Source organism: Felis catus, chromosome D1, assembly GCF_018350175.1.
Source record: "Felis catus isolate Fca126 chromosome D1, F.catus_Fca126_mat1.0, whole genome shotgun sequence".
Taxonomy (NCBI): Eukaryota; Metazoa; Chordata; class Mammalia; order Carnivora; family Felidae; genus Felis; species Felis catus.
Genome location: NC_058377.1, coordinates 8271853 through 8416031, shown reverse-complemented (window position 1 = coordinate 8416031; position 144179 = coordinate 8271853). Strand labels below are relative to the sequence as shown.

The following is a 144179-nucleotide window of genomic DNA, read 5'->3' as shown; positions in this document are numbered from 1 at the left end:
TGCAAAATTAAAAAGCTAAAATCCACGGAGTTAACAATGAAAGTAAAAATGGGTCAGAGATACCAACTCCAGGGCTCACATCTCCACACGCGGACCTGCCTCCGAAGCTTCCAAGATGAGGACACTTGCTTCCAAAGTGGGGCCCCAGACTGCCGAAGACCAAGCCCAAGGTCGTACAGCCTCCTGCCTGCCGCTGGCGCTGTTGGTGCTGCCCCCACCCCTGTGCCCACTTGTCCGCTTGGTTAAATGTCCTCTGTGGTGCGGGACGGCTGTGCCCGTCTACCTTAGACAGTGGCTGTGTGAAGTCCAGCCTGGAGCACCAAAAACCAGCCTTGGGTGCCGAGCCACGTCGTCAGCGTTTGAGCTGGAGGACAGCCTCCCGAGGTACCAAGAAAGCGCATATAATGCTTTAACATGTTCCCGGTTTAACAAGATGTAGTAGCTGTGTTTGGGTTTTTTCAGTTCGCCTGAACTCTTTGTGTGTTGCACTGTGAAGCCGTCGGGCCCCGTTGCCGAAATCTAGTAGTCGCAGCGTGTGTGTTCTAGCATGTTCTTCCGTAGTGGAACTGTGGGTTGAGCTATTACCAGAGAAGACGGTTGAAAAAATCCTGGGAATCCCGGGTTCCCCGTCTCTGGGGGAGGTACAGCTCAGAACTCGGTGAGAAAGACAGTTGGAATTCAGTGTGGGGCGTGAAACGGAGCCTCTGATTATGCTCCTCGGTGGTGTTTCTCACTTGCTTCACTCTGGACACGTGTTTTACCCTACGGTGTTTAGCTCCTAACGCAGTGACCTACATTTCAGAGACTTCCAGTAATGAAGAGATGGTTGAGCCTGACTCAAATCTCGGTGGAGTTTAGAGAATTGACTTACAGTTTTCCTTGCTTCATGGAAATGTGCCAAATCGTGTCACTTCGTCTGTACATGTTGTTGTACTCAGATGGCTTTACATATGCTGTATGTGTAAAAATATTTTCTGGTCTTTTTTTTTTTTTTTTCTGGAACCACATCTATAGCCAAATTTTTCTGTGTATTGTTTTACGAGTTTTTCAAGGGATTATCTAAAGCTGCGTTCAAGCAGGGATGATCCCTTTTCCTCCTCAGCTTTGCAATACCTCTTGCTTCATCGTCAGTCTCCGCTGCGGGTCTTGAGTCTTAGTTGGCGGACACACCGAGGCAAATGCGAGAGAAATGACACCAGCTCCCGATGCCGCGTCTACTTACTCGTGTTCACCTACGGCCTTCGGCTCTGCCCTCCCCCGTGACTCTCGGTGACCCTTCCCTTGGGCACAAGAGCCACGCCCCCCTTGTCTCCTCAAGGACATCGCTCTAGCAATTACCCCTTCTTTTCCTTGCAGCTTCCCTTTCTGTGTTTCCACTAGAGCCTTCCCACCAACCTACAACCCCCCACGGCTGCCAGGCCACTTCCCCTGCCTTCCTCCAGCCTGTTCTTTCAACAGCCAGAGGGATCCTGTAAAGACCTGAGTCACATGTGTTAGAAACCACCTGACAGATTCCTATCTCAGTCAGAGGAAAGGGCAAAGCTTGTAGAACAACCATCCGGGCTCAGGATCCTGTTCTCTCAACCCGCCTCTTCCCCTTTCTCCTTATTCGTCCTGCTTCGGCCGTATGGAGCTCTTTGCTGTTTCTTGAACACGCCAAGAGCGTTCCCAACCCTGGGCTTTTAGGTTTGTTTCCTGCTGCCTGGAATGTTCTTCCCCAGACCTTCTGCTGCCTCACTTCCTGTAGGACTCTGCCCCCATATCACCTTCTCAGCGACTTCTACGTTGACCACCTTACTTAAAATTGCATTCCTTGTCCATTCTCTCTAACCGCCCCCCGGGTTTATCACCTTCCAATATACTGTGTGAGTCATTTATTTCCTTTGTGATATTCTGTTTTTCCACCGTCTCGTGGCACAGGGCAACCCCTGCAAGCTGCCGCGCCTCTGAGGTGGCTGCACGTGTCCTCTGCTTTTACCTGCATTTGGCTCAGAAATAGTCTTAGAGGAAAATGTAACTAACTTGCGGTCTTCAGCCTCAGCTGACCCCTCAGATATTTCCAAATGATGCGGTGAGCCTGGGGAGGGGGGTGGTGGTGGGCCGGGGAGAGCAGTGGGGAGAGGTTGGGATCATAAGCGAAAGGCCAGTCATTCTGCCCCGGCTTTTGATGTGTTGGATCACGTTTGTTAATTCTCATCTGAGAAATATTCATAAAATTTCATCTATGCGCTGGCCACTGAGGATACAATCCACTCATTCATCCTTTTAGTCAACAATGCTGAATGTTGCCCCCTGTTCCTGCAGCCCCGACTCGTCTCTATAGTAGTGGTAAGTGTCCAGACGCCGGGAGTGGGGACATGGCCTTGGGGAATGGGGAGGAGACTGTTCACAACCTTCTCCTGAGAGGGGCTCATGCAACTCGAGACTGGGGTCCACCGGAGCCCCACCTGTGCCACGGAATACTGTGAGCCCAAAGGAACGAGCAAAGCCCCCAGCTGTCCTGGGGGTTAAGCCTTCTTTAAGTGAGGATGTTACCTGACTCTCCTTTGATGAATAAAGAATCAGAGGTCAAATTCACCTGGCAGCAATTTCTTTTCTTTTTTAATGTTTACTTATTTTTGAGAGAGAAGAGAGAGAGAGAGAGAGCACAAACAGGGGAGGGGCAGAGAGAGAGGGAGACACAGAATCCGAAGCAGGCTCCAGGCTCTGAGCTGTCAGCACAGAGCCCGACGCGGGGCTCAAGCCCACGAACCATGAGATCATGACCTGAGCTGAAGTCGGATGCTTAACCAACTGTGCCACCCAGGCTCCCCATCCTTATCTTTTTCTAAATTCAGTGTTCCTCTGTTTTCTAGAAGCCTATACAAAAAAAAATTGGCAAACATCAATCACATGGTAGGTGTAGATTCCCTCTCTTCACTTGTGTGGATGGAAGGGAGAGGGGGAGACACACGTCATTCTTTCCAAAAACCTGATTGTGAATGGAAGTCAGAGACTGAGGTGAAGCCAGAGAAGGACACTGAGCAAAGGGTGGACTTGTGTTTTTTTTATTGTTTCTTTGTTTTTGAAAGAGAGAGAGAGAGCGCAAGTGGGGGAGATCATGACCTGAGCCAAAGTCAGATGCTTAACTAACTGAGCCACCCAGGTGCCCCACAGGGTGAACTTTTAAAATAGGATGGAAGTAACTTCACCATGCATATGTGGCCTGAGGGGAGGCAGTGGGGAGTGTCACAAAATAAAATTCAACTGAGTAAAGTTGGCTTTGTGGAACAATTCATGAATTGGGTAGTATCGCACCTCACAAGTAGAGGGGAGCTCTGGTGAGCTAAACCAGAGAATGAATGGTTTTTAAAGGCAGAGAGAGAGAGAGAGAGTGAGAGAGCATTAAAAAAAGAAGAAAAGAATTTTTAAATACTTAAAGGCAGAGAGAGAGCATTAAAAAAAGAAGAAAAGAATTTTTAAAATATTTATTTGTTTTCAAAGAGAGAGAGGGAGAGAGAGAGAGCATTCCAAGAGACAAAGAGAGGGAGAGAGAGAATCCTAAGCAGGCTCCGCACCGTCAGCCTAGAGCTGACTCAGGGCTGGATCCCATGAGCCATGAGATCACGACCTGAGCTGAAGTCAAAATCAGACTTGCAAATGACTGAGCCACCGGGCGCCCCAAAAGAAAAGGACTTATTAGCAAGGAATGCGTTGTTGAGGCAAGGTGCCTCTCCTAAGGGGGGTGGAAGTCTCTATCAGTAAACTTCCTACTATTGGCCAGGAAATTCCATGTTGACCAGTTAAAGGTTACATTGGGGGTGCGGGGGTTTGAAACTGCAGTTAGGTTACGTATTAAGTGTTGGTTTCCTGACTTGGGGCCTGAACCTAAGTGATGCCATTTTGCACATGTATTTTCTTTTCAACGAGAGGCAGTGATTCCAAATATATAGAAGACAAAAGAAATAATTACATGATGAACGAAAGAATGAATCAATGCGCTCGGGGGGTGGAGCGCGTGGTGGGGCTCAAAGAGAGTGGTGAAGGATTAGAACGGCCCCTAAGGCCCTGGATCAGGGGTCGACCACAGGCGTCGGGGACCAGTAACCTCACACGCTCTGCAGTGGGGGGATAACAGATCACCTCACAGGGACTGGAAGTAGACAGTCTTTGTAAAGGCCCACCCCAGCGTCTGGTACATGGAGGCCTTGGGGCAGAAGGGATTGTTATTATCATAACCTATGAATCACTTAGGGAGAAAATACAGATTAAAAAAATTTTTATCCTAGGGGCGTCTGAGTGGCTCAGTCGGTTAAGGGTCTGACCTCAGCTCAGGTCATGATCGCACGGTTCATGAGTTTGAGCCTCGCATGGGGCTCTGCGCCCGACAGCTCAGAGCCTGGAGCCTGCTTCCGATTCTCCCTGCCCTACCCCTGCTCATGCTCTCTCTCAAAAATAAACAGTAGGGGTGCCTGGGTGGCCAGTCGGTTGAGCGTCCGACTTCAGCCAGGTCACGATCTCGCGGTCCGTGGGTTCGAGCCCCGCGTCAGGCTCTGGGCTGATGGCACGGAGCCTGGAGCCTGTTTCCGATTCTGTGTCTCCCTCTCTCTCTGCCCCTCCCCCGTTCATGCTCTGTCTCTCTCTGTCCCAAAAATAAATAAACGTTGAAAAAAAAAACAGTAAAAAAATGTTTTTAAAAGAGGTTTATTCTAATATAATTTCATGTTGACATAGTATTGCCCTTCTTTACTATTGATGTTATGTGTTCTCTATGTGCGTGTGCATAATTTTTTTCCCTGACATCTTTAAGAGTAAGTTGAAGATACAATGATTCTTGACCTTTAAATACTTGGATGTGTATTTCCTAAAAACAAGAACATTGCTGCCACATGGCCACAGAACAATTATTAAAATTAGGAAATCAACACCGCTCCGATACTATCATGTAACCTACAGACCTGACACAAATTTACTTTGGTAAAATTTTAAAAAGTGAATTATTATACCTGTCATCTTTGAAGAGACTAGAAGAGATTCCTTTTCTAAAACTAAGATTATATATTCTCAGTAAATTAGTGCAAGGAAAATGAAAAAGCATGCTTTTTTTTAAAAGGCAAATAAATGAGGCTTTTGACAACTACACATTCTATTAAGAACAAAAGTGGATTGATTTAGAATTGTTTGCAGTGGTTATGGGAAAAAAGTCTGTTCAAATGGGATTGCTAATGGGGTTTTCGGTAATGGCAAAAAAAAAATAGGATGCCTGGGTCACTGTTTTTACAGTAAACTGCCACGGAACTCGGGATGATTTTAGAAAATTACTAATGGAGACGTAGAAATAGCGACTATCACCTTTCTCAGACCTTCTTGTAAAATGTGGCATTTCTATTTATAGCGTGCAGAACTGTCAAGATGTGTCCAAACAGGAAGGTGCTGCTGAGACCACCGTCACCCTCAGCAGCCAGGGTTACAGGCCCGAAGGAGGTAAGAGGGCCTGTCTCCTCAACGCTGAGGTCAAAAAACTCCTGGACAAAACAGCAGAAAGGACAGCAGGGCAATGGGCAGCAGTTTTAAGTGACCACTGACGGAACACTGCCCTCTTTCTGGACGGTTCCTCCTCCATTCTTAGAGTTCTGTTTAAGGCTGTTCATTAACTCAGTCCCAAGGAAGCATGCACATACCCTGTCTTTCACTCCTTTTCTTAACCACTTATTTTTAAAAATATTTACTTATTTATTATGAGAGAGAGAGAGAGGGAGAGAGAAAGAGAGAGAGAACACAAGCCAGGCAGGGGCAGAGAGAGAGGGAGAGAGAGAATCCCAAGCAGGCTCTGCACTGTCAGCATGGAGCCCATGTGGGGCTCAAACTCACAAACCATGAGATCGTGACCTGAGCCGGAATCAAGAGTCAGATGTTTAACTGACTGAGCCACCCAGGCGCCCCTCTTATTCACTTATACAGATTACAGAGGCAACACATAAAAAATTCTTCCTCCCTTAAGCTGAATTTTATGAAGCTTTTACTTTTGTAAGTCAAAGTGGTAGAACACCAGCCATTTCAAATAGTCCAATCTAATAAAAGAGGTGTAACCTAACTAAAGGTTCAAACAATAGACCCTACACAGAACAAAATGTTAAAAGCTCTCTATCCATACTTACTCCCATTACCCTTCCCAGAAGTAACCTCTAAACAGCTCAAGAGTAAAGAGGATAAAAATCCCACGGGGGAATGAGACAGGGAAACTAAAGGGATCCCATTAAAAAAGGCTCCCCCTCCCCCACTTTGCTCCGGCTTCTATTCTTGCCAGGGCATCCCCAACCCGACACATGACTTGTCATGCAAATAGCATACGACCTCTGTGTAAGGGACAAAGAGATAATGAGTCTTCCAGCGCAAGAGATAACATCCAAAGAATGACTGAGCGAGGTTGTCATAAATGGTCTCCAAGAACATGGACTCCAAACACCTTGATGTAAAGACCCCTGACTTGAGGGAATGCATGACTTATCGAGGACACCTGGACCCTGTCCTTGTTCTGAGCAGTAGCTGGATGTCTAAGAGGACACGTACCCCAGACTACGATTGCCAGTAAAAAACCCCAGACCTCAAGACATGCTCTTTTCCTTTCTGAGTCTCCTGGACTCTCTGTCTGTATCTCTGTCTCTATTAGATACATCTTCAATAAACTCTGCTTTCACTTAAAAATAAAAATAACAATTTGGGGGCGCCTGGGTGGCGCAGTCGGTTAAGTGTCCGACTTCAGCCAGGTCACGATCTCACGGTCCATGAGTTCGAGCCCCGCGTCGGGCTCTGGGCTGATGGCTCGGAGCCTAGAGCCTGTTTCCGATTCTGTGTCTCCCTCTCTCTCTGCCCCTCCCCCGTTCATGCTCTGTCTCTCTCTGTCCCAAAAATAAATAAAAAACGTTGAAAAAAAAATAAAAAAAAAAAACAAAAAAAAAACCAAAAAACAATTTGAAGCATATTCGCCAGTCTTCTTCTGAACATTTATATTATATTACACACACACACACACACACACACACACACACACAAACACACGCGTATTTACTTTAATGTGTAAATAGACTCATTCTGTATACATTGCTCTACAAATCGCACCATACGTGTGAGATTTTTGCATGTCAAAAAATTTGGTCTGCCTCATTCTGGTGATAGCAGACTAAGTAGTTCCATATGATTGTTTCGTGGTTTATTTAACCGTTCACTTATTAATTCCCTTATTAATAGGTAGTTCTATTTTTAAATGTTTTGGATAGTCCTGAAGATTCTAATGCATATTTATCTGTACACATGGGCAAAATTTTTGCAAAATAAATTCCTAGAAATGTAATAGCTAGACCAGAGGTACGTGCGTTTAAAATTTCATTAAGTGCCATCAAATTCCCTTCAAAAGAGTTTACCAATTTATCTACTAATAGTGCCGAGTTTCCTGCATCCTTGCTTGTAGCAGGTAGTATAAATCTTTTAAATTCTTACTAACTGATGGTGGAAATATGATATTATATTAATATGTATTTCCTTGATTATTACTGGTTAGACACCTTTTGATAGGTTTTGATGGGCCATTGATAGCTTTTCTGCCAGTATTGGATAGTAATTCTCTATGTGTTTTGTGTTCTATTATTTTCTACCACTACTGTCTTTTTACTTTATGTATGGTCAATGTCATCATTAAGAAGTTTTTAAACTTTATTTAATTAAATCAATCTTTCCCATTTTGAATTCTTGTGTTTATAACTTAGGAAGGCCTTTTCAGTTTTAAGATTACAAATCTGATTTTTTTTTAACGTTTATTTACTTTCGAGGCAGAGACACAGCGTGAACGGGGGAGGGGCAGAGAGAGAGGGAGACACAGAATCCGAAACAGGCTCCAGGCTCTGAGCTGTCAGCACAGAGCCCGACGTGGGGCTCAAGCCCACAAACTGTGAGATCATGACCTGAGCCCCAGTGGGACGCTTAACCGACTGAGCCACCCAGGTGCCCCTGATTTTTTTTAATGCTTAATTATTTTGAGAGAGAGAGAGAGAGAGAGAGAGAGAATGAGCAGGCGGAGGGACAGAGAGAATCCTAAGCAGGTTCTGAACAATCAGTGGGGCTGGATCCCATGAACCATGAGACCATGACCTGAGCTGAAATCAAGAGTCAGATGCTTAACTGATTGAGCCACCCAGGAGGCCCTTATTTTTTGTTGTTGTTGTTGTTTTAGTGTAATATTTAAATTTTTTTTTCACCTTTAAGCTCTCTATTACATTTGCTGTTACTTTCTATGTATAATTTGAAATAAGGGTCTAGTTTTATTTTATTTTTTCCAAATACAGATATTTATCCTCAGGTCATTTGTTCAATGAGTATATCCTCTCCTAACTGATTCTGATGCCATCTTTATGGAATATTTTGAAGTTCTTTTTATATGTGAGTCTGTTTCTGTTTTATTCTGTTTTATTTATCTATATATTTCTACATCCAAATCACGTTAATGTAATCACTATGGCTTCCAAATATTTCAGAGAATAATCTAGGAGACACCTATCCTCTTACAATTCTTTTTTTTTTAATCTTGGCGATTGTAATTATTTTCTTTATCATATGAAATTTAGCAGTAAAGTTAAGATTTATGAAATTCTTTCTGAAGCTTTATCCTGTATTATGTTAAATTTATGGATTAATTGGGGAAAATGGGCATTTTTTTCAATTTCAACTTTGAGTCTTTCCATCCAGAAACTTACGATGCTTTTTATTTTGGTCTTTTTTTTTCAACGTTTTATTTATTTATTTATTTTGGGACAGAGAGAGACAGAGCATGAACGGGGGAGGGGCAGAGAGAGAGGGAGACACAGAATCGGAAACAGGCTCCAGGCTCTGAGCCATCAGCCCAGAGCCTGACGCGGGGCTCGAACTCACGGACCGCGAGATCGTGACCTGGCTGATGTCGGACACTTAACCGACTGCGCCACCCAGGCGCCCCATATTTTGGTCTTTTTTTTTTAATCCTTCTTTCTTAATATTTCTTCATCGTTTTGTTTTTCTTGACAGGTTTTCTCATAGCTACTTTACAGTTTTGATTCTATTGTGAATGGATAGTTTTTCATTATGTTGTGAAATTATTAAGGAACTAGAAATAAAATTGGTTTTTCTATATATTGATCTTATGTCTGACCCTCCTACTAAAATTTCCGTTAGTTTTAATAGGTTTTCAGTTGACTCTCTTTAATTTTTTAGATAATCATTGGCAAATGGGAAGTTTGTCTTTTCTTTTACAATATTTATACATCTCCTTTCTTTCTTTTTTTTTGCAATATTATTTGACAAACAACTCCAGGATAATATTAAATAACAGTGGTATTAAAAATCCTTGCTTTATGTTTGAATTTAATGGAAATGCTTCCAATATTTCTCAGTTAAGTATGCTGTTTGCTGTGCATTGCAGGAACATACTCTCCATCAAGTAAAGGAACTTTTCTTCCAGTTTTATCCTAGCATTCTTTTTTTAAAAAAGTCACGTTTAAAAAATTGCTACACAATGTACATATAGTACCATGCACAAATCTTAAGGGTTCAGTTCGTTGAGTTTTGACAATTGCATTTACTCACTTAACCACCACCCAAAATAAGGTATAGAATGTTACCATGACCTCATAAAATTCCCTCATAACCCTTTCCAGTCAATTCCACCCTTTCCCAGAGGCATCCACTTTGTGACTTGGATACCAATTGATTGGTTTTTCCTGCCTTTGGTGTTGTTTAAATGGATACACACACAGTATGCATTCTGTTGTGTCTGGTTTCTTTCACTCAACATCATGTCTGTGAGCTTCATACTTGTAATTGCTTTATCAGTACTTGCTCCTTTTTATTTCTGAGTACTATTCCATTGTATACATATGCCACAATTTGTTTTTGTATTTTTCTGTTGATGGATTTGTTTCCAGTATTTGGCTGTTATAAGTAAGGTTGCTATAAACATTCTTATAAAAGTGTGTGTATGTGTGTGTGTGTGTGTGTGTGTGTGTGTGTGTGTGTGAACAAACTTTGAGACTTTGCTTCTCTTTGGTAAATACCTAGGAGTGGAGTTACCAGCTCATAGGTAAATATGTATTTACCTTTCTAAGAAACTGCCAGAGAGTTCTCCAAAGTAGTTGTATCATTTTGCATATCCACCAGCAACATGATTGTTCTGGCTACTCCACATCCACACCAATATTTGGTGTAGCCAGTCTCTGATTAAGCCATTCTAGTGTAAAGGAACTGTTGTCTCCTTGTGGTATTAATTAGTATTTCCGTGATCACATTGAGCACGTTTTCATGGGCTTATTGGCCACTCATGTATCTTTTTTTCCTTAAGGGACTATTTAAATCTTGTGCCCATTTTTAAATTGGTTATCTTTGTATCATTGATTTTTAGGGGATATTTTTATATTTTGCATACAAATATACTCTGTCAATATACTGATACCATGAATATATTGTCTCCCTCATTCTGTGGCTTACCTGTTTTCTCTAATGGTGCTTTTTGAAGAGTAGGAATTTAAGTTTTGATGAAATCCAATTTACTAATATTTTATTAATATATTTTTTGTCCCTTTCAAGAAATGTTTGCTTACTCCTAACATTTCAGAAGATATTTTTCTATGATTTCTTTAAAAAATTTTTTTTAAATGTTTATTTATTTTTGAGAGAGAGACACAGAGCGCAACCGGGGGAGGATCAGAGAGAGAGGGAGACACAGAATCTGAAGTGGGTTCCAGGCTCTGAGCAGTCAGCACAGAGCCCAATGTGGGGCTTGAACTCACAAATGGTGAGATCAGAACCTGAGCCAAAGTTGGACGCTTAACCAACTGAGCCACCCAGATGCCCCTTTTTCCTATGTTTTCTTAAAGAAGCTTTACAGTTCTGGCCTTTATAGGTACATGTGTGATTCGTCTCCAATTGATTTCTTTTAATCAGGATTTTTTTTTAAATACCCACTTCCTCCCTCAAAGATCCCTGAAATTCTGCATTTTAACAAATGGCTTGAGACTTCGTGGTGAATTAGGCCATAGACTGAACTGTCCGGGGAGCAAGTGTTCTGTTGGCTCAGGCCACGACTTTGCCCTCTATTGCTCAAGAGTCTCTTGAGTTGAACTCTTTGCTGCACTGTCGGGGTACATGGAGTGCCACAGATACCATCACATAAGATCAGAATGACATTATTGACAATAATGGAAAAATGGGAAAACAAGGAGGAATAAGATGTTTAAACAAGGATGTTTAAAGTATTTAAATGTTGGATAAATATCCAAAGCAAAATGTCCTCTTTGGTAGGAAATTACATAAGCCTAGAGAGGTATAACCTCCAAGGCGAAATTTAGTAAGAAAACAAGCACTGACTATAAACTGAGCTGTTCACTTACCCTATGAATTAATAAACATGCTCTTTGAATCATTGAATTAATATCAATTCTACGTCTACTGTATTCTCTCAATCAATATTGATTACATGTCTACTATTTTCCCCTACGTCTACTATTGTCTACTATGTGAAAATCTGGAAAAATATTCCCTTCCTTTTTCCGTATTTCTGACTTCAGATTCCCAGTCAAAAGACGAGATTGAGGGGCGCCTGGGTGGGGCAGTCGGTTAAGCATCCGACTTCAGCCAGGTCACGATCTCGCGGTCCGTGAGTTCGAGCCCCGCGTCGGGCTCTGGGCTGATGGCTCGGAGCCTGGAGCCTGTTTCCGATTCTGTGTCTCCATCTCTCTCTGCCCCTCCCCCGTTCATGCTCTGTCTCTCTCTGTCCCAAAAATAAATAAAAATTGAAAAAAAAAATTAAAAAAAAAAAAAGACGAGATTGACATTTGTGTCCTAGAATTAGGCAGCTTTTGGCACGGCTCACAAGACACGATCTGGGTTAGAATCCTAGACAGAGAGCCACCTGGGACAAGGAGGTAAAATCCAGGACAGTTCAGGCCAATACAAGACATTGATTATCTTATAAACAGGTGGCATTTGAAAAAGATGGAGAATCTAATTTTAATTAAAAAAATTTTTTTAACGTTTATTTTTGAGACAGAGAGAGACAGAGCATGAACAGGGGAGGGGCAGAGAGAGAGGGAGACACAAAATCTGAAGCAGGCTCCAGGCTCTGAGCTGTCAGCACAGAGCCCGACGCGGGGCTTGAACTCATGGACCGTGAGATCATGACCTGAGCCGAAGTTGGACGCTTAACTGACCGAGCCACCCAGGCGCCCCTAATTTTAATTTTTTTAAATGCTTATTTATTTTTCACAGAGAGAGAGAGAGCATAAGCGGGAAAGGGCAGACAGAGAGGGAGACGCAGAATCTGAAGCAGGCTCCATGCTCTGACCTGTCAGCACAGAGCCTGATGTGGGGCTCGAACTCACGAGCCATGAGATCATATCCTGAGCCAAAGTCAGACGCTTAACTGACGGAGCCACCCAGGTGCCCCAACGGAGAATGTAATTTTAAAGCAAGCATGACAAATCGCCCTCTCTTCTTCTCTGGGTGTCTTTAGGACAGAAGTATTCTTTGTAGAATATTGTCCACTTTATCAGAACTAAAGTTTTGATGTGGTAAATAAAAAAAATGGAATATTTCTCTTATTATAATATTCATTTTCTTTTTTTTTTTTGACTTTTCAAAAGAGGAGTTTTAGGTTCATAGCAAAATTGAGCAGAAAGTAAATAAAGTTCTCATATACCTCTTGCCCCCACACATGAACAGCCCCCCATTATCAACATCCCCCACCAGAACAGTACTTTTGTTACAACTGATGACATGACACTGATACATCGTTATCAGCCAAAGTCCATAGCTTACATTAGGGTTCACTCTAGAATGTGTTGTTGCACATTCTATGAGTTTGGACACATCTGTGACATATTATCCACCATTACAGGATCCTACAGAATAGCTTCACTGACCTATAAATCCTCTGTGCTCCTCTTATTCATCCCTTTCCTCTCTGGTCCCCAGCCCTTGGCAAACACTGATCTTTTTAGTGTCTTGGTGTTTTCCAGAATGTCATATAGTTGGAATCATACATGTTGCCTTTTCAGATTAGCTTCTTTCACCTAATATGCACTTAAGATTCCACCAGGTCTTTTCATGAATTGATAGCTCATTTCCTTTTTGCGCTGAATAATATTTCCTTGTCAGTTTGTTTATCCACTCAGCTACTGAAAAACACCTTGGTTGTCTCCAAATTTTGGCCATCAGGAATAAAGCTGCTGTATTCTTTTTGCAAAGTAATAAATATTGGGGGATTATGTGTATAAGCCCCTGGATATGGTTCTTTTTTTTCTCCTTTATTTTCTTTCTTCTCTCCTATGTCCTTTTTTTTCTAACAGCTTATTTTTATTTTTGAGAGAGACAGAGCGGGAGCAGGGGAGAGGGGAGGGGTAGACACAGAAAGACAGGGAGAGAGAGAGGAGACACAGAATGTGAAGCAGGCCCCAGGCTCTGAGTTGTCAGTACAGAGACCAACATGGGGTTTGAACTCACGAGCTGTGAGATCATGACCTGAGCTGAAGTTGGGTGCTCAACGGACTGAGCCACCCAGCTGCCTCTCTCCTTGATGACCTCACCCAGATCCGTGGCTTTAATACCACTTATATGTTGCCTGTTCCCAAATCTATACCTCATCACAAGCTTTTCTCTCCTGCGCTCCAGATTTGTCTTTTCAAAGGCCCACTTGGTATCTCCACTTGGATGTCCAATAGTCACATGAAATCAACGTGTCCAGAACCGAACTCCTATTCTTTCTTGCCTTACCCAGTCCCAAATCCACTCTTCTTGTAGCTTACCTGTTTCTGTCTCAGCTGATGTTACCTCCATCTTTCCAGTTACTTGGGCCCACCCTGGATTCTCGAATACCTCCTTACATCTAATCCACCAGGAAATCATGCAGAACATTCAATACGTTGTACTCCTACTTATATAGCTCTGCCATCTGACCCCTCCTTCCAGAACTACAATCTGCTTGAAACCATCCCCATGTTCACCAGTCCAGGTGAGTCCTAGCCTCCCAAGGGCCTCAGCATTGAGCCTTCTTTCGGCTTTATTATTATTATTATTATTTTAGTTTGAAATGATCGCAAAGTTACAGAAAAGGTGCAAGTTCAGTACAAAGAACTTATTTTTCCCGAACCATTTGCGCACACGTTACTGACCTGATGCCTCATCACCACCCCCCACCCGCAAATACCTTAGTATGTATTTCCTATGGACAAGGACATTGTCCTGTGTAACAACACAACCAGGAAAATCAGGCAACTAACCATGCTATGTCCCTATAACTTAATCCTCCGGCCACGTTTATGTTTCACTAATTTGGTCCCAATAATGCCTTTCATAACAAAAGGATCCAGTTTTATATCCTGTGTTGCACTTAGTTGTCACATTTTTTCAGACAACTTTAGTTTCAACAGTTTCTCAGATGTCCTTGACTTTCAAGGCATTCATATTGTTGAAGATCACAGACCAGCTATTCTGCAAACTGTTTCTCAGTAAGGGTCTGTCCCGCGTTTCCTCATAAACAGATTCAAATTATACAGCTCTACGGGAATATTACAGAAGTGAGCTGTGTTTTTCTCATTACGTCCTATCAGGTGGTATATGACTTCAATTTGTTCCATTACTGATGAGTTTCAATTTGATCAGGGAATGTCTGCCAAGCTTCTCCACTATAAAGTTATTATTGTGTCCTTTGTAATTAGTAAGTATTTTGCTCGGAAGTGCTTGACAGCCACGTACATATTCCTTTCCTCAACACACTTGACATTTATGTATTCTTTTTGTATCAGTATGGGCTCACAGTTTCCAATTCTGTTTAATTTTTAACTTAGAATGTTTTACATTTTATTTACGCTGCCATTTGATTCCTATCTTACATATGGCCACCACGACTTATTTTAATGCTCAAATCGTCCCTAATTTGGTTAGTGGGAACTCTTTCCAGCTGGCTTCTGGATCCTTTTGCCATGTGCCCATCATTTTTTTAACACTCTCTTGTTTGTTGTTGTTTTTTTTTTTTTTTTTTTTTGGCACAAGATGTTCCAGACTCACCTGTACTTGCCCTGTCTGGCCCTTGGACTCGGGAATTTTTTCCCAAAGAATTCTGGTTCTCTTTTGGAGATACCACCACTCACCCTCCTTCTCTCCTACTCGCGGCTCTGACTCCCCTCACCAGGCTTCCCTGCCTGGGATCCTCTGCTTTGGCTCCAACATCCTGTACTAGCTGTTCTGCACCCCAGACACTCTCCCAGCCTGTTCAGGCAGAGGCCTCTGAACACTCAAATCAGATCGTATCACTTCTCTGGCTCCCAACCCATAAATGGCTCCATTCGACTCAGAGTAGAAGTCTGAGTCCACAGCATTTGGTACCAGCTTTAGCGCTATGGGGATCAGTGTCCCCTTCCCTTCCCATGTCCCCTGCTCCCTCCTCCTTGCTCAAGGCTCCCTGAAGGCCCCGGACCCTCTCCTGCTGCAGCGATTTTTCTCTACCTTATGGGAAGCTTCTTCCTCCAGAAAACCTATGGCCAGCCACCCCACTGCCTTCAAGCGTTCGCCGAAATCTCACAGTTTCAATGAGGACTCCCCAGACCCACCTGCTTAACACACCGCAAACCTCCCTGTGCTTAGGCTGATGTTTCTTTCCTTTAGTAAAAATGCAGAAACAGACTGGTTGGTCATGGAAGTCAACGCCCACGTAACAAGGGGCCTGAAAGGAAGTGCAGAACCATAGGGATCTGACCTGCTTCTGCCAAAGAAAGCAAGAGGAATTTAAAGTTGGCGCAGGCAGCTCCCGGGAAGTGGGGGGGGGCCTGGAAGAGAGTCGCCACAGCGGGAGAAGGTGCTGGGTCACCAGAGGTGATCCAGAAGCATGAAAAACAGGGGGTCTCACACTCAGGTGTAAGCTGTTCCTTGCACAGCAATGTGGCTATGTTGTTTGGGGTGCACTGTATGTTCAATCCAGGAAGACAGAATTCAGTGGGGATGGCCCACTGAGGTGAAAGGTATCAGTGAGAACACACATACGTCCAGGAAACCTTGGGGAGGACATGGGCCTTCTCACAGCATGTGGAATGACATGACATCCACGGTGTTGGTTGCTGAATATTTTAGGCGGGGTGAAGACACTAGTCAATACTCTATTCATTTCCCTTCATTCAATTCAACAGATATTTACTGAATGCCAGTTCCGGACTGGGCAGTGTTCTAAGCAGTGAGGACATAACAGGGAACAGAACAAATAAATCCCTGCCAAAATGGAGCTGACCTTCTAGAGAAATAAATTTTTCTTTCTTTCTTTCTTTCTTTCTTTCTTTCTTTCTTTCTTTCTTTCTTTCTTTCTTTCTTTCTTTCTTTCTTTCTTCCTTCCTTCCTTCCTTCCTTCCTTCCTTCCTTCCTTCCTTCCTTCCTTCTTTCCTTCCTTCCTTCCTTTCTTTCTTTCTCCTTCCTTCCTTCCTTCCTTCCTTCCTTCCTTCCCTTTTTAAATTTTCAGCATAGAGGCTCACGTATCTCCTAATTGTGAGTCAGATCTCAACATTTTTTCATGCTTGTTTCAGTTTTTGTTTTTGCTTTTTTAAATAAAAAACATTGCACATTGAGTCAAAAGTCTCTGTGTAGCCTCTGGTTCATTCCCTCGGCATCTCTCCTTGCCAGAGCGCTATGGAGAGAAGTGTGTCCTATCAAAAGTCCTATGTTAAAGTCCTACCTTCCAATGTGAATGTAGTTGGAGACAGGGTCTATAAGGAGGTAATAAGGTCAAAGGAGGTCATTAGAGTGGACCCCTAATCCAATAAGGCTGGTGTCTTTTTTTAATGCTTATTTATTTTGAGAGAGAGAGAGAGAGAGTGAGAGAGAGCAGGGGAGGGGCAGAGAGAGAGAGGGAGAGAGAGAATCCCAAGTAGGCTCTGCACAGCTCGACCTGGTAGCACAGAGCCGGACTTGGGACTCAGACTCAGGAACGGTGAGATCACGACCTGAGCCGGAATCAACAGTCAGATGCTTAACCAACTGAGCCACCCTGGTGCCCCAGGGCCGGTGTCTTAATAGAAGAGGAGGAGAAAGCAGAGCTCTCTTTTTGCCATGTAAGGAGGGGGAGAAGGCAGTGTCTGCAAGCCAGGGAGAAGGCACTCGCCAGCCAGGACCTTAATCTCAGACTTCCCAGCTTCCAGAACTGTGAGGAAAGAGATTTCTGTTGTTTAATCCCCCCGATTATGGAGTTTCGTTGTAGCAGGCTGAGCAGAGTAAGGCAGAGAGGAAGTACGATTCTGAATTTGGTTTATACTTTTACTACAATGATATGGATCCATGAACAAGAACTATGTAGTTGGGTCTGTTTGTTTGCTTGTTGACAGATTTAAACACCTTTGATAAATAGTATCATGCTCTACATACATTGCATATTCTAAAGAAATAGTCTGTTTTCATTAGAGCACCTTAGAAATTTTGATGAGTGATAGATGATTATCCCACAGCAAAACGTGCAATCTTTTGTATACAATTTAAGACAGTTCATAAACTGTGCGGCTCAATCATAAATCCCAGATGAAGAACTTTTGCTCTAGTTACAATTTACTCTTCAGAATATTCAACCCATAATATCATAAGGTCCCTAGTCATGTAGAAACAGAATTAATTATGATCCCTGCTTACTGAGACTGGAAAGTGGACTTAGATTTTGGAGACATTTAATAATAAAGATTAGGGATAAAAATCGTTTTCTTTTGAGTCACCAGAAGATTAAGCTATCTGCATATTCCATTTTGTCAAGTTTTCTAAAGAGTTGAGGTCCAACAGCAAAGAGTCACACGTAGTGATACTGGCTTGATTCAAAGGAGTTAATAAAAAATAGGCTTCATTTCACCTGACAGGAAGGATTTGGGCTATTACAAATGAATAGAACCAAAAAAAAAAAAAAAGTTCCTGTAATTTAATACCTTGATTGCTACAGTTAAACATCAAGTCTCATCTCGTTCCCCTATAAAACGCGAGGGCACTCATCTACCTCCCTGGGAAACTGGAAAGCCGAGGATTTTTTCAAAAACCTGGTGTGAAGTTTCTTGGAAAGGATGCCTAGCATAAGGATATAATTATTTTTTGGCATGCTGGTAGGTGCCTCTGTGCTGCTCTTTGCTTCTCTCTGATAGCAGCCGAATACTGTGAAAGACGTTCAAGGCCAAATGAACATTTACAGATGAATTACCACCTGCCGGGAACACAGAAAGAAATATTGATGTTAAATAGAGCCATTTGAGGACTCAAGTAGGGAGAAAGAGGGTGGAACCAGTGAGATCTGATGGGCCTAGCCAACTGCAGAAAGGCAAGGTTAACCTGTCCTGCAGAAAATAACACGGGTCTGGAATCCAATGGGGTATTATCTGAGAATCACATTCTTGTTTCTGCTCAAATCGACCATTGCCAATCTTCATCCAGGAGTGCAGGGGGCTATGAGGAAGACACATGCTGAGATTGACTGTGGAGCAAACATTTCCCAGGAAAAAAGGAAAAGAAAAAGACTATCGTAAACTCGAGAAATACAAGATAACATACAAAAAGTCAGAGACAGAAGTCTGTGGACAGGAATTCTCAGTGGAAACAAAAATCATTTTTAGTTTTTTATTTTTATTTTTTTTAAGTTTATTTATTTTGAGAGAGACAGCATGAGCAGGGGAGGGACAGAGACAGAGCTAGAGAGCTAGAGAGGGGAGACAAAGAGAATCCCAAGCAGGCTCTGCACTGTCAGCACAAAGCCTGGTGTGGGGCTCAATCCCACAAACCATGAGATCATGACCTGAGCCGAAATCAAGAGTCAGACACTTAACCGACTGAGCCACCCAGGTGTCCCAAACATCATTTTTAGAGAGGCAAAGCAACAGGAGACCAAAGGCGAGAGGCTGAAGAAACTAAGTTGCTAATACATGTGGGAAGACAGGCATTCTGTGTGTTATTCTCATTGATGATGGGTAGGTGGGCAGAACAGAACTGAGGACCAGCATGCACGTTTGAGCTCATCTCTCTATCTTTCTATCCGGGGGTGAGGGCGGGGGATCAATCTCTAGTGGGATGTAAGAGAAGAGGTAATATTAACAAGATTTAGAAGGAGACAGAGAAAGAATGAAGAATGAGATAAACACACCTTGACTGATTACTCATCTGGCCTGTCTTCTGAACACTGTGGTAGGTTGAAAAATGACTCCTCAAAATACCAAATATATCCATCGTGTGTGTGTGTATCTGTGTGTGTGTGTGTGTGTGTATGCGGGCGCAAGAGCCAAATTACCCTAGATTATCCTGGATTCACCCTACACGAAGACAAGTGTAGATGGCGATGACATGGCCACAAGCCACGGAATGCCGGCTGCACCGCCAGAAGCTAGAAGAGGCCAGGACACGATTCTCCACGAGAGCCTGGAGGCAGCATGGCCCTACCAACACCCTGATTTCTACCCACTGAAGCTGATTTTAGACTTCTGGCCTCCGGAACTGTGAGAGAATAAATTTCCGATTTTGTAAGCCACCCTGTTTGTGTTAATTTGTTACAGTGGCCGGAGGGAACAAATATAGGGACCAAACAGAAAACAGCAGTGAGCATCACACAACAGGGATATCAAGGATTACAAAGAAGATGACTCTTGGAATGAGGGTTTGAGAGCCACAGGATCCTGGCAGATCCCCCATTATCCTCTTGGGCATCCTTGTGATGTCACCACGTGGGTTTCCCAAAGTAAGAGCATTTATCCTGCCTTTTCAGTACAGTTGTACTTCAGAATAGACGATCACCCATTGATTAGGAAAAACTTTTAAACATGTATTGGGAGAAAGAATTATAGAATTAGGAAATCACCACTTTTCAATCCCTAAGGAAAATAGTTAAGTTAAGGATCTGGTAGAGATCAGCGGTAGTTGCTAAAACCATCGGATCAGGGATTCTCAAAGTCAACCGCTTGCCGCAATCTTTGAGAAGCTTTGGAAACTATGACATCTAGGTCCACGCACCAGACATTCTGATAGAATTGGTCTGGAATGGATTCTGGGCATCAAAATATTTAGAAGTTCCCAGGTGATTTCTAATCAGCAGCCCAGTTACAAACCACTGCCAAAATATCATGCCACAGATTTTATTTATTTATGTATTTATTTATTTACTCATTCATTCATTCATTCATTCACTCACTCATTCTAATCATACAAGGAGAAATGTACCTTACAACAGAAAGATCTGGCCGACAGTACCTCAACTCAGTGACCAAATTTAGCACCACTTAGAGTCACCAGACAGGCACCTTTTGATGCGATACAATATACATTCATATAATCATGACTATGAAATTGATAATGTCCTTTAAATTTTTTTTAATCTCTATTTTTGAGAGACATAGATAGACAGCACGAGCAGGAGAGGGTCAGAGAGAGAGAGGGGGACACCGAATCCAAAGCAGGCTCCAGGCTCTGAGCTGTCAGCACAGAGCCCGACGCGGGGCTCGAACTCACAAACGGCTAGATCAAGACCTCCAAAGTCGGAGGCTCAACTGACTGAACCACACAGGCACCCCTAGATTAGATAGTATTGAAGCCACGGGGAAGAACTCAGAAGACGGCAAAAGGTCCGAGGACACGTACCCAGGGCACCCCAACGTGTGGTGTGCCCAGTAATGTCACCATCACAGCCCAGCATCCTCCGGACCCTCTGGGCCCCTTATCTGAAGCCCCCCTCTTCCTGGCCCGGTTCACAGCAAAAGGCTCTCCTTGTTTTCCCCAGTCGGCCCTGAAGCTGCCTTTATCTCAACCGCAGCTGCTCTCACAAACTGTCTTCTTCACTTTCTTGCACGTGGCCTCACCTGCTTCCTTTATCCTTTTGGTTTGCATTAGTCTTGCTGCCCCACCGAAACTGCTGCCTCCTGGAAAGCAGGGACTATGTCTGAGAAGTCCCTGTATCATCTTCAAACTCCGACAGAGAACTATTCAGTGCTCAGAAGTCCGTGTGGCTCGACAGGCTGAGGCTGCTTGGGAAACGCCCCGTGACTTCACGCTGGCCCTGCTGTGCCGGCGACCCCACGTCTCCCGGCACATTCCCCCCACGGTGGTGCCACCGGGTGGGAATAAACCATTGCCTCCCGTGTCAGAGATTTAATAAGCGCCAGATAATCTCCCAGCCAGGGAGGTGGGCAAACTGAAAAGTACAAGGAAGAGAAATCACTTTCTTGGTAAACAAACGGACCCAAGGCGATACAACACAAGCAAAACCCGAACTGCGTTGGAAGGGGAAAGGCCCCCAGCTCCCACTCGGGGGGCCTGAGCGCACGATCTGTTTGCTGAATGAGGCAAGCCAGTTTGAACACTAAAGAGAGTTGCTCCCTATTACGTTTCTGGGACACTGACATTACCGTGAGGGTTGTGGCACAGTGTTCTCCCTGCACTTCTCTTTCTTGCTTGAATGTTACAAGCCGCCTGCAGCCTTAAAGAGCTGTTGGATCGTTAGCTGTGGCCAGAATGCTGGCTTCTTAAAGCCCAAGCTGCGTCTGGCCGGAAGTACAAAAGACAAAGAGGTTGGCAGAACAGAGGACAGTGAGGGAGGAAGGAAAATGGAAGGGAAGCCGTGCCCTGAAGCCGGGGACACAAAAGGCAGCCCGTGGCAGCAGATGTCAGGGGGAAGGATACGAATGGTGAATGGGAAGGAGTTGAAACTATCAGCCACAGAGATAAGACAAGTCAAAAAGGAACAGAAAACCACAACATGGGACGTGGATCCGAGAAGACAGTGAATGCGAAAATGGAAAGAACAGGTGAAGCGTGGATCGGTGGGGAAATTAGGTGCCAAAATGGAAAAAAAACAATAACTCTTTTTAGAATATACTTTGAAATACTTAAGGGTCTCTGGGTTACTTGGCCAAGAATGATGAATAGAAATGACTTTAATGGAGCTAGACAGAATACATTATTAATTAGCTGTAGTGGTATAGCATGTGCTTGAATTAATTTGGACAAGGAGAGAAATTAAATAATATATAATTTGTATGATTCATGAAAGTCACAAGGAAGGAATTGTTTTTGGTTACTATAATTAACACAGACTTACTGACGTGTATGTACTTAGGTCAATCAGTGAGTTTTTGTCAATATTTCTGTTAGTAATGAGACTGAACTATGGACTCTATGGTGTGCCGAAACCAGAATGAACAACAAAATGGGAAGGAAAGGAGTGGTTTCTTTTTGAGGCCTTCTGTACTGCAGCAGTTCCATGTTCTTTGGCTCTGAATGCAAATTCTAAAACCTAAAATAATTGGGAATATCTGGCCATGGTCAAAATGGAATTATAAAAGCTAAAACGCTTTACTACGATTCCTGAGAGCTCAGCCAACTTTTAGAGACAGATGAATATCCATGTATCTATTTTGTGTACAGTCAGCAATCCAGAAGGCAGCAGGGTCCCATGGACCATCTACCCATGGTCCACTCATGGCCTATCAGGCCTGCTGGAAATGGATAGTCCACTTTCTGGACGAGTCACATGAAGGAGGGTGGGGGAGAAGATAGGATCATTGACCATAAACCCATTAGTTTTGTTTCATTCCAGTATTACTTTTGGCTTTTGCTGGCACAAGTGAAATTAAGAAAGATATCCCAAAAAATATTAGGTATGAAATAATTCAATTGAAAAATGGGCTAAGGACTTGAACGGACATTTTCCCAACGAAGATGTACGGTAGTCAGCCAATAGGTTTATGAAAAAGTACTCAATGTAACTTATCACCAGCAAGATGCCGATCAAAATAACTATGAGATATCACATCCCATCTGTCCAGATGGCTATTATCAAAAATAAAACAAAACTCAAAAGACAACAAATGGCGGTGAGGATGTGGAGAAATCAGATTTCCTGCATACTACTGGTAGGAATACAAAAAAGCAGACCCTATAGAAAATAGTACGGGAATTTCTCAAAAAAACAAAACAAAACAACTACCGTATGAGTCAGCAATCCCATTTTGGGATACTTATCCAAAAGAATTGAAATTAGGATCTGGAAGAGATACTGGCACTTCTTTGTTCCCTGCAACACTATTTACAATCTCCAAGATGTGGAAACAACCTAAATACCCACTGGAAGGGAATGTGGTATATAGGTACACGGGAATACTATACAGCCTTGAAAAAGAAGGAAATTCTGCAACATATGGCAAAATGGAGAAACCTCGAGAACATTACGCTAAGTGAAATAAGCCAGTCACAGAAAAACAAATACTTCATTATTCCACTTATATGAAGTACTTACAACACAGGAAAATTATTAGAATCAAGTTGTGGAATGGTGGTTGGCAGGGGCTGAGGGGAGGGGGAAACAGGCACGAAGTTTCAGTCAAGCGAGATGAATGCATCCTAGAGATCTGACCCACAACATGTACACTTAAAAATGTGTTAAGAAGGTAGATGTCATGTGAAGTGTTCTTACCACAATCAAATAAAGTCAAACAAATAAGAACAAAACAAAAAAGGTAAGGATCAAGCTTTTAAATTGATGCTACTTTTTTTTTTAAATTCAAGATGTCCAAATGTATTTTAGAAATAAACATTTATTTAAGGAGTGCCAAAAAAAAAAAAATCAGATCTCAGATTTTGTATGGTTAGCTACAAATATCTGCCAGTCTTCTGACACCAGTGAGCTAAGTGGCTTGTTTCTGTGGCCACTTTTGGATTCCTTGGTACACTAATCTATTCTCTGGTTTCAAGGCCTTTGGGAACTCTTTTTTAGGTGGTCACATTAAGTCCAGTATAGACTGTGGGTAAGGTCACCCTAAAATATGGAGAAAACTGACCATGGCTTTGAACTTGTTTAGGAAGCTCCGAAAATCCCAAGAGAGGGAGGTGATAATAGGTTTTGTGAATGATGCATGATCTCTGGAATGAGCTTGCTCCCTCAGTAGCTCGGGACCGGTTGGTGTCCTGAACAACGAAAGACCCTGGATGGGGACTCCAGCAAATGTGGATCCCTCTCCAGTGTTGTCCTCACTGCCTGTCCTGTTGGCTAGGCAGCAACGACTTGGGGAGGGAAGGTGGCACAGTCCCTTCTCAGAATTTTGGGAGCAGAGCATCCATGATAGAGGAAGTAATACGAATACAGTAAATACACATTCCCGGTAGAAGACCTGTGTTGCACCTTCCACTTGGTGGTCAGGGACAGGCACCTAAGCCACAGAGAGGGTGGGAGATTGTTTCAAGTTTGCAGCCAGTCAGAGCGGAAGCCTTCTGTCCCAAGAACGGCGTTCCTTATGCACAACCAGAAATACTCCATGCCTTTGAAGGACAAAAAGGGACCAATAGGATAATGCCCGTAACCCCTGACCCCTGCCTTGACCCTTGGCAGGTGGCCACTCTATGCTGCACTTTACTTACAACTTATCTTTTCAGACGCAGCCTCCTCTCCTCCTCCCGGGACAGTAGGTAGTGAAAGGGACACTCCCTGTAGAGAATGACCAGCAAGGCTTTTCATCAGAGCACAGGGAAACTGTGTTCCAAACAACTCCACACTTGTCTTAATAGGCACGACCTTTACTCCTGGGACACATTTTTCACTGTCCTGTCTGCCGTGTAGCCTGAATCAAAACAGTGATTCATTAGAGTTTTTCACATTCTCTCTTTCATTACTAGACGGACCCTTGGGTCATTTATAGGTTGGACCTTGGCCCCTCTCTTCCTTTATTTATAAAAAAGCATGAACGCTCTCCCTGTTCATAGGGAGGCCTGGCTCACTTTCGTCCCATACCCTTTTGTTCACAAGGTCAGTATGTTTGTCTTCTCTCTTTACAGAGATTACTTTTTACGTATCTGATGAGAAGGATGCCCAAAGAAGACCTATAAGGGCCCTTGTCCCTCTGTGGCTTGTTAAATCCCGGGTCGCCTTGTCTTTTGCCTGCCCACCTCTCCTGTGGCCTAAAGTGTTTTTCGTTTTTCTCTGGGAAGTAAAATTATGGGGAGTGGGTTTTGGCTCAGTGTAAGATGAGCCATTAGCAACTGGAGGCATCTGAAAAATAAGGGGGCTGTTTCCAGTAGTGCGAATCTTCTTGGCCTCTGCGGTTTGTGTACAATCACTGACCACATGTCAGAGACAACGTTAGGAAGGATTAGAGAATCAGATTGGGGCGGGTCAAGAGTGGCAAACCTCTGAGTATTTTTTATGCTCGGGATAAGGAAAGAGAACAGAAGCGAGACAGTCTCGCAGGGCTGGAGGATCCCTCAGGTTCCTTTCCACCTTATTCTATATCTACACGCATATACCCAGACAAGTTTTAGACAAAAAAGCTTGTTTCTTAAGAGTTTTGACCTGGAGTGATCTTTAGGGATCATTTTTCTCAGCTTTTCTTTCTTTCTTTCTTTTTTTCAAATAGAAGAAAATTAGGTTCCAAAAGGTGAAGTTTTTTTTTTTCTAAATACAGCTAGTTCTGTTGTTTATTAAACACACACACACACACACACACACACACACACACACACACACACACACCAGACATGCTCTATGGATTACAGAATACTCAGAACATTTATGGCATGAAGGTGTTCTAAATTTCCCTCCTGACTGAGGCTGGAAATTCCTACTTCTCCATCTGCTATTACAATTACGGTTTGGGAAAAGGCCTAATTTTGCCCCCCCCCCCCCCCCCCCCCCCCCCCCCCCCGTAGAACACCCTGATTCATGAGACATGGAAAGAAACTGGTGGTGGCAGCGTGGGTTTCTGCTAAGACCTCAGAAGCATCATCCAAGAGGAAAGAGCGTAGCAACAGGCAGGAAGGTAGTGAGTTGTTTCCATGGTGTGATTTAAGGGGGTACCATGGCTACCATTTCCTATACCGGTGCCAGTCACCTTTCTGTAAGAATAGTTTCATTGCTTTGGGCCTTGAAGGCATTTGTAGTCTTAAGAGTTCTCTGTCCAAAAATCACAGTTAATGCATCTAATTCTATCAGTTAATGGTTAAGATAACCATTAGCACTTTGAATACCTCCTAGATACTGGGCCCATAATTACCTCCTTTAATTTGCTACTTGATACATACCTGAGAGGAAATCTCTGCAGAGAATGGTCTACAAACTAGGAAACTGGGGGTCGGGTACCAGGATGATTAGGAAGGGGAGTTTTGGATTCAGATGGAATCTATTATCTGCTGTTGATTAGTACTGTGACCTTAGGAAAGTTAGCTAGCTGGCGTATGTAATCCCAAATTTCTTTATTTGTAAAATAGGGGAAATAATAACACCCCTTGGGTTTATGTTTTAACCATTTTTTAAGTTTATTTATTTATTCTGAGAGAGAGAGAGAGAGAGGAGGGAGAGAATCCCAAGCAGGCTCTGTGCTGTCAGTGCAGAGCTAGATACGGGGCTTGAACCCATGAAACTCTGAGATCATGACCTGAGCTGAAATCAAGAGTCTGATGCTCAACTGACTGAGCCACCCAGGCGCCCCTAGGGTCATTTTTGAGAATTGGTTTAATAATGCTTGTCAGGCACTTAAGAGAGTGCCAGGCACGTATGAAATATTCCATGAATGGTAATTATTTCTGCTATAATATCAAAATCGAGGAACAGACTTGAACAGGGGAGGGAAAAGGCACCAAAGAAGAGTCGTACCCTCAGAACATGTTTTCCCAAAGTCAACTTGATCCAGGCAGTCTTATCACCAGGGGAAAGGCTGTGTGTCAGAGCAAAGCCAAGGAAAGCAGCCATGTGGACCATGTTGAAAGGGGTCCTGTCCTCCATGCAAGGGCGTTTGCATGGCATCTGGCGTTTTCAGTCTGTCTCCTAGTCTCATTATTCCCCTCATCCCACCCTTCCTTGGAATTTCTAGCCTCCGGATAATTAGACACAGTGTCTCTTCTGTCTGGAAAACATTCTGCTCAACTGGCCTGCTTTACTCTTCCTTGGCTTTCCGGTCTCGGCTTAGATGCAACTTTCCCTGGGAAGCCCCCACTAGGCTGGGTGGAGCCCCTCTCGCGTGTTTCCCCACAGCACCTGGACAGAGAACTTACCACCTTCCCTATAACCGCTTGCTCATGTGTGTCTTCTCCACTAGGCTGTGAATCCACTGAGAGCAGGAAGCCAACTTCTAGCACAGCAAATTGGGCGTTAAGAGCAACTCAGCAAGTTCTTATTATCTAAGCGAGTGAATGAATGACTTATAGGCTGAGGTCTGAGGGCAGGGAAGTTGCTTTGGATTTATCCTTGCACTCCCACCTTATGCGTCAAGGAACAACACATAAGATGGTGTTGCCGAGAGGAAAAAAATGCTCATCAGGATGATACCACTATTGTTCTCCTTTCCCCTTGTAGAAAGGTCCACAGATTACTTAAATGTCAAAACACAGAGGGCTCTTCCTAAACTTAAAAATAATGCACTTAGGAGCCATCTCTGCTTACCAAATGGATGGCTGACCAGGATCTTGGGGCTTTATCAGATGAAGAAAAACGTGTATCTGATTCATTTGCTGGTGGACATGTCTTCCAAAATCAATTTCTTTTTTTCAACTGCGGCATTAAATCACTGTGAAAGGGAAACTGATTTGGGTTTCTTCTCAGCTGGATTCTGTACTATTTTGGAAACAGAGAGTCTCGATTACTTTCCCGAACATCGGGACTTTTCCAATTTAGCTCGTGACCTCATCTTATCAGTGGTTGACACAGGATAACCGTATCTTTATCATTCAAACCGAGGCACTTCTGAGCTCCAGCCTGTGCCCGAGGCCTGGGTACAGTTCCTCTTTGTTTCATGTGTTTGACAACTGAAAGAGGAATCACAAACCTAACTTCCTCTAGAACAGAAGGGATTGGGAGGGCGCACTTATCAATATGGAGTTTCAGACGCATGTGGGGTTAAGAACCTTAGTCCAGTTGCTATGCAATAGGGCTTTGGAATGGAAGAAGAACAACGTGCAGTGGTGTGGGGTTTATCTTTCTGTTAAAAACTATTCAGCAAAGATTTCCAACTTAAAAAGAACACGTGCAAGTCAACTACAAACGCGAGATTCTCCTCACCCAGTTTCCCCAACTGTTAATATTTCATTGCATTGGCTCCATTTCTCCCCCTCCCTCTGTGTGTGTGTGTGTCTCTCTCTCAATCGTATGATTTGGAAACAAGAGAGGGAAGTCCCTGCTTCTGATTAAAACCATGGGGGCCGTATCAGCAGGAAGGCTTGGGAAACAACCAAGCAAGAAAGGCTGGAAATTGGAGAACAAAAGTAGTTTTGTAGGCAACCTCTGTTTGCCTGGCACTCTGCTAACTGCTTTGCAAACATCCCCTCTTTAAATTCTCAGAGGAATCCGCTGAAGTGGGTATTATTCCCACTTCCAGACAAGACACTGAGGATCAGAAAGGATAAACAACTTGCTCAAGGTCACAGGGCCAGGACGTGGGCTGTGCCTTGAGCGTGCCATTTTAAAGCTCCTCCTTCCATTATTGTCCACCTCGTCATTGCAAAAACAGTACTCCACTAGGAAATAAAACGGCCCAACTCTGCCCCTAAAGCTGTGTGATGTCAGTGAAGCCAGTTTACTTGATAGGAATTCAGCTTTCTCGACTGTCAAAGGAGGGAGGCTAGGTTAGAGTAGGCATTTAGCTAGGTTCCAATAGGACACCTAGGTGTAGGCATTTAGCTAGGTTCTAATAGGACAGCTGGAGGTCAGCAACGAAGTCATGGTTGGCTGTTGGGACAGTCAGAGCCTGTCCTGGCAGCTCTCCGCAAGAAGCCACATCCAACCAGACAGGCCCAAGATGTGGTGCCATGACAGGAAACCCCTGACCAAATCAGGAAGAAAAAGCTGAAACCCTGTTTCCTGGCCCTAAGTGATGAACATTCCTCCCCTAGTTAACAACTGCTGATAAAAGATAGAAACCCAAACCCTGAGGACACAGCGCTCTCTCTCTCTCTCTCTCTCTCTCTCTCTCTCTGTGGGTCTCACCTGCTCTCTCTCTCCAGAGTGTACCTTTTGCTTTAATAAACTTTCCCATGTGTATTACTCATCCACTGTGCCGCTGTGAATTCTTTCTGGTGACAAGATCAGGAAGCTTCCACGATTCCTCAGGGCCTGGCTGGGTTGAGGCCCCAGGGCCCGGGTCTCCCCAGTTCACCCCGCAACAGTTAGACTACCTTAATCTCAAGATTCCTTCCAGCTCCAAACTCTTTGAATAATTTAGGAAATGTAATATTTTTGTTGGCTCAATAATATAAGTTTTACGGTACACATATTAAGGGGTACTGTAAGAATGGGAGAAATGGGACTTAGCGCATATTTAGTTCGGTAGCAAAGTAGGGGTTTCCTCCTATCTGTCAGGAAGTCTACTTGGTAGCCTTTTGGCAACTTCTATGGGTCCTTGACCTTTTGCTATTTTCCCCTCTGCTGGCCACGGCCACTATGCTTGGACCTTCCGGTCCAATTCTGAAGGACAGGGGTTGAGAGAACCTCTGATGGATAAATGAAAGGAGTGATTGAAGGACTCTATTCCTGTTCACAGGCTTGGTTTTGAACTCACCCTTAGTGGCCCAGAAGTCATCTTGTCCATGTGTAAGTTGCCCTAGGTGGTCCATTCATCTTTAGACAGTTCTAAATATGAAAAAAAAAATTCTCTCCTAAATATTTGACTTCCCTTCAGAAACTAGAGTATGCATACCCACAGACTGATGCAATAATGCTCCAGGAGGCCCCTACACAAGCCCGTATGGTAAATACAGGGTAGCACCCATTGTTTCAAATTAAATTTTGGTGACAAAAAAAAAATGTATTTTTTTTGTAAACTTACACACTGATGTCTTATGAAGCAGCCTAAAGAGTCCCATAAATTTTTAACATAGAACCTGGGAACTACTGACAATCTTACCATTGCCCTGATTCTTTTGCATTGCCCTCCCCGCCCCCCCCCCCAACTCCGGGAGGGGTGGATCAGGAGGAAAGCAATCTCTTTCTTCTGTCATTAAGGATGCTGGGGTGTGAACGTTTGAGAGGCAGGGATATTTAAGGAATAGAGCATAGTGCCCAGCATATATAGTATGTGCTAAAGATATAGCCATTATTGTTACTATTGTTCTATCAAGCTCAATTATCTTTTTGTATAATTTCTCAACCTCAGCTCTAACTTTTTGGTATTGTTTTGTTTCTTTACAATAGGAATTCTTTTAGCATTTGGCATCCAGGGAAGGCAGATCGAAACTCAATCTCATTTACTTGAAATCTACCCCTTGGTTCCAAACATCATTGGTTTCAAATCTACTCCTTGGGAAGACAGAGAAAGCCAATGACACATGACCAGTATGTGATGGCAGCTATGCTCTCTCTCCTGAGACTTTTTCTTCCTGACAAAAAATTCCTATTCCTTCAACTCTTCTTTGTATAATAATTTTTATCCTATGGTTTTATCAGGATGGTTCTCTTACCATGCTGGTACTCCCCCCCACCCCCCCCACCTCCCACAAAAGATACTCTAATTTATCTATATCTTTCTCAAAGAACTGATCCAATAGTCCTAATAGGTGTCTCTTATTTGCACTCTGTGCCTTCAGCTGGAGGCTGATCGGCCTCAAGAATTTGTTCACTGGTACTAACTGGAAAGTGATATAACTTATTAAATAGTTCAAGTTATTTGATGGTTCCACCACACCGAGATACGACCTCACGCTAGTCAGAGTGGCTAAAATGAACGAATTGGGAGACTATAGATGCTGGAGAGACTATAGATGTGGAGAAATGGGAACCCTCTTGCACTGTTGGTGGGAATGCAAACTGGTGCAGCCGCTCTGGAAAACAGTGTGGAGGTTCCTCAAAAAATTAAAAATAGACCTACCCTATGACCCAGCAATAGCACTACTAGGTATTTATCCAAAGGATACAGGAGTGCTGATTCAGAGGGGCCCGTGCACCCCAATGTTTATAGCAGCACTTTCAACAACAGCCACATTAGGGAAAGAGCCCAAATATCCATCAACTGATGAGTGTATAAAGAAGAAGTGGTTTATATGTACAATGGAATCCTCCTTGGCAACGAGAAAGAATGAAACCCTGCCATTTGCAGCAACATGGATGGAACTAGAGGGTACTATGCTCAGTGAAATAAGTCAGTCCGAGAAAGACAGACATCACATGTTTTCATTCATATGTGGAATCTGAGAAACTTAAAGAAGACCATGAAAAAATAGTTACAAACAGAGAGGGAGGGAGGCAAAACATAGGAGACTATTAAATACAGAGGACAAATTGAGGGTTGATGGGGGAGAGGGGAAGACAGGTGACACGCAATGAGGAGGGCACCTGTTGGGATGAGCACTGGGTGTCGTATGTAAGTGATGACTCACGGGAATCTACCCCCAAAACCAAGAGCACACTGTATACACTGTATGTTAGCCAATTTGACAATAAATTATATTCAAAAAAGTAAAGGTATATGACTATTCAGCACTTGTTTCCTTCTTTTGTTTCCTTTTTTTTTTTTTAAAGTAACCTCATTTCCTTTTTAGGAATTATCTCTTCCCCAGCAGCTACTGTCTGTTGGGATTATAAACAGGAGTCCTGTCTACTCCTCCCCAAGAACTGGGTAATGACGCGAATTAGGCCAATCTGCTGTTCTCTGCCTGGAACTTGAGTCTTGAACAGAAGGACAATAACGCTGAAAGTAGTTGGACTTTCTTCCCGCCCTAACAAGGCTCCTTGGTCATACGGTTCTTGTATGATCACCGCTCTGGCTCCCGCTTGCCAGCCTTCCGTGCTATCTCTGAGCCCCATGTTCTTCCAGGACTTCCCTTTGGCTTCCCTAGGCTGGACTTGCCATCTATCGCTTGCCATCAGAGGAGCTTAACTACCACTGCCATTGTCGTGGCGGTGTGCCTGTCTACTCTGTGAGGACTGTGCAACGTCTCTCCCTAAAGGTGTCTTTCATACTTGTTCACACAACTTAAAACACTGCATATCATCTCCTGCCTTTATCTTTTAACCATAATTTGCAATCTACCTCGATTTCCAGGAGGCTGAACCCAGGGTAGAGAAGTCCGAATGCGTTGCCATCTTCCTCTCTTTCCAACGAGATGACTCTCTAATTTTTACCAGGGAGTCAATTAAACAAAGCCTCTATTTTTTTTTTTTTGATGGAACATAAAAGGCTAGTGGCCTTTTGAAAAGGCAAAATGTCTGCCTCTTTACATGGGAAAGTGTCCGCTCAGTTGTGGAGTCGCGTGGGGCGCAGGGCGTCGTGTTCTAAGCGGGGCTGGGGGAGTAAGGAGCACTTGCCACTGCCCAAATGTCAGTGTTCCGCGGTTAAGTCAGAGCTCATTCCTTTGCTGCTGTTGAAATGACAAAAAGAAAGCAGGTATCCGAGCATAAGGTTGAAATCAGTTCTTCAGGGAGGGTGAAGGCGTTGTCACTGAAGTGGCCAAGCACCCTGAGGCTGGTGGTGTAGTGTTAAAGTGACACAGTGACGCCATCCAGCTTCCAGCTTGTACTTGACCCCCATCTGGTCAGACAACTTGGACGCACTGGGGTCTGCACTCATCTCCTTCAGGTTCAGATTTTTGTTACTACGGTGTCGAACTCTTTCCTTGCGGATGAGATCTTAGTCGGACACTTGGCCGGGATTGCCGGCTCCTTCCTCTGGGAAGTGCACGCTGAGACAGAGTTGGTGCGAGGAGCTTCTTGGGGGTACCATCTGCGAAAGCAGGAATGGAAAGGAAGCAAGATCGAGCAGGGACAGCCCCAGGCCACCGTGCAGATCTGAGAGGCTCTGTTAACCCAGTAAGGAGCTCCCATTACATCCAGAAAGCTTGCTGATTTCAGCAGTCCCGCTTTGGGTCCTATATGCTCATCTCATGGATGAGGCAGGGGACTGCCCCGAAAGAGAGCGGCATCCATTCACAGTCTGTGGACCCTGAAATAGCTAAGGCCTACAGGTATTGAACTTCCTCAAATGAATGGAGATGTGAGCAACGGACTTCCACGGCTGTCACACTGCCCCTTTGAATTGTGTTCTGATCCATTCATGCAGAATTCCTCAATGCATGCACTCTGGGGCCAGTGCAGGTTTGAATCCCAAGTTCCAACAATCCTTGCTCATGTGTGACCTTAGAAAAGAATGTTAAAACTCTCTGTGCCTCATACTCCTTATCTTTAAAGTGGAGATAAAATCAGCAATACTCTTATAGGATTATTGTAAAGCACTTAGAAAAATGCTTGACATGGTATATATTGTATGTAAATTATACATACATGTAAAATGCTTGCAAAGTATATATTTGCTATTATGTGTTTGAATGTCAACTCCAAGCCAATCCCATTGATCGACAGTGTTCAAATGACCCTCTTTGAACTAGCTTAGCTGTTTGTGAAACTAGGATTACAATTTACCTTTCATTGAAAGTACATCTGAGAGACTTGGGGGACACTAACTAATGCCCCAATTACTAATCACTGATTAGTAATGCCTTAGCCATGCATCATGTGCAGACTTCATTGTTTCTGGTTTTTGTTTTGAAAGATTTTTTTTTTTAATTTTAGCTCTATTGAGGTATAACTGATATACAAAAAATTGCACACATTTAATGTATACATCTTGATGAGTTTACACATATGCATGCAACTTACACCCATAATACCGTCACCACAACGAAGGTACCAAACATATCCATCACCTCCAAAAATTTCCCTCTGTGTGTGTGCTTGTGTGTGTGTGTGTGTGGTAAGAACACATAAAGTGAGCTCTATTCTTTTAACTACATCTGGAACTGCACAACACTGTTTTGTTAACTGTAAGTACCAGGTTTTACAGTGGGTCTCCAGAACTTTCTCATCTTATATAACACAAATTTTACACCCATTGAAAATCAATTTCCCATTTCCCCCATTATACACAGAAGAAATAATCTGGCAAATTGCAATACAGCAGAAGAACAGCATTAGATTTTCATATCAGACTGTCATGATTTATGGCACATTTTCAGAAATCAAAACCCTATTCTAAAAAGAGGAGAAAGAAGGAAGATGTGCAGAAATCTCTACTCAGAAGACTCAGGATCAACTAAAACTCACTCAGTTCTACTGAATAGGGAGTTAGACCATCTGAATTCTAACCCCAGCTCCCATAAAGTCTTTGGATGATCCTGGGAAGAATCATATGTTGTTTCTCTGGGCCTTAGCTTATTCATCAGTGACTTCTATGATAATTTCAACCTCAATAATTTGTAGAATTTTGGAACAATCTTTTTTTTTTTTAAGTAGGCTCGCCACTCAACGTGAGGCTTGAACTCACAACCCTGAGATCAAGAGTGTCATGCTTTTCCGAGTGAGCCAGTGAGACACCCCAGTACTCTGTAGAATCTGGAAGAAAGGACAAGGGCGTAGCACTTTGGAAGGGAAAAAAATAAAGCAGTATTTGTTGTATTGATTCTTTTTTTTGTCTACTCGTTACAAAGTTGTGTAGGTGCTGTGGTCTAATCTGTGTGAGACACATTCCCCTGTAGTACCATTTACGATGAGAAGTAAGGTACGTGGTAAATCACCGAACTAATTTTATGGAAACAAATTGTTGTAATAATATTATTTTCAATGGCTTTCTTAATGCAGCCCTAGTTTGACAGGTGAAGCCAGGTGGGGCTCACATTGATTTAACCAGGCTCACTTGATAACCTTTTACAACAGGGAACTGGTAACCACAGTGACAATTATTATTTTCTTCATCTTTCAAGCTCATTATCTGCCCACTGTTTTTTGTCACTGCCTCCAACAGGGTGGATCCATCCATAATCTGGGCTTTCTCTCTCTTATTTTAAACACAAAGAAAACAAGGGCACAAGGAAAAAGAACAGTATTATAAAGTTTAATTTTATAAAGACCCTAGCTGAGGGCAAGTAAGTGTTTCTTTAATGGTACCATAACATTTCATTAATTAAATAAGTCTTTTCTGTCACCCAACATCGGGTTAGCTCTTGAGCCTAAGCGCTATGGTAGGTGCTAAGGCTATAGTAGTGAGTAAAAATCCACCTTGACAACCCATGGCAGAGTCAGACAAGGGAAGGTAATTCACAAAGACGTAAACGTAAGGGAAATGTACAGATAGCTCTGAGAATGTGAGCCCGGCCAGCTCTGGTCTGGGCTGGGACAAGAGGCCAGGAAAAGTCCTCCTGAGGAATTGACTTTTGAGCTCAAAGATTAAACAAAAAGCACAGTCTATTCTGCTCCTCTGACACGTGTTTCTGTAAGTCCGATCGGCTCATGCATGATTGGTAAGTTGGAGAATGGTGCCTGTATAAAGTGAAAGTCACACTCTTTGATGATGTGGATTTTCTCCAGCAACTGCAACCAAGAAATGCAGCTCAAGGCAAAATCCACTCACAGAGCTGCACAGAGCGAGTGTGAGAGAATATGGCGGTGCGCGTGTTGCCCGTCTGTCCTGTTACTCCTCCCCCAGCCTGGACACAAGCTCTACTTTAGAAGTATTTAACTGGCTCCTTTGATCTTTGAGCATTTGCCCTTTCTCTCTGTAAATGGGGGAAACTCAGTCCTTCTTCACCCTCCTTCATCATAAAAACTTGAGCTTTTGGGGGAGATTCCCATATTTATAATAGCATTGCTTTATTTAGTAGGAATAAAATGTCATTTTAGTGGGACTGGTATTTTCTACGAGGATGATTATTGTTTTTTGGTGTTGTTGCTCAGATGAGAACATTGCATAGATTTTGAGTTGTGGGTCCCAGTTTCATTTTCCTTTAAGATTCTGCAAGGGAGTGCTTTCAAGTACCTCACAGCAGAAACACCTTTATTTGAAAGCAAACTCACAATTGAAAATTATATGCAACAACTATTCATTTGTAAATAAAACCCTTTTTCAAACAGCTCACCGTAGGCATGCTACATCTCAGCTTTTTGTGTGTGTGTATCTTAAGTATATGGCTTTTACTTCACCTTTTGAAACAATTGCGACATAGAGAAGTTATTTGACCTATTTAAGGTGACAACGTGAGCCATACACTCTAAGTTCACAGGATGAACTTTGATAAATGTGGTCACCATCTCAAAAGGTACCCTCATGCTTCTTCCCGGTCAATCCTCCCCACCCCCATCCCAAACAACCACTGATCTCTTTTTGGATCACTATGGATTAGATCTGTCTTCTCTAGAGTTTTCTGCGTCCAGCAGTCAAGTAGGTCCTCAACAACAGCGTCTGCAACAGGTGTTAGTTGGGCTGATTACTCCTGCACACACTTGGCCAGTGAGGTGACATGAACCCAAAGAAGTTCTTAAACAACTTCCAGTTTTCCAAAGGAGTTGTACCTTGTTACCTTCTCCCTGGCAGTGAGTGACGGTTCCAGTGGCTTCACATCCTCACCAACGCTGTGTCTAGATCGTCTTCTTAACTTTAGATGTGATGTGTCTATTTCTCCTTTACATTGTGTAGATTTTCACTTCCTCCGTTTTCAAGTTTTTTTTTTTAAATCAAATATACCCGGGTCCCACACTGTTGTGTCTTCCTGATGAAATGACTTCTTTTTTGTGCTGAAATATCACTTTTTATCTCAAGTAAAATTCTCCTGAAATTTACTGATACGTGTTTTCTAGTGGTTGCTCTAATGTGCGCAATATGCAAATGCACGTAATATTATGCCACATCACATATAATACAAGGATTGGACAAGAGCGTGTTTTCATTTTCTCCTCCTATTCATTGTGCTATTGTTGTTCTGCATTTTATATCTAAATATACTATAAACTCCAATGCACTATTATTATTATTATTATTATTATTTTGTCTTAAGTGGTCAGTTACCTTTTCTGTAAATTTACAATTGAGAAAAAGACGTTTTCTACACGTACCTATATATTTATCATTTCCAGCACTCTTTATTCCTTTGGGGAGAATCAAGTTTTCATCCGGTATAATTTTCCTTTTGTCAAAAGCACTTACTTTAATATTTCTTGCAGTGCAGGCCCACTGGTGGCACTTCTCACAGTTTTTATTAGATGAATTCTTTATTTTGCCTTCATCTTTGAAAGATTTTTGTCACGTATAAAGTACTGGGGTTTTTCTTTTTCTTTTTTTTCCCTCAAGCACTCAAAAAGTGTTGTTCTACTGTTAAGGCAGGCAGCCTCCAACGTGGCCATCCATGTTCCCTACCTCCTGGGGCTCATATGTCTGTATATGGGGAATATACAGGACTGTCCCACACTGAACCAGGGCTGTGCCCCATGTGATCAAGAGACTATGACTGAAACTGCAATATGTCACTTCTCAGACCGTTTAGGTAGTCACTGCATCTTGCCCTTGGTTCCTTGGAGCACTCATTCTCGATGCAGGCACTCACGATGACACACGGATCTCAAGCAGTCTCACGAAGTGGACCACGTGGAGAGAAACAAACTAAACTGGTCAGTATCGGCTTGTCAGAGTGATACACTTGGGAAGTGGCAATCTCATGAAAACACCCAATCAGAGCTGCCTAAACGAGCTAGTCCCAAATTCCTGACACACAGAAATTGTGAGCAATAATGTTATTATTGTGGTTTAAAGCCACTAGATTTGGGGTGATTTGTTAAGCTGCATAACACAATTTTCTTTTGGCTTGCATGGTTTTTTTTTTAAAAAAAATTTAAAAATGTTTTTATTTTATTTTTGAGAGAGAGACAGAGCATGAGCAGGGGACGGGCAGAGAGAGGGAGACACAGAATCCAAAGCAGGTTCCAGGTTCTGAGCTGTCAGCACACAGCCTGATGTGGGGCTTGAAGCCATGAACCGTGAGATCATGACCTGAGCTGAAGTCGGTGCTTAACCGACTAAGCTACCCAGGCGCCCCTGACTTGTGTAGTTTTTGATGATCAGTGTATGGTCATTCTTAATTTTGTTCCATTCTATACAGAGTGCCTTTTTTTCTTTAGATGGCTTTAGGATTTTCTCTTTGTTGCTGGTTTCCAGTAATTTGATTATGTTGTGCCTTAGTGTTTTGTGTGTGTGTGTGTGTGTGTGTGTGTGTGTGTGTGTATGAATCTTGCTATTTGTTGACACTTGGGTTCATAGTTTTGAACAAATCTGGAACATTTGTGGCCATTACTTCTTCACACACATGTATGTTAGACTGTTTGATATTTTTCCATGTGTCACCCAGTGTCCAAATTTTTTCCTCATTCGTTTTTCTTTGTTTCATTTTGGATAAAGTTTTGCTAATCATCAAGGTCACCAATCTTTCCTTCTGCGAGGTCTAATTTGAGATTAACACTATCCAATGGATATTTTATTTTTCATCTGTAGAAGTTCCATCTGGAAGTTCTTACGTGTTAATCTTTTCCTATAAGCCATTAAGCATATTGAAAATATTTATAATACCTGTTTTAGTATTCTTGCTCATTAATACCATCATCTCTGTTATTTCTGAATATATTTCCATTAATTTATTTTTTCCTCATTGTGAATCACAGTTTTCTTCTTCTTATGTTTATTCTAGTAATTTTTTTGGATGATGAAATGGTGAGTTTCACATTGTTGAGTGCTGGATTTTATTGTATTTCTTTAAAGAGTGTTGGACTTCATTTTAGCATTTAATTAAGTTACATGCAGGTTAGCTCGAGGCTCTTCTTAAAATTTTTTTAACGTTTATTATTGAGAGACAGAGAGAGACAGAGCATGAGCATGGGGGAGGGGGGCAGGGAGAGGGGGAGACACAGAATCCGAAGCAGGCTCCAGGCTCTGAGCTGTCAGCAGAGACCCCGACGTGGGGCTCAAACTCACAAACTGCGAGATCATGACCTGAGCCGAGGTTAGATCCTTAACTGACTTAGCCACCCAGGCGCCCCTAGCTCAAGGCTCTTCTTAAAAATCCTCAATGGTAAATATCTAGAGTAGTTTTTCTCTGTCCTACTACAAGATGTGAGCTATCTAGGATCTTGGCTAAGTGCCCTATGCATTCATCAACATCTCTTTACTCTGGCTTTTGGTAATTTGAAAGATTCCCAGTCCTGTGTGAGCTCTGGGACTCCTCCTGCTTTAAGTTGCCTAGTAATTACTTATTCCCCCAGAAGTTAATTTTTCCTGGTCTTGTGGCATCTCATCCTATGCCTGTTAAGATTGATATTCAGTTCACACTTCAAGCAGACTCCCAGACGGATTTCTGGTACTCTTTCTCTAGGTATCTCCCTCTTATCTAGTGTTCTGCCCTGTGAATTCTGGCCATTTCAGTCTCCCCAAACCCAGTCTGTCTCCTCAACTCAATGACACTTCTGGGCCCTGCTTGGGTTCCCCCTTGCTGCACTGCCCTCCAGAAATTGTCTCCAAGGCTAAAAGCGGAGGTAACTGTAGGGCTCACCTCATGGGTTTCCCTTCTCGAAGAGACCACAGGGCTGTGCTACCTGTTGTTCAATATTGAAACCGACTCTGTTGTTATTTTTTGGTCCATTTTTCTAGTTGTTTATGGTGGGAGGGTAATTCCAGAGCCCGCTCACAACCAGAAGTGGAAGTTCTAACCAAATGTTCTTGTTAAGAAGACCCTAAGACATGAAAAATCATCGTGTCTTTCACAGTATTTGTATCCCCGTGTGCCGGCACACAAAGGTAATCGTTTCAATGACTGCATTTGTGACATTTTCTGGAAAAGTCTATTTATCACAGGCCCCCACAAAGACACAACCTTTGTGGTGTAGAATGAGACCAATCTGATGCAACCCAAATTGGTGAGCTCTCTCTGTCTTCAGGTCAGTCCTCCTACCATACTCATGGGCTCTGAGTATTATTTCCAGAGTCTTCCTCAGAGGGCAGGGAGGCTAGATTCTCTGTTTGTGACGACAGATTTTTAGATTCTAGGGGTATGGTTCCATGTGCTATATTGAATTCAGGGTTATGATATGTTTTCTTAAGATATTGTGCCTTTTGGGGCACCTGGCTGGCTCCGCTGGTGGAGCGTGTGACTCTTGACATTGGGGTTGTGAGTTCAAGCCCCATGGTGGGTGTAGAGACTATTTAAAAATAAAATCTTAGAAAACAACAACAAAAAAGATACTGTGCCTTTATGTTTTACCGGACTTAGATGCTGTTACAGTCTGACAGTGTACAGTGTCTGACAGTGTACAGTGTACAGATGCTGTTACAGTCTGACAGTCTGACTGTTACAGTGACAATGCTTCACCGTCCTCACTGTTCTTACTCTAGGCAAAAAGAGCCCTGGCTGGAGCCAGGGAAGAGCTTCTAGTTTGGACGCAGTTGTTCTGAGAGGGAAAATGACTCTTTTCCTGATAATTAGGAATAATAATAAAATAATAACCACTTCTACCATTACCCTAACAAATAATTCCCTAGTAGTAGGAATGATAGATAGAAATCATTATGAAGGATGTATGTTGAATGAATGCACAAACCAACAAATGTTATTACTGATAGTCAATGGATGCTGGATCGTAAAGGATGATAAAATGCTGGCACAAGATATGCCCCTCTTCTGCTCAAAAAAGTCTCTTCACTAGCCTAGGAGGGTCCTTTTTATTGAATCCACTCCACTGTCTGACAAAACGTGCTACTGCTGGGCTTTCTTGAGCGGCCGAATATGTGCATTTCCAGCTTCTTTTCAAAGCATTCTCCTCTCATTTCTAGCTGGCAAAAATTAAAGCATGGTAGGTCTCAGACATAACAAGGGGCATCATGCAGCTGAATGAACCAAGCAATTTTGATTTCTTATTTGTTCATCAGCCGAGGATTTCCTCCACCCCCCCCCCTTTTTTTTTGTAGCCTCGCTCTATATAGTTTCAGAGAAATTTCCTGTTTAGGAGGGAAAATCCCAGAAGATTAACTCACTCAGAGAGTTAAAAGACTATTTTCCTTTAAGCATTATTCAAAAGAAACTAATTATCTTTAGAGAGCTAGGAGAGTTTGCAGTGACCTCTCAGGCTGAATTTGTAGAGGCTTCATAGGACGATTTTTGATTGCTAAGCTATACTCATAGAATTTTTAATTTTAATAATCTTCTGTAAAGTATTAAAACCAGACTCACTGCAAAATATCATGGCAGCTGCTCTTTGGTTAGCCGCAATTGTGTATCAGAACTGAATGCTATTTTGAAGGTCTGTTGGCTCTATTAATTTGGTTGTGCTCTCCATTAAGTATATAGTTAAAAAGGAAAAGTTCTATTACTTGCATATATGTCAAGACCCTGGTTCATCTCTGTCGTCACAAATGAGAAAAATATTGAACACTCCCTAGAAGGGAGACAACTGCATTCTTTAAATCCAGAGAAGACAATTTTAATAAGCTTGGTTCTTTCTAACAATTTTAAGACAACGGGAACAGATCTGGGAAATCGAGGGCATGTGACTTCTGGAAAAATAAGAGGCCAGCCTGACATGCTTGTCTAGGTGGTGATTTAGGTACAAGATTAGGAAAGCGGCACTCATTTTTATAACCTGGAAATGGAGAGGGCAGAGAAGAAAATCTCTAAGTAACACATTAATGTAGCGCTTGGAAAGAAGCTCACATTGGGGCAGTGCCTTGCATCATCCGTTTCTTGTGAGGACGGAATGAATTACTACATGAGAAGTGCTTCACACAATGGCTGGTAGCTAGGGAAAGTTCTCTAAGGGTCGTTCCGTGTGATTACATTGGTTGACACAACGGCTGTCTGCTTCCAAGGTCAGTCATGCATCGGAAGTAGGGAAGTCTGTTTTCAGAGCTGTGACCATTTGGATCATAAAACTTCATGCCATTTGATCACTAACCTGGAAACCCATAAGGAAGCTGCAATGATTGATGTGATCAAGTCTTGCCATGCTAAACAAATTTTCTGTGATTTATCTGTATGTCACTTTGGCTGCCTTTTTTTTTCTGTCTTTTTCTTGTGTTGTCATAGTCCTTCAAATGGCCATTCAAGATGAATTAAAAAAAAGATGATGAGGGCACCTGGGTAACTCAGTTGGTTGAGCGTCCGACTTTGGCTCAGGTCGTGATCTCCCGGTTGGTGAGTCTAAGCCCCCCATCTGGCTCTCTGCTGTCAGGGCATAGCCTACTTTGGATCCTCTGTCCCCCTACTCTCTCTCTCTGCCCCTCCCCACCACATGTGTGCCTGCTCTGTCTCTCTCTCTCTCAAAAATAAACATTAAAAAAAAAGAAGAAGGTAAAAAAAAAAAAAAAAAAAAAGATGACCAGAAGGGCAGTGATCTGGTAATTAAAGAAAGCAAGCAAAGTTATGCATTTTTCTCTAAGAACAGACCTAGAATTAGATCTCATAAGTTTTCATACATAAGGTTCTATTGCAGTTAATATCCAAGTAGTTGACAGGTTCTTTCCCCCCACACGGCAGGCTGGCCCTCCCTCCCTCCCTCCCTTCTTCCCTCCCTCTCCTGTCATTCTTTTCATTTTTTGTCTTGTTAAAATTTCCAACTAACTGGAGATCCTTTTTTCTTTTTAATGACTTTTTTCTACGTTATTTTTGCATTATGGTCGGACAGGGATGATACCATTGTGACAGTTTGAAATTGTCGGAACTTACGTTGCTGGCTAACATCTGGTAAGATTTTGCATATGTTCTGCGGCAGCTTGGAAGGAGGTGTACCGGTGTCCTCTCTGAATGTGGCATTTATAAAGACGTTTGAGCAATTTTATTGCTCGTTGATTATTTTCATCTACCTAATCCTTTAGGAATGCACTACTTATATTAATTTCCTCAGGTCTACAGTAATCTATTTTTAAACTTTAAAATGATAATGTTATGGCATGTTACTGGGCACATCAATTTATGATAGAAAACATTCATTGTGAATTTTCTGTTTTTAAAAAGTTTTATTTATTTATTCTGAGAGAGAGCGAGCGAGCGAGCACGGGGTCGGGGAGGGGGAGGAGTAGAGAGAGAGGGAGAGAAGATCCTAAGCAGGCTCTGTGTTGTCAACACAGAGCTTGACAAAGGGCTTGAACTCACAAACCTCGAGTTCATGACTTGAGCCAAAATCAACAGTTGGACGCTTAACCAAATGAGCCACCCAGGTGCCCCTCATTGTGAATTTTCACTCTTTAACAAAAGTAACTATAATATTTGACCCTTTTTCCCTTAATTTCTACTTTGATGTTAGTATTATAACTGATGTTTTCTTTTTTTTTTGCAGTGAATATTGGCATAATGTATCTTTATTACATAATATATCTTAATTTTTCTGAGTACTTTTGGGTATATATCTTACCAAGAATGTAGAGGTGGATTTTGTTTATCTGACCCACTTAAAAGTCGTTTATTTTAAGAATTTTTTTTTTCAACGTTTATTTATTTTTGGGACAGAGAGAGACAGAGCATGAACGGGGGAGGGGCAGAGAGCGAGGGAGACACAGAATCGGAAACAGGCTCCAGGCTCTGAGCCATCAGCCCAGAGCCCAACGTGGGGCTTGAACTCACGGACTGCGCGATCGTGACCTGGCTGAAGTCGGACGCTTAACCGACTGCGCCACCCAGGCGCCCCTTGACATAGTGTTTGTGGAACTTCTTCTTTAATTTTCTTTCGTAGTTTTATGGATTAAAGCCAATATTTAGTTTCACTAATGATTAAAAAAATTGTTTTTGTGCATTTATTTATTTTTGAGAGAGAGACAGACAGACAGAATGCAAGGGGAGAGTGGCAGAAAGAGAGGGAGACACAGAATCCAAAGCAGGCTCCAGGCTCTGAGCTGTCAGCACCGCGCCCGACGCGGGGCTCAAACTCATGAATCACGAGATCAGAATCTGAGCTGAAGTCTGACACTGAGCCACCCAAGCGCCCCATAGTTTCACAAATGATTTATCTTAAATCCTCAGGTACACACTTTCTCAGCTTATCAATCTGAAATAATATCTCGTGACTGACACCTATTATGATGAAGAATTCATCAGGGATAACATTTCTTCCATTTTGCAGGGTTTTCTTGGTATCCTCTGGGAGTTCTTCCTAGATAATTCCTGAATTGTTAAAACAGTAGTAGTTTAGAATTTATTATTTCTACTTTCAAGAATTACATTTGCATCTTGTTTTATAACCTTAAGTGCCAGGTCGTTTGGATTTGGTTATGTGTTTTGACTCGCGTATCGGGGACTTTCATGCCACTGTACCCCCACCTGTAACTTCTTTTAATTGTATCTCCTGTTTGCCACTGGTTAATGTTCTCAAGCCATTTTCCTCAGTAGAGTATGAGCTGTGTACTTTCTGAAGGTTTGCATATTTGATAAGATTTTTCTGTTATTGCTGTATGAAAAGGACATTTTACGGAATTATAGAACTCATGAGTCATGGCTATTTCCTTTAAAAATTATGGGTTCCCTTTTCTTTTGGCATTGAATGCTGCAGAGATATGTGACTCCAGTCTGTTGGGTTTTTTTTTTTTTTTTTCTCACCGATAACCTGCAGTGCTGGGTGTCAGATAATGTTATCAGTGGATTGTTCAGCAGCCTGAATATGGTAGGGAGGAAACAGGGTCACACGTGGGTCAGGAAGGGAGGGAATTTACGTGTGTGCCACGGAAGTTGTGTTTCCACTCTTTGCTGAAATTATTCTACTGGAAATTTTTTTGCATTTGTTTTATTGCTCAGCCTGGTCTCCACTCCAAGTACACAGGATGGGCCCAGCTTTCTCTGGGATCTTCCCTGGGGCTTTTACTCACCAAATGTGGAGCGTGGCTTGTCATTGTGGATGCATGTCGCTCTACACACGGCGCCCCAAATCATCTCTAATTTGGGAGTGCATTTTAATATATCAGGAGGAAGTGGCCAGGTACATAAAATTCTGGATGAGAGAAAACTTGGAGGGAGATTTGTCTTGGAGAGATTTCATTGGTGGTCCTGCTCCAAACTACGTGACAGTTAAATAATTCCAATAGAAAAAGTGTCTTCGTAGGGGTGGTCTTCATCTTTCTCAGGGTCTTTTTGGCCCTTTCACAATGGAATCGAGGGTCCTGCCTCTGTCCGTGTTTCAGGAAAATACTTCTCGTAGTTGGAACGAATCTGTGCTGCTGTTGGGAAACTGATTACGCAGCGAGCGGAATTGCTACAAGGTTTTCTGCTAAGCCCTAGGGTTGCTTTCCTGCCCCGCCCTTGAAGCCTCTGAATCTGTGCATGTGTCCTATAGGCTGCTCACCCTCACCACTTGCCCTCACTCTCATCGTTAGGATTCCTGGAGAAATCTGTCAGGACTTGCTTCCCTTCCTTCAACACGGCCCCACCTCCAGGGCAGGAAAACCGAGTGGGCTCTTGGTGAGATCTTTTGATTCTGTTTCACCTTTGCCTTATAGATCATATAATCTTCTGCTGACAACGTGTTACTTTCAGCACTGGGGACTTGTTTCTGATATTTTACTTTCATGATTTTGTCCGTTTCTGGGCAGAGGGTTTGAAACTAGTTGTCTCGGGGTCACCTTCCCTAGAATTTAAAATATTACTGAGAGGTTTTGCACAAATCGCGATTCATCTCCTTCTTAGGAGTCAGAAAGATTCCTTGGAAAATCCTTTTTTCTGGTCACTCTGAGCAATGTGGCTTAGCTCATTCATTTTTCAACTGGTTCGTATTAGTTTTCTTTGGACTTTGCTCCCCCAAATTTGGGGGTGATCCTTTTTTTGAAAAATAAATATTTTCTTGGTAAATATATGGTTTCAGTGGCAATAATAAATTCACTTGAATAGGAGACAATAATCAAGTCAAAAGAATACATGTTAGCTAATCATCAGAAAATCTGTGGCTATGAGGGCTGTCACTTAGAAATCCCAAGTCACTAGGAGGCCAAATCTTAAGCTCCATCCTCTTATTTGTCCATGTGGAATAGGTCCCATGGTACCCGGAATGTGCAGAATTCTATAGATTAGCATCTTCTAGTCAAACCTGAGCCACTGGCCCATCGCTATGACTTTTAAAGGAATCTGATGAACTACCGGGGAAAATTTTGTCTCCCTCGGCAAATATTTGATTTCGGATCGCTCAGCATTTTTGCAATCACGATGTCACCTCTTTGGAGACCATAAAAATGTCAACTAAGATTTTCTGCGAAGACGGTATCTGATTTTGAATGGTAGGCTCTGTAGATGATGCAGAACACTTAACATCACCGGCATGTTCGAAAGCACAATGAATTATTATTCAGTATACAGCCATACTGAAGAGTACAGCCCGCGAGATGAAAGCTTTTCCCCGGAACACCAGGAAACAGGGTTCTATGTGGATTCTGCCGCCCCCGAACAGATATAGGTCTGTTCTACAATACGTCCAATTTTTAGGGTGATTTCAGGGCCAGAAAAACAAACCAACACACATCTCAAGCGTGTCTCCTGATCCATGGTTTCAGGATTCCTCTGGCCCCAAAGAAGCCCAGGGGGCTCTCACCCAGAACTCGGGCAAGCCTTTCTTACCTGGGTCACAGAAGGGACGCTCCTTTTTTCGAGACCTGTCATATACAGTGCTCTAACCACAAGAGCTCTGGAGCGGTGGGCTTGGGCCTGAAGGAAAGGGGAGTGATTGCAGTGAGCAGGTGTGCTTGTAAGCCTGCCTCTCCCCGGGCCACCTGTAGGGTGGCTGACAGACGGCAGAGCCATCAAGTATTGTGACTGGCCTCCCTCCAAACACCTCCCACTCGCCTGCAGACACAATTCGTTCTGTAGATTATCTCTGGCAAAATGTTATCTCCCTGGCTTCCCTGCGCCCTTGAGGGTGCTGCCGGGTATTTTTCGCCAGCTATCAGGTAATGAATACACAAAAAAGCCAACAAATCTCAAATATAACCGGGAAAAACAATCTACTGCAAATAATGTGATAATACAAAAGCAATGTGCAAGATTTGGGGATTATCTTTGCTGCTGTACATTATTGTTAGCACAGATGATGAGTTGACTCTAACAGTGTTGACTTGTGCATTCTGTCTGTAATTCCTCACCCGCTATTTCTCAAACAAATCCCTTATTTGATTTACGTACCAGCAATCACATTTCGGCTGCCTTCAACAAGGCACCTTGGCCGTTTTTTACGGAGTGTTATCTTTTCACTATTTCTACCAAATGAGGCTTAGATCTCAAAAGTCATGTATTTATGTTATTGTTATTAAAAATTTTTAAATGTTTACTTATTTTTGAGAGACAGAGACAGAGTATGAGGGTGGGGAGGGGCAGAGAGAGAGAGAGGGAGACACAGAATGTGAAGCAGGCTCGAGGCTCTGAGCTGTCAGCACAGGGCCCGACACGGGGCTGGAACCCACGAACCGTGAGATCACGACCGGAGCCGAAGTCAGACGCTTAACTGACTGAGCCACCCAGGCTCCCTATTTACATTATTTCTTGAAGCATTTTTTCCCCCTATAAAGATGTATGCATTCTAATTTATCTTGAAGGGAGTAAGAGTGGTGTCCTAATTTTGGACATTTTTTAATGTTTATTTATTTTTGAGAGACACAGAGAGCATGAGTGGGGGAGGGGCAGAGAGAGAGGGAGACACAGAATCGGAAGCAGGCTCTGCGCTGACAGCAGAGAGCCCGACGTGGGGCTCAAACCCGCAAACCGTGAGATCACGACCTGAGCCCAAGGAGACTCTTAACCGACGGGGGCCAACCAGGCACTCCTCTGTCTCTGACATTTCGTCAGCTGTTAGAGAAAACTGACGAGTGCAGCTCACTGTCTTTAAGTTGCATCAGCTATTTAATGAATTGAGTGAGAATATATTAAGCTTATTTTTAGAATGTTCCTTCTTATAAACGCAGCATGTACGTCATAGAGACTTAGCGGCCCCGTAGTGTGGGAAGTGAACTTGTCAGCTATCACTCTCTTTACAGGGTCAGGTCCGACTGAAACTTAGAGAGGGAAGTAGGGGACAAGCAAAGAAAATTCCAAGTGATTCAAGGAGCAGTATTTATAAACCTCTGAGTCAGTAATGATTCAGCGCCAAAGCACGGTGCTAAGGACTGCTTAGTTAAAGAGACAGTGGTGTAAAATTAAAGCTCGGATCACCCGTGGTTCTTATTTGTGGGTATCTGGAGTTATGAGGAGGCAAAACATTTGGCATAAAATCTTTTCTCTCCAGATTCATTTGTATAATTCTTCACAAACTTGAAACACAAATTTAAACTCTTCCTCCCTATTTTTTTTTAATAATCCAAGCAGTAAAGGAGGTAACCTGTGAAAGTTCATTTAAAATTAAAATTGGAGGTCTAATTGGATTTTTTTATAAAAATAGGACTAGCATTTCTTGAGTACTTCACATCAGATACACCACATCTACGTGCTGTTGGTCTTACAATACCCATTTTACAGATGTGAAACTGAGGCTTGGAGAGGTTACAAGCTTGCTGAAAGCAACACAGGTAATAAACAATTTTCAGGCCTGATTTGAATTCAGATATTTGCTGTGAGACAGACCAAAGTTCCCCACGCCATGCTGTCTCCCATGGTGGGAAGAAGGGAAACGGCACATTAAATGAGCCAAATTTCCAAATTCCACTTGGGTTTAAAGTAAGCTCCATAAGGGGCGCCTGGGTGGCTCAGTTGGTTAAGCATCTGACTGTGGCTCAGGTCTTAATCTTGCAGTGTCTGAGCTGACAGCTCAGAGCCTGGAGCCTGCTTCTGATTCTGTCTCTCTCTCTCTCTGCTCCTCCCCCACTCATGCTCTCTCTTTCTCGGTCTCTCAAAAACAAATAAATGTTAGAGAAAAAAAAAATAATAAAGTCCCTAAAATTTGAATCACAAAATGATAATAACATTAGAAATCATTTTTTTTTAATTTTTTTTCAACGTTTTTTATTTATTTTTGGGACAGAGAGAGACAGAGCATGAACGGGGGAGGGGCAGAGAGAGAGGGAGACACAGAATCGGAAACAGGCTCCAGGCTCCGAGCCATCAGCCCAGAGCCCGACGTGGGGCTCGAACTCACGGACTGCGAGATCGTGACCTGGCTGAAGTCGGACGCTTAACCGACTGCGCCACCCAGGCGCCCCAGAAATCATTTTGAAATCTTAGAGGATAAAAAAAGTATACTGTAAATGAAGATGGTACTTGTCTGTCTTTGGTCTGATGTTGGTAAAATTATAACCTCCAATTTTTTTTTTCTTTTGAATTTTGAAGCCAGATTCGGGGCAACTTTGTCATATTAATGATGACTTCTCTGTGTGTATCTGACAGTTTTTCTTCTGTAATGATATTGGATTATGATGAGATTCCTAAGTAGAATATGGGGCGGGAGGGGGGGCGGACCAAGTACACAGTTGGTAATGGACATGGGTTGGTAATGTGGGGACAGACTCCATCAGGGATTTTTTTTTTATTGTTTATTTTTGAGAGAGAGAGAGAGAGAGAGAGAGAGAGCGAGCACACACGCCCGTGCACAGGGAAGGGGCAGAGAGAGAGGGAGACACAAAATCCAAAGCAGGCTCCAGGCTCTGAGCTGTCAGCACAGAGCCCAATGTGGGGCTTGAACTCATGGACTGCGAGATCATGACCTGAGCTGAAGTCAGAGGCTTAACCAACTGAGCCACTCAGGCGCCCCCCCATCAGGGATTTTAAAAAGGGCTAGGAATCATCAGTCTTGGCGATGCTTTGCAATGCAGCATTTTCTTCGAAACTCCCAGGGCAGGACTGCTACATCCCCCAACCCTCCAGAGGAAATCTGGTTCCTTAAATGACTGGACACCTCCCCTTTCTGGTCAAGTGCATTTACACATAGTGCAAGGCAATTGCAGAAACATGATTTCCTTGTAGCGTGGATAGTCTTTAGAGCTCTAGAAAAGAAACCATGGAGAACAGGGGTCCCCACACACTTGGCTTCACAGAGAAATACATCTTATATTCAACATGAATTAATTTATTGGGGGGGTCATAGTCTTGGAAATATTATTTTTCAAGAACGTTAAAAAACACTTGCCATCTGCTATCATTTCAGAAAAGAAAGGCCACTTTAAAGATAGACCAAGGTGGGGCGCCTGGAGGGCTAAGTCGGTTAAACGTCTGACTGTAGCTCAGGTCATGACCTTGCAGTTCGTGGAATAGAGTCCTGCTTCGGACTCTGTGCTGACAGCTTAGACCTGGAGCCTGCTTTGGATTCTGTGTCTCCCTGTCTCCCTGCCCCTCCCCTGCTCGCACTCTTTCTCTCTCTCAAAAATAAATAAACACTAAAACAAATAATAACTCACTATAAAATCAATGTTTATGCCTTATTAAAAATATTTCTAAAGGTGTTTGGTTGATATATTTAGCTTTTTAGATATTTGGAATATAGAGAGTTAGGACTGTTACATCCTTTTCATAAAGGGTGTCGATATTTTATAACCTTCTTCTTGTCTTGTCCTGCTTTTAATCGATTATTTATTTATTTATTTATTTATTTATTTATTTATTTATTTATTTATAAGTAGGCCTCACACCCAGTGCAGAATCCAACACAGGGCTTGAACTCACAACCCTGAGATCAAGACCTGAGCTGAGATCAACAGTCGGATGCTTAACTGACTGAGCCACCCAGGCTCCTCAATGCTTTTAATCTTTAATGTTGCTTTGCTAATTATAATTGTATTGCTGCTTTTCCCTCTTTCCTTTCTTTTTGTTTTTCAAAGAATGTATTTTCCCAATATCTGCTTGGCTCTTCCTTTCTTTTCCACATTAAACAAATCACTTCACTGTAAGGGTGGCTTGAAATACGATACATCTGCTTTTTAAAGTCCAATCTGACAATTTTTTTTTTTGTCATTGAAAGACGAATCCAGCCCATTCACATTTAATGGAATATCAGATGTCTTTGATTTTATTTCTTTCATCTTACCTTATGCATGCCATTTATGTTCCTTTGTTATTCCCTTCCCCCCCTTAATTTCGGTGGGTTGATAAAGGTACTATTCATTCTCTCCATTTTGCCTATTAAATTTAGAGGTTCTAGCACAATCTCCCACTCTTCTGGGTATTATTCTATTTTGCTTATTTCTACTGAACCCTTTCTTTCCCTGCTATTGATATGAAAACAAGGGGTCAAGCTACATCTCTCCATCAAAGCCTTTTCTTTTCTGACTGCCCTCTTCCACTTTCATAACGCTCTTTACCTCCGATAAAAACCTAAGAAGAGTTCTTCCCTTCTCTGCTTGCTCCTTCCTCCATTCCCAAGGATCTATGAGACAGTTTAGTACTTTTAGACGTTTGTAGGGTTTTTCTGTAGGATTTTTTAAAGTTTATTTATTTATTTTGAGACAGAAAGAGAGAGAGAGGGAGAGAGAGAGACAGAGGGAGCTCAAGTGGGGGAGGGGCAGAGAGAGAGAATCCCAGGCAGGTTCTGAGCTCTCAGTGCAAAGCCTGATGTGGGGCTTGAACACAGGAACCATGAGATCACGACCTGAACCGAAGTCAGAGGCTTAACCCCCGGAGCCACCCAGGTGCCTTTGTAGGATGTTCCCTCTATTTGCATGACCATTATTTCGCACTTGCCTTACAAATTCCCAAGCACCCCATTATCTTCAATTCAGACGTAAATGTAGGTGTCCCTGAGTGGCCAACGGCACACACACGTATATGTGTACAGACAGACTCACAGTCATGCTCTTTCCTCACCACCTTGTGCCCCACTGCAGACGTTATCATAATTTGCATTTTGTTGTCTAAGGGTCGTTCACAAAGTACTTCCTTAGATGAAATATCTACGAGTGACACGGCCCTGGATCTTTGCACAGTGGCTCACAGCCTCCCCTCCCCCGGCAGGTGGCTCTCTCAGCAAGGGATAGGATTTGGGGTTGGAATCCTCCTCCGCCAATTCTGGGAGTGGAGTTCCTCAGTTCTCCTGTCTTCTTCTGTTCAGTGCAGGAATGCAGTTGGCGTTGGCCCTTGTCCTTTGTAAGTAATCTAGTTTTCATGTCTGACAGCCTTTATATATACACACACATATGTACACATATGTACACACATATGTACACATATTATGTGTGTATATATATATCATGCTTAAATTTAGGAACTCTGCTAGGACATGACCAAGTGTGTTTTGTTTATTTTTCATTCCCCACCCCCCCATCAATTCTGCCCGAAACTCCATGAGCACTTTAAATTTGCAGACTCAAGTCTTTCTTCAAACCAGGGGAAATGTCTTCTATTATTTCCTTAATTAATGCATTCCTGCATCTGTTGCCTTTCCCTCCCTCGGAACTCCTATTATTCACGTTAGGTCCCTGCATCTGTCCCCTGAGCCCTTTTAGAAAACTTCTCATAATGATTTCCATGTCTTTGTGTTTTTACTTTCTGTGTCAAGACATCCTTTGCTCGATCATACATGCCCAGATTCAATCCCCAACAGAGAATAACAGCTCCTTCAATTCAGTGCTGGAATATGTAAAGTTAAAAAAAAAGGTGGGGGTGGGGGGAGAAAACCCTCTTTGAGCGTCCTAGAGTCTTTTTTCCTCAGATTGAGATTGAATTTCTGTGAGCACTATTGTTACCATTATTTTTTAAAACCTCGTTGAAAAATGAAAGTTGCTTCTTCTGCAGCCGTCCTTGTTCACAAGGAGATGCCAGTTTGGGGGCATTTTGCTTGTTTTTCCCTCTCTGGTACTACTGTCATTGTTTCCCTACGCGGGTTCTGTTCCCTCTTGGGGTATGAGCTGAGCAGCTGAGGGGGGGCTCGCGAAGGATGGTGAAGCCAGGCGGGCCAGCAGTCCGCTCCTCTGAAATGGGGACACACGGCCTGGCAAGCAGTGAGTCCTTGCTCGTGGAGGTTCTCCCGGACAATTCTCCAAGCAGTGATCCGGGTCGGTCCCTTCCATCTAGTGGATCTTTAATCCTTTGGGACTTTTTCATGATCTTCTGTGGGATCCAGTAAATACAGTAACCTGCACACATTTTTGAAGGTGACCAAGCGCTATTTTTTAAAAAAAATTTTTCAATGTTTATTTATTTTTGAGAGGCGGGGTGGAGAGAGAGGGAGGGGGGTGGAGAATGTGAAGCACAATCCAGGCTCTGAGCTGCCAGCACAGAGTCGGACACGGGACTTGAACTCACGAAACGTGGGATCATGACCTGAGCCGAAGTCGGATGCTTAGCTGACTGAGCCACCCGGGGGCCCTTGAAGGTGACCAAGTGTCATTAAAATAGAGCAGGGCAGGGAGTTTGTATGCATGTGTTGGGACTATGCACGGGATACCACTGCAGTTTAAATAGGAAGGGTCAGAGTGGGCTTCATCAGGAAGGTGACGTTTGAGCACAACACGAGTGTTGGGACGTGAGGATATCCGAGACAAGAACATCCTCGGCGGAGGAAATAGCCAGCGCAAAGGCATGGAGGTGAGAGGAAGTCTGGAGTCTTTGAGAAGCAGCAAGCAGCCGTGTGGCTGGAGGGCAGTGGAGCCAATATGGAGGAGAACGTTAAGAGATGAGGTTAGAGAGGTAACGGACGGTCTGATCAGTTAAGAGGTTACTGCGAATAATCCAGACAAGAGGCAGTGGTGGCTGGCTCTAGGCTGGCAGCAGTGAGGAGTGGGGTAAATTGTCCAATTGGACATACTTTCTGAAGGCAAAGCCACAAGGATTTCCTGACTGATGTGAGGGACAGTGTGAGATCAAGAAAGGGATTAAGGGTTTTTTTTACTTAAGCAACACTGATGTAGCATTTACATAATGTGCAGGTACTGTTCCAAGCATCTGACAAATACTAACTCATTTGGTCCTCATACCATCTTTACAGGGCATTTTTAAGATTAGGAGACTAAAACCCAGAGAAGCTAAGAGAGTTGTCCAAGGTCACACGGCCATTGTCATATATAGGATCCGAACCCAGGCAAGCTGGCTCTGAAGTCTGTCTTATTAACTATCACATTCTGCCCTCCCTCTGTGGGAGGATTCGCCAGGTATTGAGAATGTCTACTCCAATTAAATAAGGCTTACTTGGGATTAGGGAACTAGACACTAGTGAAATAATCACAGGCTGGGTATCTGGACCCAGTGAGCCAATGACTTAGGCCAGAGTTACATCACTCATCTGACTTCCACAGACCCTCACTTGGTCTGGTAGACCACAGTGGCATTTTGGGGCTTCAGGAATGAGTGCCAACTCAGAGCCAGTCTTCAGTAATCCCAGAAAGGTCTGGGTATTTCCAAGCCCACAGTGCACAGTCACCCTGGTACGTGATCACATTCCTTTTGGGGGAGACTGGGAGGAAGATTTATGGTACTTGTGGCACCAGGTCCCTCCTCAAAGGGACTTATGACATTTTATTAGGGTCCTTCTACCTATGGGAAAAGAAGAAAAAACTCTGACTTTAAGGAAATTACAGTTAATGCTGAGATTTTGGGCTTTAACAAGTGGAAGGATGGGTGGTACTGACTGAGGTGGGGAAGATTTGGGGGGTGATCCAAATCTGAGGGTGGCCGGAAGATCAGGAATTCAGTGTGGGCCATATTCATTTTGAGATCTTTTGAGACATCCAAGCGGAGTTTCTGAGTAGACGGCTGGATGGATGAGCTAAGGGGTTCCAGGGGAAGGTGCAGCATGGAGGTATAAATCTGCCAGTCATCAACAAAGAGATGATATTTAAAGCCACGAGATCCTGGGGGAGAATAGGGAGAAACAGGTGAGGGTCTAAGAACCAAGCGCTGGACAGGGGGAAGAGGATACACCTGTAAAGGAGGCAGCTGGTGTGCCTGGCCGTGAATGCCAAGCGAGGAAAGCATTTCCAAGAAGTCGAACACGATCAAAAGCATCGAATGTTGCTGGTACGTCAAGGGGATGGGGGCTGTGCGTTGTCTCAGTACTGTGGCCATCACCAGTGACCTTGCAAAAGCAGTCTGGGGGGAGTGGTAGTGGCCGAAGTGCGGTGATGTTTGAGTGCGGTGACAGAGAATTGGAGGAGGATATAGTGAATAGCCAAATCTTTCCAGAAGTTCTTGCTGCAAAAGGAGACCAGAAAAATGGAGAGTAGGGGAGGGGGGCAGTCCAGTCCAGAGAGGACATTTTTATAAGGCGATGAAGATAAACCTATTTGTATACACGCTGGAAACAGCCCAGAGGGAAGATAAGGAAAAGGGATGATGCCGGAGAAGGGAACATTCCCGGAACGATGCACGAGTAGGCAAAGCCGGTTTCATCACAAACGTAATCAAACCCTAAACTAAACCACCGAGATTCACTTGAATTCATCACCCTTTCGCTTTTCTGCTGCTTTCACGCTTCGCGGGTCATCTTTTGCCAGATCTGTGTACGAGCGACGTGTCCTCGTGAACCACTGTGCAGGGGCACCTCCACGGAGAGTCTGAGGCTCACGGCGCTGTGGACCCACTTTGTAGGGGGCTTCCCAGGGTGGACCCTGAGAGACAGAGAGAGGTGGCTAGGAGGGGCAATCACTGAATCCCAGACCTAGGGAACGTGTGGTTCTGTTTCTCACGGCACATTGGCAGGTGCGGCCCACCTTCGTACACAATCTTCTTGCCCCCTGGTACCACATGATGTCTCCCGAGGAGAGGCCACAGTTTCTGTCCTCCATGTAAAGCACTTCCGGGCAGCCCTCAGCTGGCAGTTTCCTGTCCTCAGTGCTCAGTCGCCCCTCAGTACTCTTGATGTTCATTGGTTTTCCAATTCTTCCGTCGGATTATCTGTTCATTTGTTTTAACAAAGTCTTATCTTGTTAACGACTGTTTACTCCTCTAGTTATTACATTGAGAAACCAACACCTTGTCGGATAGCTTTTAGCGTAAGAAAACTGAGGAAAAAGTGGGAAGCTTTACACACTAATCATTAGAAGGTTTAATCCTTTTTCCTGTTTTCTTCCCAAAGAACACATATTTTTCTTTTCTTTTTTTTTTCAGTATCAACTGAAGTGTAACGCGCGGGTAGATTCCCAGAGGACGTAAAGGTGAACTGCCCCAGTCGTGGCCTGAGAGGCCCCCCCAGGGCAGTGTGGGAGCTTAACGAAAGAGAAAGGGTATTAGACTCTGAAGAATCATCCACCACCGGCTTCTGTCTGCTGTTATTCTGATGACTCAATCCCCTTACGAAGCTAATTTTTAATCGAGCAGCTTCTAAATTCGAACCACGGTGCATTCTGTGCCTTGTGCCAAACTGTGCTGTTGGAGACAACACCCCCGCCCCTGACCAAGGGTCACTAGAGGGAAGCGAGGACACGGGACACGATGGAGTCCAAGCCTGCTGTCTGCCCGACACGTACCCCTACTGACCCTACATGTTGAGACGTCAGGCTCCGCTCCTGGGTGACGTCTTGTTGAGGGAGGCTTCACGCCCTCTTTGCCTCCTTCCCTGCAGTGCCCACCAGTGTGTGCCCCACAGAGGCAGGCAAGAGGTATTCGCCAACTGAATGAATCCATTAAGCAAATGATAAACCAGGTAACCTGCTCATTAGTTTCTGCTGGAAAGTAGTTTGCAGCTGAGAAGACAGAAGGCAATGTATCTTGTGTTCAGTTTCACTGTAAATGAACCCCATCCATCACTCCACCCTAAGGCCAACACTTTCATTAGAATGACCGGTTTTTATTTGTTTAGTGTTTTGGGGCCTCTTTTTTTTTTTCTATGACTCTCTATTTGAGTCAGGTTGCAAAGTGGTGAGATCTAGTTTAGTGTATCTATCTGTGACACAAAAAGCTTTTAGCAGAGATCATAATCTTACTCTCCTCTCCACCAGGCTCCACTTTATGTGGATGTGGACTGTCGTCCCTCACTCCAAAGCCTTCCTGACCCCTGCCCCTCTGCCTGGGAGGTGCCCCCTCCCCCTGCCCACCTGACATGCTTCTGAGCAGGGCGAGGCTGAGGCGAGTAGTTGCTGGAACCAGAAGTTTGGGTTCAACCAGTGGTTTTGATTCTACCTGCCTCTTGTATGACATTAGATAAAATTCTTAACTTCTTGGATTTCAGTGATGTCTTTTGCATAAATGTCAGCGTAGCTGGTCTCGATGGACTGTCGTGAGGGTTTAGCGAGATAATACACAAACACAGCACAGGCACGGGGCCTTAGCTAGCGCTCAGTGACAGCACTGTTATCATTAGCCCCACTAAGGCCATCCCCACCATCCCCACCACCATCAGCAGGATCATCACCAGCACCATCACCATCATCCTTTCACCATCTGCTCCTATATGATCTACTCCGTGCAGCTTTCCTAGACTTCCCACCACCCAGTATCACGGCATACACCCAGAACTCATCATATTACACTGTTCCTGTTCATGTCGGCTGTCTCCAGGGCTGAGCCACTAAATGGCAGTACCTTATTAATCATCAGTGTCTTACTAATTAATTAATTAATGGCAGTGTCTTATTAATCATCAGGTCTCTGGTATCTAGTATCTCACTCCGGACCTGCTACCTAAGATTGGCTCGTTAGATGTACTTTGGAAAAATACAGGAATAAAATCAACTTTTGATTGGGCATAAAGTTTGTATCTCAAAAAGTAACATGAAAACGATAGAACCCGCGTCTGGGAGACTGAATGCGAGTACCGGGAGATTAAATGTGGAGATTCAGTAGGGTTATGTCTTTTGGAAGTTCTACACGCAATCTGGTAAATTAGTACTGCTTTTTAAAAATGTTATTTTTGAGAAACAGAGAGCATGAGCAGGGAGGTGGAGGGGGGGGAGAGGGAGAGAGAGAGAGAGAGAGAGAGAGAGAGAGAGAGAGAGAGAGAGAATCTCAAGCAGGCTCCATGCTGTCAGTGCAGAGCCCAACATGGGGCTCAAACTCCTGAACCACAAGATCATGAGCTGGGCTGAAATCAAGGGTCAGACACTCAGACCGACTGAGCCACCCAGGTGCCCCTAAATTGGGACTCTTTTAAATGTCAATATACAAAGTAAATGTATGCTCATTGATAACACTAGGAGTATTATTTTATTATTTGAAGCTTTTACAAATATGTTGGCTGTGTTTTTGTTTTTTTGACATATTGTTGGATACGTCTTCATTTTTTTTTGAGATGGCTTTTTGATGAAGAATGCAATCCCTGATCAAGATATTGTCTGTCTGAGACATCGCAAGTGATTTAAACTTACTTTGTTTTATTATAAGCACTATATGTAAAAATTAAAGCACTAATTTTTTGTTTTGAGAAAAATCGAGTCTGCCCGACTTCCATTATACTCAGAGTTATTATTCAGTAGTGCCCAGATCAGCAAAACTTGGGCACAAGAAGATGAACATGGGAAATGCCATTATGGATCTCTGTGTCCTGCGACTCTCCCAGCTCCCTCACAACAACCTCTTCATTGGCTTCTTACCTCTGAAAAGCTCAAAGCTTCTACTGGAAGTTGGAAACAGAGGTCAGGAGGACAATCTCCCAGCTACCGTCTCAGTAATTGCTGCTGCTTTCCTGGGAATTGTAAGGGTCCTGAAAAATTGGAAATATCAAAGCAGTTAGAAGGTTTGACGCTCTTTCTTGCATTCATTACGGAAACCCAGATTTCTGGGGTTCCTGGGCTCCAGTTTGCTTGGATAGCATTTCAAAATGAAACAGAGGTCCTTGTAGGCTTTGGAGGCCCAAGTACAAGCGATTTGGGAGGCCATAGCTAGCAGAAAGAACGTGAGCTTTGGGGTTGAGTAGATCTGGAGACTCAACCTCAGGAGTATCAATACATTAGTATATTAGTGTTCTGTTAGTGTATTCATCTTTCCAAGCCTTCATCTCCTGGCTTTGTATGTGGGTAATTATAATAGCTACTTGAAGACCAGGTTCCAGTGCTGAATAAACAGAATAATATCCATTAAGCATCTAGCATAGTTCATGGCCCACTGTTCACTTTCAGTATAAAAGGAAGAGGCTGGGGGAGGGGAGAAAGAATGATGGAAGGGGGAATCTATAGAGTACACACCAACCAAATGCAACATACGGAGCGAATTTGGGGCCTCGTTTGAACTATTGTGAAATATTTTGCGAAGTTTGAATGCTGAGTGGGCACTTAGTGATCTTGAGGAATAATTACTTTTTAATAATGCTGTTGCTGTGTTAAAAAATGAGTTCCTAGCTCCTAGAAAGACATGCTGAAATATTTCTGAATTACACAAAAAAGTTGCTTGCAAGTATTTACTTGCTAAAAAAGTTATAAGGTATACACTGCTCTTTTAAAAAGCCAAGCCTGAATACATAGATACATAGAAAAATTGACAAGCAAATGAAACATTACCATAAATGTGAACTGGAATAAAATTAAATGCCAGGCAAGGTTCAGGGACATCTGCCTGTTCCTATTCTCATTGGCTTTACTAATCAGGTCGGCAACAGAATAACACTGCGCCATGATATTTCACTACATGTATTTTTGATGTTTTCTATATAACATCAGTGCTTCTTTTCTGACATTATCACTTAAATGCAAGCAACTTTTAGATATTGTAAATAATTCACATTGAAAATACAGTCACTACGATTCTTCTTTTATGCCTCCGGGTTTATTTAAGACCGTCCTGAGAATGCAAAGTAAGCTGTCAACAAACAAACATCCCAAAACTTCTTGTCCGTGCGCATGAAGAGATGCTCAACGTCACTCGTCATCGGGGAAACGCAAATCAAAACTACAATAAGAGATCACCTCACGCCTGCCAGAAGGGGTAAACTAAAAAAACACAAGAAACAAACGAGCGTCGGTGAGGATGTGGGGGAAAAGGAACCCTCGTGCACTGCTGGTGGGAATGCAAACCGGTGAAGCCGCCGTGGAAAACAGTATGGAGGTTCCTCAAAAAGTTAAAAATAGAACTCCCCTATGGTCCCGTAATCACACTACTGGATATTTGTCCCCAAAATACAAAAACACTAATTCAAAGGGACACATGCACCCCCTATGTTTACAGCAGCATCATTTACCATGGCCAAGATATGGAAGCAGCCCAAGTGTACATTAATTGATGAATGGATAAAGAAGATGTGGTGTATATACGGTGGAATATTACTTAGCCATAAAAAAGATTGAGATCTTGCCATTTGCGGGGACACGGATAGAGCTAGAGAATATAATGCTAAGCGAAGTAAGTCAGTCAGAGAAAGACAAATACCATACGATTTCACTCATACGTGGAATTTGAGACACAAAACAAATGAGCAAAGGAGAAAGAGAGAGAGACGCAAACCAAGAAACAGACTCTTAACTGTAGAGAACGCACAGATGGTTATCTGAGGGGAGGTGTGTGTGGGGGGGGGTTGAGATGGGTGAACTAGGTGAAGGGGACTAAGGAGGGCACTTGGCATGAGCACGGGATGTTTTATGGAAGTGTTCAATCACTAAATTGTACACCTGAAACTAATCAACACTGTATTTTAACGATACTGGAATTAGAGAAAAAAAGAATGACTCTAGAGTCTCAGCCTAAGCAACGGAACAAGTGACTGGTGGTGCCATGTAATTACATGGATAAGACTTTTGGGGAGACTGATCTGGAGAATCCTTAGCCCATTAGATTAGATAGTACTTTTTAAGTTTGTTTAATGTTTATTTATTTCTGAGAGAGAGACAGCACAAGTGGGAGAGGGGGACAGAGAGAGGGGGACACCGAATCCGAAGCAGGCTCCAGGCTCTGAGCTGTCAGCACAGAGCCCGACGCAGGGCTCGAACTCACAAACGGCTAGATCAAGACCTCCAAAGTCGGAGGCTCAACTGACTGAACCACACAGGCACCCCTAGATTAGATAGTATTGAAGCCACGGGGAAGAACTCAGAAGACGGCAAAAGGTCCGAGGACACGTACCCAGGGCACCCCAACGTGTGGTGTGCCCAGTAATGTCACCATCACAGCCCAGCATCCTCCGGACCCTCTGGGCCCCTTATCTAAAGCCCCCCTCTTCCTGGCCCGGTTCACAGCAAAAGGCTCTCCTTGTTTTCCCCAGTCGGCCCTGAAGCCGCCTTTATCTCAACCGCAGCTGCTCTCACAAACTGTCTTCTTCACTTTCTTGCACGTGGCCTCACCTGCTTCCTTTATCCTTTTCGGTTTGCATTAGTCTTGCTGCCCCACCGAAACTGCTGCCTCCTGGAAAGCAGGGACTATGTCTGAGAAGTCCCTGTATCATCTTCAAACTCCGACAGAGAACTATTCAGTGCTCAGAAGTCCGTGTGGCTCGACAGGCTGAGGCTGCTTGGGAAACGCCCCGTGACTTCACGCTGGCCCTGCTGTGCCGGCGACCCCACGTCTCCCGGCACATTCCCCCCACGGTGGTGCCACCGGGTGGGAATAAACCATTGCCTCCCGTGTCAGAGATTTAATAAGCGCCAGATAATCTCCCAGCCAGGGAGGTGGGCAAACTGAAAAGTACAAGGAAGAGAAATCACTTTCTTGGTAAACAAACGGACCCAAGGCGATACAACACAAGCAAAACCCGAACTGCGTTGGAAGGGGAAAGGTCCCCAGCTCCCACTCGGGGGGCCTGAGCGCACGATCTGCTGAATGAGGCAAGCCAGTTTGAACATTAAACAGAGTTGCTCCCTATTGCATTTTGTCTCTTGTTCCCCATATTTAACCCACCACACGGTCCCTTTTCACTCCACACACAAACACATCCAATTCCATCTGCTTCCTTCCATCTCCACTGGTGACCCTAGTCCACCTGAATGTCTCCCACAAGGTCTACTGCAAGAGCTTTCTGACTTCTCTCTGCTTTATTCCTGTCCACATTTGACAAAGCAGCCAGGCATCACTTAAAAATATACACCTGACCATATCACTTGCCCGCCTAAAACCAGGCAGTGACTTATATGTGTGACTTCCTATGGCCTTGAAGATAAAATTCAAACACATTGTCCCAGGTCTGGGTCACATGGCCTTTGAATTCTAGTCAACCTAACCTCTTACCCCTCATGTCCTTGCTGCCACTCCCTGGGCACACTGGCCTTTCTACTTCTTGAGCTGGCTAAGCCTCTCCAACTTAAAGATTTTGCATCCCCTGTTCTCTTTTCATGGAAGGTCCTACCTCCAATCATAGAGTGACCTCTGCCCTTGTCATTCAGATTGGGTGCAGAGAGGTCTTTCATAGCCACGCAATTTAAGGTAGCCCTCTGACACTCCCTATCAGCCAGTTTTCATATTTGCAGGGCTGGACATTATCTTCCATTTTTCTTGTTTATCTGTTTACTTCTCTGGTTATTGTCTATACGTCTCTGCTCGAATGCTCTGTGCGAGCAGACATCTTGTCTCTTTGGGTCGTTGCTGTATTCTTAGAGCTTAGGACAGTATCTGGCACTTAAAAGATAACTCTAAAAATGTTTGAATACATGAATACAATGTCTCCAGGGCCCAAGCGTTCTAATTCAATCTCTAAACAACTGCCAGAGTGAACTCTCTAAATTATCTATCGCACCAAGCCACTCCTTGCTGAAAACACGCTAGAGGTTATATGTGGCCGAGAAAATATAATCCAAACTGCTTAGCATAGGCCTCAAGACCCTCCGTGAGCCAGTCTCTGCGTGTCTCTCCTGTCTCGTTTCTCACGGAGTCCCCTCCCCCCCCCCCCCATGCCTAATGGCCTGCAAGATGCCTAATGACTAGGATGTCCAAGATGCCATGCTGTTTCATGCCTCTGGGTCTTTGATCAAGTTCTTCATCATGTTTCAATCATCCTTTCTCTCCATTATTTTCCCCACTCTGATGCCCTCATTGACTTATTTTTTAAAGATACATCTCAAATCAGGAAGCTTTTCTGATCCCCCCCCATCATCCCAAACTCCGACCTTTTCTTTATGACTTATACTTGCCTCCATTATAGCTGCTCTAACTCTTTACTGCCCCGGTTTGCTCTCACATCTCTCTGCCTCCACTTGAACTATAAACTCCGGGAGGGCAGGCATACTATCGTGTGTCATATCATGTTATATATCATCTTATCCCCAGATGTGACTCATGGTTGCCACTCACACAAGTGTTGGTTGACTGATGCAGTGAATGTATAGATCAATTTAGTTTGTCATAAAAATGCAAGGAACTTGAGAATGCCTGACATCACGTGCATCGGGGTTGACAGGTGCTGCTTATTCGACTGTGTTTACTGTGGCTCGGGCCCCACTTCATAAGTCAGATTCATGTAGATGAATGTTTTCAAGTGCTTAAGAAAAACGGGCTCTGGGAGAACACAGTCAATTTATCACCTAAAACCAATTCTTAGATCTTCACAGGGGAAATGAATGGGCCTGACAAGAATCTGAAATACTTAAGGAAAAGTTGATTAACGAAGGCCTCATGAATGATTAATTACAAAATTTAATATCTGTGGGAGAGAGTTTTACTGACATTTAAATAAATGCCAACAAAACAAGCTGCAATTAAGCATTTGCCGCAGCACATAAAGCATCATCAAGGTATTCGTTCTGAATCACAATTATATAAATAAAGTATGTGCAACCCTGAAATAAAAACATTCATGTTAGTTGTGATTCATTGACTGAAGCTTTGCAGTTTGAACGCATTCATTTTTAGCATGATAATTGCAAACCCTGCTGTTCAGAGGTGAGTTAACAGGCCCCCTTTCCCTGGTTCTTCCCTCTACTGCTTTCTCGCTTCCAGTTATCTCAGCTTTGGCTGACACCTTTTCATAAAGTCTATAGTCAACTTAAAAAAAATTTTTTTAAAAAAAATTTACATCCAAGTTAGTTAGCATAGAGTGCAACAATGATTTCAGGAGTAGATTCCTTAATGCCCCTTACCCATTTAGCCCATCCCCCCTGCCACAACCCCTCCAGTGACCCTCTGTTCTATTTGAGTCTTTTATGTTTTGTCCCCCTCCCTGTTTTTTTTTTTTTATTATTTTTGCTTCCCTTCCCTTATGTTCATCTGTTTTATATCTTAAATTCCTCATATGAGTGAAATCATATGATATAGTCATCTTCTGATGAACCTACCCAATGGCCCCAGCTTACTTGAGTCTTTGGGGTATGTAATTCGTCAATGCAATGAATATTTATTTTTCATCCACCATGCATTAGTATGAGGCACGGCTTTGGTGAAAAAAAGAAAAGCAAAAACTAAACCAAACCAAGAACAAAAACAAACAAACATAAAAACCAAACTTGTTTCCTGACCCCAAATATCCTATTATCCAGCAGGAAAATAGATATGAAATAAACATTTAATTAAGTTGTGAGCAGTGCTATCAAAGAGAAGCACATGATGTTCTGAGAAACAGTAACAGGGAACCCAACTGAAATTGGAGATCCAGGCAGCCTCCCTGAGGAGGAGACCAGCTGGAGGAGAAGGGAGAAGAAAGTCCAAAGGGAGAGAGAAAAATCGTGACTTGGAAGGTATGTCTGATTGGGTCGACACAAAGATTATGGGTCCTGTTTGGCAGATAATCTTCCCCCCTGCCCCGGCCCCGCAGCAGCAGAGGAAGAAGACTGTCAGATGTCACAAAGTCACCAAACATTCATGGAGATAAACATGAAATGAAGGGAAAGCATTTGTGGAGCCATATTTTAGGGAAGATAAGAGAGACACTAGCTTACAAAACTTTCTTCATTTTGAGGGGGTTCCGAAAAGAAGAGAGAACCAAATTACTTGAGCAGACACAGAAGGAATGTCAACTTTACTATGTAGATATTCCAACAGAAGACAAGTTGGCTCCTTGTCAAGGCACCGATTCTACCACATTCCGCCCAGCACATCAGAGACTATGTGGGAAGATGGTTTTCTCTCTGACGTAGAGCGGATGTTCCCTTAATCCTTGACGGCCCGTAAGTGCAGGGTGCATCCACGCTTTCAGTTATGGGAAAGATGAAATCATTGGCTGAAAAATGTTTTATGTGTCCAGGATCACCAACAATACGTATAAAAGAGAAACTGATAGTTTTCGCAGAAACAAAACTTCCTTTGTGTGGTTAGCACATGTGATTAAAACAAGAACTGCACAGCATGCCCCCCACCCTGTTTGGGCTGTTCTAGATCTTAGGGACTTTCATTCCTTGTACAGAAATAGGGAAAAGGTCTTTTTCTTTCTCCCTCTTTAAAAATTAAAAAAACATTTTTTTTTCTAAGATGGTCATTCTCATTCTTGTCTGCACACCAGAATTACTTGGGGCACTCTGAAAACTCCAGGTGCCTTGGGACGCCTGCGGGAGCCCTTTATTCCATGGGGCTGGGTTGGGTTTACAGATCTGTAGTTTAAACATCTTTTCCAAGTGATGCTGACGTGCTGCCGTCAGGTGTGAGACTTGCTTTAGTGTCTATGGCCCTACCACCCTGAACGCGCCCGATCTCGTCTGATCTCGGAAGCTAAGCAGGGTCGGGCCTGGTTAGTACTTGGGTGGGAGAATCGCTTTAGTAAGTCTTTATTCACCACCTGTCTTTTTCTTTTCCTTTAAAAATAATCTTTCTGAGAATAAACGGAACAATGAAAACAATAATTCGGATGATCCTGTACCTTAAAATTATAGGAGGGGCTTGGAAACTTTCACGAGAACATTGTGCTGCCCTCATCTGCCTGCAGTGCAGGTGGTGGGAAGTAGCCGGACCGTCGGCCCCGGTAGGCAGTCTGGCTTTGGCTGAAGGACTCAGCAGGGTTTTCCAGACATTCTCACTGGTCACAACTTCTACCCGACTCCACATGTCGACAACACAGTCCTGTATCTAGTCTTCTCTCCTTTTGACGGACCACATGTTCCAGGCAGGACACGTGAAAATAGGACCCTTGGGACCATACTAGCCGCCCCCATTGGCCGTCACTTCTTCTCGGTTGGCTCCCAGTTTCCTCTGGCAGATGCCAAGATAGATACGCAAGCCTTTATCTGAAGCCCTTGGGGCCAGATGTGTTTTGGAATTCAGAATGTCTCAGACTTGGGAAAGGTATGTTCCACGCTCTATATTTCATGTGCCCTCCCTCAGTGAGGCTGCAGGAGCACCGTGTAATCAAGCATTTTCATGTTTGTGCAGGAAACACATAACCACTCCCGTGAAGCAAGCTGCATAAAGATTCCAAGCAGCCTCACACATGCACAGGTCGGGTTTCGCCTCTAAAGGACATTGTTAGACACCTGATGGATAGAACCTTCTTGGCTTCAGAGCTCTTCGGATTTTGAGGCCGTGGATAAAGAACGGAAGACCTGGGGCAGCAGCATTATTTCAAATGGGTGCAAAGCTGTCTTTTCACTGAGTTTGCTAGTTTTTCTCATCGTTTGTGGCAGACACCTACTCACATGGGGTTACATGGATTTCCACTGTCAAGTGAATTCTGACTGTTAATACTTCCCACTTGGTCAGAAGTGGAAAGCCCAGATAATGCTACATTGTTGGGGGTGGGAGGGGTGTAAAACTGAAATAGCTTAAACAGACCGTTAGAAGCTGTTACCATTGAACCCTGATGACTCAAGTTCAGAATGTAACTCCCCGACTTCAACCTCAGGTGGGCCACATTCTGCCTGTGGTCTTCCCAGTAGTTGCCTCTTCTTCGACCTCCAGGTATTATCTTTCCCCCTCACGTGGTAAGTTAGATTTTCTTAGTTGTACTGGCCAAATCTCTGTTGTATTGGCCTTCTTCGTATCTGTCAGGACAGGAGGTTCCTGGTGGGGTGTTGGCGGGGAGGGGACGTGAACATACTGCAGAGACTCAACTGTTACACATCGCGTATGTGGTCTCTGTTTTCACAAGGTGGCAAGGCCCAAGAGAAATGTGAGTTATGTGCACTGATTTCCTATTATATTGGCCCCTCTTTGAAAGCCAATTTTCTTCCTTGTACTCCTCAGAACCCGTGGTGTCGTCGGTGGGCGGCTAAAAAAAAAAAATCCTATTGTTTTCTTAATAGTTGAGAATAGAATTCCCTTTGGGAATAAATGGTCTTCAATAGAGAAAACACCTTGAAAGCATTTGGCTATGGAAAAAAAAAAGTCTACAGTAGGATTCAGAAGTCTGGGCAGAACAAAGAGAGGGTAGAATCAGTTTGCATTTAAAAAATAGTTGGTGGTGGTGGTGGTGGGAGGGGACGGAAAGGAGAGAGAAAGGCTGAGCATCACGGGAAATCAGCCAGAAGCCTTTATAGAACAAGGTGACCATTATTCATTCAGTTCTAACTGCCTGGAGGTCAGCAATGCAAAACCATCTCTTTCTTAATTTCTCTAAACTGTCTATAAAATCTGCTACACAAAATCTGTTGTTTATGTGTAAAGGTAAGGAAGGTGGTTCAAGAACTCAAGTGGCGAGAAAGAAAATGTTGCGAGATGCCAAGGGGAGAACAAAAAGTCAGAGGAATCGAGGGGTGGTCCTGAGAACACAAGACCCTAGGCATACACAGAAATGGCACCGGGCTTTCGATGCGAGGTGTGTTGGAGACCATAAGTAGTCTCATCTAGATTTTAAGAGATGGGATGACCCAGGATGTCATCTAGATTAAGGAGTAAACGCTCGACAAAGGTTACAGAAGACATTAAAAATGATCAACGCCAGGGGTGCCTGGGTGGCTCAGTCAGTTAAGTGTCCAACTTAGCCCAGGTCATGATCTCGTGGTTTGTGAGTTTGAGCCCTACGTTGGGCTCTGTGGTGACAGCTCAGAGCCGGGAGCCTACTTAGGATTCTGTGTCTCCCTCTCTTTCTCTGCCCCTCCCCTGCTCGTGCTCGGTCTCTCTCTCTCTCAAAAATAAATAAACATTACAAAAAAAAATGATCACTAGACTTAGGAGAAGTTACAGTCACGTGCATGATAGAGTCCTAGAGAGGGAATTAGAAGTTCTGGGCCTTGGGGCACCTGGGTGGCTCAGTCGGTTAAGCAGCCGACTTCGGCTCAGGTCATGATCTTGCGGTCCGTGAGTTCTAGCCCCGTGTCGGGCTCTGTGCTGACAGCTCAGAGCCTGGAGCCTGCTTCAGATTCTGTGCCTCCCTCTCTCTCTGCCCCTCCCCTGTTCATTCTCTGTCTCTCTCTGTCTCAAAAATAAATAAACGTTAAAAAAAAATTAAAAAAAAATAAAAATTAAAAAAAAAAAAAGAAGTTCTGGGCTTGAATTCTCTCTCTTTTTTTCCCCCAGCTTCCAGTACCTTCCCCCTCCACCCACCCCGCTCCAAATCTAGATACAACAAACTCTAGCAGGACAGTCTTCAATACTATTTAACTTTCACACTTGGAGTTCTTTGGACTATTTCAAAATTTGTTAATGTGAGAACGCACATCCCAATAAGTGGGAAACTAACATTTGAGATGATACCAACAGATTCACTCGATATTGACGTAGCTACACTTTTATATGCAACACGTGGACTTTAGTGTCGCAGGATTGGGCCTTCTTATAACAAGCTTATTGATAAACAATGATAATCTTTGCTTATCTGCCCTAACCTATGAAGGCTTATCACCAACAGACCCTCACCCATACCTTTTCACCATGTCCTTTAAAAACAGATGATTCGGGGCACCTGACTCAATCCGTTGAGCATCTGACTTTAACTCAGGTCATGATCTCCCAGTTTGTTGAGTTCCAATCCCACTGTTCCAATCCCACCTCTCTCTGTCCCCCACCCCACTCATGCAGTCTCTTGCAAAAATAAATAAACCTTAAGAAAAAAGAGGTTTAAGAAAACCCAGATGATTCTTCCTTTCAAACAATGTATTAAAACCCCACAAATTCCTACCCAAAAGAAAATGTTAACCCAGAATTATCAAATTTTGAAATTTCAGCAGATGAACAGCAGAAATAGACTATGGGCAACTCTTACCTAGGTCTTTTACTTAAGTAGTACTGTGGGGATTTATAGTGTTGACCAAAAGAAGATCGTTTACTCATTAAACTTTGCTTTAATGGGTCTCAGAATTCTGCGGCAGATTTTTGGTGAAGTTGTTTCCATTAAAAAGTACGGATTTTTAAAAGCTAATAAGTTAAGACTGCCACACACACACACACACACACACACACACACACACACACACACCCCAAATGGTCTACAAAACATTTCTCTTACCTTCTCAAGGTTTTATGATGCACTATCATTAGTCATTTCTTTATTATTAAACTTAAGCGACCAGTTCTGAGACATTCTTCCACCGCCGATTATGACTGGGGTGGCAGGTATCAGGGATAGTATCCATTTAGACTTCTGAGCTTTCAGACCCGGTGACCTCTCTAGCTCCAGCCGCCTTCCAGTCCACTGCTTTGCCGACACCCATAGCCACCATCTGTGTCACGTTACGAACAGCAAAACGACCCAGAGGACAGTCAGAGGAGCTCTCAACACACACGGGCTTCCCAGGAACCATATCAATGACGGCAGCACCACCAGATTTCAAGAACTTGGGGCCCTCTTCCAGCTTCTCCCCAGAATGACAATTAATCTTCTCTTTCAGCTCCATGAACCCGCGAGCAACATGAGCTTCTGTGAAAATCAGGCTAGGGGCGTAGCCAGCACTGATTTGGCCTGGAAGGTTCAGGATAATCACCTGAGCTGTGAAGCCAGCTGCTTCCACCAGTGGGTCATTTTCACTGCCATCAGCTGTAGCACAACCAATGTCTCTGACAGACGTATGCTTGACGTGAAAGCCCGCTTTGTCCCCAGGAAGATCTTCGTTCAAAGAGCATTTCAACAAAATTTACTTTAGTTGTCATGTTGACTAGAACAGAGGGGGCCATTAGGCTGGGTTCGAGAACACGGGTCTCTACAGGGACGGTGCCAATACCATGAATTTCGTAGACGTCCTGGAGGGGCAGATGCAAAGGCTCGCCAGGTGGACAAGTTGGTGGCAGGATGCAATCTAGAGCTCCGAGGAGGGTGGCTTCGCTGGCATTGGCGTCTTTAGGGTGACTCTCCATCGCTGAACCAAAGCGTGTTTGCGCTGGGCCCCAGCAGGCTGTTGCCATTCCAAACAGAAATCGACACAAATGCTTCTGCGTTGGGCTGGTAGCCAGTTTTCTTAATGCAGGTGCTGGCTTGCTTAATGACTTCGTCCTACCTCTCCTGGCTGCAGGGTGGTGCAGTGGAATCCACTTTGTTACCAGCAACAATTAGTTGTTTCACACTGAGTCTCGCGAGCCAGAGGGCATGCTCAAGGGTCGGCCCATTCTTGGAGACGCCAGCCTCAAGTTCCGCAACGCCAGCAGCAACAGTCAGGAAGTGCAGTCAGTGGGAGATGTGCCTGTAATCGTGTTTCTGATTCAAGTCTGTGTCCCAGGGCATCAGTGACGGTCACATACTACTTGCTGGTCTGGAATTTTACAGGGATGTATCAATGGTGGTGCCCTGTTCACGTCCGGCTTTCTTTTATCCAGATGTTGGCATACTTGAGGGTGCCCTTTCCCACCTCAGGAGGCTCCTTCTCAAGTTTTTCTGTGGATCTTCTGTCGCGATCCCACCACATTTGTAGATCAGGTGATGGTGGACCCACCCCAATCCACATGTCCAGTGACAATGATATTAATAGGAACCTTTTCCTTTCCCATTTTAGCTTAGATTGAGGGGTAATTTCCATGATATCTGAGTTCTGGTGGCAAGTCCATTGGGAAAAAGTGGGTTTGAATTCTGTGGCATAAAATAATCATGTAAATTTGGGAAGACACATTAACTACTCTGAGCTGTAGTTTTCTCATCTGTCCAGAGAGAGAAGAAACTAATTATTGGTTCTGTCACCTGTAAAATGGATCAGACGGTAAATGAGATGCTCTAGGAAGGAGCACAGAATTTGGAAACAGATACCCACATAAGATGTACCTGTGTTGGGACGCCTGAGCTGCTCGGTCGGTTAAGTGTCTGACTCTTGGTTTGGGCTCAGGTCATGATCTCATGGTTTGTGGCTTTGAACTCCACACCGGGCTCTGTGCCGACAGTGTGGAGACTGCTTGGGACTCTGTCTCCCTCTCTCTCTGCCCCTCCTGTGTGCACTCTCTCTCTCTCAAAATAAATAAATAAACTTAAAAAAAAAATAAAATAGGGGCTCCTGGGTGGCTCAGTCAGTTGAGCATCCGACTTCGGCTCAGGTCATGATCTCGCTGTCCATGAGTTTGAGCCCTGTGTCAGGCTCTGTGCTGACAGCTCAGAGCCTGGAGCATGTTTCAGATTCTGTGTCCCCCTCTCTCTCTGCCCCTCCCCCACTCATGCTCTGTCTTTCTCTGTCAAAAATATATAAACATTAAAAAAAAAGTTTAAATAAATAAATAAATAAATAAATAAATAAATAAAATATAAATTACTTAAAAAAATACACCTGTGTTTGAACCTTGCTTCTGCCAGTCACTGTCTGTATAATATTCAGTTAGCTACTTAAATTCCTAAGCCTTAGTTTCTTCATCTAAGAACAGTCCTAACAATACCTATGCCTCAGATGGCTTTGAGAGGATTAAATATTTTAGTCTAGGTAGAGATGCTTGAGAAATATTTGACCTGTCGCTCTCAGATTTAAATCATATTTCTTCGCTTAATTTCCCTCTCCATGATCTTGCAAGAAAGAAATTTCTGGTTCTGCTTTATAGGGCAGTCCAATGCCACACCAACTGACCTCTGTTTTGCAGAACAATAAATAACATGAAGTAACATTCATTCAACTTTGCATTTTATCACTTATATGGAATTTAATAGCAATAGTCAAATCCATATACTCCTCTGGTTACTGACTGTAATGTGCTACATATTAACTAAGAAAGCTCTGTTTAGGGAATGGTATCCAGAGAGATGATACAGTTTGCCTACAGATTGTTTCATTATACAGTTTCTATATCTGATACAGAGATAATGCTTTCTCAACATCAATTCTAAATTCCAGGGCACTTTATTTTAATAATTCTGGAGAATGCCGTAGTAGTGAAACGCTTGCTCACAATTTTTTTTTTTTACCTTGGAGTAACTGGGGGCCACAGCAGTCAGCTCCTTGGCTCCTCACTCCACTAAGCCACGGGCAGGTCCACTTAGATTTATAGGAAAAGGTAATCCACAAAGAAAGAAGGTATGAAACCCTCACTTCTCCTATGAAAATGGGAAGTCCTAGTCTTTGCCTGGATCATCCTCCAACATTAAAAAAAATTTTTTTAATGCTTATTTATTTTTGAGAGAGAGAGAGAGAGAGAGAGACAGAGCGAGAGCAGGGGGAGGGGCAGAGAGAGAGAGGGAGACACAGACTCCGAAGCAGGCTCCCGGCGCTGAGCTGTCAGCACAGAGCCCGATGCGGTGCTCGAACCCATGAACTGTGAGATCATGACTTGAGCTGAAGTCAGACACTCAACCAGCTGAGCCACCCAGGCGCCCCAGGTTCCACCATCTCTCATTAAATAGCTAGCCGTCATCAGGACGCCTTGAGCAGGATTTCATCTCCTTAAGTACTGTTTCCACTGTCCCACTGAGGAACATCAAGAGTGAAAGGACAGGTCTATCTGCCCCCTTTCTGTGCATATTTCCTGGGTCCCTGGGCCTTGTGGTTCCGTGTAGCTTGACGAGAACCCCAGAGCCATATCAATTCAACTTCCCGCACACGTAGTCAGTCCGTGGAATCTGTATCTCTCGGTTGACCCCCTTCGTGTGGATCTGGGAATCATTAGCTCATGTGGTTGTTAAAGTTTTCACTGCGGCTGGGAATCTTGGAGGGGCGTCAGAGGACAGCCGAGGCTACAACAAAAGTAGCACTAATATTTAAAGGAAGAGGAAAGGGGCTCATGGAGAGCGCTGAGAGACAAAGGTCAGGGAAGCCGGAGAAGAACCAGAAGGGGGTGGTGGCACCTCGGCCGAGGGGGGAAAGAAGCTCCCGCGTCTCAGGAGGGCTCAGGGTGGGGGAGGGCTGAAACACAGGCTCTGGGTGTGATGCTGACCAGCACCGACGGTCCAGGAGTCCTCAGCTGTAGGAGGATGACACGTTCACCTTGGGGTGGAGGAGGGAGAGGCGGAGATGGGCTGAATGGTCTAGGGAGGAGAGTGTGCAGAGATGGTGATGTGAGAGAATAATGAGGAGAGGAAAGAAGCTATTGAAGAGGCAGATTCACATGGCGATGACATTTCAGACGAAGTGATACTCTGATAGGAAGTGGGCAGCCAAAAGCTTGGCTGACACAACTGAGACTCAAAAGTAGCACAGTTGGAACATCAGGTCAAATCTTGCAGAACGAACCCTGTAACCGGGATGCACGCACTTGCACGTCTCCAAGGGACTGGCCAAGTGCTGGGTGGCACAGAGACCGTAGGACTAGTTCCTACGGAATGGAGACCTTACTCCACCCTCTCCTTCTCTCTTTCCCCGAAAGTGGCAGCAAACCTTTAATTAACATTTTCTTTTCTTTTCTTTCCTTTTTAACATTTATTTATTTTTGAGAGACAGAGCGTGAGTGGGGGAGGGGCAGAGAGAGAGGGAGGCACAGAATCCGAAGCAGGACCCAGGCTCCAAGCTGTCAGCACAGAGCCCGACATGGGGCTTGAACCCACAAAACCCGAGACCATGACCTGAGCTGAAGTCGGACGCTCAACCGACTGAGCCACCCAGGTGCCCCTCTTTTTTTTTTTTTTTATGAACGGATTTGAAAGAGCAGGAAACTGACCCAACGTTTTTCCACCTGGACGTATGAACCACATAAAGCTCAACTGGCAGTGGTAGGCGTGAAAAAACACCTTTCAGATTTTGTAGCAGATGGTGGGTTCACTGATACAATATTGTCAACAAGACATGTAACATTTCAACCTTTTATTATATGTGGTTATCGGTGTTTTATATGAACAGGAGACACAGGCGTCTTAGTTCACAGACTCAGTTAATCCAGAAAAATAACATTTCTTGTAACTCAACTCTATGTTGAATCCTCCTACTGTCAGGCTAAGAAGAACCATCTCAGGGGGTGCCTGGGTGGCTCAGTTGAGCGCCCGACTTCGGCCGGGGTCATGATCTCACAGTTTGTGAGTTTGAGTCCCATATCGGGCTCTGTGCTGTCAGCGCGGAGCCTGCCTCGGATACTCTCTCCCCTCCTCTCTCGGCTGCTCCCCCACGGGTTTTCTCTCTCTCTCGATATAAATAAATAAACTTAAAAAAAAAAAAGAATAACAATCTCAGGTAATTTTGGGTTTCTCCGTCTTTCCGTGGGGTTGAGGCAAAGGCCGGAGAGGGATTTACATGTGCTTTGGCCGGTCACCAAGAGGGGCCGCTTCAGAGCCTGAGTCACCTGCTGGAGCCGCGTCACCCTGACACTGCAGTTGCCCTTGTCGTGGCCCTTCAGGATGCGGGCCTCGCGCAGATGTTCTGCTTCATCACTTAAGGGCGGGGAAACTTTAAGAGGTGATGGACCCCCGGGCCGAGTCTGGGAAAAGCCGTTTGCTCTCTGGGGGTCTTGCTACCTCCCGGGGGCCACTGCCTAGAAAGAAGGGAAACTTGGCTCCCGGGCCCACCATCCTCTCTGACCCCGGCTTCTCCCACACGTTTCGTCTACACGCCAGGTCCAAAACTCTAAGCTCCCCCCTTCAAGACGCGGAGACAAAAAGCGCTCTTGGGCCGTTTCTACTTTCTGACCAGCTGGATCTCTTCTCTGAGGTGATGAGCTCAGGGTCACCCATATGCTCGGAAAAGAGGAAATGCCAGGAGAAGTGTGTCAGAGTGAGGATATCACTGCACCCACATTAAATTCTCTGCTCCCGCAGCAGCAAAATTAAAAAACAAAAACCAAAAAGCTAGATAGGGTCTTAGGTATTCGCATTGAAGTGTCCTTCCCATTCTAAGAGTGTATGATTCTGCTGATGTTAGGCGAGGCCCTTTGGTCTGTGTGGCCAGAAAGGACACAGAAGCCACGGGCAGGGGTGGAGGCAGACAGCAGCGGGGGTCAGATGTAGAGGGACAAGGGCACGAGATCTGAGAGTGCCTGGCAAGGTTCTTAAGAAATAATAGTGACCCAAACTGAAAACTTTTACCTGATGCCTCCGCGTGGAACTCCGCCTCCTCTCTGGAAACCTCTGGCCTCGACATGGAGGTGTCTAACCCCTCTGCCTGGAGAGGCCCAACTATTCTTTCATTCCAGTTTTCTCCTCTGACTGCGGCTCGACAGGATGTCTCGATCCCTGGCTCCCTCATTCTCTGGCTCTGGGGTCAGGACTGTGATGCATCATGGCAGCCTCTGAAATGTGACAGGACCCCGTTATCAGTGGACGTTTATTGATGGGGTTTGTTCCGAGCCCCGTGCAAGGTTTCACCTACCATACACCTCTGGGGGCTCACATCACCCAGCACAGCGTGTCCCCAACGCCTTCTGTGCCACTGCTCCACGAGTTTGGAGAAGGAGAAAAGCGGGAGGTAGAACTCAACTGCTGAGTCAAAAAGGCATGTGCTTGTGACACTTGCTTTGCAGCTGCCTTTTGGAGTCCCAGTTAAAAATAGCTCAAGCTCGATCTGCACGAGTTCTGACCTGAGTGGGTATGTCCGAGTTCAAGAAAGATGACTTATTCTTAGAGCGTTACAAGCAATAAAAGAAAGTCTCAGCTCCAACAACATCCACAATTAAGGCTAATAATATCCGTCTCCTGGACATGTGCTTTGAAGGTTAAATGTGACTGCATAGATGCGACTATGCAGAGGAAAGAATACAGAGTACCATTCAGATATTTACTGGTATTGTTCATTGTTATCATATATTCAAGGGGTATAGCAGGTGCTTTTGTACTTTAGTCCGACTAGCAAATCCACGCGGAGGTTCTTCCCTCCAAACTGATCACCTTAGTATTGAAATCGGATTCTGGAATACCAAGACATCTGTTTTTAAATTGCTATTTAAGACGAGTGTCCTGCCTTTTAGGTTACATTTTAGAAACGGATTCAATTCAGAGAAATACTTTGATGTTGTAAGTACCTACATGTCAGCCTAACTGGAAATTAACCACAATATTTAGGCATCTTCACCAGAAATTTCTCATATTCATAAAACAAGGCAATGGTTATTTACTTCCTGGTATTATGATATGTTTCGGGAGCACTCAGTGTGACTTACATGAAAGGAATAAATGCTGGTTCCATGGAACTCCATTGTCAGAATAACGAATGCTTTAAAAATACGTTGATTCAGAGCCTGCCCAAATCTCTCCCTCGGGCTGTGGAAAGTGTGCCCCAGTGCATCTCAGAAGGAGAGAAACTTCCTTTGCCCGCTTCCTGTACATTCTCTGGAGCTGGGCTTCTAGCCAGTGCGAGCAGAAAATGACTCAAGTGTGAGAAGGTTAACAGCGACATGGTGTTCTCAGCATCTCTCAAAGGCACTTAGGAAACTAGTTGCAGAGAACTGGGGAGCAGCCAGAGGACTCCCCAGAGAGTACAGTTCAGCGTATTATTCCACATGATTACATATTCAAATTGGCTTGAATTCCCCGGGCACCACCGTGGGGATGTCAGGCGAGGAGGAAAGGCAGCAGGCCAGGTAGGGTAGAGCAGTGGAGGAAGCTGGTCGGGCATTAAAAATGCGCTACAGATATTTCCCTATGGGGAAAAAGCCCCACAACCACAAACACTTAGGGAAGAGCTATGTTTCGAAAAAATGAGGTTGAATTTCCAAGTGACACATGATAATCTCTTTCAATACATTAAGAATTCTGTCTTACATTAGCAAGGACTTCTTTTTCTTGAATCCTTTGTAAATGGCTTTTCAAGAGACTCCTACGACAGCCAGATAAGTTAGCACAGACCTACCCTAGCTGTCTTGACTAAAAAATGTCAGGAATAAGGAGCAAATGTCTGTGACATTTTGGTTGAGTGGGGTTGGTGTCGGGGGAACTATTGAGTGTAAGTAGCTACAAGCAATAACCTTTGTCTCCACTAATGTGTTTTGAGAAGATTCAGGGTTGTGTTGGACAGTGTGGGCAGAGGCAGGGGAGTTCGGAAAACAGAGGTAATTGTTTACTAGCCTTGTATGTTTGTGACCTTTCAATGGCAAAATATAAAAAGAACTTTGCAAAATCATGTTGCAATGACAGGAGTAGAATAAATAGAATAGGAACATAAAAATAAGAGAGAATACGATCTGTTGAAAACACACTGTAGGGGTAAAAATCTTTCATCAAGTTGGCTGTTTCGCTCAGGAATAGATCCTCCCCAGACATGGGGGGATTGGCCACAGGAGGGGGAATGGAATTAGGAGGAGGTGGGGTAAAATTGGGATAAAACGGAACGGAGACTTAGAGGTGAGGGATTTGGACTCGGCACAGCATATGGACAACAGACCATAGGTGATGTGCTGTACGATATGCACCAGGAGGACCGAGTATGAGGGTGAGGGCCATGAGTTGTGACCATAGAGAATTTCAGGCAAGCAACCTTCAATAACGGCGGATGGAAATGGATATGTCAGCTGATAATTCACAGAGCAGCATCTACACATTAGGAAATTCACTTAAAAAATCTTCACCTCCTCAGGGCGCCTGGGCGGCTCAGTCAGTTGAGCGTCCAACTCTTGATTTCGGCTCAGGTCATGATCTCACAGTTTGTGAGTTCCAGCCCCAGGTCGGGCTCTGCACTGTCGGTGTGGAGCCTGCCTGGGATTCTCGCTCTCTCTGCCTCTCCCCCACTTGCCCACCCGCATGCACTTGCTGTCTCCCTCTCTCTTGCTCGCTCCCTCAAAAACAAATAAAAATTTAAAGATTTCCACCTCCTCTTCAATAAAAGGTATAAAAATTAGAATATCTGTGAGATATTGCTTTTTTCTTTTTTTTTTTTTTAATGTTTATTTTTGAGAGACAGAGGCAGAGAGACCGAGAACGAGCAGGGAAGGGCAGAGAGAGAGAGGGAGATACAGAATCCGAAGCAGGCTCCAGGCTCCACGCGGTCAGCACAGAGCCTGACGTGGGCTCAAACGCATGAACCGCGAGATCACGACCTGAGCCGAAGCTGGACGCCCGACTGAGACACCCAGGCGCCCCTGTAAGATACTATTTTTTACCTGTTAAAATCGTGAAAGGTTTAAAAGGTTGCAGTTCTTTGATGGTGCCCCGAAACTCACACGCTGTTACTAGCCACCTAAACTGGTGTAAGTCTTTTGGAGAACCGCTTTACATTTCATGTCAAGAGCTTTCTTCAGCTTCTAAGACTACAACAGAAAATAGTAAAAACAATCATTTGCTGAGTGTCAATTGTCTGACAGATAATATGCCTGGCACTCCGTGCATTTTATGTCTTTTAATCCCTACAACAACCTTAGGAGGCAGCTACTATTATCCAGTTGAACCCTATAAGAAAAAAATGAAAGTATGGACAACATTTACATACCAATATGTTACTACAGGATTGTTAAGAGAAGCAAAGACTAGAAACCCTTCTTCCTCCTTCCCACTGCAAAATAAAACTCTGAGGATAAACCTAAACGTCTCAGAATTCAGGGATTACTTAATCCTGGATTACTTAAGCCAGTTTTGCGTAAGTGAAACTACTCAGTGGAACTGATATATTTACCCTAGTGTTCTTAAAGAACACATAATGACATGGAAAGACACATGCCTGAGTCTGCTGTCGCTCAATAAAGCCGTGTAACACAAACGGGCCCTAATTCTGGGTGGCAGGCAACAAAAAGCATTTACTTCTCAGGCGCGCACCTGCAGGAAAGCTGGGGTGTGGCTCTGCTTTTGGCTTCAAAACCTGGCTTTGGTTTCAGGCTCAGGTATGAGGCACTGTGTTCGTGTTGGAGCCCAGGCTGAGGGGCACCTGCTACCAGGGGGAAGCTCTTCTCACGGCCGACTCCTGCAGTGAAAGAGAGCAAGAGCGCAAGAGTAGATACACAGTACCTTTTAGGCGTCTGCTTGCTTCAAGGCAGCTAGCTTCTCATTCGCCAAAGCAAGTCACAGGGCCAAGCCTAAAGTCCAGGGGTGGGGAGGTACCCTTTGCCTGCCGTGAGGATGTGGCAACAATGTGTATACATAATTCTATCATAGGGCAATGAAGAATCGCACCAATCTCTCAATCTACCACAGTCTGGCATCCATCACTGTTATTCACATCCCTTCCACATATTATACTCACCCCCCAGCCCCCCAGCCCCCAAATCTCGTCCCATGATGGCATCAGGCTAGAAAGATCGCATTGCTATATCTATGGCAACTCCAGATGTGATGGCTCTCGGTCTGTAGACCTTTGACCGAATGGACAACTCATCTGTCTTCTCCCATGTGCAACATACCAAAGTGATACGGAACGAGATGACCACAGTGAGCGTCCCCGTTCTAGTAGGGGAGAGTGAGAAGCCGAGAGCAGTCATGAGTTTACAGTAATTGTGAAATCCTGGTAGGCAAATGTTGCTGGGTTCCCTATCTTGGGGGCACGGAATGTTCTTGGATTGGACCCCATTACCGCTCCCTGGGAACAGCTCTCCAGACCCCTTGGACTTTTCCCCAGGCTCTTGTTTCCACAATTTGAGAGGTCCTTCTTTGCCAAAATTCCCTCCCTGGCCACATCTGAGGACAGCATTGGAGAATATGCCCCATTTGGTGGCTGGGCAGCCTTCTCAGTCTGCTTCCTGCCTAAAGGAAGTGGGGTCTCAAGAGGAGGAATCCAGAGGTATTTCCATATCTCAAAGAGTCACTATTACTTTTCATTCAAGCTGAGAGAATGTTTCTCTCTATACAGTTTCATTTTTCGCCCCTGTAAATCCTAGGACTTCTGGGCTATGTTTGTTCACTCTCAATTCTATGAGCAAACCTGCCATGTTTCCCCTGCACCCATATCTTGTATCTTACAGCACCTTTTCAAATTAGCAACGAGCCATTTATCCTGTCAACACTGCCTTGAAACTTCCTCATCATTCCAGCTTCATCGCATCCATTTTCTGTTCTTTCGTTTACTGCAAGTAGTGGTTAAAGAAAATGTTTCATGACTGTATGACACGGATCAACATTTTCCTAGGTCCCTACAACGCTTTTCTTCTCGCCTTCTCCCCAGTCCCAAAGCTGATGGCGCACCGTTTGGGATTTATTATGGCGGCAGCCCGTGTCTAGTACTAATCTCTGTCTTACTTGGCCATTGCCACAATAATGCCAGTAACAAACAGCCAGAAAAATCTCAGAGGCATGTCGCAATGAACATCAGCTCCTCTCTCATGGGGATTGGCTGGGGCTGGGCGCCAGCTGCCTGAGCTCTTGGCCTTGAGCGGGGTTCACGTCCGCTCCGCTTGTGGTCATCCCGCAGCTGTGGCTGTAGGAGCTCTTCTCCTTACCGACAACGAACAAGCCCAAGCACATCAGCACATTCCAAGCCTCTGCTTGCATCATGATGTCTTACTAACCGTGTGCTTGTATTCTGTGTTTTTGATACTTTGGGTCTTGCTGACCGTGGAGCAACTGCTTCTCCAGAATTAGTTAATCCCTAGAGATAGCAAACAAGAGCCCTCGGTGCACGTTTCTTAGGCAAACCAGTCCAGAGGCCTTTACCCCAACCATCTCCATTATCATCCTCTTAGGCCAATATTCCCTTGCCCCAGTCTCCCCAGGGCCAGGGACTAGACAACTAAGGGACAGCCCCCATACCACAGAGCCCACTGAAATTATTCAAACTCACCAATCCTGCTCATTCCTTCCCACAGAAACCACAACAGAACTCTGGTCCACATTTCCTCCTCACGCCTTCTACCTCCTGACCGAGCCTGGTGCTTCCCTGTGTACCCAGTGGTGTGGCATTGCCTCCTTCTCTTGACAACTGTGAGGACAACAAACATTCTTTCCAATGACTGTTATTTCCTCGGCTGTGGGCCTTGCCATACATAAATAATAAAACCTGTATTTTAAGGTCACCTGGCCAAGCTCAAAGTCAAGGTGCAGGTAAGTACTCTTTGCCTCTCAGCTTGGCAAGAACGGATACATTATCTCTATCAGAAGGGAGTGAAGGATTGGACATTTTTCACCAGAATGGCAACAGTGTGGATGCATTGTTCCACTAGAGGGGAGTGAAGAATTGTGACCAATAATTAAATCTGCCATGCTACATATGTATATATACATGCTACATATGTATGTATATATATATACATATATATATATATGTATATATATATGTATATATATATGTATATATATGTGTATATATATATACATATATACACACGTGTATATATATATATATACACACGTGTATATATGTGTATATATATACATATATACACACGTGTATATATATATATATATATATATATACACACACGTGTGTATATATGTATATAACCTCAGACAAAAAATTGACCCATGCAACATGATTTCAGATATGTAAAACGGAAACTATACAGAGAAATAAGTCTTGAAAGAAAACGATTCAGGGGCCCCTGGGTGATTTAGTCAGTTAAACGTCCAGCTTCGGCTCAGGTCATGATCTCACCTTTTGTGAGTTTTGTGCTGACAGCTCAGAGCCTGGAGCCTGCTTCGGATTCTGTGTCTCCCTCTCTCTCTGACCCTCCCGGCTTGCACTCTGTGTCTGTCTCTCTCAAAAATAAATAAGTGTTAAAAAAATTAAAAAGAAAAGAAAAGAAAAAGGAAAAGAAAAAAGATTCAAATGTTAATAGGGTGTATCTTTGGGTGCTAGGGCCAAAGATGATTAAAATTATTCTTTCTTCCTCTGTTTTACCAATGGTCTCTCATGAGAATATATTCACTTTGAAATTAAGAACCAGAAGCTTCTAATGGAGTCTTCTAAGTATTACACTAAAATTGCTTGAATATCTTCTGCTTAAGATCATGAACAGCAGGGGCCAAGAGGTTTTGTCACTGATTCTACCTGTGAGAACACAAAGATCCCAGAGCAGGGAATCCAGCAGAGGCTGACACGGGTCTTCGTCTTTTTCTTTGCTATTTAAAGTGCAGTGCACGGATCACCAGCAGTGCAATCGGCCTGGGCACTTGTTAGAAATACATACTTCCTGGGGAGCATGGGTGGCTCAGTCCCTTGAACCTCCAACTTCAGCTCAGGTCATGATCTCCCAGTTTGTGAGTTCAAGCCCCGCTCTGGGCTCTGTCCTGTTAGCACAGACCCCACTTCAGATCTCCCGTCCCCCTTTCTTTCTGCCCGCCCCCACATGCTCTCTCTCAAAGATAAAGAAACATGAAAAAAAAACATACTTCCAGTCTTCACCCCAGACCTACTGAATCATATTTATAGTTCAAGGGCATTCTCCCAGGTCGTTTGCATGTCCATTAAACTTTGAGATGCACTAATCTATTTCACGCTGTTTATTATAACATCATTTAAAGGAAACACATTGTTACTTCCATATTCAAAATGGTTGATGGGAATTATTACCATAAAATGAAAAACACACAGGTAGTGGGATAAATAGGCCAACAGACGGGCTGGCCCAGTGACCAACTACCAATCATTTTCACACAATAAAAATGAATTAGGGGCGCCTGACTGGCTCAGTCGGTAGAGCACGTGACTCTTGATCTCAGGGTTGTGAGTTTGAGCCCCACACTGCTTGCAGAGATTTATTATTTAATAACAGAGATTATTTATTTAATAAATAAACTTAAGACACGAATTATTCAGGGGCACCTGGGTGGCTCAGTCGGTTGAGCGTCCGACTTCCGCTCAGGTCACGATCTCGCGGTCTGTGAGTTCGAGCCCCGCGTCGGGCTCTGGGCTGATGGCTCAGAGCCTGGAGCCTGCTTCCGATTCTGTGTCTCCCTCTCTCTCTGCCCCTCCCCTGTTCATGCTGTGTCTCTCTCTGTCTCAAAAATAAATAAATGTTAAAAAAAATTTAAAAAGACACGAATTATTCAATCTAGAATATTTCTTGATTGCCAGTCTGATGCGAGACCCTGGTCCAGACAGAATAGCATTTCCTCTCAAAATTGTGCCCAAGAACTGTCATTCTGAGAGGTCTTAATAAGATGTTAACAGGCATCCCCTGTATTCGTTTCCTACTGTTACTGTGATAAATTACCACAAACTTGGTGCCTTAAGGCAGCACATATTTTTTTTCTCTTATAGTTCTGGTGAGAAGTCTGAAGTGGGTGTCGCTGGGCTACCGTCAAGGTGTTGGCACAGCTCTGTTCCCCTGGAGGCCCGAGGGGAGCCTCTGTTTCCTTCCTTTTCCAGCCTCTACCGCCTACCCACACTCTTTGCCTCCTTCCATCTTCAAAGCCAACAATGGCCTGTAGTGTTTCCCATGAGGCATCACTCTTCAAAAAAATTTTTTTAACTTTAGTTGACACATGATGTTACAATAATTTCAGGTGAACAGCATAGTGATTCCACATCTTTGTATGTTGGACTGTGCTCACCACGGGCATAGCTGCCACCTGTCACCGCACGGTGCTATTACAGTACCAGTGACTATATTCCCTCCGCTGGTGCCTTTTATCCCCATGACTTGCTCATCCCGTAACTGGAAGCCTGTGTCCTCCACTCCCCTTCACCCATTTTGACCGTCCCCCCAACCCTACCCTCTGGTCCCCATCAGTTTGTTCTCTGTATTTATGGGTCTGGTTCCATATTTTGTTTATTCATTTGTTTTTCAAATTCCACACAGAAGTGAAATCATAAGGTATCTGTCTTTCTCTGATTTATTTCACTTAGCATAATACTCTCTAGGTCCATCTATGTTGTCACACATAGTAAGATCTCATCCTTTTTTATGGTTGAGTGACATTCCAGGGTGAGTGTGTGTGTGTGTGTGTGTGTGTGTGTGTGTGTGTGTATTCTCTCTCTCTCTCTTTCTCTCTCTCTCTCTCTCTCTCTCTCTCTCTATATATATATATATATCTATCTCCATCTTCTTTATTCATTCATCTATGGATGGACACTTAGGTTGCTTCTATATTTTGGCTACTGTAAATAATACTGCAGTGAACATAGGGGTGCATATACCATCTTGATTTAATGTTTTTTACCTTGATTTTTTTCATTTAATTTTTTTTTTATTTGAGAGATAGAAAGCATGTGCACAAGTGGGGGAGAGGGGCAGAAGGAGAGAGACAATCTTTTTTTTTAAAATTTTTTAAATATTTATTTATTTTTGAGACAGAGAGAGACAGCATGAATGGGGGAGGGCCAGAGAGAGAGGGAGACACAGAATCCGAAACAGGCTCCAGGCTCTGAGCGGTCAGCACAGAGCCCGACGCGGGGCTCGAACTCACGGGCCGAGAGATCATGACCTGAGCCGAAGTCGGCGGCCCAACCGACTGAGCCACCCAGGTGCCCCGAGACAGACAATCTTAAGCAGGCTCCACACTCACTGTGGGGCCTGATATGGAGCTCGATCTCATGACCCTGGAATCATGACCTGAGCCGAAATAAGAGTTGGACGCTCAACCTACTGAGCCACCCAGGCGCGCCAATGTCTTTTCTGTGGGTAAATACCCAATACTGGAATTCTTGGATTACATGGTATTTCTGTTTTTGGCTTTTTGAGGAACCTGCTTTCCAGTGATCATTCCAGTTTACATCCCCACCAACAGTGTGTGAGGGTTCCCGCTGCACCACCCTTAAAATGACTCTTTTCTGCCTCCCAACTCCGCTTTTAAGGACCTTTTGGATTACCTCGATCCCTCCTACGTCATCCAGAATAAGCTCGATATTTTGAGGTCCGCTGATTAGCAACCTTAATTTCATCTGCTACCTTAATTCTCTTTGCCGCGCAAGGCTCCAGGGCCCAAGACGTGGACATCTTTGGGAGGCCATTAGTCTGCCTACCATGCCTAAGAAAGAGAGGTTTGGCTGGTCACCTAAGTCTGCAAGTGATACTTCCTTCTTGGACCTGTTCAGTGTACATCAGCATAGCAAAGTCTCTGAGGATTCTGGAAGTAAGGAAGCCTATTTAACTTTGTCCAGGAGCTCTTGCTGTACTCATACAGGTCATGAAGCCAAGCCAGCGAAATACGGAGAAATTCAGGGAAAATTAAAGAACGGGTTTCTGCCCTAAAGGAGCTGAGGAAGGCTTTTTACTTTTTAATCATCTATTGCAAATTAATCCCGGATTCATTAGTGCTGAGGGAATGCAGGGCAGAAGAGTGAGTGAGAACATCTGTAGAAACCAGAAGCCCTAATTACCAGGCTCCTATTCCATTATGAGGACACCGTCGAGCCCCGCAGTGGTTGTGGGAGGCTACGCCTATTTCCATTTTCACCAGTGACATATTGCGGCATGATGAATAATTACAAAAAATCTGTCCAGGTCACTTCCTTAATCTCTAGAACTCTGTTTCTTGTATGTACAACTGCCTCAACAACATCCCTTTCATCCAATATCACTGGGGGTTTTAATTAATGTTAAAATGCTCTCTGGCATTACATGCGGAAAGAGTTATTAAATTCCAGTGCCCAATATTATGATGGTAATGAGGACCAACTTGCCAATATTTCGTTATAGGTGCAACTTTTTTTTTCATTAATGTGCTGCATAAATCATCGGTGGCTACATACAGTATTATCCCTGTAGCCAGAAGAGCCAGCTTCTTTTATCTTTTAGATATCCCATGTAGAAAACCAAGAAATATAAACCAGAGAAAGCTGTGTCTTGTAAAAAAAAAAAAAATTCCCAGAAGGCATTTGTTTTATGTGGTGAGCATAAAGATTGCCTACAATAAAAAAGCTTGAAAGGTCTCACTTGTTCTAAGATTATTCATGCAGCAATTATGCTATTGATGACTCTCTGTTTTTATGATAATATATTATAAGCTATTCCGAACCCACTCAACAAAGCATGGTATAATGCTTGCGATCTTCCTCAGGACCTCTTTCGCTAAGATACCCATTCAGTTCCTTAACTGGGAAGGGCTAAAGAATACAGGCATGTTTAAAAAAGAGATAAAGAATGAATCACTTGGAATCTACAATGAACTGAGACTTATCATTTTAAAGTGAAGAATGACAAGAGAGAGGAATTCCTGAGTACTGTGACTTGTATTCCAGATTATCTTATTTATCACAGTACAAATACGTCCAGTGATCTTTGGAATTGTGCACATGGCCCAAAGGAAGGGGGCCTATTTATCTTACAATTTATCAAGAGCAAAAGGGCTTTCCCAACTCTGACCTTGAATTTGGCTTCGAGTTTAGGTTTTCAAGTAACTATTCATATTTCCAGTGAGCATTATTATTTAGGTTCGTAAGGCTGTTGTAGAGTACAGAACCCACTAATTTCTCTTTAAAAATTTCACTTTAAAAATAGTTCTTGTGGTCGTTTTGCCTGGGTGAATGTACATGAAAAGAAAGCCAAAATACCTACTAAAGGAAGGTGTGCTCCCTGATCTCAGAGGTTAAACCTTAATCTTGTTTGTCTCAAGTTTTGTGACAAGCTTTTAAGTTTATTTGTTTATTTATTTATGTATTTACTTACTTTTGAGAGAGAGAGAGTCAGAGACAGAGACAGAGAGAAAATCCCAAGCAGTCTCCATGGTGTCAGTGTGGAGCGCAACACAGGGCTTGAACTCACAAACTATGGGATCGTGACCTGAGCTGAAATCAAGAGTTGGACACTTGACCAATTGAGCTACTGAGGCGTGCCCTAAGTTTTGTTAGAACTTTAAATTGAAGTTATATCCGTATGGACAGAGTGAAAATGCCCCACTGAAATACGTATTTGACATTGTCATCCATATTCGCAGTGTGCAAAATTTACTACTTATTGTATGAAAGGTGCTTTTAGTCCTCAATAGCAGGTCCCCCCCCCCCCCTTACTTGTTTTCCCTCTGCTTCATTTTGCTTTGTGGATGTAATTGGGGTAAATAACTTGAAGACAGGTAAAGAAAATGTGGCTGAAGCTGCTGAGGACAAACAAATTGATTAATAACCTGGTCTTCCACGTAAGCTGAATAAATAAACGTACTTAATTGCGTAAAATAAACAATAAGAATAGATGTAGAAGTCGGGGTAGAGGGATATGGATCGAGAAAAGAAAAGGAAACCAAGTGTGAGGTCACACTTAAGATGCACCCCACTCGTGTGACACAGAGAAGCACTAGTTCAGGCTGAGTGGCAGACACACTCAGTTGGGGTGAGTCACGCACATTTGGTTCTATGTTTTCTAGTAGCCCGTGAAATGGGGAAAAATAATCTCCAGTGAGAATCTCTTGAAGATAAATAGACCGCCGTTACTCAGCTGGAGCCTTGACTATTCCTGACAATGAGGCAAGAGGAGAGAGGGAAACTCTGTCTCTGTCTGTCCATCTGTCTTTCTGTCTTTCATGCTGGATCAAAGGGGTAGGGGCTGAGTGCAGACAGTTGAATTCTCTGAAGTTAGGTGTGCTCAAGACAGACGTCTGTTGTTCTCTGAATTGGGCTGTTGGAAGAAGAGAATTTTAAAATCAGCTGGACCTCTGTGATGTTCGGAAAGGAGAAGAGTAGTGTAAGCGATCATCTGAGAATACCGGAGGGTACGACATCATTTTATTTTTAGCCCTTAAACACCACAGTGGGACTTTAAAACAGAATCCGGCACGTGTGGTGAGAGATGCTACAACCAGTCACGACCAGCTGGCGCTGCAGAAAATGGAAAGTCGTCCACAAAGGGAATTATCATGAGGGCAAGGAGCCGAGGGCAAGTCCTCCCTTGGCTCTGACGGCTGCCTGTTTGCCCCTGTGGAAGAGGAGCTGCGCGTAAGCTCAGAGACCCGACACAGAAGCATGCGGCGAGCCCAATCGCTAGGGATTTCCACCCTCAATTTCCGTGGTGAAAGTGGCTCTTGATTTGGAACACTCACATACCTGAGTGCCTCAGAGACGTGAAATCGTGCGGCTCCGCGACCAGCTCTGTGATCCCGAGGCAATTTATTTCCCTATTTCTCAGTCTGTTTCCTCTCGATGCAGTGCGAAACGGAGCAGACACCCTACAAAGTCCGTTCAGGACCCGAAGTTTAATTTCTCCATTAAACCTCATATAGATATAAACACGCAATTATTATGATTATTTTTATCTCTCTACAGAGAAACTGAATGGCTCACAGGCCCAATTCCATTGATGGAAGGGGGTCGGGGACTAAACAAATCAAGCAAATGACAAATCAGCTAAATGTAAGTTCTGAGTAATTATCCCAAAAGATTAAATTCCAAACCAGAAGAAAATAAGATACCTTCAGGTGGCAAAATTCAGTTTGTTTATTTCTGACAACCGAGTGAGAATCTATAATTATCTCAAAATAAAAAGTTAAATTAAAAAAAAAGTATAAAGAAAAACAAAGCAACAAAGATCCTATATTCAATACCTGTGTCTCATACACACTTCCTAATACCTAGAACCCGGCGGATAAAAGGCGCTTAATTTTCTCGAATGAATGACTGAGACATGAATTTGAAACAAGGGGATGATTCACAAACTGGTATTTATTTAAGATCCATAACTCTTAAAACTTCCAGGAGAGGTAGAAACTCTCTTCTCATGTCTACAATTTTTTTTTCAAGTCTCTTCCCCTCTCTGCCATAATCTTGGTTCATTCTTCCAAGTTTGTGGATGGACCACTGAAGGAATGGTAGAAATCAGAATGTGCTTGAGAACACAAATTGCCCACAGGAGCCAACTAGAGAATTTTCATTTTTCCAAAGAAATTTTATCTAATCTTGTCCTTCCTTACTCACTGGGGATGCTAGTTTCATGCATTTCTTCCTACTTTGACAGACTTGAGACCACCTGGGTCTTAGCTGGCACGGAGCCTCAGCAGCCATCTGACCCCACTCTAAATGACTGGGTCAGTATGGTCCCTGTTTGATGTAATCTAGCACCCAGGTGGGTTCTGGGAAATGGGTATTTTTGGGGGGGGAAGCAGGTTATACTTTTGACCTGTTTACCGATGGAGTGACCCGTGAGGACTCTGTCACTTTATCCCTCTCTCTAAGTAGGGAAGCAGTCTTGGTTGCCAAGGAGACAGTCATCTGCTAGGCCACAGAGAGAAACCAGGTCCCTGAGAAATCATTCTGGTGAACAGGCGTGTCCCCATCCGTACGACTCGGAGGCCAGGACGGTATATTTGGAAGTCATGCAGGAGAGATGAATGGATTGATGATCAATTTATGCTTCTGAGGGAAGGGGCATAAAATGATATTCCATAGTCATGGCCACGAGAATGCGGCACCTGCTGTCAACGTGTCCTACAGCTGATGCAGCAGCCCCCTCTAGTGGCCAGAGCCCGTGCTACCGGAAGCAAAAGGGCCTCTTACAAATTCCAGGAATTAAGGCTGGAAAAGCATAGAGGACTTGCTGTTTTTTAGTTCTGTCCCACACTAGCAGCAACTGATGTTAATAAATACATTTTCAAGGTTTATAAAACAAGCCAGACTTCACAGGCACCAAGACGGGACCTAGCTATGGTTGGGAAATGGTCAATTAGGTGCAGAACCCTTAAGATGCCCGTTTGCCTTTGAAGCTTCTCTTTCAGCACCTCTATTGCCTGTGCTATAAAACCTCCCAGTTCTCCCCAGCGAGGACAGCCCATCACATGCACATTAAGAATTCAGTGCCTTTGCCCTCAAAAAGATCTGTATCTAGTATCAAACTCATAGTTTTCTGCAAAATTAAGTCAATAGATTCCCTTTCCCAATGGAAATACATCCTAAGCCCTATTCTTTAAATGTGGAATTAAAGGCCACTAAATTTTAAGCATCAGGGAGTAGTTAACATTGGTTAGGGCACTAAGCCAGCCCAGACCAGCTCATGTCATAGAATCCTTGTCTCTGGATTGTTCTGGGGATACTGAGGAGTTAGGGACAGTCCTGACTTTTAAGTACTTGATCGAGACCCCCAAACTCTCTACCAACTCCCAACACTCTATTGCCTGAAAGCTTCATCTCCTCAAATACCTCTCACTCATCTTCAGAAATTTCATTCTTTTGCTATTTTTCCTAAACTGGATAGTTTCCTTAGCTTATCATGCTTATTTAGGGGGCCATGGCTCTGATGTTTTGGAACTCATTCCAATCCATAAAGCCTCTTTGTTTCCTTAGACTGGTGTTTCCAGGTGGTGGCTGAAGGGGGCGGGGTGGAGAGACGACTCCTCACCTCTTTACAATAGGGTGATAAAGCACATTTAAAAACTACCATTACTTGGGGCACCTGGGTGGCTCAGTCAGTTAAGCCTCTGACTTGGGCTCAGGTCAAGATCTCACAGTTTGTGAGTTTGAGCCCCACGTGGGGCTCTGGGCTGACAGCTCGGGGCCTGGAGCCTGCTTCTGATTCTGTGTCTCCTGCTCTCTCTGTCCCTCTCCCACTCATGCTCTACCTCTCAGTCTCTCAAAAATAAATAAATGTTTAAAAAAAGTTTTTAAATTACCATCGCTGGAACGTGCTTTTTACCACCATCTTTATTTTAAAGTTTTAAATACCATTGAAGGACGTACAAGACATCTGTGCTTTGGAAAAGGGGAACTACAGAAGAACAACACTGAGACGGGTCTGAGCTGAGAACATTGCAATATGACAGTCCTCGCGTCAGAGGCTGTTGCAAGCGCTTTTATACACTGACATATTTCATCCTCATAACAACAGTGAAATAGGTTACTAGTTTATGGATGGGGAACATGTAGGCATAGAGATGATGTAAAGTGGCCAGTGTCATGTAGCTAGAAGGCAGTCTGCCTCAAATCTTGGACTTGAGTAAAGAGGCCCATTTATTGTTCCAAGAGTGAGATCTAAAGGCAGGTCACTGGAGCGTCTCTAAGATGTCCTTCCCAATGAAATGAAGATAATAATTCCTGCTCTGTCCACCACAGTAGGTTGCCATGCGGCTATTCATTTTCTCCCCAAGTATTTATTGAGCGCCAACCAGGCGTCTACTGAAAACACAGCTGTGATGACAGATACATTCTTGTCCTCATGCACTTTATATTCTAATGAGGGAGACAGAAAACAAACGAGCAGGGAAATAAATAAAGTCATCACCAATTGTGCTAAAGATGATAACGTGACATGTTAGTTGAGACCTGGAGATGGACTGAGAGCTGGCCATGGGGAAACACCGGAGAGCAAGAGAGAATAGATTGCCCCAGATGGCATGGTATGTGCAAAAGCCATGTGGCAAAAGATACCCGTGTTTGTAGAAAGTGAGAAAGGCCAGGATGACACCATCAGCAAAGTTACGCACATGAAGGTGTAGAAAGCTATCAAAATTTGGGAGTTAGATAGCCTGAAACAAAACCCCTGATGCACCTGCTGCACTTAGGCTGGTTAAAACCAAAGATTTCATCAGAAAAAAAAAAAGATTTTATTGGTTCCATTGTTGCTTTCTGTTCTCCATGCCCATAGGTGACATCTCATTGCCTGCTGGTTCACTAGTGTAGTAGAATAGTTTATTGAAGCATTTGGGTTACCTTTCTGTATTTTCTTCTATCCTGTTCCCCTACACTCAACCTCTCCCACTTTTTTTTATTCTCAGGGATTTTTTTGCCATTTTTTTTTCTCAGTCCTTTTAACTAAAACCCTGGACCATTGAAAGAATAAGGCCTGATGCCATTTTCCTCTTCCCATTGCCTCTCTGTACCATTTTTTCTTTTAATTCTTATGTTTATTTTATTTACCCAAGAAAAATATAATTATTATAAAGATGGGTAAACAAAATAAGGTAAAGTTACCTAATATCATATCTTGCAGACATAGGTAAGCATTATTATTAACATTTTAATGTATACAGTCTTTGTAAACTTTGTTTCCTTAGTCGCTTCCCCTGCAATTCACGTATGCCACCACTAGGTGACGGGAGATTGCCATAGTATGAGGTCGGTTGATTAAAGTAGAAACTCTTTTCTACTTTTTATATTTTTCAAAAAACTATTGAAATAGTTAGAATTTAAAGGTTATGAGCAAAGATCAGCTTTTAAGAATTAAATGCCTAAAAAGAATGTATGTGCTGTACTCAGTATTCCTTAACTTCAAAGCTTGATAATATAATTAGTTGATTAATATTTTAGTGCTCATGGAAAGCTTATTTTGGTGTCAAAATCTAGGAAGTTGTACAGGACTTTGAGGGGTCAGTCTTGGCAAATGTAAGACTTCTGTAGGCTCTGCTATTAGAGAATCATTTTCTTCTTTTCTTCTTTCTGATATCTACTTTTTAAAGGTATCCTTATAACAGGAAGGAGGTGGAAATACTAATAGATCAAATTTTAAAATTCCAACAACCTCTCAGAATATCTGGCACATGATAGTTAATAAACTCACTTGCTGTATTTCCATTCTCCTTTCTGAACCTAACAGCACAGAAGCTACCCTGGTTTATTTTCCCAAATTAGATGAAAATATTTTTTCTTTCTCCCTCCCTCCCACCCTGTCTTTCTTCCTACCTCCGCCTGTCTTGTAAGAATTACCATCCTCCTCCACCTTCTCTCTAGCTGGGTATAGTTAGGACCTGCTTAGAAAAATTAGTCATTGCTAATTAACCTTAGGTATTTACTTTTAGCAAGCTCTCAATCAAAAAGCATTTAGACCTAATATTTGCTAGAAGCTGTGCTCAGATCTGCCGGAGAGAAGAACAGTAACCAAAATTACAAGAGACCAAGTAGAAGTACTAAGTGGCTTGTGTTACAAACGATCTCTACGGCTCTTTGAGAAATGATACCCCACTATTCAAGTCCTGCACCCCTTTCACTGAATGCTCCATTATGAGTAAAAATTGGCTTTAACTGATTCCATAATAATGTTCCAATGATCTTTCTTCTTTTTTAACGTATTTGGCCTGAGAGGGCTAATATAGGATTATGTATTATTACTTTTTTCATGCTGTTGCACAGAAAGGGGGAAAACATCAATCCTGCCATTTGGCTTCCCAGCTGTTACATAATAAATACACACAAAAATGCAAATTGAAAGTCTCTGAACAAAAGATGACTTGTTTTGAGCTCCTCATCCTAAATGTCCTCTTTAAATGTGTCATTAAAAAAACAAAACTCACATGGTTTGGGGGAAATCATCTTTATTTTAAAATATACTTTTCAGAGATACCTTCTTACCTTCTTTCTCTATTTCTGTCTCTCTCCCCCCCCCACCCCACACACACATACACACACACACACACTTAAGAAATTATTTAATTTCATACCCTTGAATTTGGGACAGGTTTGGTAGCAGGCTTGGGAACAAAGTGGAAAAAGAGCCATTTAGACTAAGAAACTAGATTATAGCTTTCTTCTACCAAGAAACAATTGTATATAGATGAGAAAATATTGAACAGTTCTGACAGTAACTTAATGTTATCCACTTAAAAGTCATCTGACAGTTTTAAATATAGACATTTTAGTTTCTCACCCACATCAACAGAGAGTAAAATTTCTACAATTCCTTATGGCTATGCCAGTTTTGATGCACATAATACCTTTCTAAAGTAAAACTCAGCAGAAGAATCTCCATACTAATCTGGAAGTTTGGAAGAAACAAAAGTACTTTTTTGATGACAACTGAATAGCTTCTTAAATCATGGAAGTGTTCCTTGACTTTAGCCCTGGGTTCCAGCTCTATCTTGAATACACTAGCATTTTCTAGCTTAACCATGGAAGCATTGCCTGGTAGTTGGAAGCTAGGCACCTGGCACCAACATCTCCTTCCAGGTCCAGCGTCCACTTCTCAAGGGACCTGCTTAGAGTCCCATGGCCAGCTGTGGTGGAACAGGACCTATAAACCCTGCCTGGGAAACTCAATCCAACCTTTGTGCTGAGTTGTTTCCTCGGCACCTTTCCCCAACATCTCCTCTGAGATCCGTTCAATAGTGGAAAAGACACATATCTGTTAAAAGGGAATGTGCTTCAATATCAGGGCAGGAATGATGAATCCTACCCTTAGGTTCTTAAGCACAGAAATATAATTCTCAAAGACATCAACAAAACATTAGTGTGATAGTCTAGTTTTCAGTACATTATATGCTGCACTTCCTGTAATAAATTGTACCAACAGTAACAGGAAACTTTGAAGCAAGAACCAAACGATACAACAGAATGGTGAGTCTTAAATATGAAAAGAGCAAGTTATTTACTTAAGATACTCATCATTAAAGCTTTCAATTATTTCATTACTTAAAATAATTACATAAGCAAAGCTTCAAAATTCTATAATCTGCTCTTGATCCTGCTGCTAGAGGGCTAAAAATCTACTATTTTAGAGAGAAAAACTTTGTATAAATTCTATTCTTCCATTTTATTTCCATAACTAGCAATTCAGTAATTTTCCTCGTATCTTATTTAGACAATTGAGAACTCACATGTAGTATTAAACATTTCTCCTCTTAAAGTATAAATAACCTCACTTCCTTTGCTAACTTCTTCAATTCTCCAGTAATTGAAACAGTAAGGGACTGGCTTCCTGAAACTTAATTGTAGGCAACAAGAGAGATTTAGTGTAGAGATTACTTAAGGTATGATTACCTGGTTGTATCTACATTTTATGTTTTGATTCAGGAAATAGTAGCCAAAAGCAGAGAAATCTGACGCTTAATATTCTTGGATAAACCCATGCCGAGGATTAGTAAAAAATGTTGTGAAGGCATGTGGCTTGACTTTCAAAGGAGAACGACTGAGGATTTGTTTAAAAGTGTTAGCATAGAGCTAAAAGGAATGTCGCCCTCAAATTCTCTCGGGCCAGAAATATAGGAAGTTATGGGGGAAAAACAGCAGCTTCCACTTGAAGATAGTTCAAGAGAACAGTGGTCACTGAGGGAGAATTTAGATTTAATGTCATGAGTAAACCTTCAGCTGGAACTCAGAATCCTCTTTCAGAGCAGTTTCAAATGCAAGCTGCTTTGAATCCCATGTGGCGAATCCCAGAAATGTCATTCTTATCGGTGTCTCCATGAGGTTGTATCAAATATAATTGTTCTGATGTTGCTGAATATTAAAAATGGAAGAAAGCTCATTCCGTTTAGTCTCATATTCTGACTTTACCAAGATACCATACATACTGTTATTTCCATATTTCTGACCATTCTCAAATGGTTAAGTCACAAGTATTAATGAAATGTCTACTGTACGCATTTAATAAATGTACTGGCTGTTCTGGTGGAGAAAGAGATAATGCTCCCCTTGTGTTTCCAGCATGAAAATCATTGTATTCTTTCTTTCTCACTTCTCTGATCTGGCTCTTTTGATCACTCTCCCCCTCTTTACCACTTGTAAACTCTTACTCATCTTATTTTTTTGAAAGAGAGAAAGAGAGAGCAAGTGAGAGAGAGGGGCAAAGGGAGAGAGAGAGAGAGAGAGAAAGAGAGAGAGAGAGAGAGAGAGAGAATGAATCTCAAGCAGGCTCCACACTGAGCATGGAGGCTGATGCGGGGCTTGGTCCTACAAGCCTGGGATCACGACCTGCGTCAAAATCAAGAGTCAGTCACTCAACCACCTGAACCACCCAGACACTCCAACTCATCTTTTAAAAACTCCATTTGAATTTCATCTTCTCTGCCATGTCTATCCAGATTCAGCCAAACTGACTTAACCCCTTTCTCATCTGTGTTTCCAAAGAAATATGCTCATGTTGCCAAAGAAATATGCTCATGTTGCAGATTATGACATTTTTAATGCTGTATTATACTTGTCTCTATGCTTTACCTCCATTAGGTTGTAAGATCATGCCCAGGTCGTCTCTGCAACCATTGCCAACATGAGATCTCATTAAAAAATTTCATGACTGTCTTTGAGGAGCTTACTGTCAAAAGGGAACATATTTAAGACAACCAAAGCTCATAGGAGGCAATAATTAATACAATAATTCATTCAACAATTTTTAATTAATTCCCCATTTCGGCTTGGGTATAGAAGTGAACAAAAGAGACGTGGTACCTGCCTTCATAGAATTTAAAATCTGGGCTTAGAGACAAATATTAAGGAATAAACTATACAAGTGATTTCTGACCAGTGCCACCACAAAGAAGCGCAAGGTGTGTGGAGAATGAAGCATGGGCAGAGGGAACACCATGTTCAAAGGCCCTGAGGTGACACTAAGCGTGGCCCTTTGGAGAAACTCACAAAAGACTGATGTCCTTGATGCAGGAAAAGAAGGAGATGGGTACAAGAGCAGTTGGAGAAGCTGGGCAGAGGCTGGAGCATGTAGGGGCCTTTAACGCATGTTAAAATGTCTAGAATTTGTTTTAAAATCAAAAGAAAATTACTCAAGGGTATCATGCAAAACTGCAACATGACCAAATTTATTTATTATTTTTTTTTACAGATTATTTCAGCTGTAAGATGAATATTGCATGTGGAGAGTTAAGTTAGCTGGGTGAATGGTGGTTGTAACATATGCTAGACTGATGTCAATGCAAATAGAGAAAAGTAGATGCTTTGATGGATGCTCAGGAGCAAGAGTTCACAATACCAGGTCTACATGTATGCAATGGTGTGTGTGGTGGGGGAGGGGGGTATATCGTGTTGGATAAATAGTGGAAGCAGGAGGAAGAAGAAAATGCCAAAGATGACTCCCAGGTTTCTTAACTGAGCAACTGTGTGAATGACAGCATGTTTTTAAATGCCTACGTGGAAAAATTTAAGAAATGGAGGGCTGCCAACCCCAGCTTCCTCCATCAATCTTTTAAATGTGAAATTCCACTGAGTCTCTATACAGTATTCAAGTGTCTCCTATAAAAAGGCAAAAGACCCTGGTGATGGTGGTGATCGCCAACTTTTTAAAGCATTTCCAGGAGGGACTGTTGGCACGCTAACTTCTGGCAAAGAATGAGCCTTGACTGCATGGGACTTGCTGGGGAGGGGTTCTTGGAGCAGGTGTTGAGATGGGGAAATGGCAGCCTGGGGAAAGAAAGAAGGCCTGAGAGGCAGGCCTTTCTGGTTGACAAATGTAGTAACTTTGCTGAAGAGTGGAGAGGTCCTAAAAGGGAAGTATACCGTCTCCGGAGAAACAGATTCAGCAAATGTGTCATTGCGATGCAAATCTACTCCCCTTTGCTCTCAGCTGAGCTCTTCACCATCCTCATGACGATCTTTCCAAAACTTACGGAAATCTATTTGAGCTTCGCTGTCCCTGTTATTTGCTTTCCTGCCACTTCCTCTGAAATATCTAGCTCATGAGCCCATAATATGTTGTCTGTGACTCAGCACCTCACGTTAATTAATGTAATACATTCAAAAAACCGTCTCAAAAAGTTTTAGCTTTCTGCCACCCCCGCCCTCCATTTCCCTCCATCCCACACTTTGAACTAAATATAAACCAGCTCATCTGACTGAAACTGGTGAATCCCTTTATAAATGCACAAGATGGCAGTAAAGGAACTCCGTCAAGGGCAGTCGGAGAAGCCTGCACAAGGGGACCGTGTATGAGAATGGTCAGCTTCCAGCTTCCTGCTGTTACCTGAATTAAAGGCAGAGAGAAGAGAAAAGAGGAAAAGGAGCACGGGGAGCTAAATGCTGCTTCATCAGTTCAATCTGCTTGGTATTCATGTCACACGGAGAAAAGGTTTTCCAAGTTCACTTGTCTCTTGTTTAATGAAGTAAATGCATTTCTGCCTTCTTTTTAAGACATAAAAATAATTTCCATTAAATAAACCCTATTTTTCCTTACTGAATTCATTATTAAATTGGGGATATAGTCCTTTAGAAAAAAAACCTATTCATGAATATTATTAAATCATAGGAATGCAGCAAATCTTTTCAAATAGCTCATTTAAAGGAATATAAAACAGTCTGCCAAAAATACTGACAAGAGTATAAAATATTTACAAATACTTCCAAAATATCAGTAGCATTGTGCTATATTCCAAATAAGTAGAAAAAAACAAAAAAACAAAAAAACCCCAAAAAACATTAAGAAAGAAAATAAGGTCTGCTGATTTAGTACTTTGGTTTAATTTTTCCATTGCTTTGAACTGCCTTATCCCCTTTTAAACTGTATATTAAATGTAATTCATGAAAAATTTTCAGTATATGAACTTGGGCTCTTTCCAGGTATTAGCTCATGCTGGCTCTTTAATGTTCAAAGCAATGTTGTATTTATTTATCTGATGCTACTTGTTTCTTATTAAATGATATTTTTGCTAACGTTTGCATGTATACAGAATGCTTTTTTTCACATGCATTATCACATTTAATCTTTACAACAATATGTTTTGTAGGGATTATTATAAGCCCCAATTTTCAGATAAGAACAAAGGAGGTCATAGAGGCTAAGTAACTTGTCCAAGGTCACCACGTGTGAAGTGGCAGAACTTTGACACAAACCTAGACTTTTTGATTCTAAATAATAGGATCTTTCTCTATTATTCACTGAAACCCAAACAATTAGCATATTTAAAACATTAGGTTCATTTACCAAAAAACCCAACAAAACAAAAACAAAACAGAGGCATATAGAGACACAAAAACATGGTCCTCCATAGGTGGCCCGGTGAAGACAGATAGGGACCACACTGTGGAGGATCTTTATAAAGGAAGGAAAAGCAACTTTATCTTAAAGACAATGGGAAACCATTGAAGGCCTTTAAGCCAAGGCATGACACAATTTGCTTTTTATAAAATACAACTCTGGTTACAGTGTGGGAAAAGGTTTGGAGCCAGGGAGAGTGGCCTTAGGGAGGTGGCTTTGAGTGGTGGCCATGGGCATCATGAAAAGTGAGCAGATTTGAGAGACATTCAGGAGTTAGAAAGAATGGCCTTGATGATTGACTGTAAACTGGATAGAGGAAAGGGGAAAGTCAAGGATGAATTTTAGGATCAGCAACTGGGTGGTTATTGGTGTTATTTACCAAAACGGAAAAAAACTGGAAGAATATCTGATCTTTCCTGAAATGTTATTTGACTACCATCTAATTCCTCAACACAAATTTGTTAGGGGAATTTATTTTATAGTTTTAAATTACAGATCAGAAAGGCTTGTACTCTTTTGCCGGGAACATTCCTCCTCTTGTCTATCCCCATCCTAAGAACCAAATCTCATCTGTCTCCTCCCAGAAATCCTTTTCAGTTTTCCCTGCTGGAAATCTGTGCTCTATTCTCCCATGGCATCATGTCTATACCTCTGGCTTAGCTATTATCACACTGTGCCTTTACTTTGGTGTTTGTACCTATTGCCTTAACCAGACTATAATTATCTTGCGTGATACTTGTAGAAATATGGACTGAAGAAATACTTGAATCAATAGATTTGAATTCCCATGATTCCCTTCCATTTTACAGCAAGTAAGATGCTCTGCTGATTTAGGAAGCAGGAGATTCAACATTATAAACAAGAAACCTAAGGCAAAATGGGGATAGGAGGGGATTAGGGGACACTTAGAGCTCTAATCTAAAATAATTTGAGTTCTAGCTCTAGACACCTACTTTATAGACCAGTGAAAAGACTTCACATGTAATCTGAGAACTATGAGTGACAATCTTCTAGGAATCATAGAGCATTTCCAGTAGCCCCAAAAGGCTGTAAATGGGTGTAGCCTACGATTTTAATTAGGGAAGCATGTTAGACTCCAGAGACAATAAGTTTTTTATTTAAATTACAGAAATAATAAATTAATTGATTATCCCATTTATTTATTCTATAAAAACATATTACCTACCGAGGATACAAAGATGAATAAGAAGGAAGACACAATCTTTGGAGGAGAGACAGAGGCTTGAAAAAATAAATGTAATATGATGTGCCCTGTATTAGAAGTATACACACCCTGCTACAGTAATACAAATGAGAGAGAAACTAATTCTGAGTGTGTGGTCAGGGCTAGCTGTAGACAGGAAGTGACATTTGAGCTGCTTTTCAAATAATGAATGGGAATTCCCCAGTAGTCAAATGGGAAGGAGCATCACAGGTATGCGGAAATGCATAATCAAATTATGAAAGACTTACACCGCCTGTCTGTAGGTGGAACAGAGCATGTGTGGGAGAAGATGACCTGGGGTAAACCCAGAAAGGCGGGCTAGAACTGAGATAGAGAGAGTACCCGGCCTAGGAGCCACAATAAGAGACTGCAGCTTGATCATGAAGAAAATTTTCAAATTTAACAGATTTAAAAAATTATTAAAAAAATAATTAAAAAAAACACATGGTTTACAAATACACTGGGAAACAAAAGGAGCAATGAGTAAGAATATAGTGATGTGGCTGAGAACCCATGGTGAGGGATGCTCAATAACTACTGAACGAATAAATGTAGGTTCATAAAGAAGCTTTCTAATAATAAGATTTATAATATTTATGGTATGAAGTATATAAAAAGCAATAGCTTTGCTTTGTACTGCAAGTGAACAAGTGGAAAATATAATGGAAACAATGTCCTTCACAATAGCAACAAGACATATCTGCCAACTTACAAGAAAGGAATGAGAATGTAGAGGAGTAAACAAAATATTAAGAAGTGATATAAAACAGGGCACCTGAGTGGCTCAGTTGGTTGAGCCTCTGACTTTGGGTCAGGTCATGATCTCATGGTTCATGAATTTGAGCCCCGCATCAGGCTAGCTGCTGGCAGCATGGAGCCTGCTTTAGAGCCTCTGTCCCCTTCTCTCTCTCCGTCCCTCCCCCGTTCGTTCTCTCGCTCATATATAGAATTTAAGAAACAAAAGAGGAAAACAGGGAAAGGTAAGGAAAAAGAAGATAAAAAGAGAGAGTGGAAGGCCAATGGAGAGGCTCTTAAGTACAGAGAATAAACTGAGGGTTGCTGGAGGGATGTTGGGTAGGGGGATGGGCTATATGGGAGATGGGCATTAAAGAGGGCACTCATTGGGATGAGCACTGGGTGTTCTATGTAAGTGATTAATCACTAAGTTCTACTCCTGAAATCATCATTACACTGTCTGTTAGCTAACTTGGCTTTAAATTAAAAAAAGTACCTAATCATAAAAAAAGAAATGATATAAAAGATGACTGAAATATTTGAAGCCACATGCCATGTCACTGGATGAAAATATTTGATATCTGAAAGATATCGATTCTTATAATTTATTGGGTATTTTAATGTTATTTCAATGAAAATCACAATGATATTTTTTCAAGCAGGAAGAGTTAAGAGTTTAACCTTCTTCTAGAGGAATATTAAAATAATAACATACAAAGTCAATTTTGGAAAAAAACAAAACAAAACCCCAACAAAAACACTAATGAGGAACTCTTCCCTTTCTTGATATCAAAAGATATTACAAAGTTATAATAATTGAAAGTGGGGTGCCAAAACAGAGTTAGATGCAGAGATCACCGCATGTTATAAAGGAGGCAGAAATAAACTTTAATATGTAAGTAAGAAGTCATGGACAATTAAAGTGAAATAAGATGTAAAATAAAAGTGAAATGAAAGTAAATTGAAAAAGAAAATGGTTTATTTAATAACATTCTGGCCAACTTTGTTAGCCACAATAGAAGATTATCTACTTAAACATCTAAGCACCAGAAAAATTCGTATAATAGACATCTTAAATGTGGTTGTTGATTTTAAAATAATTCCATTGTCATTCGTGAAGAAAACTTGAATTATGAATTATGGAGTTGGAACAAACTGGTTGGTGATTTGACAGAATGTACAATTTGTGATGGTTCTTGGTAGCTACACGTTTTAGCAGACACTGTCTTCATTTATTGATCCTATAGACAGTAATATAATAGGAAGGAAATATTAGGAGTAAAGTTTTGACAATCGATTTGACAACTTAGGTAAAACGGCCAATTCCTTGGAGGGCACAAGGTACCAAAACGGACTCAAGAAGTTCAAAACCTTAATAGCTTTTATACCTATATTAAAAATTGAATTTATATTTAAAAATGTTCCCACAAAAAAAATAGCCAGCCAATATAGCTTCACCGGTCAATTTTACCACATACTTAAGGAATTAAAAATATCAATGCTATGTGAATTCTTTCATATGAAAAATAAATGTAAATAGTTAATAACTCATTTTTGGGAGGCCAGGATAGAGAGATACCATGTTTATAGTTTATAGTATAGTTTATAATTTATAGTATAGTTTATAGTTTATAAGACTCAACCAAATTATAACCTATAGGTATAACTTAATCCCAATAAAAATTGAAGCTGACTTTTTTTTTTCAGTAGAAATTGACAAATTCATAGCAAAAGTGACATGGAAATGCAAATGACTTAGAGTATTTAAAACAATTTTAACAAAGAAGGGCTTCCAACTCACTGGAAGCGACAGTAATCAAGACAGAGTGGATTTATCTAAGGAGAGGCCTTAGATAACCTATCTAAGGTTATCTAACCTTAGACCTATATTGACCTATATAGGTCAATGGAATAGAATAGTGAGTAAAGAAATATACTTGGGGCGCCTGGGTTGCTCAGTCACTTAAGCGTCCCACTCTTGGTTTCGACTCAGGTCATGATCTCATGGTTTGTGAGTTTGAGTCCTGCATTGGGCTCTGCACTAACAGTGGGGAGTTTGCTCTGGTTTCTCTCTCTCCGTCTTTCTCTCTGCCCCTCCCCTGCTCGTGCTCTCTCTCCCACTCTCTCTCCAAATAAACAAAGGAACTTAAAAAAAATGATAATAAAATAAATACACTCACACATATGCTCACTTGATTTTCTACCAAGTGCCACAATAATTCCATGGGGGGAAAGGATGGCTTTATAAAAATCATTGCTGGAATAACTGTTTATATTTATTTAAAAAATGAACCTGAATCATTCTATTCATGTAGGTTACCTCAAAACAACTCATAGAAGTAAATATAAAAACTAAAACTATAGAAATTTCAAAAGAGAGAGAGGGAAAGAGCATTCACAACCTCCTGGCAGGCATAGATTACTTAGAAAGGACATAATCTGAATAAACGATCAAAGGGAAAAATGGAAAATTGGATTTTATAAAAATGAGAAACTTCTGTTATTAGAAGGACAGCCTAGGGGCGCCCGGGTGGCTCAGTCGGTTGAGCGTCCGACTTCGGCTCAGGTCATGATCTCACGGTTCATGAGTTCGGGCCCCGCATCAGGCTCTGTGCTGACAGCTCAGAGCCTGGAGCCTGCTTCGGATTCTGTGTCTCCCTCTCTCTCTGCCCCCCTGCCCCACACACGCTCTGTCTCTCTCTGCCTCTCAAAAATAAAGAAAACTAATAAAAAAAAATTAAAAAAAAAAAAGAAGGACAGCCTAAGAAAATGAAAAGGTAAGCCACAGAATACGAGAAAATATCTGCAATGTATCTGATAAGTGACTTATACACGGAATGTATAAAGAAGTGTTTTTTTTTTTTTTTGAGAGACAGAGAGAGAGAGAGAATCTCAAGCAGGCTCCACACTGAGCATGGGAGCCCAACATGGGACTTGATCCACCAGCCTGGGATCATGACCTGAGCCAAAATCGAGAGTCAGACACTTAACTGACTGAGCCACCCAGGTGCCCCAAAGAATTGTATATCTTAATAAGAATATGGAAAAATCAGTAAATCAGTAAAAATAGGCAAAAGATTTGAACAGAGACTTCACAAGAGAATGTATACAGATGGGCATTAGGCACACGAAGAGGTATTCAGCATCGTTTACCATGAGGGAAATGGAAGTTAAAACCACAATCTGACATCACGTACACACACACACTAGAGTGAGTAACATTGAAAAGACTAACGATAGCAAATGTGGGTGAACATGTGAGGTCACTGAAACTCTTGTGTTTCGCTGGTGGGGATGCAAAAAGGAAGGTTGGGAGATAGTTTGGAAGTTTCTTACCAAGTTAAAGACATGCTTACCATAGGACCTATCATTTCCATTTCAAGCCTTCGTCCAATAAAAATAAAAAACATATATTAACAGAAACACTATTACACATGCTTTCCTGACAGCTCCTTTCATACTAACCCCAAATGAAAACACCCCAATAATGTCAAATGGATACATTTTGACATACTTGCACAATGTGATACTGCTTAGCAGTGTAGACACAGAGCAACCGACACACGCACCAACATGGATGAATCTCAAAAACATCATGCCGAGTACCAGAAGCCAGAGAAAAAAGGGTGCATACTGTATAATTCCATTGAATCACTCATGACAGAAAGCAGATTAAAGTTTCAATGGGGTATGGGGCCGAAGGGGGATTTTGCAGCAATGAGATGTGAGAGAAGTTTTTGGGTGATGCAAATACTCTATCCCCATTGGGTACACTGATGTGTGTGCTTTTCCTAAACTCTTCAAAGTATGCCCACAAATTCAGTGCATTTTACTGCATGAAAACTGTACTTTGATAAAGTTTATTTATGTAAAGTTACCTATATAAGTGGGACATGTCTTTGGCACAACTTTAGGGACAGAGGGTTATTCTGAGTTTACATACAAAATCAAATTAATTAATTAAGAAAAATGTTAAGACTCAAGAGATAAATGGTAAAAGGTCATACAGAAGAAGGGAATTCACCAAGGATAAAATAAATATAAATGGGTAATAAGGTTATAAAAATATTCAAGTGGTTTGGTAATCAAATAAGTGCAAATTAAAATGATTAAAAATGTTTTTGCCTTTTAAATGGCAAAAGATTGAAAAATACGATAATAGTGCTAGAAGGATCTTGGTGTTGGATCGCCATTGGCAGGCGTGTGAATCAGTCATACTAAAGGCAAGCTGTAAATATATACTGTGAACCTTAAGATTTCCATTCTTTGCTCCATTAATTCACATTTTAGGACTCGATGCTAAGGAAATTCTCAGACATACTATAGATAAAGCTTTAAGTAAAATAAGTTGACTTCAGCCTTATTCATATTCTCACAAACCTAAAAATAGCCTTAATGTCAAGTAACACAGGAATGCTGAATTAGTGATTTTCAACTTTTGAGAAAAATCTAGTGGAAGCCTTTTTAATAAAACAAAATCTTACTTAGAACTCAGTAATGAAGGGGCACCGGGTGGCTCAGTAGGTTAAGTGTCCGACTTCGGCTCAGGTCATGATCTCACAGTTCGTGGGTACGAGCCCTTCGTCTGGCTCTGTGCTGACAGCTTAGAGCCTGGAGCCTGCTTCGGATTCTTTGTCTCTCTCTCTTTCTGCCCCTCCCCCACTGTGCTCGCTCTCTCTCTCTCTCAAAAATAAATAAACATTAAAAAAGAAAAAAAAAGAATCTTGGTAATTAAGACCCATAATAGCAGATCCGTTCGGGGATGGCAAGACCTGCCTCTTTCTGGCTCTGCAGTGGCTGTTGGAGGGGAGACCTGGGAGAAACTGAGGACTTTGAGAGTACGGTTTGAAAACCACTCCATATTTTTAATTTACTTTAATTTTATTTTAAAGTTTATTTATGTATTTTGAGAGAGAAAGAGACTATGAACGGATGAGGGGCAGTGAGAGAGGAAGAGAGAGAATCCGAAGCAGGCTCTGCACTGTTAGCATGAAGCCCATGTGGGGCTCGAACTCAGGAACCGTGAGATCATGACCTGAGCCAAAATCAAGAGTCAGGTGCTCAACTGACTGAGCCACCCAGATGCCCTTGAAAAACACTCCATTAAATAAGTTACCATCATTTATACAATGCCTATCATGGTATTTGCAAAAAAGTATTTGGAGGTGTGAGAAAATCTTTAGGGTAAAAATATAAACAAAAGATAGAATACAAAATTGCAAATGTAATTTTATGATCTCATCTATGTGAAATGTGCCTGGAAAAAAGATGAAAAAGAAATAATAGATAAAAATAGAAATGTTTGCACATAAGATAAAAACTGCTATGGGGGCGGCTGGGTGACTCAGTCGGTTAAGCATCCAACTTTGGCTCAGGTCACGATCTCCCGGTTGGTGGGTTCAAGCCCCATGTTGGGCTCTGTGCTGACAGCTCAGAGCCTGGATCCTGCTTTGGATTCTGTGTCTCCTCCAGTCTCTGCCCTTCCCATGCTCATGCTCTGTCTCTCTCAGTCTCTCATTAATAAATAAATGTTAAAAAAATTAAAAAAAAAACCGCTATGGTATCTGGGTAGCAAGACTATGACTAATTTTAGTTTCATCTTTAAACTGTTAAAATTTCTCAAGCTTTTAATAAGAAAGGTGTACTGTGTTATGTTGAGGAAAGTGTGTGTGTGTGTGTGTGTGTGTGTGTGTGTGTGTCTTTAAAATTTTCTTGAGGTCGACAGACCTCATTTTGCTTGTTTTAATATGTTGGTGGGTTAGTGGAAATTCTGTGGTCCTACCAATCTTATTTCAGCTCAGTGGTTGACAAAATTCTCATGGCATTTTATTACGGAAAACACCGGACTGTGTGGGGTGGTGAGGTACATTTAGGTAGAATTGCAGCTCACTGAGCGGGTCACTCCATTACAAACATCATTACAGGCATGAGAACTTACGACTCTCTCAGCCCCCTGCTGGGCCCTGGGGATGTAGAGTGAATAAGAAGGGGTTCCCACCTTCAGAGACAGCTCAGGGAAGAACAAGCATGAGTGCAAATAATCACAATCCCACTGCAGTGGTGCCAGGGACACTGAGGAATGACTGTCCTTGGGGCAATGTCACAGGGGAGGGGATTTTATAGCCCCCCCCCCCATTTTTTTAAAATGGTGAGCACCATTCTGTTTTGCTTCAGTGTATCAGTCAGGAGTCATGGCTTGCTCAACTATTATGCAGAAAAAGGAGTCTTATTAAAAAAGATAATGAATGGCTGTCAGCCTGGAGAACCAGCCTTGAGACTGAGTTTCGAGGAACAATATCTAAAACCTTGCCGTGGAACTGGTTTCAGGGAGAAGGACAGCGACCATGGCCGACCCTGCTCCATTAAGATTCAAGCTTGCCACCACTCAGCCCTTCAACTCCTTGTCTCTGCAACCAACATCACCAAGACAATGATCACCACCAAGACGTCCTTCTATGAGGTACCTTTGGAACTGAAGTCCTGGATGGGTGAGTCAATGTGGTTGGTGGCGTCCAATCACATGCCAGAGCCCTAGCTGTAATGAGGGTGGAGGTTTCTGAGTTTTGCCCTGAGCAGACAGGACTCGGAAGCCCGGACACTATCATACGTAGCATGGGTATTCAAAATACGCCAGATAACCAGAAAACCTGATGATTATCTGCCACACATATGTAATATCACTCAATTCTTAAGACAGCCCTATGAGGTATTGGTATTTTCTCCATTTTTAAGATGAGGAAACCAAGGATTTAAGAGGGGAAAAAATATGCCCCAATCTCTCAAGCTAGGAAGTGGTAAAGCAAGTCACGAAAAGAGGAGTCATGAAAAGAGTCACGAAAAGAGGAGGAGCTGGTACAAATGACCAGGCTCAGCAATTTAGGGCCCAACTGGTTTTATTTCAGCAAGAATCCCGTGTAAAGAGTTTTAATCAGTGCCTCTCCTGAGGTTCCCTTCTCTTGATTTTTTTTTTTTTTTTTTTTTTTTTTTTTTTTTTACCAAGGTCTCAACTCCCTCTCGGTTGTTCTGGCCATACACTGTTTGAAATTTTATTTTATAAGTCACTGTTCTTAACCTGTTGACAGCTATGGGATTTTCTTCCCACACAACATTTTGCACAGATGTCTTCAAAGTGTTCAAAGACCTTTTCCTGGAGCCCATCTACAGACCTGTCAGGGGTTCAGAAAGGGGAATTTAACTGAAACAAATGGCCTAATGAGAATACTTTAAGAAGAAATAATTGGCAATAGCATGGGGCGTAAGTTTAGGAGAGGATTAAAATGGAAGAAGAAATAATTAGGAAGGTGCTATAAGCCTCCAAGCAAGAAATGATGAAGAAGTAGTTATGTAAAAATTGTTATTCTGTGAAATCTTAGAGGGACATCTCTGTAGGAAGCCGTACTTAAATTCAGCCGTACAACTGCAGGGTAAGTGAGGTTCACCTGACAGTTCACGTTTAGGACCTCGGCAGCTTGTTAATATATGCTAATATATGCCAGCAAACCAAGTAGATGTCTCAACTCCTAAAGTCCTTTCAGGTTGAATGCAGAAATGTACAGCGTTTCCTTAGGAAACTGTAGCCTTGCTCTGCTCTTCTCTGGATGAACCATAAGTAAAATAATTCAACAAGGTGAAACCTTAGGTGCCTTGTTTAAATACCATATAGCTACAGTAAAAAGGCATTTAGAGAAAGAGTGACAGGACAGGAAAATGCTGGAGAATTATTTCACATATGTGGGGGAAGGATCTGTGCATGTTAGTGCTTGAGATGGATTAACACAAGGAAGGTTTAAGGTTTTCAAATATCTGGAAGGGCAGCATATGAAAGAACAGTTACATTTACTCTCTCATACTCCAGACATTGGAAAGAAAGTCACTGGGAAGAAGTTAGATTTGGACTCAGCTTAAAAAAATGTGTGTAAGGGGTACCCGGGCAGCTCAGTCAAATGTCCAGTTTTGGGTCAGGTCATGATCTCATAGTTCGTGAGTTCTAGCCCCACGTCGAGCTCTAACCTGTGTGAAGCCTACTTGGGATTCTCTTCCCCCCCCCCCCCCCGTCCCTCTCTGACTCGTACTCTCTCTCTCTCTCTCAAAATAAACAAATAAACTGTAAAAAAAAAAAAAGAGGCGTGTAACAACTAGAGTTGTCTAAAGAGGGATGGTCTACTTCATTGACAGAGGGTCAATCAGACAAAAGCTGGGCAAGCATCTGCCAGAAGCTCTGTTGAAGGGAATTCAGCATGGAAGCCGAGGGGTTGGGGTCTGGGGGGCAGGTGGTGGATGAGGGAGATGGCGGAGGGAGGAGCTGTTGGGGTTCTAAGTTAACTTACCTCTGAGGGCACGCATCACCACGTAACTACGTATCAGCATGTCTCGTTATTTAAATACAGTAAAACCTTGGTTTGTGAGCATGATTCGTTCCAGAAACATGCTTGCAATCCACAACACTTGTATATCAAAGCGAACTTCCCCATAAGAAACAGTGGAAACTCAGATGATTTGTCCCACACCCAAAAATATTCATATAAAAATGATCACAATACTATAATACAAAATAATACAGCAAATAACAATATAAAGAAAAATTAATTAACCTGCACTTACCTTTGAAAACCTTCGTGGCTGGTGTGAGAGACACAAGACAGAGGAGGGTTACTGTGTAGGATGACTTTCACTATCACTAATGGAATCACTGCTATCTGTTGGCTCGGTGGAATCTTTTTCTTTTCATGCAACTTTAACAAGGAACCTATCCAATGACCTAGAATGAAGGAAAGCATTCCTAAGCGCCCTCTTGTATGGAAAAGCAAAGGACTGTCCATAGGTGCTTTGAAGGCACAAAACATACGCTAGTGCCGGTTGGGGGCACCTTGTAAAGTTCTGAAAAATCACTGATTTTTGCCAGACACTGTGGCCTGACACTGAGCATCCGAGCATGGGAGATGATCACCCACGATCCCGCAGAGAGGGAGGGAGGGAGGGAGGGAGGGAGGGAGGGAGGGAGAGAGAGAGAGAGAGAGAGGAGAACCATTAGTTAAGTTGTGATCATGTGACCTTTGGAGTCACATACTACACGTATTGCAAGGCATCGCTAGTTTCTCCAGTTAAAACTTATTAGAAATGTTTGCTCATCTTGTGGAACAGTCGCAGAACAAGTTACTCACAATCCAAGGTTTTGCTGTAACTGAATTAAAATCACTGAAAAACAAATTCACGGCTAAAGGACTCGTGATGGATTGGAAAGAAGAGCAAGAAGGCAGTTGCCCCTGATTGGAAGCAGCAGAGGCTCTGTTTTAACTTCTTTGACATCCAAGGTTTCCTTCTCTGAGGCGACTGTGCCAGAGAGAGGTTGCATGAAAGAAACATGAGTTTTTAATGATTGAAATGCAAAGAGCAACGAAGAGCACACAAGGTTTGATAAGAAGCTGAAAGACAAAGAAAGGGAGGAGAAGGCACAGAAATTCTCTCCCAGGAAGAGCGAGAGTGAAGGCAGCAATCGTAATCAAGTCGCTAAGATTATTTTTTATAATTATTGGACATTTATTATGTGCCGGGATCCGTACAATAGGCTTTGCAAACACTGTTTCAGGTAACCCTCACAAAAACCCTAGGAGGCAGTAGCAATGTCATGTCTCCTTTCATAGAGAAGAAAATGGAGGCTGGGAGTGGTTAAGTAGCTAGCTAGTAAGTAGTGTTGGGATTATTAATCAAGACACTTCAATATCTCTTCCAAAGATCCTTAGTCCCCAAGGTGCATCCACAGGAACTAATAACACAAAATTTATGTAATTGAGAGCTACTTCATTATTTTAATATGAAGTAGATTCTAAAGTTCAAACCGCTTCCTCTCTCAACGGCGCTCTCTCCTAGCTTGCCTGTCTTCCACTCTGTCCCTCTCAGATAAAGCAATGCTGTAGCCGTACAGCCAGATGGAGGCAGCCTGGATTGACAGGGGTTCTCTCTGTTTATAAAGACCAGTTTTATGTTCATCTACCCATCTGCTTGGTATCCATGCAACCATGTAAGAGATCGGCGTTTGCATATTTATATCTTTCTTCTTCCTGCCATGCAAAGATGGGGAATTACACGGTCACTTAGAAGTCTGACTGTCCATTTAGGAAACATCTCTGAACACCCAGCAGAATAAAACTACAGGCAGAGAACATTTCTTTCCTTTTTTGCTTTCAGATATTATGTTTGTGCTGTTCATCATATGTGTACCATTCATATTGACGATGACTCCTGTATAGCAGCCTACCTCAGCCTGCAAATCCATCCTCCAAATGATGTGGCTGAGCAAAATTCTAGTTGGTTCACAAAGTCACAGTGTTCATGGCCATCCCTTTATTTGTCTGTTCTTAGTGACCCTGTTGCCTTTGATTTAGTCTTGCATTGATAAGCCATGAGAATAGGAAATATCTGTTTCTAGCAAGTACCCTTGGAGTTTTAATAGACAAAGACTACTCTGAAAATTAAGCTCTAATACACATTGATACTATAGCACAGGGAGTGTAAAGCATGCTTCTTTTCAGTACCTTACTGTTGACGCATTTTACTAAGATTGTCATCTCCACAGCCATCTGAGTTCAGGGACAACATTAAAGAATGTGAGCATCTCTCCGTGAATCTTTGATCTCTTAGCCACATCGATAGATGTGTAAAATCCCTTCTACCACACATGCAGCATTGCCAAGCATGGTGACAGCTTTCATACATGCCCACCACACTGGGTGGACCTATAGCAAATTATTTACCCTAAATTTACCTGGACCCGAATAAGAGCCATGGGAGGCTGAGAGTGCCTGGGTTAAACACCCAACTCTGGATTTTGGTTCTGGTCGTGATCTTACGGTTTGTGAGTTTGAGCCCCATGTTGGGCTCTGAGCTGACAGTGCAGAGCCTGCTTGGGATTCTCTCTCTCCCTTTCTCTCTGCCCCTTCCCTCCTCATGCTCTCTCTCTAAGTAGATAAATAAACATTAAAAAAATATATCTCATTAAAAAAAAAGAGCCATGGGAGGCTGGAGAAGTATGCTGGCCTTCTAGGTAGGAACCTCACCACAAACATCAGACCCCGCCACACTTCTTGCTTTGCACTCTCCCTTGTCCTTCCGCCTGTTTCCAAGTGGAAGAAATTATTAGCTTCTATATCCTGACATGAGATCTAATTAATTCATAGCTTCAAGAAATATTAGTACTGGAAGAGACATTACTTTATCCTATTATAGTGATATTTTTTAAACTATAGATCGAGATCCATTAGTGAGTGGTAAAATCAATCTAATGAATTGAGATTGATTAAATACGGTCACAAATTCTCTGATCCTGCTATCATTCAGCAAAAGGGTCTGTGTCTCCTCCTTTTGAATCAGGGCCATCTCACTAACTTGTTTGATCAATAGAAGGTGTCACAAGTACCATTCTGGGACTTCAGAGTCTAGGTCATAAACAAATTTGCAGCCTCTACTCAGGGCTCTTAGAATGTGCATTCTTAGGACACTCTCTCTGGGCGCCTGGATGCCATGCTGTGAGAATACAGGTCACATGGAGAAGACAAGTATAGCTGCCTAGCTGACAACGAGCGCTTAGTTTCCAGCTGACTGCTGCTATCAACCGCCAACCAAAGGAGTGAGTCCCTTCAGATATCCAACACAGCTGGACCAGCAGAAGTCTGTAGCCCCAGCCTACACCTGATTGCAATGGCGTAAAAACCACAAGGAAGAGCCACCCAGGGGAGCCCACTCAACCCATAGAACCCCTTGAAATAATAATAATACTAGCCTGTTGTTTTTAAGCCCAAAATGTTGGTGTGCTTTGTTATGCAGCAAAATGTAACGAGAACACAGGTCAAGATAGTTTTTTTAATGAAATAGAATAAAAAAGAATAGAAAATAATAGAAAGATATAGAGGATATGTACTGTTTTATAAAAATTTTTATGATGTGTGTGTGTGTGTGTGTCAGAGAAAAGAAAGATGGAAATAGAGAGAGATAAAAATAGAAGGCCTGTGTTATGATGTAAAGTGTTTTTCTATGTTTTGGAAAACAGGTTTATTGAGACATTGCCCAGGTGCTATACAAGTTACTCATATAGAGTGCACAATTCAATATCTGTTAGCATATTTACCAGGATGTGCAACCACCACCATAATCAATTTTAGAACACTTCCATGAACTCCAAAACAACCCTTAACCATTAGCAGTCACTTCCCACTCTTGCCCCCCTGCCCATTTGTAGGCAACTACTGATCTACTTTCTGTCTCCATAGATTTACCATCCTCAACATTTCATATAAGTAGGATAATGCAATACAGATCTTCCTTGACCTATGAAGGGGCTATGTCATGATAAACTCATTGTAAGTTCAAAATACAGTAAGTCAAAAGTGCATTTAATACAGCTAACTTACCAAACACCATAGCTTAGTTTAGCCTACCTTAAATGTGCTCAGAACACTTACATGAGCCTACAGTTGGGCAAAATCATCTAACACAAAGCCTGTTTTACAATAAAGTGTTAAATACCTCGTGTAGCTTATTGAATACTGTACTGAAAGTGAGAAACAAATAGTTGTATGGGCCCAGAATGGTTGTATCACTTATTTATATGCCTGATCGTGTGGCTAACTTGGACCTGAGGGCAGCATCATGGGATTGTACTGTACCACATACTGCTAGCCTGGGAAAAGATCAAAACTCAAAATTCAAATTACAGTTTCTACTGAATGTGTACCATTTTTGTACCATCATAATGTTGAAAAATCGTAAGTCAAACCTTCATAAGTTGAGAGCCATTTGTATGTGGTCTTTTGTGACTGGCTTCTTTTATTTAGTGTGGGGGATAAGCTTAGGAATCCCCCAGGCTTAGACCAAGGGGTTAACAAGGCATAAAAAATACAAAGTCATAAAATGCTCACACCCAAGTTTGGGCAAACCAGATTGGCACCCTAAGAATAGGGGGGTGAAAAGGTACCCCGAGAATAGGGAGACGCAAAGGTGCCGGGAATAAGGAGGTGCAAAGGCACCCCAAAATAGAGAGGGGTGCAGAGCCCCCAGAATAGAGAGGGAGAGGCAAAGGCCTAAAATAGGTATGGTGCAAAGGTGCCCCAAAATAGGTATATGAAATAGACAAGATTAGATGTTCAGGGTGGAAGCACCCCCAATTTAGTACTATGGCAGAAAAGCTGCTTTCACAGGAGGTTAGGGTCAGGTTAGGTAAATTGGTGAACTGGACTATGGACTGCTGCGCTGCAGGCAAAGCAGCCCAGAGTGGAGATGGTTAACAAAAGAAAAGGTGCCTTGTCAACCCTGAGGTTATTTCCCCATCTCATCCCCAAGGCTGGCTAAGGTAAACAGAGGTGCCGCCTCTTGTCCACTGTAAACAACCTTCCTCCCAACTGCCTGGTGCCTGGATTTTGTTATTTATTAACCCATAGCCCCTAACCACAAATATCCTCAAGACCCCCTTTCCCTCACATCCACAAGTTAATATTCACAGATTCATTGTCCCTTTGTGCACGTCCATCACCACGTTTGTAAGCCTTCTGATCCTAATAAAAATGGGGCAAGGACCCTTATTTGGGGCTCTTGTCTTTTCCCGGATATTAACCATCTCTCGCTTTAATCCTGCGTCCACTCTTTTGCTGGCCCAAAGAGAACTTTAGAGTCTACGGCAATTTAGCATGTTTTTATGATTCATCCCTGTTAGAGCATGTATCAATATTTCATTTCTTTTTATTGCCAAATAATATTCCACGAATAGATATATACTGCATTCATTTATTCATCCAGCTGTTGATGTGACATCTGGGTTGTTTCTACCTTTTGGCTATTATAAAGAATGTTGCTATGAACACCCATGTACAAGTTTTCAAGTGCACATATGTTTTCATTTATCTTGGGCATGGTACATCTATGATTAACATTTATGGTTAACCATCAGACTATTGTCCAAAGAAGCTGTACAATTTTACATTCTCAAGTACTGTATCAGGGTTAAAATTTTGCCCCATCTTTTCCAACATGTGTTATTGGCTTGTCTTTTCCATTCTAATTTGTATGATGTAGTATCTCATTAGTTTTGATTTGAATTTCCATAATGGAGAATAGTTTTGAGGATCTTTTCTGTGATTATTGATCATTTCTATCTCTTCTTTAGAAAAATGTGTATTCAGATTCTTTGTCCATTTAAAAAATTAGGTTATTTGTCTTTTAATTATTGAGTTGTAAGAGTTCTCTATCCATTCTGGATATAAGTCCTTTACTAGGTATATGACTTGTAGATATTTTTTTTCCCATTCTATGTGTTGTCATTTTACTTTTTTGAAGTTTTTCTTTTCTTTTTTTGAAGCACAAAAGTTTTCAATTTATTTAAAAGTCTAATAATTTATTTATTTTGTTGCTGTGCTTTTGGTGCTGAATTTAAGAAGGCTTCACCCTACTCGAGGTAATGAATATTTATTACTAAGCTTTTTAGATTAATCTCTTTCATTTATATCCATGATCAGTTTTGAGTTAATTTTAGTGCACGGTGTGAGGAAGGAGTCTGACTTTATTCTTTTGCATGTAGGATATCTACTTGTCTCAATAAGATTTGTTGAAAAGACTTCTTTCCTCTATGGAATTGTCTGGGCACTTTGTGAAAAATCAATTGATCTGGTTCTGCTAGATTAGAAGTCAGAAAAAGTCTTACATATATCAATGCATTTTTTCTTTAATGAGAATCTTCTAGATTATTTAGTTCATCCCTCAATGAAGACTTACCATGGGTTAGATTCCTTTGCCATGTGCTCTGTAGCACTCTATCTTCCTACTTTAATGCTTATTGAATTACAATTTTTTGTTTATTGTCTGCTTTCTTTACTAGATGCAAAGCTCCAAGGGCAGAGATTGTGTCTACTTTGTTTGGCTAGTCCAGTTCTTGACACAGAGTGAATGCTCAGTAAACATTGCTATCGTTGAATTAAAAGTGAGTGAAACCCAAAAATGCGAAAATGTGAACTGACCTGTTCAAGATCATATACCAAGTTAGAATTGGAATCAAGACCATAATCTGGTCAAAAAGAGATCTACTCCACTCTATCATATCATTGTCCCTAATCCTGTGCAATGTAGGTATCAATATATGAGAAGTTTTAGAGTAAAAATCTTATTGGAATGCAAATTAAAAAATATACTGACTTATTTGGGAATGAACCACCTCCAGAAAAAAAGTTTATACCCAACAATATGCCCACAACTTGATAACCTACATGAAATGGGTCGATTCCTTAAATGGCATGATCCAGCAAAATCACACAAGAAGAAATAGACTATCTGAAAAGGCCTATGCTATTGACTGAATGTTTGTGCCCTCCTCCCACCCCAAATTTATACACTGAAGTCCTAACCCCCAAGGTCATTGTATTAGGAGGTAGACCTGTGGGAGGAGATTATGTCCTGAAGGAAGAACCCTCATGAATAGAATTAGTGTTCTTATAAAGAGACTGCAGAGAGCTCCCTTACCCCTTCTGCCATGTAAGGTTACAGAAAAAATATGGCTGTCTATGAACCAGGAAATTGGTCCTCGCTAGATACTGAATCTTCTGGAACCTGGAGACTTCCCAGCCTCCAAAATGGTAAGAAATAACTTTCCATTGTTTAGAAGCTACCCAGTTTATGGTATTTTTGCTACATCAGGCTGAATAGACTATATCTATTAAAGAAATTAAATCGATAATTAATAACTTTACCAAACAGAAAGCCCCATGCCCAGATGGGGTTCACTAATGAATTCTAACAAATGTTTAAGGAAAAAATTATATCAATTCTCTAGAATTTCTTCCAGGAGACAAAAAGAGAGGGAATACTTCCTAACTCATTCTGTCAGGCTGTCATTACCTTAATACCTAAACCAGGAAAAAATATTACAAGAAAACTACAGACCAATATCTTTCATAAGCAGAAATACAAAAGTCCTCAAGAAAATATAGCAAATCAAATCCTACAGCAGAGAAAAAGAATTGTATGCCACAACCAAGTGATATTTCAGGTATGTTAGGGTGGTTCAAAAATCACTTAATGTAATCCATAACATCAAAGGCTAAAGAAGAAAAAAAATCACATGATTACACTGATAGATGCAGAAAAACCAGTTGATAAAATCTGACCTCAATTCATGGTTAAAAACTCGCAGAGGGGTGCCTGGGTGGCTCGGTCAGTTAAGCGTCCAACTTCGGCTCAGGTCATGATCTCACGGTCTGTGAGTTCGAGCCCCGAGTCGGGCTCTGTGCTGACAGCTCAGAGCCTGGAGCCTGCTTCAGATTCTGTGTCTCTCTCTCTCTCTGCCCCTCCCCTGTTCATGCTCTGTCTCTCTCTGTCTCAAAAATAAATAAACGTTAAAAAAAAAAAACTTGCAGAGACTAAGAATAGAGAGGCACTTCCTCAATTTGATAAAGAACATGTACAAAAACCCTACAGATAACACAATATTTAATGGTGAAAGATTAGAAGCTTTCATGTTAAGATAAAAAATGAGGCAAATATGATCTCTCTCACCACTCCTGTTCAACACTCTATTGGAAGTCTTAGCTAATGCAATAAACAAACAAACAAACAAACAAGCAAGCAAACAAAAAAGAATTCTGTTTGGGAAGGAAGAAATAAAACTGTCTTTGTTCCCAGATGACCTGACTGCCCATGTAGAAAATCTGAAAAATCAACAACACAAAAATATGAAAAAGTGATTTACAATAAAGTACAGGATGCAAGATCAATATATAAAAGTTAATCACTTTCTTATATACCAGCAATCAACAAGTGGAATTTGAAATTTAAAACATGGTATTATTTACATTTGCAGACAAACAAATGAAACACTTAGTGATAAACCTAACAAAATATATACAAGATCCATATAAAGAAAACTACTAAACTGTGATAAAAGAACTCAAAGAACAAGTAAATAACTAGAGAGATATTTCATGTTCATGGGTAGAAAGACTCAATATTGGTAAGATGCCAGTTCTCCCAACTTTATCTACAGATTCAATGCAATCTTAATAAAAACCCCAGAAAGTTATTTTGTAGATATCAACAAAATGACTCTAAGGTTTGTGTGGAGACTCAAAAGACACAGAATGGCCAACGCAATATTGAAGGAGAAGAATAAAGTTGGCTGACTGATACCACTCATCTTCAAGATTTACTATATAGCTATAGTAATCGATAGAGTGTTGTATTAATGAAAAAATAGAAAAATAGATCAATGACACAGAATAGAGAGTCCAGAAAGAGACCCACATAAAGATACTTGATCTTTGACAAAGAGGCAAAGGCAAGACAGTGGGGCAAAGTAGTCTCTTCAACAAATGATGCTGGAAAAATTGGACATTCACATGTAAAAAAAAATGAATCTACACGCAAACTGTACACCTCTCACAAAAAGTGGCTCAAAATGGATAACCTTAATGTAAAATACAAAACTATAAAATTCCTAGAAGATAACATGGTAGAAAACCTAGGTGACTTTGGTTATGATGATAACTTTTTAGGTACAACACTAAAGGCACCATCCATGAAAGAAATAATCAATATGGGGTACCTGGATGGCTCAATTGGTTAAATGTCTGACTCCTGATTTTGGCTCAGCTTATGTCTCATGGTTCAAGCCCCTCTCCCTCTCCCTCTGCACCTCCCCTGCTCATGCTCTCTCTTTCTCTCTCAAAATAAATACACATTAAAAAAATACTCAGTAAGCTGGACTACATTAAAATGAAAAAAAATAACTCTTCTGCTTTGCAAAGGCACTGTTAAGAGAATAAGAAGACAATCCACACAGTGGGGGAAAATGTTTACAAAAGACATATCCGATAAAGGGCTGATGTTTAAAATACACAAAGAACTCATAATAAGAAAACAACCTGATTAGTAAATGGGTAAAAGATATGAACTAACACCTCATTAGTGAACATACACTGATGTCAAATAAACATATGAAAAGATGCTCAACATTGTATATCATTAGCGAATTGCAAATTAAAAGAACGATCAGACTTCCAGGAAAGATGGCAGAGTAGGAAGAGCCTAGACTTACCTCGTTCCATGGATACACCTAGATAACACCCACATGAATAAAAATAACCCAGAAAATGACCCAAAGACTGGAAAAACAGACTCTCCATTGCTACATGTAGAGAAGAGGCCACATCGAAGAGGGTAAGAAGGGCAGAGATGTGATCAGGAAGCAAACACATAGGATTGTCTGTGGGAGAGAAGGCGGTAATGAGTGCAGAGAGGGGAGAGGAGTAGACCCATGCGAGGCACCCCAGGCACAAGGGAACCTGCATGGGTAACATAAATCCCATTAACTTCTGGCTTTGACAACCTGAGGGGCCAAATTTATGAGTTCTTATGATCATTGTGGCTTAACACCTGGAACTTTAAGATCAATGGGCTTAGCTCTGGCAGAGCCAGACAGGGATATAAAACTGAGTCCCCATCCTTAAAAAGACAGCATAATAAACAACCTCACTGAGATATAGCATAGAAGCAGCAGTTTGAAAAACACCTGGGGTATATGAGAGGGAGATTTCTTTACTAATCTCATAGCATGTGCTGGAGGGCCAGGGATCTTTGGGAGACTTCTCCAAGAACAAAAGAGCTAGTGGGTGCCATTTCCATCCCTGTCCCCCAGCTTAGATAAATGGTGATCTATGGGAACCAGCACAGTACAAACACTCTCCACCTAGCTTGCTAAAAGCACACCCCACTCCCATTCCTTTCTGTGGAACTTCCTGCCCACTTCAGCTCAGCCTCTGCAGGAGTTTTCCAGGGGGCTTCAGGTTCCCTTCTGCAGCAGACCAATGCAGACCTTGCTGGAACAGCATACCCTGCCCCCATGTTCTCTGCAGACCTGCCCCTTCCACTTGGTAGGAATACATCCAAAGTGGCACCATAAGTAAGACAGTGTGCAAGCAGCCAGGACAAGGGCCACACTACCCTAAAGTGACTCCTGCCATGGAGAGAGGGGAAGAAAACCACACATACCAGTCCAATTGTGGCCCAGCACTGGGGTGAGGGCAGACATCTGATATGACTACAGGCTCCACCCACCAATGACAGCTTCTCAGAGGATGACACAGGGAAAGTGCCCTGTATTTCAACGATACTGCAGCTCTGGCACACATCTGGTCTGACTCACCTCAAGCCCAAGGTAGCCCCAGACGGGACAACTAACAACACAGGAACCAAACTCTGCCCACAACATGCAAAGAGACCCACTGCAGATGACTAGACTGAGGGCAAATGTGGCTCAGCCACAACAGTAGGGTGCACACAAAACACAAAGCAGACATCCCTGAAGTGCCAGGTTCTGGTGAAGAGGGGACACTGTACTGCAGGGCACTAAAGGACCTCTTCTTCATAAGGCCACTACTTTCAAGAGCAGGAGATGTATCTGACTTTTCTAACACATAGAAACAGACACAGAGAGTTAGACAAAAGGAGGAGACAGAGGAATATGTCCCAAATGAAAGAACAGGACAAAATCATAGCAAGAGACCTAACCAAAATGAATATAAGTAATGTGCCTCATAGAGAGTTTTAAATAACGGTCATAAAGATACTTCCTGGACTTGAGAAAACAGTGGAGGACCTCAGTGAGACCCTGAGCTAAAAACCATGAAAAAGAACCAGTCACAGGTGAAGAACTAAATAACTGAAATTAAAAATATACTAGAGGGAATAAATAGTAGACTAGAGGAAACAGAAATGGATCATTGACCTGGAGGGCAGAATAATGGAAAGCAATCAAGCTCAATAGGAAAAAATAATAATAAATGAAAAAAGATTAAGGGAACTCAGGGACACCATTCAGATTATAGGGATCCCAGAGAGAAGAGAAACAAAAGGGGGAGAAAATTTATTTGAAGAAATAATAGATGAAAACTTCCCTAATCTGGGGAAGGAAACAGAATCTAGATCCAAGAGGCACAGAGAGCCCCCAACAAAAACAGTTCAAAGAGGTCCACACATTGTAATCAAAATGGCAAAAAGTAGTGTTAAAGAAACTGCTAAAAGCAGAAAGAGAAAAGAAAATAGTTACACACATGGGAAATGCCATAAGGCTATCAACTGATTTTTTAGCAGAAACTTTACAGGCCAGAAGGGAGTGGAGGATACATTCAAAATGCTGGAAAAAAAAAAACAAAAACAAAAAAACAAAAAAACACTGCAACCAAGAGTATTCTATCCAGAAAAGCTATCATTCAGAATAGAAGGAGAAATAAAGAGTTTTCTAGGCAAACAAAAGTTAAAGGAATTCATTACCACTAAACCAACCTTACAAAAAGTGGTAAAGGGGACTCTGAGTGGAAAGGAAAGATCATAAGCAAGAATAAGGAAAGTAGGATGCACAAAAACAGTAAAGTTACGAATAGCTATAAAAATCAGTTAAGGGATTCATAAAATAAAAGAATGAAAAGGATGACACCATACACCTAAAATAAGGAGAGAAGTAAATAATGGGTTCAAACTTAAGTGATCATCAACTTAATTATAGATTTATGCATAAGATATCATATATAAACCTAGTGGTGACTAAACATCAAAACGCAGTAATAGATATGCAAAAAATAAAGAGAAAGGAATCCAAGTATATCACTAAAGAAAGCTATCAAACCATGATAGAAGACAGAAAGAGAAGAAAACAACAGAGAAGAACTACAAAAACAACCATAAGATAAGTAACAAAATAGCAATAAGTATATACCTATAAATAATTAGTTTGAATATAAATGGACTAAACAGTCCAATGAAGACACAGGGTGATAGAATGGATAAAAATGTAAGACCCATCTATATGCTGCCTACAAGAGACTCCTTTCAGACCTAATGACATGCAGGGTGAAAGTGAAGGGATGGAAAAAACATTTAACATACAAATGGAAATGAAAAGAAAGCGAGGATATCAACATTAAATCATGCAAATTAGACTTTAAAACAAAGACTCTAACAGAGACAAAGAAGAACACTATATAGTCATAAAGGGAACAAACTAAGAAGAAGATATAGTAAGTGCAAAAATTTATGCATCTAACATAAGAGGGTTAAATATATAAAGCAATTAATAACAAACATAAAGGGACTAATTGATAATAATACAATGATAGTAAGTGACTTTAACACCCCACATACAATGGATAGATCAGCTGAACCAAAAATCAATAAGGAAACAGTGGCTTTGAATGACACTTTAGACCAGATGGACATAACAGATATATTTGGAACATTCCATTCTAAAACAGCAGAATATACATTCTTTTCAAGTGCATTCTCCAGAGTAGATCACATGTTAGGCCACGAAGCAAATATCAACAAATTCAAAAAAACTGAAGTCATATCAGGGCACCTGGGAGGCTCAGTTGGTTAAGGACCTGACTCTTGGTTTCGGCTCAGGTCATGATCTCATGGTTCGTGGGTTTGAGCCCCACACTGGACTCTGTGCTGATGGTGCAGAACCTACTTGGGATTCTCTCTCTCTCTCTTTCTCTCTGCCCCTCCGCTGCTCATTCTCTCTCTCTCTCTTTCAAAATAAATAAACTTAAAGAAATTTTAAAAATTGAAGTCATACCATGAAATTTCTCAACCCACAACACTATGAAACTAGAAATCAACCACAAGAAGAAATGTGGAAAAGAACACAAATACATGAATGCTAACTAACACACTACTAAACAATGAATTGGTCAACCAAGAAATCAAAGAGGAAACAAAAAATACATGGATACAAATGAAAATAAAAACATGACAGTCCAAAATGTTTGAGATTAGGCAAAAGCTGTTCTAAGAAGCAAGTTTATAGAAATACAAGGCCTACATCAAAAAGCAAGAAAAAAAATCTCAAATAAACCACCTAACCATACGTCTAAAAGAGCTATAAAAAGGAGCTAAACAAATAAAACCTAAAACTGGTAGAAGGAAGGAAATAATAAAGATCGGAGCAGAAGTAAAGACAATAGAATCTAAAGAAAGAATAGAATAGACCAACGAAACCAGAAGCTGATTCTTTGTAAAGATCAACAATTTGATCAATCATTAGCCAGACTCATCAAAAAAAAAGAGGAACTCAAATAAACAAAATCAGAAATGAAAGAGGAGAAATAACCAATACCACAGAAATAAAAAGAATTGTGGGAAAGTATTATGAAAAATTATATGCCAACAAATTGAATGACCTAGAAGAAATGGATAAATTCCTAGAAATGTGTAACCCCTCAAATATGAGTCAGAAAGAAATAGAAAATTTTAACAGGCGGATTACCAGCAATTACATTGAATCACTAATCAAAAAATCCCAATAAAAACCAGTCCAGGACCAGATGACTTCAGAGGTGAATTCTACCAAACGTTTAAAGAAAAGTTAATATCTATTCTTCTCAAAGTATTCCAAAAAATAGTAGAGAAAGGAAACCTTCCAAATTCGTTCTGTGAGACCAGTATTACCCTGATGTGAAAACCAGGGAAAAACACCACACACAAAAAAAGAAAACTACAGGCCAATAGCTCTGATGAATATTGATGCAAAAATCCTTAACAAAATGTTAGCAAACTGAATCCAACAACACTTTAAAAAAATAATTCACCACGATCAATCAGATTTATTCCAGGAAGCAAGGATGGTTCAATATTCACATACCAAACAATGTGATACATTATATCAACAAGAGAAAAGATAAAAACCATATGAGCATTTCAATAGATGCAGAACAAGCATTTGACAAAGTACAACATTCATTCATGATAAAAACCCTCAGCAAAGTAGGTTTAGAGGGAACATACCTCAAACTAATAAAGGCCATATACAAAAGCCACACAGCTAACATTATACTCAATGGTGAAAAACCAAGAGCTTTTCCCTTAATATTGGGCATAAGACAGGATGTCCACTCCCACCCCTTTTATTTAACCTAGCACTGGAAGTCCTACCCACAGGAAAGAGAAATAAAAGGCATCCAAATTGGTAAGGAAGAAGGAAAACTTTCACTATTTGCAGATGACATGATACAAATACAGAAAACCCTAAAGACGCCACCAAAATACTACTAGAACTGACAAATTCAGTAAGGTCACAGGATACAAAATTGATACATAGATCTGTTGCATTTCTACACACTAATAATGAATTCACAGAAACAGAAATTAACAAAACAGTACCATTTACAATAGCACACACCCAAAAAATCAATATGTAAATTTAACCAAGAAGCTGAAAGGTCTGTGCTCTGAAAAGTATAAATCATTGATGAGAGAAATTTAAGATGACACAAAGAAATGGAAATATATTCCATGCTCACGGATTCAGGGAACAAATATTATTACAAGAGACATACTACACAAAGCAATTTATAGATTCGATACAATCAAAATCAAAATACCAACAGCATTTTTCACAGAACTAGAACAAATAATCCTAAAATGTGTATGGAACCACAAAAGACCCCGAATAGCCAAAGCAATTTTGAAAAAGAATAACAAAATTGTAGGTATCACAATCTCAGATTTCAAGATACACTATAAAGCTATAATAATTTTTTTTAATGTTTATTTAATTCTGGGAGAGAAAGAGAGACAGAGCATGAGCTGGGGAGGGGCAGGAGACACAGAACTGGAAGCAGGCTCCAGGCTCTGAGCTGTCAGCACGGAGCCCAACATGGGGCTCAAACTCACAAACCGTGAAATTATTACCTGAGCCGAAGTCAGAGGCTTAACCAACTGAGCCACCCAGGAGCCTCTACTATAAAGTGATAATAACCAGAACAGCATGGTGCTGGCACAAAACCAGCCACATAGGTCAATGGAACAGAATAAAGAGCCCAGAAATAAACCCATGATTATTTTGTGAGTTAATATATAACAAATGAGGCAAGAATATGCAATGGGAAAAAGAAAGTCTCTTCAACAAATGGTGTTGGGAAAACTGGTCAGCTACATGCAAAAGGTTGATACTGGACCACCTGCTTACACTATACACAAAAAGACAAACTCAAAATGAATTAAAGACCTAAATGTGAGACCGGAAACCATGAAAATCCTAGAAGAGAGCACAGGCAGTAATGTTTCTGACATTGGCTGTAGCAACATTTTTCTAGGTATTTCTCCCGAGGCAAGAGAAACAAAAGCAAAAATAAACTAGTGGGACTACATCAAAATAAAAAGCTTATGCACAGCAAAGGAAATAATAAAAACAAAAACCTAAATGACAACCTATGGAATCAAAAAAGATATGTGTAGGGGCGCCTGGGTGGCACAGTCGGTTAAGCGTCTGACTTCAGCCAGGTCACGATCTCGCGGTCCGTGAGTTCGAGCCCTGCGTCGGGCTCTGGGCTGATGGCTTAGAGCCTGGAGCCTGTTTCTGATTCTGTGTCTCCCTCTCTCTCTGCCCCTCCCCCGTTCATGCTCTGTCTCTCTCTGTCCCCAAAAAAATAAATAAACATTGAAAAAAAAATAAAAAAAAAAAAAGATATGTGTAAATGACATATTCGATGAAGGTTTAGTACCCAAAATACATAAAGAGCTTATACAACTCAACACCAAAAAACCAAATAATCCAGTTAAAAAATGGATGGACGATATGAACAGACATTTCGTGAAAGACACACAGATGGTCAACAGACCCATGAAGAGATGCTCAACATCAGTCATCATCAAGGAAATGCATATGAAAATCACAATGAGATACCCACAGCTGTCAGAATGGCTAAAAGTAACAACCTAAGAAACAAAAAGTGTTAGGGAGGATGGGGAGCAAACAGAACACTTGTGTACTCTTGGTGGGAATATAAACTGGTGTAGCCACTGTGGAAGATAGTATGGAGTTTCCACAAAAAATTAACAAAATTATGATATGATCCAGTAATTCCATTACTGAATATTTATCCAAAGAATATGAAAACACTAATTCAAAAAGATGTATACATCCCTATCTTTATTGCAGCATTATTTATAATATCCAAATTATGGAAAGAGCCCAAGTGTCCAAGTGTCCAATGATAGATGAATGGATAAAGAAGAAGATATATATATATATATATATATATATATATATAATGGAATATATATTTCATACATATATGTGAAATTTAAGAAACAAAAAAAAAATCCCAAAAAAAACAAAGAAGCAAGAGGTGAAAAACAAACTTTTAACTATAGAGAACACACTGATGGTTGCCAGAGGGAAGGTGGGTGGGGGAATGGGGGAAATAGGTGAAAGAGATTATAAAGTGCACTTATGATGATGAGCACTGATTAATGCATGAAATTGTTGAATTGCTATATTGTACACCATAAACTAATATAACACTGTATGTTAATTACACTGGAATTAAAATAAAAGAAAAATGAGATATCACTATATATGTAATAGAATGACAAAAATTCAAAACACTAACGACACAAAATGCTGGCGAGCATATGGAGCAATAGGACTTCTCATTCAGTGTTAGTGGGGATGTAAATGACAGAGGCAACGTGGAAAGACAGTTTGTCAGTTTCTCATAAAACTTAACATACTCTTGCCAAATCATCCAGCAATTAGCTTTCCAAGGGTTTGAAGACTTATGTCCACACAAAAACCTACATACAGATGTTTACACCAGCTTTATTCATAATTGCCAAAACTTGAAAGCAACCGAGATGCCCTTCAATAGATGAATGGATTAATAAACTGTGGGACATCCAGACAATGGAATATTATTCAGAGCTAACAGGAAATGAGTCATCAATTCATGAAAAGATATGGAGGAAACTTAAATGCACAGTATCATGTGAAAGAAGGCAGTCTGAAAAGGCTACGTACTATGTGAAATCCACTATATGGCATTCTGGAAAAGACAAAACTATGGAGAAAATAAAAGGACGAGTTGTTGCCAGAGGATAGGGAGATGGAGGGATGAATAGGCAAAGTGCGGGGGATGGTTTTGCCAGTGAAACCACCCCCACGGTATTGCAATGGTGGATACATGTCATTTTACACCTGTTAAAAACCACAGAGTGTTTAACACTGAGAGTTAACCCTAATGTAAACGACTGACTTTGGGTGATAATGATGTGTCAGTGTAGGTTTACTGATTGAAACAAATGTACGGCCCTGATGTGGGATACATATAGTGAAGGAAGCTGTGGGTATGTGGGGGCAGGCGGCATAAAGGAAATTTCTGCAGCTTCCACTCAATTTTGCCATGAACCGAAAATGGCTCTAAAAATATATTTAAAAAACAAGAACAGTCCAACATCCAATGGAATAAAATTCTAAAGGAGTTCTTTTGCTTTGACTTTAGCAGGAAAGATGAGGTAAGGTTGTCAGTTAGTGCACATAAACTGTAAACACACTAAGAATTCTTGCTGCTTCAAAATAACTCATCATTGACTTTATCTGTTAATACAAGACTACTGACAAAATGTTAATGGTTATCTGCATGATTAGTTTATACTCTCCTTGTTCAGCAAAAGGCAAGAGAAGAAATAACTATATTGCAACATGAAAGCAATTTACCACCTTAATTTACTTTAAACAAAAGGTTCAGATCAAAATGTGTTCAATCTTGACAGATACCATATGCTTGAAAATGCTCACTGAAAAGAAACCTGGTTGCAAGAATGATAATGCATATGAATGGCAGCCAATAAATATTTCAATGAAAATTTTTATTCTGCTCAGTTGGGTATTGGATGATTCAGGTCCTTGAGAGGGAGGGCTCACCTAATTGGATATCCTTATTTTGAGATAAGTACATCAGGGTCAAAAACAGCAAAGTGATTTAGCCAGAGATGGAACAAGAACTACAACTCAAGTTAGTTTGATGTCCAGTCTCAACTACATTTTCAAAGCCATAGTTCTAGGCACAGTATTGTCCTAGTATCTAATGAGTGGTAGGAACTCGATAAACACTTCCTGGAGAAATGTTGGCTGAGTTGGAAGAGTGTGAATTCATCAATTTATCTGTAGACCTGTCCAGGCAAAAGATGCATTGACCAGGTGATAAATCAGAATATACTAGAGTCTGCCCACCATCACTTGGCGAAAAAAGCTCTTTTAAAGTGGTTTATCTCGGGGCGCCTGGGTGGCTCAGTCGGTTAAGCGTCCGACTTCGGCTCAGGTCATGATCTCACAGTTCCTGATTTCGAGCCCCGCGTCGGGCTCTGTGCTGACAGCTCAGAGCCTGGAGCCTGCCTCACATTCTGGGTCTCCCTCTCTCTCTGCCTCTTCCCTGCTCATGCTGTGTCTCTCTCTGTCTCAAAAATAAATAAACATTAAAATATTTTTAAAAAAGTGGTTTATCTCCTTTCCTCAATAAGTCTACAATAACCTCACTTTTAGGTCAGCAGATGCTGCGATTAGCTGGCCACCCACCTCCTGTTCTCTCATTATGTCTCAGCTGAATTATTTCAATATCGTTCTAAATTAGCTCTCATCTTTTAGTCTTATCCCATTTTATTCCATTCTGCACGTGCCTCTGAAGTTGTTTCTACAAACCACAAGGCTTGTGGCACCATGCCCTTTGCCTAAAGTCTATTGCTCACAGGCTAAAGTCCAAGATGTTCAGCATGAGGTACAGGGTACCTTACAACTGAACCATGGCTCACCTTTTCAACCTGTTCTTCCTCTCCTCTCCATGCTCCATTTAAATGCTTTGTAATTTCCAGCTGCTCTGTTGCTCAGGTCCAAAAGCTGGAAGCATCCACAACTCTCTGGTTTCTCTTATATTTCATATATAACCCATCGGCTTTCTCACTGTTAAGCTAATAATATCTTGTGAATGTATGCTCTACTGAGATACCCCTCCAGTTTTCCCCGCTCATGCTGTCTGTTGGAGAATGAAGTTTGGATATTTTCTCCTCCCACCCCCCCCCTCCCAATAACAAGATATAACAAAACAGAAACAAAAATAGCAAAAACAAAATATAAGCAAAATCAAACCATGTCTAGCCACATATATGGATAACCATCCACACGGTCGAATTCACTGTAATTATCTCTTGTATAATTTCCTGGAAAATTTGTAACTGGTTTCCCTGTTGTCTACGTATCACAGATAGTGATTCTCTTAAAATCTATCTGCTGCTCAAGCCCTCCAATGGCTTCCAATTCACTTAGAACAAAATCCAGAGTCCTTACAATGGCCCTAGATTTCCCACTATTTTTCCTCTAGTTCACTCTGCTTCAGCCACGTTGGTGCTGTATTTTCCTCCCATGTCAGGACCTTTGCACATGCTACCCCCTCTTCCTGAACATGTTTCCCCAGCCATTCATATGACTAACTCCTTACTTCCTTCTTGTTTCACCTTGAATGTCTCCTTGTTAATGAGGCCTTATCTATACAATTTATACCAAATAATACCTCTCTCCTTATCCATGAACATTCTTGCCCTGCTTCATTTTTTTTTCCTACTGTATTCATCAGTATCAGGTGTGATTTATATCCTGCCAGGCCTTCACACCAAAATATGAATTTTTAAAAAAATGTTTAGTTATTCATTTTTATGAGAGAGAGAGGGAGAGAGAGAACGAGTGGGTGAGGGGCAGAGAGAGATGGGGATAGAGGGTCTTAAGTGGGCTCTGAGCTGACAGCAGAGACCCCCATGTGGGACTCAGACTCACAAACCATGAGATCATGACCTGAGCCAAAGTCAGATCCTTAACCTACTGAGCCATCCAGGTGCCCCAAAACATCGATTTCTTGAGAGAGGGTGGTACCTTTGTCTGCCTTGTGTATTTCTTCATTTTTAATTCCAGAACACTTCTTGGCACAGAGTAGGGGCTCAGTAAAGGATTTCTTGCATGAATTGAAGTGACTCGGAGTATAGGACAGTTTGGCTTCTTTCCCAATGTTAAAGAATTATGTTCAGCTTCTTTTCGGTCACTATCTGGTCAACATTTTGCTCTAAGTCATTGGATGTCTGCACTGGGATCCTATACAGGTATTTGTATTTCTACTAATACTAATACTATATGTATGGCATTTGTAGAATGCTATATTTTCTTTACAGTCATTTAATTTTTATTATTTTACTTGGCCTTCATAACACAGTATGGAAGGCATCATATCTCCATTTCTTTTTAAAATTTTTAAAAAAATGTTTATTTATTTTGAGAGAGAGAAAGAGACAGAGTGCGATTGGAGGAGGGGCAGACAGAGAGGGAGACACAGAATCTGAAGCAGCCTCTAGGCTCTGAGCTGTCAGCACAGAGCCTGACGCAGAGCTAGAACTCACGAACTGTGAGATCATGACCTGAGCCGACCTCAGAGGCTTAACCCACTGAGCCAACCAGGTGCCCCTCTATTTCTTTTTAAGTTAGGAAATCTGATACTTTACCAAGAAGTAAAGTTTCAATACTTTAAAGATAATACTACTTTTACAGAGCATATGGATTCGACCAAGACCTTAAGTTAGTCTGGAAAAAGGAAAGAGATAGATAATATAAAGACATTTGACATTTCAAGGGCAGTCTATGTAAGGATAAACTTAAGTGCAACCAAGAGAGGGCGATACATGCTTGTAACCATCAGATCCACCCAAAAATGGAACAAGCCACCTGAGGAATGACATCACTAGAAATGGCACAGCAAAAACTGGACTATTGGCCTCAGGACAGACTTGTCACAGACCAGGTGCCAGACTGGAAACCTCAGGTATTCTTTAAACCAAAACATGAATCAAAAAAATGCACCACATTTCCTGCTCCAAAGAATATTTTAAATCCTTAAGTGACGAAAAAGAAGAAGAAGAAGAAGAAGAAGAAGAAGAAGAAGAACAACAACAACAACAACAACAACAACAACAACAACAACTACCACCACCACAACCACAACAACAACTATGGTAAATAAGGGTGAAATGAGTCACTGCACAACTCTCTTCCGTGCATCAGGCAGACCGTAAGAAGAAACCGCGGTACAAGTTACAAGGGAAGAGCTTGGGATCTTCACAATGAGACCAAAGAAAGAACAAAGAATATCAGCCGGGGAGACAGCAACTGCCCCAGCATCAGGAGAACAAATACCAAAACCTGCCTTGCAACACTTGATGCAAAATCCCAATTCTGCGCTTTATCTCACACCAGCTGCCCAGGGTGAGATCCAGGAGAATTTGTTGTTGAGCACAGAGGAAACCTGTGACAGGAGGTCAGATGCTGTTAGGAGGTGGCGTTTCACATCCTGGGGATTGAGCTGTTGTTTGCCAGGGGTTTTGACAGAAACAGCTATTTCTTTCCTGGCTGACCTGACACCAAGTGTGTGGGCCAGCAATTCTGAACAGATAAACAAGGGTCCCAGCCCAAGGTGCTCTCCCGGGAGCTGGCTCGCCAAACCACTATCTCTCACGTGAACTGAAAGGTTTCAGGTAAATAAAATACCAAAGTGCTGCTGACATTCAACTCATTGTATTTAAGTGATACTTGAAGCCAAGATCTGGAGTAAGGGAGAGGGGCTGAAATAGAACACTTAACAAAACGGCACACGATGGGGCCCCCGGGGTGGCTCAGTCGGTTGGGCGTCTGATTTCGGCTCAGGTCATGATCTCGCAGTTCGTGGGTTCAAGCCCTGCGTCGGGCTCTGTGCTGATGGCTCAGAGCCTGGAGCCTGCTTCGGATTCTGTGTCTCCCTCTCTCTCTGGCCCTCCCCCATTCATGCTCTGTCTCTCTCTCTCTCAAAAATAGATAAATGTTAAAAAAGAAAATTAAAAAAAAAAACAAAATGGCACACGAAAAGATAAACTTTTCCTTTTGTTGAGTTTCCAATACATTTTAAAATTTAAAAAAATCATATACAATGTTATGTTAATTATTTAAAGGAAACCATGAAAGCAGTTGTCATGAATATACAAAGGGAAAATTGATCTATTTCCAGGGTCTTTTGTGTGTGTGTGTGTGAGTGTGTGTGCACATTAAAAAAATATATATTTATTTATTTTGAGAGAGAGCAAGCCAGCACGCAAGGGGGAGGGACGGTGAGAGAGGGAGAGAGAATCCCAAACCGGTTCTGCGCCGTCTGCACGGAGCCTGACAGGGACTGGATCTCCTGAACTGTGAGGTTGTGGCCTGAGCTGAAATCAAGGGTCTGACGCTTAACCGGCTGAGCCACCAAGCACCCTCTCCCAGGGTCTTTTATGAAGGAACTCAAGAGTCAACAAATTCCTATCGGGATTGGTTGAGGAAAAACCGTGAACAAGAAACTTGAGGAACGTAAGCTTTGGTTGGAAGAACACTCCGTTGTCCCTTTTTATTGTCACCCAACTCGAATTTGTTGTGGCTGTTGTTCGATTTTCTTTCGGAAAAATCTCTTGGCCTCCTGTCTGATTACGTTGCACTCTTTCTTAAGGGCCTCTGTTGGGTCCTACTTGGATTCTGGAAGAAGCTCAGACCGCTGGGTGTTGTGGAAAGCCCTCCCCACCCTGCTGCACCTCGGCGGTGTCTGGGTGCCAGCGGCTTCCCAGTCTACATGCCCCGCAGCACAAGCCACTGTTTCCTGAACCCGCCCCGGCCACTTTGGCTCTCCGCCTGGGCTCATTTGCACTGTGCCTCGAACGCTCTCCTTCCCCTCCAGCCAGTGAGCCCCTTCCCATTTTCAACCCTGGCGGTGTTGGCAGTGGGGCCATGACCCTTCCTGGAGTCTTGCCCAGATCCCCGGGTGGAACGGTTTTTCTCTCCGTGCACCAAGGGATTTTTCATTTTTACCATGTTAGGCTGTTACGGTCGATGCACATATTTATGGCACGTGTTGGATTATTCATTAAAACGAATAATGTTTTGTTCATCCTGACAGTCTTATGGATGATGCAGTTTACCAGGGCACTTCTGGAGCCAGGCTGCCCGCCCCTTTCTACAAGCTGTGCTACCTCCTGGTGGGTAAACTTGGCCATATTACCTTTCACAGAAGGGGTCTGGAATGAGGCCTGGTTTGTGCACTCAACATGTTTTGGCTATTATTGTTACCTTTATATGCCCGGGGCTGGGCAAGTTCCTGATACTTAATAATCATAACAGCGAAGAGAAGCAGAATATGTCACCCCAAAATAGGCCTCTTCGGCATAAGGATTATTTTGAGAAACAGCAGACATGGGAAAACCTCTGAAAAACAGAAAAGTTCCCTTTTGTAAGGGGAATCAAATCTCCACTTGTAAGGGCGTCTTCTCTCTGCACCAGGAAGACAAGGTGACTCTAAGTCACAAGAGAATCTTATCAATGAAAAAGGCACCAACTTTATATAACAAACCTCACCCTCGGTTACGGTGTTTTTCCCTGTAACTTCCCCCAAACTGGCCTTCCAGACCCTTCCTTCATCTTCAGCTGAAGATGGTATTTAAACTAATGGTTCAGAGTATACACAAGGCATACATGTTAATACACTGCATGTTTTTCTCTTGTTAATCTGTGTTTTATTACAGAGGTCTCAGCCAAGAACTCACAAGGCTAGAAGTAAAATGATTTTTCTTCACCCACAACAGCAAACCCTAAACACGTGTGAGGCACTAGTCTCAAGTACCTTTCGCACAGCATCTCACTAGTTCACACATCCAAGGCCAAGACTTGACTGAGGCTAGCAAGGCACCTAGGACACAAAGCTTAACCCTCTGGGTTGGCGAGTGCCCTCTGCTGACCTTGCATTTGCATGGCCCGGAGAACGAGGGCCTTCTTCAATTAGTTACAGGTTTCTTGAGACAAAGTTCACACACTATACAGTTCAGCGGCTTTTAGTATCTTCACAGGGTTGTGCAACCATCACAACCAACCATAGAACATTCTCACCAGCCCCAAAAACCCATACCCATTATCGGTCACTCCTCGTTTCCTCACAAACTCCCAAGCTCTAGGCAACCGCTAATCTTCTTTCTCCCTCTGTAGATTTGCCTGTTTCAGACATTTTATATAAATAGCATCAGACAGTATGTGGTCCTTTGGGACCGGCCTCTTTCACTCGCCATAGTGTTTGCCAGGCTCATCTCCTGTAGTTTCCAACACTACTTTATTCTATTTATTGCTGAGTGACATTCGGTTACATGGAATACCACATTTCATTTATCCATCCATCAGTTGATGGACGTTTCGGTTGTTTCTTTTCTTTTTCTTTTTTTCTTTTTTTCCTACTATAAATAATGCTGTTATGAACACCTGTGTGGATGTATGTTTTCATTCCTCTTGGGTATATACCTGGGGGTGGAGTTGCTGGGAAATTGTAGCTCTATATTTAACGTTTTGAGAAACTGCTAGGCTATTTTCCAAAGCAGCGACGCCATTTTAACCTTCCCACCAGCAATTTTCCAAATTCTATGTATCCTCACCATGCTTCTTATTTTCTCTTTCTTTCTTTCTTTCTTTCTTTCTTTCTTTCTTTCCTTTTCTTTTCTTTTCTTTTCTTTTCTTTTCCTCTTCTTCTTTCTTCTTCCTCTTCTTCCTCTTCTTCTTCTTCTTCTTCTTCTTCTTCTTCTTCTTCTTCTTCTTCTTCTTCTTTTTGTTATAGTCACCCTGGTAGGTGTGAAGTGATATCACACCCTGGTAGGTGTGAAGTGTGAAGTGACAAGTCAATGTGGTTTTGACTTGCATTTCCCTAATGGCAAATGATACTGAGAATTTCTTCATGTGATCATTGACCATTTGTGTATCTTCTTTGGAGAAATGTCTACTTGGATCTTTTGCCTTTTTTGTTAGTTAGTCTTTGGCTTTATTGAGGTATAATTGACAAAGTTATAAGATATTTAAACTGTACATCATGGTTGTACATATGTGTATATGTACATATTGTGAAAGAATTCACCTCATTTAGTTAATTAACACATCCATTACCTCATGTATTTATCTTTTCCCCTCCCATTTCTTTTAATTAGGTTATTTGTCTTTTTATTATTGAATTGTAAGAGATATTTATATATTCTGGATACAAGTCCGATCAGACATGATGTGCGAATGTTTCCTCCCATTTTATAGGTATCTTTTTATTTTTTATAGTGTTCTTCAAAGCACAAAACTTTTGAATTTTAATTCAATCTAGTTTATTTTTTCTTGTGTGACTTGTGTTTTTGGTGTCCTATCCAAGAAGGCTTTGCTTTGCTCAAAGTCATGAAGATGCATTCTTACTTTTTCTTCTAGCAATTTCATAGCTTTAGTTCCTGAATTTAGGTGTATGACCCAAGGGAGTTCATTCCTATCCGACCTCCTTAAATTCTATATTCAGATGACTCACTTGTTCCACCCTAGAACTGCCCTGCTCTCAACAACTCCCTGAAGCAAAGAGTAATATTATTAAAGCTGGGCTAAAGAGTTTGTCCCATGTCACACAGTGAGTGGCAGAGATACAATTTGTACCCAGCTCAGTGTTGCAGATCTTACAATGCTGTACTAACGGTTTCTTGGTTATGCCGATAGGTTCTTGAATGAATATATAACTGACAAAAAGCTAAATTCTAATTTGTGATATATTCATCATTCACTTGGTAAGTAACAAAAACTCAACTGAGTACCTCTGAAGATCTAATTGCTTTGTTAAGCAATTTGTGAATCGGGCAGCATCCCATCTGCCAAATGGAAAGGAAAGCCATCAAGCTGAAGAAAAGAAAAGGTTTTTAAAGGTAAAGAGGGAGTGGTAAAAAAGAAAATTATTAGGGAAGGATGCGTTGTTTTAGGCAAGGTCATCCATCCTCCTAAGGGGAATAGAAGGAGTCTATCAATCGGTAAGTTTCCCAGTGATGACAAGGAAAGTTCAGGTTGACCTGTTAAAGGTTACCTTCCTGGGGTGGTGGGAGGGAGGCAGGGTGAAACTGCCCTTAGGTTGGGTATTGAGTCTTGTTTTGCTGATGTGAGACTCTTAACATAAGTGACTCCATTTTGGGCTTGTGGTTTTCATTTTAACATACCTACAGAACTGTGAAAAACATCCTTAGCTGCTATTTCCTGAGTCTAAGCAGAAATGGAAACCATTAAACAGTAAAACTTAGGGGGCTACATTCAAGAGTTCATGCTTCATAATGTGATGCTGTAACGAACTTAGAGCTGGTTTATTCTCCAACTCCAAAAATATCTATGGACATACTGTGTGGCAGACACTGGGCATGGTGTTGGTCAATGAGAGAGACTGAAGGAGAGAGACCAACCAAACCTGGTCACTGCCTCTGACACAGCATTTCTTGAAGTGCACCATGGGTCTGCTGAGGTTGTAAATCTATCAGACATAAAAATAGCTTGAATTACATACAGAGAGTAGAGGAGAACTTTGTGTTGCCCAGATTTTATTTGGGGGTGAGGATTAGCCATGTTGGTGCCACAAGAGAGGGGAGAAAGGGCACTTGTAGATTATGAGAATCATAGTTTAACAAATTCCACGTCGTGCATCTGTTGTATAGACTCAGTAATGTTGGATTTTACCTTTCTGTTGTCAAGATACTGGGGTATCATGTTTCAAGAAAAATGTATAAAAAGAAATCCATCCTTAGACATAGCCTAGTTGAGTCTTACAAACAACCCAGTATACAGAGACCAAACTCTTGGAGAAAAAAAAATGGACGTTCAGTTGTGAAGGAAAGAGAAAAACAAATTCCTGGCACACCACAGGTATTTAGCAAATATTTCTTAAATAAATGTATGTTCTCTTGCATACAAGTTCTCAGAAAGTATGCAAGTCAGTTACCTTTCCTAAGGAAGTTGCTTGATCTAGAACAGTGAAAAATTGTTGCCTGGATGTGATCTGAGAGCCCTTGGTCATCTTTTTCTGCTGTCTGTTCCTAGATTGCATGCCTACCTCCTCCCTTCTTTGGGGGACTGTACCCTCTAGAACAGCAGTTCCATTAGGTTTCAAGACTCTTATACTCTTGAAAATTACTAAGGCCTCCCAAAGAGCTTTTGTTTAAGTGAGTGACATCTATGAATTTCTATGTCTTAGAAATAAAAAGTGAGAAACTTAAAAATATTCACTCACTCATTTCAACCTAGTACATGTTCACATAAATATAATAGATAAAAAGTAGCGACAAGGGTATCATGGGTCACACTTTGGCAGATCTCTTTAACATCTGCTTGAATAAAAGACAGCTGGATCCTCTCTTGCATTCCGTCTGTTGTAACATCGAATGTCATGGAACTTCAGGAAACCCTGCTCTGCACTAGTGACAGAGTAAGAGCAAAACACAGGTAACATCTCAGTACTGTAATGAAAATAGTTTGTATTTCAAACTGATAAGGACTTAGAAAACCCCAGGTGTCTCTGAATCATACCTCAAGAAGCACTGCTCTAGTAACTTCTATTTAAAAAAATTTTTTTTAATGTTTATTTATTTTTGAGAGAGAGAGAGAGACAGAATGCAAACGGCGGAGGGGCAGAGAGAGACGGAGACACAGAATCTGAGGCAGGTTCCAGGCTCTGAGCTATCAGCACAGAGCCGGATGCAGGACTCGAACTCACCAATTGTGAGATCATGACCTGAACCGAAGTCTGACACCTAACTGACTGAGCTTAACCCTTCTAAGTAACTTCTTGAAAAATGGTAAAAGTAAAATTTCTGAAGACTTGCAAGTTTACCAAGTTGTTTTCCTACTTGGCTTTGATTGAGTATTTAGGTAAATATAAAATTCTAGGTTGCTGCTTTTTGCCTCGAGGGTCATTGGCATGTTTGGTGACATTCCACACGGCCCATTATTTGTCGCTTGAAGCTTTTAGGATTCTCTCCTTGTTTCTAGTTGCCACTGAGCTTGTAGGTTCTTTCCATCTTCAAAGTTGTGTCTTCTTTCTGTGAAATTTTCTTGCGTTAATAACTTGATCTCTTGGTCAGAGTCTCCAACTTTCTTGCATTTTCTCTATTTTCTATTTCTTCCTGTTGTTATTATTTTACTTTCTGCGAGATTTCCTCAGTGTTATATTCCAGCTCCTCTGTTTTCACTTTAGGTATTGTATTCTTTAATTTCCAGGAGTACTATTACTTAAATTAATTACCTTAATTAATTTTTTCCCCCTGCTGTCTGCCTTATGTCTTTCTCGGAGCTCCTTTGGTAAAAATACTGTTTGTAGAGCCTCTCCTCAAATGGCTGGTGATCCCTGACTGCCCGCTTTCAGAGGGGATATTAAACCACTGGACGGCAGGGCGGTGGGTCTCACTGGGGGTGATGAGCAAAGAACTGAGCTGTTTCACTGGGAGATCTGCACCTGTCAACACCGGTGGACCTTCTCTCTTGACTGGTAGGAGAGAATCCTCCCACGTCTCCCCTGGAGGGTACAAACTTGTCTGCCAACATCCTGAGAGAAAAGCAGAGAATGAAACTCCCCCCTGGAATCTTGGTTTTCACCCCCACCTTCAGCCACATTTGCCTTTGTGGACCAGAGCCTCCCTCTTTCAAGCTGTTCCCAGAGTCAACAGCCTGCCTTCTGCCGGAGTTGGGGAGGGGAAGTCATGTGGCTCTATGAACTGGGGCCGGGGGAGCGGGGGGAGTTGATGTTGTCTGCCCCAGACTTGTCATCATTTTTCCTGTTTCCAGTCCCAATTTCTGCTTTCTCAGGGTCCTTTAGCTTTTTGTCTTGCCCTCTACAAGCCCTTGGGTTTCAGCTTCCTCTACTTTGCTGTCAGCTACCATTCCTTTCACGATTCCAGTCTTCCAAAATGCTGTTGACACACCTGAGATCTCATCTCTCTTGGTGTACGTGAGAGTGTGAACTTTAAAAGAATCCCCTTCCAGAAAGGAACACATACGTGTGTGCTCCATCTACTGCATTTACCTGGAAGTCAGCTGCAAGTCTATTCATGCTGTAAAAACGATATAAATAAATCTGTTCATGGACTTCATCGTTTTTCCCATGGACCTTTGTCCTTATACTTCAATCAGAATTCTTATTAAGTGTACCTTAGACCTCCAGCATTTTTTCTGGCCATAACCTGTTGGCAAAATTTTGAATGACTACATAACAAAAATCAAAGTCCTTCGTTACATCTTTCATGGAGTACAAAACAGTTGATAAATTTGTCTCTCACTTTATGGAATTTATATTTTCCACAGTAAGGTATAAGATGGATTTTCTGGAAAATTTAATAATCTCTGAGGACATGGAAGAAGAGATTCAAGGTATGAGTCATAGGCTAGGAGTCACATGGACGGTTAAGACATTAAGTATTGCAGCTTAGAGGGTTTAGGGAAAAGCAGAAAGGCATGTTGCTTTGTAGACAAAAAAAAAAAAACAGAGGAAAGGAAAGGTTAAATAACTTGGCAAAAAAATCATACTTTTGCATTGATGGGGCTTGGATTTAAAACCTTTGTTTTCAAATATCTAGTTTTCTGCCCTTTTTTCTTGACCCAGATAAACATTCTGCTTCTACGCCTACTTGAGGAGCCCCAGTGGGAAGGCCCTAGCAGGTTTCAACAGAATTTATTGCACATACCTGGCCAAGATACAAAAATTCCAGGCCTTTAACCAAGAATTGCTTACGTTTCTTAAATAGCTACTGTAAGTCACCCGAGAGAAGTCATTTTTCATCACGGGCACACAGTTCTACTGTAAAACAGATGACCATTTTCGTGAGTACTTTTTCTAAAATCCTGAACTGACCAATTAGTACATAAATGCATGTAGCTCCTAAATCTATCTTTACAGGAGTGAATAGAGCCCTCTATATCTCAGCAGGTTAAGTCTGGAATTGAACTTGAGCTAATCCTCTTGAGACCAGGTCTGTGCAGAATATATTATTTATGGTTTTCTTCCCTTGGCCAATAGGCTGCCTTTTAAAGAATTCATACGAGGAGTTTCAGGATGAGAGGGACTATAGAAATGCACAGTAGCTATCAGTCCTAGAAAAAAAAATATGGATCCGTTTCTGAGTGCCCTACCTTGGATCAACCAGATGTCATGCCTTTTGGTGTCCAGATTTCCTTGATTCTTACAACTTTTCCTACTGAGTTCATACCTTCTATCTCTCTCATAAAAATTAGTTAAAGCCTATTTTACTTAATATTCTTCCTATAGTTTCTTGTGTTTTCTCTCAACCTACATTTCGTATTTAGAAAATAATGCTCATTTCGTACCTTTTTCTCCTGCTGCCTGAGTAGCTCCAAAATCCCCTGTTCCTCCAATAATCCTTCTTTATCTACCACCTCTCTGTGGAAAAGTTAAACTTTCTTTAATTATTTTATTAGTGCGTGACTAATAAATCTTCCCTAGAGCAGGACTGCTCCCTGTTGTTTTTGTCATTTTTCACAATAAAGTCTTAGAAGGCATCACATACTTCATTTAAATCTGTTTTTAAGGCTTCTGTTGGATCTGAACAAATGGTTCTAGTTCTGCTCCAGAGGTAGGAGTTCCCACCGGCATGCTCAGTTTGCTCGTAGAGTGGGACTCAATGTTGAGTCACCCAGCCACCAGTCTGACTTTAAGGGGACATTTCGGTCCCGGTGGTTGGGTTCCTCTACTGTTCCCAAGTCTTAATTCCTCTTCCCTGTGCCTGAATCCTGGTATTTGTAACTGTCCTTAAAATCCTTGTTTTTAAGGGGCTCCTGGGTGGCTCAAACGGTTAAGCGACTGACTTCCGGCTCAGGTCATGATCTCATGGTTCGTGGGTTCAAGACCCGCATCAGGTTCTGTGCTGACAGCTCAGAGCCTGGAGCCTGCTTCAGACTCTCTGTCTCCCTCTCTCTGCCCCTCCCCCACTTGCACTCTGCCTCTCTCTCTCTCTCTCTCTCTCTCTCTCTCAAAAATAGATAACGTTAAAAAACAATCCTTGTCCTTAAAATCCATTCTGTCTCAAGTGCTCTAAGACATATTCCTGGCATTCTCCCCTAATCCTTATCTATCCAATGGTGATTTCTGTCTAGCACACCAGTGTCCTCCCAGACTGACACCCTGCCATGTTTTCTGTCAGGTCACCTTCTAGGAACGGAGCTGGGTGCCTGGGTCCTGACCCCAGCTCCCCCTCAGGATGAATGCCCCTGTACCCATCCCACACATCCAATTCTGACGCTGCACATGCTGGGAGCTCCATTATTCTGTTGAAAATATTTCTTTCTGTAGATTGAAATTTTGTTAAAAACGTTGCTATATCTCTTGAATCCTGCACATAGCTCAGAAAAGGAAGGAGAGGTAGAAATGAACGTGGAAAGGAAGAAAATGAACATTTATTGTGTACCTTTTTTTGGGCCCTTTGGCACCATGGGCACGTGCCATTAATGAACTCTTTTGTTCCCACAAGAATTCTGCGAAATAGCTTTGTTTCCATCTTACAGGTAAAAGAAAAACAAATTAAAAAAAAAGAAAGAAAGAAAAGAAAAGAAAAGGAACAAAAAAAGCCCCAAATGAGGAATTTGACTCAGCAGTGACTGAGAGCCTCAACCTGGAATCAAACCTGGGTCTTTGGCTTCTGAATCTCTGTGATGTTTCAGCACACCGGGCTGCACCCTGCCAGTGTGACCAATTCAGGTTTTATATTCTGTGCCTCCCCGCTTCTCTGTTGTAAGTTATTCGATGCTCGCTATTAAATTAAAGCGAATGAAAACAATGTAGAAAATGTGATTACAAGTGACAAAATGGAAAGCCTGTCTCATTATTTCATGGTCACAGCCAGAGCTGAAGGTTCTGGTGATGACGGCATGAAATAAACACATTAGTTGCTCAGCATGAATGCTCGAGAGAGTATTTTCATTATGGTATGGGTTTCTAAATTATTTCCCTTGGACCCATTAAGGAAGCTACAAATCACGAAACATAATTAATGGAACCCGCAAAACTCTCAAAGAAGAGCAAAAACTCTGATGACTGACATTTGTTTTAAATAAAAGGAAGTGTCTGTAATTGCAAAGCCTGAATTAAAATGCCATCAGCCGCATTAATAGAAATCAGTCCTGTTCTTCATTTTCACTAATGTTAGTGTTTATTTATTCACTAACTAACGAAGAGCTTAGGGAAGTTAACTGGGGAGGGAGTATCTAAATGAGAGTCTACGGCAAGTCTCATGGAACGTCCTCCAGCAAAGGCAATACATGCCCTTTGGACCTAAGCTGATTGAAACAGTAAGACAGACTGTCTTGCTTCCGTTCTCTGGTGTCTGCTGTGGGTCCTGCCATTCCTGAGTCTTTCCAGAGCAGACAATGGGTGAGATAAAGTTGGGATTTTTTCACATTACATCAAAATCACTTGCAATTCATCCGAGTTTTAATGAGAAAACAACTTAATTTAGTGGGAGAAAAATGAAAAAAACAATTTTTTAATGTATCTAGTGTGTGTGGTGGGGGAGGGGCACTGTTTAGTTACGATTATATGGTAGGGCGCCTGGGTGGCTCAGTCCTTCACGCATCTGACTTTGGCTCAGGTCATGATCTCATGGTTTGTGAGTTTGAGCCCGCATTGGGTGAGACCTGCTTCTCTCTCTCTCTCTCTCTCTTTCTCTCTCAAAACAAAGAAAATAATTATTTGGTAGATTAAAGTTTGTGTTTGTTTTTATACGAAACAGGCACACCTGAGATCATCTGAAAATTCAAAGAATTCCTAAAATGTGGATCGTATATATATAGGATGGCTTTTGCAATCTAGCCCATGGTAGATACCTCAATATTTTTTGAATGAACGAAACCACATGGGTCAGAGGACGTTCTTAACAATTGACTTAACTTTGTGATTGGGTTTATGTTCGTGCCAGGTTGTCTCAGACCACTGAGGGAGTTTCCGAATCGAACGTGAATCCACAGTGACCTCGGGATAGGCTCTGGCCTGAGGCTGGGTGTATCCTGGTCTCTTCCAGATGATTCGGCCGAGGGGTTGGATAGGGCCCTCTTGGGATAATTTCTGCCTGCTCTTAATTCCAGTGATAAACTTCAACAAGAGCAGTGGAAATGAAAGCATGAAGGATGAGGTATCAAGACCTTTTCACGGGGACATTCTGGTAAATGTTAGAATTTCTTTATGGGACAGAAGCGGACTAGGGAAAACTAGGAACAGTCCATCTAGGGACAATGTAAAAACAAGTTCTTCTGTCTTGGAAAAAATAAAAGAGGCAATTTATATAAAAGCAGCGAGCAAAGAGCCTGGAACATGGAACATACATTTAATAAATACTAGTTCCTTTCATTTCCCTTCTTGACAAAGTAGGCTTAGAACATCTTTTTTGGTAGTATTGTGGATGTGTGTGCATGCGTGTGTGTGTGCGTGTGTGTGTGTGTGTGTGTGTGTGTGTGTGTGTGTTTGGAGGAGGATGCTAGGTAAGGAGAGAATGAAATAACTGTATTCCCAAAATATGCATATGTGGTAGGAGAATATATTGAGTATATATTTGGTGCCATCCTCACAATCGCTTCTAACCTCTACTGGGAGATTAACTAGGCAAAGCACACACACCTCTTCACTAGAAAAATTCATAAGGAAAGATATGATTCAGGCTTTGAGTGTGACATTAGACATCTGAAGACCCTGGCAGAGATAAGAGCTTTGGGGGAAAAGACGGGAGAGGGTTGAATTGAAAGAGCCTGGATCTTCTAACTGTCAAGAGTAGGATGTTGACCTAAATATCCCGTGGTGTTGCAGAAATGATGGTAGGTCAGGACAAGTAAGTAAAGATTCCTCAACGTGGGGGACTGAGGAGCATATGAGACAAAAGTCAAGAGGAAGAGAAGTTGGTGGGCATCTCTCACCAAAGGACAGCTTCAGGAGCTGAGCAGAGGCGGGTGATGGCTGATGAGAGCCTCCTGTACATGCAGAGATCTGAACACAGACCTGGGAATTGAGATGTGATATAAATCTTGTGTCACCAAGATATGGAAGCAGCAGACCATCCCAGTGCTCCCAGATCCATGGGCCATAGGAAGGCACAAATGCCAGTGAGTGCAGAGGGCTGGTTGACCTGAAAGTGTCCCACGGTTGGGAGGAGAATGTGCTAAGAATTGGTACCTAAGCTTGTCATGTGGGACTGCCTTTCCTCAGCACATGCTTCCCCTGGCACATGGCCACGACTAACCTTCAAACCCACCACTCCCGGCACTCACTATGGACAATCCATGATGCTGGATTATCTTCCAGCATTTCGAACTAACTTCAAGGAAAAGAAGCCTAAGGGGAAAAATCCTTAACTGACTGGGTGGAATGGGGTCAAGAAATAGAAACTCCATTTAGTTATTAAAAAATAAAGACTATGTTTCTTACACACTTGAGTGTGCACAGTTTAAAAAATATATATACATACATATATATATATATATATATATATATATTTATATATATATATAAGGATGTGCAAATGCATAAAAGCTGGGTGGCCCCAGTGGGGGCACATTTGAGAACAAGGAGAAAATTAGAATTTTGTTTCTCCTGGAAAAGTTAAGAGGGCACTGACATACTTTGGAGGGCTCCTGCACCATCTCTAACCAAAAACGTTTGAAAAATACTAAGTAGGTTAAATTATACATGGCGCCATTTTTAAGATAGAATATTTCTTACAGTCTCAGAGGCTGTGTTCTGACTAACATGTTTCAGATAGCTCTGTTTAGCCTTTCTCATAAAGACAAAGTAAGCATGAGTGCCATACAATTCTTCTACTGAATCTGCCTCCTCATGTTTGACCTGAAACTATTTTTCTTATTCTTTGCATCAGAAACAGTTTCCCCTATGGTTTCCCAGCTTGTTTTTATTACTAGGGTCGAAACTGCTGCCGTTTTAGGCAGGAAGCCCACCTTGGGTGGGGTTTCAGAACAGAAAGGGTCCGGCAGGAGACCTCAGGGCAGCAAGAGTTTCATGTGATAGAAGTGAAACACGCCCTCACCACGAACTAAAATAAAGGAAAACCACACTAGAAGATTAACATCTCTCGAAGGCCATGGGATTTCATCCAGTTAAATATTTATTCTTTTCTTTCCTATGCATTGATTTCTTCCTTTTCATGCTAGTACAAATTTCTTTCGTGCCCTTGATGTAACAATTTGAGCAAAAATAAATCACTCTCAACCTGTCGGATGATTTCTCCAGAGGTGGTATGTGTTGGGGCGAACAGCCCTGGATTAAGAGAGGGATCAAGGTTATGCACTCAGTGTCACCACTTAGGAGATTTTGGGGCAAATTCCTCTGTGTATTCGTCTGCTCTGGCTGTCATAACAAAACACCATAGACCGGGTGGCTTAAAAAACAGAAATTAGTTTTCTCACAGTTTGGAAGCCTGGAAGTCTGAGGTGAGGGTGCCAATAGGGTTGGATTCCGCGGAGAGCCTTCTTCGGGCTTGTAGAGTCCACCTTCTTGCCATATGCTCACAGGAT

The 144179-nt window shown here is 42.2% G+C and overlaps 1 pseudogene; it reads right to left on the bottom strand.

Moving 5' to 3' along the window:
• Positions 1–26907: 26907 nt before the first annotated feature.
• Positions 26908–69937, bottom strand: LOC109492275 (annotated as a pseudogene).
• Positions 69938–144179: the final 74242 nt, after the last annotated feature.